This window comes from Sorex araneus, chromosome 4 (assembly GCF_027595985.1).
Source record: "Sorex araneus isolate mSorAra2 chromosome 4, mSorAra2.pri, whole genome shotgun sequence".
In the NCBI taxonomy this organism is placed as follows: domain Eukaryota; kingdom Metazoa; phylum Chordata; class Mammalia; order Eulipotyphla; family Soricidae; genus Sorex; species Sorex araneus.
Window position 1 is genome coordinate 153,380,088 of NC_073305.1, and position 144,179 is coordinate 153,524,266.

The 144,179-nt window shown below is 39.0% G+C and overlaps 2 protein-coding genes and 1 pseudogene across 4 annotated transcripts; 1 reads left to right on the forward strand and 2 right to left on the reverse strand.

Moving 5' to 3' along the window:
- Positions 1 to 7,240: 7,240 nt before the first annotated feature.
- On the reverse strand, positions 7,241 to 52,939 carry KIAA0408 (KIAA0408 ortholog). The gene is made up of 6 exons (XM_004613973.2): positions 52,803 to 52,939; positions 29,220 to 29,470; positions 23,912 to 24,265; positions 23,194 to 23,273; positions 19,581 to 20,904; positions 7,241 to 17,125 (listed from the first exon to the last, which is right to left on the reverse strand). Exons 2-6 carry the CDS (start codon positions 29,352 to 29,354, stop codon positions 16,952 to 16,954), a joined length of 2,067 nt encoding a protein of 688 aa, XP_004614030.2. The 5' UTR covers positions 29,355 to 29,470; positions 52,803 to 52,939; the 3' UTR covers positions 7,241 to 16,951.
- A 27-nt stretch (positions 52,940 to 52,966) lies between these two features.
- On the reverse strand, positions 52,967 to 98,261 carry SOGA3 (SOGA family member 3). Of its 3 annotated transcripts, none has more exons than XM_055135752.1 (7): positions 97,530 to 98,261; positions 94,156 to 95,383; positions 93,363 to 93,587; positions 91,858 to 92,016; positions 58,878 to 58,949; positions 54,601 to 55,770; positions 52,967 to 53,105 (listed from the first exon to the last, which is right to left on the reverse strand). In XM_055135752.1, exons 2-7 carry the CDS (start codon positions 95,284 to 95,286, stop codon positions 52,995 to 52,997), a joined length of 2,868 nt encoding a protein of 955 aa, XP_054991727.1. In that variant the 5' UTR covers positions 95,287 to 95,383; positions 97,530 to 98,261; the 3' UTR covers positions 52,967 to 52,994. The 3 variants fall into 3 exon arrangements, with proteins under 3 accessions (XP_054991727.1, XP_054991726.1, XP_054991725.1); XM_055135751.1 differs by having other exon boundaries at positions 52,968 to 53,105; positions 54,592 to 55,767; XM_055135750.1 differs by having other exon boundaries at positions 52,968 to 53,105; positions 54,592 to 55,770; positions 97,530 to 98,259.
- Positions 98,190 to 101,032, forward strand: LOC129404369 (nucleolar protein 16-like; annotated as a pseudogene).
- The last annotated feature ends 43,147 nt before the right edge of the window (positions 101,033 to 144,179 follow it).

Genomic DNA, 144,179 nt, shown 5'->3' on the forward strand with positions numbered 1-144,179 from the left:
GACGACTCTGCTGGGTCAGCACTGGTGCTAAATATAGTCAGTTCTTTCCTCTGAATGTGTGTCTTTGTCTCTTCCCTTTGTCAAGTTATACCACAATATCTCAAGTCCCATTAGGGAGAAAATTGAAACAAATATCCTATTCCATTCCTGTATAATAAGGGCTGGAGCAATAGCACAGAGGGTAGGGCATTCGCCTTGCACACTGCTGACCTGGGTTCGATTCCTCCGCCCCTCTCAGAGAGCCCTGGCAAGCTACCCGTAGTGTATTTGGCATATCCAATATGCCAAAAACAGTAACAAATCTCACAATGGAATGGTGCCTGCTCGAGCAAATCTATGAGCAAAGGGATGACAGTGACAGTGATTCTTGTATAATATGAAATTCCTATAAAGTATCTGTCACGATGGAAGTAAGGACAATTTAGGTAATTGAATGGCTCCTTTGCCTACCTAAAAGGTATCACTGTATCACTATATCATTGTCATCCCATTGATCATTGATTTGCTCGAGCGGGCACCAGTAATGTCTCCATTCGTCCTAGCCTGAGATTTTAGCAGCCTCTCTTTACTCATTCTTCCCAGCGGTGCCCCATTGAAGGCTCTTTAAGGGTAAGGGGAATGAGGCCAATCATTGTTACTGTATTTGGCATATCAAATATGCCACCAAGAACTTGCCAGGCTCTGCCATGAGGGCAGGATGCTCTCAGTACCTTGCCAGGTTCTCTGAGAGGGAGAACTAGGCTATAAGAGATAACGAGGGAGCTTTGTTTTATAGTCTGTGGATCTTGGCCATTGATAGGATTACAGAGCACTGGGGGCAGTTTGTGGGTGTGGCTGCCAAGCTACTGGAAAATGGGGGATCTGGGTGGAGGTGGGGTGGGCTGAGTTTCCCTCCCCACCCCAAACAGAGCCCCAGCAGCCGAAGACCTCCGGAACCCAGCAACAGCCATGCTCAAAGCCACTCTCTACACATTCGGACGAGCTTCTTGCATGAAGGAATTGGCAGAGGAACCCAGGTGTACAAGGACCCAGGGCTGAGATCTCCAAGGCTACCTAAAAGGTAGCCAGTCAAAATACATATAACAGAATATATATTTTGGAGTGTGATAAATAGTAAGATATAAAAGCGAGCCCAGAGCCAGATTATCTCCTTTTTCACACATTACCTGTGCCCAGACCAGCTACTGGGCAGGACATCAGCAGTTCTTGCCAACTCGGCCCTGGCTGAGAACTTAGAAGCAGAGGGCTACAAAACGTTTGAATATGAAGAAAGTCACTTGCCACATGCCATTTACTATCATTTTGCTGTTTTTGTGTGTAAGATATTTTAAATTAAAAAGTTTAATCTTAGAAGCAATTTGGGGTGTCCTACTTGCTGTGTGTGGTCTGCTGATGGTCATGTCTGGAAAAGTACAAGTGTATTTTGGAGGCCCCTTTTTGTTCAATCAGGAGCAGAGAATAATAAAAGGAGGAAGCTTCATGTTTCATGGCTCCTATAACCAGTGATTTCTGGTAGTGATCCTAAGGGTAGTAAAAGTGAGGTGATTAAATTCTCTACAATCCCATTTAAAGCAGCACTTTCCTAAAGGGAAGAATCCTTATTTAGCATTCTACAATCAACTCTAATAAACTGCCCAACTGGGTAGCATCATGTGTGCTCAGGGCAGAAACATCAGGAGCAAGTAACCTCCAGGTCATGTCTTGTCTTCCATTATCATCCTGTTCTTTGAAAATTTACCTGGAACTCTGCCACTGACTTTTCATTAGAGGTTTGAATTCTTCCTCTTGTTTCTACTATCTTACTTGGACTCTGACTTTAATATACTGATAAGAAACTCTTATAAATCTTACACTCTCAAGAGAACACATGTGTGAAAAACAAGTCATCTTAAAAATTATGATCTTGGGTCAGACAGAGAGTTCAGAGTTCAGGCACTTACCTTGGAGAAGTCCTCAGGGAGTGGCCTCAAAGCTATGGGATCCAGAAGGAAGCTGCTGGCATCTCCCCCCCACCAAGAGAAGAGGTTCTCCACTGAGTGGTTGGAGCTAGTGGTGGAGTTGAGACATGTTGAGTCAAACCCCTCCAAGAGCCAGTTGCACTACAGGTTGCCAGCACTGACATAGCTTTGCCTTATTATTATCAGTCCATGTGGTTTAGGTCAAAGGCTTTAGACTCTGTCTCAGCTCTCTGGCCAACTGCTCTGGCCTTGGGGACATCCCTCAGCATGAAATGGTTTTATTTATGGGTCCTTGAATATTGTAAGAAAGAAATAAGCTATAGTTCATTGTATACTTTAAGTAGGGGGTTTGAGGTCCCTCCCCAATGTCCAGGTCTCTCTCTCTCTCTCTTTACCCCTAAATGAGGTCACTCATGCTGTTCAGGTCCCAAGGATGATTTTTTTTCTAATGTCTTTGGGGGGTGATGAATTTTTTTTTTTTGCTTTTTTGGGTCACACCCAGCGATGCACAGGGGTTACTCCTGGCTCTGCACTCAGGAATTACCACCTGGCAGTGCTCAGAGGACCATATGGGATGCTGGGAATCGAACCCGGGTCGGCCGTGTGCAAGGCAAACGCCCTACCCACTGTGCTATTTCTCCAGCCCCTGGGGGGTGATGAATTTTTTAAATTTTATTTTCATAACATTGTTGACATTAATTGATTTCATTCAATATTTCAAAATCAATCCCACTACCACTACACCTTCCCACTACCATTATTTCAAACTTTCCCACCACCATTCAAGCCTGCCTGCCAGGGGCTGATGCTAGATAATTTATTTTCTATTGATTATTGTGAATATCATGAGAGGTCACTTCTGGAACTCTAAAATTCTAGATGGTTGTTGCCTGGAATCTTAGTCCCTGAACCTGTGTACTTGGGATTTTCTTCTGGAAGCTCGTGGCCACTGGGGTTTCATCTGGGCTGGGCAGAGAGGGTGCACCCTCTCCATCTGAGATGCCCCGGTGAAATTGGCTTGGCATGAGGTCTGGAGAGATTTTGGGGAGCTGCTGTCTTCCGGGATTCACTGCTGTGTCTCTGGATCAAGGCCATTGATATGCTGAGATGGCGCCCAGAGCCAAGGATGATTTCCTGACCGTTGTATGCCTTTCCTTTGGGTCTGAGTACTGTGTCCCCTTGCTGCTCTGTAGTCTGTTGCTTGACCTCCCAAGGGCCATATTCCAGTGGCTCTGTCTCCTCAGTATTTCTTGTTCTCTGGTTATGTGCATCAAGGAGGGAAAATGCTGCCTTCCTGCGATCAACTCTGACATGGTAAGAGGTCAGAGAGAAGCTGCCAAGCCTATGCCATGGGGTCAGAGAGAAAGTAGCCGGATGTAGCCAGTCCATACATATTTCAGCTGATCACCTTTGGGGAGGGTGAGATTTCAAAGGACTGATTAAATGAACTAGACGACCTGATGTCCCTTCCCTGCACCTCCACCAACTGTGAAGTGGTTAAGTCTACACCTTGCACTCATGGCTTAGCTCTGACCCTATGAAAGATGTCCCATGTACAAAAAGATAAAACTTGTTATCAATTCTGGGTCCCGTCAGTTTCACAGTTCTGAGAAGAATTGAAATTAACCTCATACAAGTTCCCCTATTCTATTAGCTGACAGCAGAGAAATCCTAGCCAAACAAACCCCCAAAGACAGCTTCCTCACTTAGTTACCATTACTGACCAAACCCCTAACATGAAACCTCAAACTCATGACATTCCTAAAATAATACTTCCTCAAAAAAAAAAAAGGAAAACAAACAGACCCTCTAAAATGATACAAGCCAGACAGTCTGTCTTTGGAAGTTCTCTGTTATGTCCATTTCTAAACAGTTATATTCTTTAAAAACCTTTACAGCTCTCACTAAAATGTTTTGCTAACGGTTAATTCTTTAGCCAATCTTGCCCCAAATGTCCCTTGGGGAGTAGGCCTGTGGAACTCAGGTAGGAAGCCCTGAACTTCCTCCACTCGATGTTTCTTGCTATCCTTGTTTAGGGTCACAGTGGCCTCCTCTTTGATTCAGCTCCACTAGATCAGTGTAGCCTGAAGTCCCACTAGGGACTTAACATAGATAGTGTGAACCAAAACCGAACACAGACCCCCTTGAGGAGTACATCACTGACATCATGTTCTGCAGGCAGCTTGAGGGTCAACCCAGTGGTGCTCAATGTGACGTCTCAGTTTCCCATTGAGAACTTGCTGTCCTGCCTGGGATGCCCACAAGCCACCCTGGCCCGGCAGGATCAAAGCAGCAGGAGCTGGGCGATGTTCCATGATGGTTAGCACTGTGTGCAGTTCTGCTTCCAGACAGCTGTCCACAGTTACTAGCAAAAATCTCCATTTTGAGATTAAGGGATGTCACAGTTACAAAACTTCACTAGTGAATAGAGTCAGGTACAAACCAGGATGCAGGGAAACAGTATGGGAACTACTAAGAGATGCAAGCCGTACCTCGCTCAGGGATTCACAATGGGACTGTGAGCCATTGGGCTTGCCCCTTCTCCCAGATGCTAACTCTGAAAACTGGGAGTAAGATGCATGTAACCTGTGAATGATAAGTAGACAGTCTCCAATGGGTGGGGGACTTAGATCCAAAATTAGCACTCTAACACTGTCCTGCTGTTGTTCATCGATTTCTCTGAGTGGACACCAGTAACGTCTCTATTGTGAGACTTGTTGTTACTGTTTTTGACATATCAAGTATGCCACGGTAGCTCGCCAGGCTCTACCGTGCAGGTGGGATACTCTCAGTAGCTTGCTGGGCTCTTCGAGAGACAGAGGAATTGAACCTAGGTCAGCCACATGCAAGGCAAATGCCCTACCCACTGTGCTATCACTCCAGCCCAGATCGGGGATATAGCTCAATGGTAGAGCATTTGACTGCAAATCCAAAATAAGGTATGTAATTGGCCAAAGATCTTTCACTATATGGAGTAAAGATTCACTTGCCTCTTGTTTGAAAGTTTCCCATTTCACTAAAACTACTTAGGCTTCAATTGCCAAGACTGCTAGATTGGGACTGGGTCTCCTCCACCCAGACCCCCCATTTTCCAGTAGCTTAGCAGTCACACCCACAAGCTGCCCTCTGTGCCATGTAATCCCACCAATGGCCAATGTCCAGAGACTATAAAATAACACTTTCGGAAGAGAGTGACGCAGTCTCTTGCCCCTGTGCCTGGCTGTCTTCACCAGGGCCCCTCGGAAAGGAGCAGGTTGAGTTTCCCTCCCCACTCCAAGCAGAGCCCAGGCAGACGAAGATCTCCAGAACCCAGCCACAGCCCTGCTCAAAGCCCCTCTCCACACCGGCAGAGGAACCCAGGTGTGCGGGATCCAGGACTGAGATCTCCAAGCCTGCTCGCATAGTAACTCGGTCTCCTCTACCCAGAGCCTCCCATTTTCCAGTAGCTTGGCAGTCACACCTACAAACTGCCCCCTGTGCCATGTCATCCCATCAACGACCAAGATCCAGAGACTATAAAACAATGCTCCTGGAAGCCTGCATCAACATTAGTGGCCGAGCAACCTCTTATAGCCTAATTCTCCCTCTAAGAGAAACTGGCAAGGTACCGAGAGCATCCTGCCTGCACGCAGAGCCTGGCAAGCTCTCTGTGGCATATTATAGACTCAAAAAAGTTTTCTGTAATATAAATCTTACTTGAAAGTTTGTATTTTAAAAAATTGTTTGATTTCTGTTTTTTCTTCATAAGTTTTGGAGCAGATGATTCTACTAGTGAATTCTACTGAGTACAAGTATATCAAAATAATTGATTCTTAAGAAATTGATGTTTGTATGGGAAAACATTTCAGATTTCATTGTATGAGTCCAGTATCATCATTGTGTCCTCAAAACTATTGGAAGACTTCACACAAAAGAAAACTATAGGGGCTGGAGTGATAGCACAGCGGGTAGGGCGTTTGCCTTGCACGCGGCCAACCCGGGTTCGAATCCCAGCATCCCATATGGTCCCCTGAGCACCCCCAGGGGTAATTCCTGAGTGCAGAGCCAGGAGTAACCCCTGTGCATCGCCAGGTGTGACCCAAAAAGCAAAAAAAAAAAAGAAAACTATAGACCTATCCTTATATAACTATAGATATAAAGCTTCTCAAAAATAAACTATCAGCAGGCTGAAGACAGGAACATATAAAGTGGTTTGTATACAGAGGGAAAAGATATTGTTAAAAGGTGATTTGCTTTTAAAACATTTTTACAACATATAAATTAAATAGTAAATAGCATTAAGAATCTAAAAAAATGAAAAATGGTTTTTACACCATGATCAATTAGGATTTATCACAAGAATCTAAGGTTGTTTAACACATAAAATTTGCATAATTATATAAAATATATTATAAAATTTACATCACATAGATAGAATAAGAAACTAAAATTACATGATCATTTCAATAGAATTAAAGAAAGTATTTATGAAAAGTCAACCACCTTTCATATTAAACACACTCAAGTGGAAAAAGGAAATAATTTTAAGTGATAGAAGAGTTCTATAAAACACACAATAAGTAGTTCTATAAAATAATTACTTATTCTTTTTATGAATAAAATAAAACCGTCTGCTTTTTCTTGCAACTTCTATTCAATTTTATAGATGTTCCAACCAAGCCAAATAAAAGAGTAGAAGAAATAAAGGACATCAAAATTGAAGTAGAAGAATATAACTATTGGCAGATGACATGATCTTACTTGTAGAAAATCCTAAAAAAGACACTATTAATGTACTAATAAATCATTAGCACTAATAAATAAATGAATTTAGTAAGACTTCATGTTAAAAGATCAATATACAAAAATAAATTTTACTTCTATGGTTATGAACAATGTTAAAATAATATCATTCCATATACAATGGCATCAAAATAATTACATATTTTGAACTGATTTTAACAAAAGAACTTCTGGTGTATAGTGCAAGCTAGAAAACATTACCAAAAGATAGAAGGATTAGTATATAGAAATATATCTCTTGCTTATGGGTGAAAAAGTATAATAATAAAAAGATGACAGTAATTTCCAAATTGTTCAATTGACAATTCCCATAGATACTCCAACTGCTTTATCCTTTTGCAGAAATTGGAGTATCTGTGGGAATTGATAATTTGACTCTAAACTTTGTATGGAAATACAAACAAGCATTTGTATGGAAATAAGCATCCCAGAAACTTATCATAACACTATTATAAACAAGAGTATGCGGTAGTGACATGAATTGAGTACTAAAATAGCCATTATATATTTGGCCAATACATTTTTATTAGTAATTGTGGTGAAATTTGTGTCCACAAACAAAATATCGCCCCCTTTCTTATGCCATATATAGAAGTTAATTAAAACACATAATGAAACAAATTGTAAGAGCTAAAACAAATGAATCCTTATTAAAAATATAGGAATAATTTTTAAATGATCTTAGGCAATGCATTTCTAGTTGGGACACCAAAATTACAAGTGAAAAAATATATAAATTTGACCTCATGAAAATTAAAAACTGTTGTGCTTCAGAGAATAGCATTAAGAAAATTAAAAGACAGCATTCACAATTAGAGAAAACAATGACATATTATATACATGACTAGGGAGTGAGTCTAGAATATGTAAAAAACCCCAAACATTACAAATCAACAATGAAAGACAACAAAACACAACAAAACTTTGGGAGAAAAATTGAATTGGCAGTTCTCCAGTGAAGATATCCAAATGACCAAGAAATAGATAAAAGGATGCTTCATGTCATTAGGAAAATAAAATATGGCACCAATATGCCATTTCTTATCCAATAAGATCATACATATATCATAATGACATTATCTATATGGTTATTATATATGACAATATACAACAGCCATTTAATATCCAATAAGATAACTAAAATAAAATATCCTTATAGTAATAACTTTGGGGGGAAGCTAGAGCTCTAGTACAGGGGTCAACCTGGGTTTGATCCCTGGCACCCCATGTAATCCCCAGCATCGCCAAGAGTCATAGCTGAGCAGAGTCAAGAGTAATCCCTGAGCACTGTTGGGTGTGGTTCAAGCCTCAAACCCTAGTAATAACAATTTGATAAGAGATGAAGGTCTACTCCTAAGTATTAAGTAAAATGAAAGCATAGTCTCAGAAAAACTAATATCTCAATGTTCTTAGCAGCATTCTATATACTAGATTCCAAACTAAAACCACCCAGTATTCTAGCTAATAAAAGAATGAACAGAATGTGGTATAACTCTATATAAAAACACAATTTGGCTATGAACATGAATGCAGATGTCTTTTCTGAAGAGTATTTTGGCCCTTGGGGTAGGTGCTAAGGAGTGGAAATGCGAGGTCATATGGAAGCCAATTCCTAGTTTTTTGAGAAATGTCAAACCATCTTCCAAAAAGACAGGACAAGTTGACATTCTTTTTTGGTTGTTTGTTTTTGTTCTACACCAACGAGTGCTCAGAGCTTATTCCTGACTCTGTGCTTGAGAATCACTCCTGGAGGCTTAGGGAACCAAATGGGGTGCCAGGAATTGAGCCCAACTGATATTTTGCAACAAACGAGGGTCTCTCTTTCTCCCCAGTCCACCCCAATACTGGTTGTTTTTGTTCTTTGTAATGTGTGTCAATCTTAGTGATGTGAGATTGGAATCCCATTGTTTGATTTGCATTTTCCTGATGATAGGTGCTGTATACATTTTGGTATTTGTATATCTTCTTTGAGAAAGTTTCTTTTCATCTTCTCCCCCAAATTTTGTTGGGGTTTGTTGTAGTTTTTTTCTTTTATTAAGTTCTGTAATGGTTTATATGCCTTGACTATCAACCATTTATTTAATGAGTGGTGGCAAATATTTTTTCGCTTTCTGTTGGGTGCCTTTTTTTAACGAACATCATTTCTTTTGAGGTGCAGAAACCCCTAAGTTTGATATAGTTTCACTTGCTTATCTTTGCTTCTGTTTGCTGCCTATGAATCATTGAATCATTGAAGATATCTGTAAAATCAATGTCATGAAGTGTTTTACCTGTTTTTCCTCAATGTAATCAATTAATTCAGGTCTGATATCAAGGTATTCAATCCATTTTGCTTTGAATTTTGTTCATGGTGTAGAACGTGGGCTTTAATATATTTTATTGCATTTGGACTGGAACAATAGCACAGTGAGTAGGGCATTTGCCTTGCATACAGCTGGCCTGGGTTCGATTCCTCCGCCACTCTCGGAGAGCCCAGCAAGCTACTGAGAGTATTTCGCCCACACAGCAGATCCTAGCAAGCTACCCATGGAGTATCGACATGCCAAAAACAGTAACAACAAGTCTCATAATAGAGACGTTACTAGTGCCCGCTCGAGCAAATCAACGAGCAACAGGATGTCAGTGATACAGTGATAACTCACCAGTTTTCTCAACTTCATTTGGTGAAGAGAATTTCCTTGCTCCACTTCATACTTTTTGTTCCTTTATGAAGACTGTCCATAATACCTTAATATCTATCTTTAAATTCTCTATTATATTCCACTGGTCTGAAAGTCTAATCTTATTCCAGCACCACACTGTTTTGATTAGCACAGCTTTATGTTGTGGTTTGGGATTAGGGAAAAATAAGGCTCTCATCTTTTTCACCTTTAGAATTTAATATAGTATTGAAGGTCCTTACCATGAGCAATTAGGTAATAAGGTCATCCAGATCAGGAGAGACAAAAGTTAGACTCACTATTTGCAGACATAATACTTTCACCTAGAAAATCCTAAGAACCTCTCAAATAAAAATCCTAGAAGCAATAGACTAATACAATAAATTGGTAGGCTACAAAATCAATGTGGAGATATTTGTATAAATAATAAAAAAGAAGAGAAGGAAATTTTTTAAAATCCCATTCAAAATTGTTCCTCAGAAAATCAAGTACCTGGGAAAAACTGAACAAAAGAGGAGAAAGACTTATACAATAAAAGGTAAAAAGCACTATTAAAAGAGGACAAGAAGAAATGAAAACATATCCCTGTTCATGTATTTGGAAGAATATTATCAAAATGATAATCTTACCCAAAGTACTCTAAATATTATTCAATGTAGTCTCTATAAAAATACCCAGAATACTTTTGAAGATATCGATCTATGTTATGCATTTATTTTGGGGTTTCGAACCATGCCCAGCAGTGCTCAGAGCTTACTCCTGGGCTCAGGGATCACTCCTGGCATATGGGGACGATATGTGGTGCTGGGGATCAAAACCAAAATGATCCTAAGTATACTTGTTGGTGTTGAGAAAACAAGAGCAAGTTGTGATACAGTGTAGTATATCCGTAGGCAGAAATTTCACGTTCAGAGACCTGGGCCTTTCCACAGGGGAGCAACGGGTCAACACCGAATAGTCTTCTTGTGGCTACTTCCCTGGACTCCATTCAGCCCATCTGCATTCTGTTCAGACAGAGTTCAGAGCTGATAACATTTCACTTCCTCTAGTTACAATTACATTACCTTTATTTTTCTTTGAGATTATATTTTGAGATGCATTTGGGGCTCTATGATATATGCTCACCCACATTATTTACATGAATTGTACATCATTTCTAAGTTCTTCAGGGTGAGCTAGAATATATAGCTGACTCTCATTATTTGCCTATTTTTAATTTTCACGGGAGAAAAATGTCATATTCAGATATCTAACTCTGCCCCAGCGGTCTGAGACTTGAAAGCACAGATGTTTTATTTTACATATCAGAACATCTACATGCAATTATTCTACTCCAGTCACAAGAAGATGATAATAAAAGAAAGGTAGATGGGACAAGAATGCACACTTCATCAACTTTGCCTGATTTTTATTTTCTATTTTAATTATTTTGGTTTTGGGGCCACTCTTGGTTACATCAAGTACTCTTGGCAATACTCAGGGCTTACTCCTGGCTCTGTACTAAGGAACCACTCCAAGAGGTGCTCAGGGGACCATTTGCAGTGTTCTTAGAAAAACAGAAGCAAAGTGAGAGAGCTCCTTGGCCTGTTGGCAACAACAAAACAGCAATTAAGGAGATAATTTTGTGCAGAGTTCAGGCTGAGAATGTAAACCAGAAACCAGAGGTCATGTCTAATAGACTAATACTCTGCCAGGCAATATGGCAGAATAGCATCTGAAAACACAAAATGTGAGTTCAAGTCCTTTATCCCTTTTTAGCTTCATGGTAGTTATACTCCTTGTTGCTTAAAAATAAGTCTCTCACTTCACTACCCAGTCATCATGATTCGCAACTCAGTGAAGATATTATGTGTTGGTGAACATCTCTTCATTCCTAACACCAGGGAAAATTTCCCATTTGGTCTTCAGTTATGATTCTTAACTTTCCTTTATGCTACTTTCCATGACTGGGTTTCTTCATCTAGTATCTTGCTTTCACCACTTTCCTTCCTTGAACTCTTTATTTTTCCCCAACCTGCTTTTCTGGGTCCTTGATTTGCCTGGGGAAACGGAACATTTCCTTTTGCCAAGTTGGATACCTTCTCAACTCATTCGGCTTTGAATTGCTGGGCTGAACCACAAGGAAATGGTATGCTAAGTCTCAGCAACTTTCTTCTTGGGATTTCCTAGAAGAATATTTCCAAAGACTCAAGTCATGATTTTGCATAGGGAGGGGAGGGAACTCTTCCAAGTGGTCTTACGGCATTCCCTATAATTTTTGAAGCCAAGAATGTTCGCTTCAGTACTTGCAGCTTGGTCCAGGTTGGCTACATGCAAGGCAAATGCCCAACTCCTATACTCTCTATAGTTTATACTTCCTGAATTTTAGTGTATAGAGACTATGGGACCTTTAATTTCTATATGCAATTTTAAAAATAATTTAAATGCTTCTTTGGTTTTTATTGAAAATCAACTATCGCACTTCAGATATCACTAGTTAAGAGAATACAAACAAAATTTCTTGCAAAAAGATATTAAAACTATCAGGTGACATATTTTGTTATTACTTTGATGTAATTTGATAACATTATGTAGGAAAAAATATACAGATTCCAAATAGCTGAATTAAATTGTTTTAATGATTTATAAAATTGCATGAATAAATAATCAGAGTAAAGCCTTTTAAAAAACATTGATATAAAGTGATTGCTTTTTTGGTAGCTGCATGTTCTAATTCTTTAATTTATTCTGTAATAAATTTGTTATATGGCACCAAAATGTTCAGTTATTCTTCCAAAGATTAATATTGTTAAGATTTGGGAGACACTATAGAATGATTGATTTGGATACTTACTGGGACATTTTGGTTTCATCTCAGACATCTTTATTTATAATCACTCTTTATATGAAATCTGAGCATAGACATCAAAAGTTAAAATGTTTTGATAGAATCTTCTTCATGACATCTCAAGACTATCTCTTGAAATAATAAAAATTGTCATTTGTTTATTATCATTGAAATATAAAATTAAGAAAAATTATCAATGAAGGCAAAATAAACCATTTCATTCACTCTTTATCTTCCTCTTGCTCTTTGAGAAAGGAACTAGTTTTAAAAAGCTTAAGAGTTACCTAGAAAACTATTTTCTAGGGAAATCTGTACTCTCTTATTTTGGCTACTTAATTTCTCTCTGTAGTTAGAAATCATAATGGCTGCCTTAACTTTTAAGAAATAAACAAGTCAAAGAATATCAACAAATTTTGTAAACCTTCAAGTCGAAGAAGTACATAGAAATGTAGGGATGCAAGACTGCTCTAGGTACCTAGGCTTGGTCCCCATTCCTGTGACCATTGCAGTCACATAGATTTCTTTGTTTCAGCTTCTTTCTGCAAATGCGATGGTTCTGATCGATTTATAAGGAATCTCCTTTCTAGACTTTTCCCTCATTTCTGGACTCCATCATCACTTTCCATGTACAGAATTACCCCTCTCCCAATTCCTTGGCATTTATCAATATTACCTTCTGGATTTTTAAAGATCAGCAATATCTATCTGATTTCAAACACTATGAACTTTTCATCACCAAAACAATAATTATTCCCTATAATAAGAAACATTTAAACAGCAAATATTATGGAGTAAAAGTCATCTTCAGCATTTCCTAAGGTTCTTCACGCTAATATTTAAAAGTATTTGTTTTACTTTATGAAGCCTAGTTCTTGAAGGGACATAGTAAACAAAAATAATCATACTTATAAATTGTTAAAGGTACTTTCTAATTAAGAAGAAATATGCAGAGACTGAAGATATAGCTGGATTTAATTCAGGCTTTGCATGCAGGGGGCCTGGGCTAGATCCATAACACTGCCTGGTCCCCTGAAAGCTGCTTGGAGAGACTCACATGCACACAGGTGGGAGGGGCCCTTGAGCACCTCCACATATGGTCCCCAAACAAACAAACAAACAAACAAACAAAAAACGCAAAACAAAAAGCAGAAATGTAAACGACATTATTTCATAATGGAAATTTAAATCTGCCTAAAAATGTTAGGTAATTTCATCATGTAAATAAAAAAATATGCAAAGAATTATTGTCTATTTGAACAAAACATCGACTAAACTAGCAGTTATGTGAGAAGAGAATTCATGTCAGTTTATGAGAAACAAGGTAAGAGTGTGTATGGCCAGGTGCAGAAATTCAGGCAAACTTGGCTTTCAGATTCTACTCTCAAGATATTTGGGCAAAACTAGGTTGAACTGTGTACATATTTTAGTTTAGACCTTATAAAATTCTCAGCTTGACTGGAGGTAACTACCAAAAAAAATAAAGAAATATTAAAATGTTTTTAATGTATACAAATGCCACAGGCAGTATTTCCACACCTATTTTATTTGATAGTTTCCAATGGGTGAAGGAGATGTCAATATCAAGTAGTGGTTTATCAGCAATTATATTTAAAAGTATTTGAAAATTATTTCTAAGAAGTAGATTCTCTTTTTCAGATCCAGATATTTGCTCTTGTTGACACATAGCCTGACTAAATCCTCTCTGTAAAAAGTAAATCATCTTTTTATGATAATATCTGGTCATAATCATTGTTTACATAAAAAGATTTAAATAAGTTTTAGCAAAGTCAATTAAGAAAAACATTTGTATATTTAGTTTTGGACATAAGCAAAACAGTAGGTTCTCAAATATTCTTTTTTAGTTGAGTATCAGTTCATTCACCTTGTTTCGTTATAAAGTTGATGAGATTTAAAAAATCCTAGCCAATGCCGAAGAAAATTATATTATCCAAGGCTCTCATTTCTCATTGTCATTTTGCTTAAAATTACAGTTCCTAAGAACATATCTTAAGTACTTACTGTAGAGAGAATTTGTGTAAGAACTGTGTGTGTTAATATGTGCAGATGCATCACACACAAATGCATACAAAAGACACAAAACCAAAACATTCTTCTTTGCCTCATTCTGATTTCTTTCTCAAGTGAATAGTGTCAATAATTCTCAGATGATTAACAGAAGATTCCCCCACCAAAGTCTGCTTGGGAAAGTGTCTATTAACACAATTGTTTCTCATCCAATAATTTCTAAAGTATTTACAAATTCCTTATATTCAGCAATGATGGCATAATGAAGGCAGGTTCAGGGGAAGAGAATGCCTATGTGAAGTACAAAAACTACTGGTTAAAAATCACATTACATCAAAAATATTTTTCAAGGATATTTTCCATTTACCTGATAGTTTTTCCATTAAAAATTATAAAACATTTAAAAAGATAAAACAGAACATTCAAGTAATCTCTTTTTTAGCTTCATCCGTTTAGCAAAAATCAAGGAGTTGGACTAGATTATTTTCTCTTAACTCTAACATTCTGGTTTTAGTCAATGTAAGATGTTAAAATGTGTCCTACTGTCTCATTCAAATGGTTATTGAACAAGCAATTTATCATTGTGAAGCCTTACAATATAACCCTTTTAATTTTTAGATAACAAAGACAAGGCCTAAGGAACTAACATAACTACCCAACAGGACCAGTCCACTGGGGTATCCATAAGTGTCACTACTTCCAAACTTCCCTAATCATCAAATATTTTGTTTCACTAAGGTCTCCAGACTGCCAATCCCTATTACTAAAAATTATAGTCTAGTACCTATTGGGTCAATTCAGGAATTTCACATGTTAAAAGAGATCCTTAAGACTTTGACTTGTAGATACAGCTTCATATCAGACTATGTAAGATACACTGATTAACTGAACAGATATGATGCCCAGTTCTCAGTTTTTCCCATAATTCCAGATATACATGGCAATATCTTCCTCAAAGGGTCCAATTTCTGCCACAAGCTACCACCTGCAAAATAATGAGTGTGATGACCCAAGTCTAGATTCCTTTCTCTCATAGTCTTCCTATGTGAAAAGAAGAGTTGTAGAAAACTCAAGAATTAAAACAGTGGATTTTGAGCCCTTCATATCATCTGCATCAAATCTAGATTCTAGTCATTTAATTCAGCACAACTCCTGACACCTTTCCTAGTTGTAAAGTATGAAGCTGTCCATTACTGAGCAACAGTACTGAGCCTTTTAAGGCAGTCCGGAATTTAAACATTGTTTGTCTTATCTCAAGTCATGGTCTATAAGGAAGTGAAATTACCTAAATAATTAGAATATATGATAAGAATTTCTCCTTTAATATTTTTTTGCCATAAGAATGTTTAGTCTTTCTGATGGTAATATAGAACCTTAGATAGAAATACCATCCAACAATATAGTTGTTTCTATATAAAGACAATGGAAAGCAAAATTTCCTTTTCCTTGTTAAATTCCAAGTACCCCAACATTCACATTTTTGTCAATTTTCAATAGTTTTTATGTTTTCACTGCATGCAAACTGCAACCAAAATATGTTTTCAGACCTTACTCATGGATGCCAAAGTTTAGTTTAAGGCTTTTTAATGCAGCACACTATGAGAAATATGTTAGAATTCAGCTCTCAAGGAATTATCGTTCCTGATCCTCTGTGTTAAATAAAAAAGTGAATCAGTCTTTTTTCTCCTAATTGTAAGGAAAGGGTTAGAAGTTGGAAAAAATTAAATGACTTTCCATTAAATATGTCTGACGCAAAATAAAGTAGTTTAAGTACAAACTTACTACAATTTTAACAACAAAACATTCAATATAATTGGATTTCTTTTTGCATTCCTTGATATTTAAGGAATGTTTGTTACTAACGTCAATAAAGTAAAAACATTATTTAGTCACATCTGTAAGGCAGTCACACAATTCTGGTTGAGGATAAGTATATAATTAAAGCCATAATGGACTACCAAATGACATATAAAATGTTCCAGGAACATTTGATCTTTGCTTTAGAAAGCTTATCTGTTAAAATTATTCAATATTAATTGGTTAAAGGAGTGAATAAAGACATCAATGGTTTTAGTTTAACCTTAATGGGTTAAGAAACTATGAGTTGTATATGGAAATACATAATATTAGCTATGTGTATAATTCCTATTTTTCAATGTAGTTGGGATCAAGGAAGTGGTGAGTTAATATGTGTACCTCAATGCTTTAAACGGATACCTGTTAAAAGGTATACAAAATATAAACAGTACTGTATATTTTCAAAATTTTTAAATACACACAAAGAATATAAGGTATACATGTTATAATTTCAATGTCAATACTAGCACATAGGTTTTTCTTATCGAACTAAATACATACTAAGATGCTTTCTATCTCAATACATGCACTTAAGATACATAGCCATGCACATAACCTTGCTTTCTGCCTTTAGCAAGAAAGTTATAATATACAATATAGTACACTGTTTCAATTAAATCATATTGTCAAATTAATGAAGATGGCATCAAAAATTCTGATCTAAGAAATTAAAAAAAAGAGAAAAATAGTAATTCCAGAGATTAAAAACACTGAAGACTGATGGGAAGTTAAGATTTCAATTGTCCCAGTGATCTTGAAAGATAAAGTACTTGTTGTAAACACTCAGAAGGCTCTTTTTGGCAATTAGGACTTTTGTAATCTTTGCAATCCAGACTAGAGACTCAGACCATCGAAGCTTCAGGTTGCAGAGAAATTGTGTAACTGTGGGCTGTTCTCCGCAAGGCAGGGGGTGCTGATGGAGATCTAGATGCCCATCTGGAAGGGAGACGACGATTAGCTGGTCTAGCAGGTCGGGAAAACCCTTTTCCATGTAAGGATTTCACAATCATGGAGTCCTATGAACAAAGGAAGACATTCAGTTCACTATGCAAGCACCAAAATTGGACTTAGTAAATGATGGAACCTAACATTAATGTATAATCATATTTTTAAGCAAGAAAAGCATCTAAGACTAAAAGTTTATGTATTTGTCTAATATCTGTGATTTTAGTTGCAATCAATGAAATTTGTTTACATGAACTATGATATTTGATAATCTTATAAAGACTTTTACACAAAATTTTAATATAACTGGCAATTTTAATGCATTATCTTTTTTTTGAGAGCATATGATTGTTTCTGGACTCAAGTGTTCATGTTAGATAATCCTGATTTGATATTACAAAGCTACAGACATACCTTAGAATGATTTTAGGATATTTTTGGTGTTATGTTGAAAATACAAAAGATATTGACCTCATTTACATTATACTTTTAGAGGTCACAAACAAAAAGTAAAACAAAACTATCAAATGATTAATCTGATGTTTTCTTAAGAACTTTAGAAATTTAATATAGTGACACTATATTAAGATAGATTTGAGATAATGACACTAAGAACTACTATCACTATTAAATTCTTCAAAGTTATTATTAACATAATACTTTATTCCAATTGCTGCAGGATTGCTATCTACATTAAGCATTTTTGGAGGGTTAACATTCTTATCTGTCTCTTTCCTCTTAGTTCTCTTGTTTTTCTTTTTATATTAAATGATAAAAATGGAATTAAAATTTAAAAGCCATCATAATACATTGCATACTTATTTTTACTCTTATTTTTATTGACTTTTTAAGTAAAGTTGTGCTCTTTCATCTGAGACAGGCAATGTGGTTGGACTCCAATTCTATGACAGTAACCTATGATTTCTGTCTCTTTGCACTCTCATATTTTATATTTTCTCCTTGGGAGTAAATTAGGTAACTATTCCTAATAATCAATAGTAGAAGACTCCTTTCAAATCTCAATTAATGTTAGAGGCTGAGAATGAGGTTCACCTGTTGAGCTCAGTCGTGCATGTGTGAGGCCCTGAGGTCAATCCCATCACTATCAAAAAACAAAGAAGCAAACAAACCCCAGTCAATACAAAAAATAGTAAACAGAAAACAGTGTTTATTGTTAGACATTGAAAATTAAGCTGGTCATCTTATACATGTTTCTACTTCCATCTCAAGCAACACTTACAAGTATTTGTGAGCACACCTTAAAACAGATAACTGCCAAAGTATCATCATTAACTATACTTTGTCGAGAGGCAAGTAAATTTTCTAGTGATATGAATGAAGACACATTTTATAAGGTTTAATAAACCACACAGAAACATTTCTATACTAGTAGACAGCCTGAATAATTAAAAATTGCAGCACACAAGCATTGCAGTATACAAAACTAAGAATTTTTTAAACACTAGCAAATTATTATGCTAAGTAACCTTACAAGTTCTGTCTGTAAATTATGGTTAAAAAGGGATTTATAAATAGTTCTTTATTGTACTTTTCTTTTCCTTTCTGTTTTCTTTTAGCAGTAATGGTGGTTGAACCAGGGTGTCACACATGCACGGCAAAAGTCTGCTGATAGCTCATTATAAGTATCAATCTAGTCAGCTTGTTTTTTTTTCTCCCATCACTTATAAAGGTTAAGGTGTTTTACAAATAGACTGAAAAAAGAGGGAAACCACTTAAGTAAACAACCATCTTAGAGATAATTTCAATGCTAAGAATTGTACAAATACAAATAAATTTTTGTTATAACTTCATTTTTATTCCAATTCCTACCTTTTATCTCCATGAGTGAAATAATATTTTAGGAACTTTTAAAGAATTAATTTATTTAAATTTTTATTCCCTTCCCCCAATTCATTATTATTTTAAAGACTAGATAAAGATAGAATTTAATTTCACTAAAAATTGAAGCAAGATTATAGATATTTCTTTCCATTTTTGAAAGCACTAAGAATTAGGCAGCAATTTTAATAATGACTTTATTCAGAGTTATATGACTAATCCACTGATAATGAATCAAATACATAGAATGACTGAACCCATTACAACTAGTAAATTAATATTGAAGACAATTTAAAATATTATTTCCCATATATTTCTTAAAATATAAGTACTTAAAATAATAAAATCATAAATCAACGAATACATAGGTACTCATTTAAATAACTTTTCAAGAAAATTACATTTAATCTACTGAAACTCTTAACCCCATTTATTACATTTATTGTGTTGCATTTTAGAATTTAAAAATTTAAGGCTTTTTTTTAATTTAAGGCTCTTAATACCTGTACTTCAAAAAGTTTATTTTGAGTTGCAATTCTAAAGTTAATATTTATTCACAAAGAGTCAATAAGCTAAGTAGAAGCCAAAACAGGTGTCAACATTCTATTTACTGGGCAATTACTGAACTCTTGAGCCACAGTTAATTATGGAGGCACTTTAACCAAAATATGTTAATTACTTTCTTACCTCTGTATTTTTTTTCCAATCTACTCCTTGCATCACTTGTTGTGGCCCACACATGACAGGTGTTTTTTGCTGAAGGTCTTGCTCTAGTTGGGGCATTTCTAAATGCTGACTTGATGTGGCCCCACCAAAGACATCATAATTACATTTGGTCCAATTATCCTGTGAGCATTTAGAATTATGCATTGCAGATCCTGTTGATGTCTTATAGGTTTTCAGAAGCTTTTCCACAACACCGTAATTTGACCTGGGGTCAGCAGATCTTGGTCGACCAGACAAATTACTTGGTCGCCAGTCATGCTCATGGAGCATATTCCGATAACTGCTAGAATTTAAGTGTTCCTGCACTTGTCTGACTAGTCCTGTTGTAGACTTTCTGGTGAGATTATGAGGCACATTATCCCTGGACACAGGCATGTGGGCACAGGTCTTCAAAATATCAGACACAATGTTATTTTCTGATTTGTGACCTGTGTGGGTAATCAAGGTATTACAAGGCTTAAGATCATCAGATGACTTGGAGTAGCTTTGATTTTGCTCCACTGCACGGCGATTTCTATCTGTTCTAAACACAGTTCTGTTAAATTCATCAGTCTTTGCTGCCAGCTTTTCATTCTTTGTAGTCCTTTCAAAGCCACAACTGAAATTTCTACGGGGGTCACTGTTCTGTATCACTGAAGAACTGTAGTCATTGTTTATGTGAAGATCAGGATGAAATTTAACAGGGTGGTCTGAGATCACTTTTTCATATTTTAGCTTACTGGGAGCAGAGCAAGTTTTCTGAAACCATGATGCAGGATTATTTTTTGAAACCATCTCAAAGTCACATGACCACATGCTAAGTCCAACATTTTCATTATATAGAGGTTTGTTATCTGTTTTGGTTTCTGGTGCTAAAGAGAACGTGGTGCAATTTTTCAAAGTCCTCCCTTCATTTAGGCATACAGGCATTTTATTGTGACCCAAAGGAATATGAGGACTGCAATTCCAGTCACTTTGACTCTCATGGGATAACCAGCTGTTGTAGTCTAAATTTTCTTTCAAACTTTCACGGATTTGGTCAGAATATGAACTGGGAAAATTTCGAGAAGTGCTTCTTGGAGGAGGAAGAGGTGGAACTTCATTTCTTTGCAGAGCAGTTATATCAGTTCCACATATTTTCATAGGATTGCTTTGGAGCGCATCAGTATAGCATAGATTCTTTCTATTTTGCTGTTTTTCCTTTTCTGAGTTGACTGAAAGAAAGCACTGGTTATTTTTACTCATGACATCTCCATCAGGCACATTAATTTTTGGATTTTCCTGAAGAAAAGAATCTGACTTCATCCTATACATGACAAAACACAACATATAAGCAATAATTTTCTTTTTTAAAAAAAAATTAGTTATTTTTTAATTAGTGAATCACTGTGAGGGTGCAGTTACAGATTTACATATATTTGTGCTTGTGTTTCCTTCATACAATGTTTGAGAACCCATCCCTCCACTAGTGCCCATTCTCCACCACCAATGAACCCAGTATCCCTCCCACCCCTCAATCCCATCCCACCACACCCCACCCCGCCTCTGTGGCAGGGTATTCCCTTTTGTTCTCTCTCTCCTTTTGGGTGTTGTGGTTTTCAATAGGGATATTGAATATTGAATGGCCATCCTGTTCAGTCTCTAGTCTACTCACAGCACGCATCTCCCTTCCCGTGCGGGTTCTACAACCACATTTACTTGGTGTTCCCTTCTCTATCCGGGCTGCCTTTCCCCCCAGCATGTGACGCTGGCTTCCAAGCCATGGAGCCAACCTCCTGGTACTTATTTCTACTATTCTTGGGTGTTAGTCTCCTACTCTGTTATTTTATATTCCACAGATGAGTGCAATCTTTCTATGTCTGTCTTTCTCTTTCTGACTCATTTCTCTTAGCATGATACTCTCCATGTTGATCCACTTATATGCAAAGTTCATGACTTCATCTTTTCTAACAGCTGCATAGTATTCCATTGTATAAATGTACCAAACTTTCTTTAACCAGTCATCTGTTCAATAATTTTCTTTATGATAGTTCTGTTTTTTGGTTTTCAGGTCACACATAGCAGTGCTTGGGACATGCACCTGGCTTTGTACTCAGGATCACTTCTGGTGGTGCTCAGGATACCACATGTGATGCTGGAGATCAAACCCTTGTTGTCTTACCCACTGTACTATATTTCTGGACTGACCCCAAAGTAGTCTTTAAAAAACAAAACCAAACCAGGCTTAAGCTATAGAATTCTGTTACCATAAGATAAAACCGTTTAAGAGTTTCTTTCAAGATAATACATACTTTAACTCAAACTATGTTTTCAACATCTCATCCTATTACTTGAAATTTCACCCATACTCAAGCTAGACTGTGTAACCCTTATGTGTCTTTAATATTGGTGGGCCTGTTTTCGTAAGTTTTCACTTATCCTTTTCTTATCTCCCCTCTTTTGACCAAAACCATAATTCATTTTGTCAAGTGAACTCAAGTTTTTTTCCATTTTTTCCATTGAATTTGAATAAAATTCTAAATAGTATGACAAAAATCTAAATAAAAATGAAAGTAGGCCAAAAACTCATCAGGGATGGTAATTTCAAACCAAAAAGGTATATATATAAGTATCATGTGGGACTGAAAGAGAAGTAAAAATTCTATAAAAATGAGTAGTGTACATGGTATATAGGCAAGGTGAGCATTAAGAAAAATAGTATAATTTCTTCAAGGCAGAATGAAATCTTTGATATGGATGTATTATACAGCAGGTTGAGGAAGATTAAGGAAAATAAGGGAAAAACTTTAGTTTAAATGATAATGTTTTGAAATACATATTAAAAATTTTGAATTTTGTTTGCTTTTTTTTGGGTCACACCAGGACTGTGCTCAGGGATTACTCCTGGAAGTGCTCAGGGGACCATATGTGATAGGAACTGAACCCTTACTTACTATATTATCTCTCTGGCCCCATATTTTAATTTTTTTCCTAACAGCTATGGTATGATAATGAGTATATCATGTCAAGTGTGACTTGCAAAATAAAATTGTCATGTAAGACTTACTGAGTTATCAGAACAAAATAACCAACACATCACTTTTACCTAGTTTAATATTTCTGGGAAAGTTTAAATTCAGTCACATAAATCCACTGTGACAGCCACTTAACTTAAAAGAATAACAATCTTAACATGATATCTTTCTATTTTGGTGCATCTTCTACTAAAAAATTTATAATTATATATCATGACTATGTAATTATGTAAAATACTGCACTATTAAATTTGATTTGATCAAAAGAGGTAGTTACTTAGATTAGCCTAGCTGTATATTTTTCTACTGGCAAATGATAAAAGTGACAAAGAATACATTAGAGGGCATAATCTAGTCTATTCTTTAGAAGTGGAGGCTAAAACTTAATAGGGAAAGAGTAAAGTATTCTTCACATTCAAATTACACTGAGAATAAAAGATTTACTTTAAGAATTAGTGAACAGAGGAACACACACATTTAAAAAGTGTTAGCAAGACAGTAAAGGTAGTGTGGATTTATAAACTAAAAGCAATATTTTTCTTGCCTTTCCAAAATAAAACATAATAGATAAACCAGCCTACCGTCTGTGGTTAGACCGTTTTCGAATTTCCTCTTGAAAGGTGCATAAATCTTCACTAACTTTGGCAAGTTCTTCAAGAGCCTTAATACATATAAACAATAGCATGTTAGCACTTTGTAATGTAAATATTTCTTTAGATGCCATCTTGCCACATTCAACAGAGAAGAAGCCAGGTGTTCTGGTGAGCAACGCGGCCAGAGAATGCTCTGGACCCGAAACCGGACCAGCAACACCAGGGATCCAAACGGAGGAGGTGCAGCCACCACACCTTCTCCAGATGGAGCCCTAGCGACACTGAGCAGCAACTAACACGGCTCCGGGATGCGGGACTGGGACACATCTGAACCGCGTGGCCACTGAAAACATACAATCTTTTAATGGAAAACTAATCATCAAATGCTTCCTTAGTAGGGCTGTCTTTCCTGGGGGGAAACTCCAACAACAATAGTGAGTTTTGTGTTGAAATATGGAACGTAATCAAGGTAAAGAGAAAATGAAGTGAAATTCATCAGTTATACAGTTGGGGGTGGGGGGAGGGGGCAGGGGTATACTGGGGATTTTGGTGGTGGAATATGGGCACTGGTGAAGGGATGGTGTTTGAATATTGTATAACTGAGACATAAACCTGAGAACTTTGTAACTTTCCACATGGTGATAAAATAAAAATTTTAAAAAAAAATTCTTTAGAAAGAGTTTGGGGATAATCATATCCTACTTACTGTGTTCAGGGCACCACAACAGCTCTTGCTTTCTTCCTTAGAAGTCTTTGGGTTAAGAAAATCCTCACATTCCTTTAGGTTATCTATAGCCAAAGGATCCAGAAATCCCACTTTTGATTTTTTGGTTGCTTTTTGTTCCTTACAAATTTGATTTGCTTCACTTGGTAAGCTCTGCTCTGTTTTAGTTTCTTTTTCCAAACCATCTCTGTGATTCATCCCTGTAAATTCACAATGACCCAAACTGAGGTAACTTGGAGGACATTCCACCATTTTATCTTGGTTGGCCTTTGGATTAAGGATCTTAGCACGTTCATTAATATTCATTTTCCTCCTAAGCTTTACTTCATGGCAAAGCTGTAAAGAAAACAAAGATGAACTATTTTACTCCCTGATTCACTTTGCAATGTGTTTGATACAAAGCACACTGTTTGCTGTTCTTGTTGCCACACTACAAAAAAGCTACCATGGAGTTTCCAAACAGACCTCCTAAAATCTGGATTAGCTGGAGCAGCTCTAGTGACACATAAAAGATCTCTTTTAGCAGATTAAAGCATGAATAGCAATTTTTCTCTGTAAAATTTAACCTATGAAAAAAATAATAAACCCATTTCACATATAAATATCATGATGATACAGCACTTTACAAAATTGGAAGATTTTTCTCCCCTCCCCACAATCAATGACTGATCATTATCTCTAATTGTTTTCAGAGAAAAGTGGAAGTTTAACCTTGGAGTCATATTTTCCCCTCTTCTTTCCTTTATTGTTGTGTTTTATATATATGTATATATTATATATACATATATAATATATATATATATATTTCAGCTAACTTGATCACAATAGTGTTAGGGTTTATGGTACACACAATTACCTCATTTCACTGCCATCAAGAGTCTACTGCCCACTTGGGAGAGCCTTGCAAGCTCTCTCATAGCGTATTCATATCCCAAATACAGTAAAAGATATGTACATACCTCTCGGAGAGCCTGGCAAGCTACCGAGAGTATCCTGCTCGCATGGTAGAGCCTGGTAAGCTACCCATGGCGTATTCAATATGCCAAAAACAGTAATGATAGGTCTCATTCCCCTGATCATGAAAGAGCCTCCAATTGTTGGGAAAGATGAGTAAGGAGAGGCTGCTAAAATCTCAGGGCTGAGTGTAAAAGATACGTTACTGGTGCTGGCTCGAGTAAATCGATGAACAATGGGATGACAGTGATAGAGTGATACACTGCCATCAAAGTTCTTTAGGTTTTCCATTAATGTCCCAATGTCGAGTTCCACTAATTATTACCCACACTCCACCCCACTCTCCCTAGCATCCTGTATGGGCCCCTGAGCACCACCAGGAGTAATTCCTGAGTCAAGAGCCAGGAGTAACCCCTGTGCATTGCTGGGTGTGACCCAAAAAGCAAAAAAAATAAAAATAAAAGTCAAGTGTTGCACATTCTAAAATATTTTCTGTCCCGATTAAAACATATATGAGCCTATTTGATGGGATATAATAGAATTCTAGGCTTTCATTGTCTTTTAGTTTATGTTAATGTGGACCCCAAACAATTTCTTTGTTGGAAACAAAGGAGATCGGGCCACACCCAGCTGTGCTCGGGGATCATTCCTGACTCTATGCTCAGGAATCACCTCTGTTGCTGCTCAGGAAACCATATGTGGTTCTGGGGATCTAACTGGGTCTAGCTGCACACAAAGCAGAGCTTTTATCGCTTTATTATCTCTCTAGGCAAACTCAAATGATTTCTTGATGAGATTTTAATTTTTCTTTCTTTATTTTCTCCAGTTTGGGGCCATACTCCAGAGTTGTCAGAAGCTACTTCTGGCTTGGTAGTCAGTGGTGTGGGGATTGAACACAGGCATCCTTCACGCAAAGCATGTGCTGACTTATCCTCAGTGTGATAAGGCTAGCTTGTCTCTGGCTAGAGTAAGGAAATAGATTTTTATTCAAGCTTGAGTTCTGGGAAAGTCTGTTAAATGTCAAAGGAAACTGTCAAATACCTATTAAAACAAATGGCTTTACATATTACAGTCACATCTTTATGTGTACTACATCTTTTATTCAAGGAACCCGATAACGGATTTATTGCTACTCAATATTTACACAAATCTTAGATGAGAGAAGCAAAAAATAGTTGATGCCTGAAGGGCAGATGATGCATATGCATTCATTTCCAGACTTATAAATCTATCAGCAGGTGAAGTCAGGGTAGCATCAAATTGCAGTCATAAATCAACTGTTTTGGCCCCATAAAATTACTTGCATGTAATTTTTGTGGGCATCAAAGTACTGGCTGACCTTGACATATATATTAAAGGTACCATGTTAAATTTAAGGATGCTTTTAGTGATATGTACTCTTTTTTGAGGGTCTATGGTTAAAACTGTAATTGTATCAGTTTCAAAATCATGTACAAAAGTGCTGTTTTTGAGAAAAAGTTTTGTTTATGCTTTCTCAATACTGACGAGTTTAATTCTGATCATTATTGTGTTAGTCCAGATTAATCTAACTGAGAGGTGTTTCATGGGAATAAAATAGTTATTTGCATCAAAGTAATGGAAGGTTATTTTCATTTTCTCTTTCTAAATAAGTGTTTCAACAAATATGGCATATCTGCACACACATAGAAATAGAAACCTCTACATATATTTCACATTTGATTTTTTTTTTGTCTTTGTCTTTCTCTTTTAGTCTGGGCATGTATTGCTTTATATAGAATTGTATATGTCACCTTAGATTCCCTTGAGCAGTTGAGAGATGTATGAATAAACAATATGATATTTGGTATTGATGAAAAACCATTTATTTTATAAAGAAATCTGTGATATTTGGTACCCTGTTTTTTGTTGATGTTTACTGATTCTTTGAACAAAAAATATAAGCGGGAAAGATTATAAGCCATAAGATTGTAATTATGATAGTTAAAACAATACCATGCATCTATGAACCCTAACATTTTTATTTTAATTATTCCAGGTTTTAGATGAACTAGGCATGTACATCTTGGTTTAGTAACACCAAAATGTTGGGAACAGAGAAGACTAAGAAAAATAGGAGGGGCTGAAGAGATAGTACAGTGGGTAGGGCTGAATAAAAGTATGTTCCTGCCAGTTACAAAGCAGCTGAGGGGTTAAAAAAAGGTACAGTGATAATATCAGGTATTGGCAGGTATCCTCTATGGGAATTCTGAGTCAGCATATTTTCAAAACATTCCTCCAGTTATGGAGCAGTATAGTACTAGCAATAAGACACATAACACTACATACACAGCTACTATCACAGAATGTGGAGGGGAAAATATATATATTTTTAAATTTTTTGCTTGTTTGCTCTGGGGACAATACTCTATGATACTCAGGGATTAATTCTGTCTCTACACTCAGGAGTCATCCCTGGCAGTGCATGGGTACCCTATGGGATGCAGGGATCAAACCCAGGTCTGCCAGATGCAAGGCAAGCATTCTACTCACTCTATTATCTCTCCAGCCAACAGGAACAATTATTAAAACCTTCCTGGTTCAAGAACTATTCTCAGAGTGACAGAACTCTGAGGTAGGGTATTTGCCTTGCATGCTGCTGACCCGGGGTTCAATACTTGGCATCACATCTGATCCTATGAGCACTACCAGGAGTGACGCCTGAGTGCAGATAGGAGTAATCAATCCCTGAGTGTTGCCGGATGTGGCCCAAAAACCAAAATCAAAAACAAAATCCCAGAAAAGCCTACTGTCTTTTTGATGCTGAAAAAGATAGCAATTAAAATGTTTAATGCTTTCTAATCAATAAGGCTAATATTTGCCTTAGATAAAATATACAGAACTATACACAGAATTATCAGAATCATTACAATGACAGACAAATGTAAACAGGTGGAATATCATTTCAGCTACTAGGATGCTAGGATGAACTAATTCTCACTTGTAATTGTTATGCCCGGATGCCTCCACTGTCCCTAACCATTACAAATTGGACTTCAAGGTCTTTTGGGAGGCAGTGACCCATGATTTCAAATCAGTTTCTTATTAAATAGGAGTTCTGAATTCTAATTTGACTTAGGCATTCCTTGTTGATCCAATATGAGTTCCCAGGTAGAGGAGTTAAGAAACTGATAAAAGTACATTTTCCAAAATATAGAGGGAAAAGTACATCCTCTTTTTAATCATTAATCGTATGTTACATGCTTGTCTTTTTATCTTTCTTTTAGAGAACAGTTTCATAGTCACTCTTTAAAATGTTTTCCTTTTAACCTAAAAATGATGTCACTGTCACTGTCATCCCATGCCAGTTCGAGCGGGCACCAGTAACGTATCTCATTGTGAGACTTATTGTTACTGTTTTTGGCATATGGAATATGCCACGGGTAGCTTGCCAGGCTCTGCCGTGTGGGCGAAATACTCTGGGTAGTTTGCCAAGCTCTGGGAGGGGCGGAGGAATCGAACACGGGTCGGCTGCGTGAAAGGCAAATGCCCTACCGCTGTGCTATCACTCCAGCCCCTAAAAATTATATTTTATTCAAAACCAATTATATTGCTACTATGAAATATATTTTCAATATAAACACATAAAGTACCAACTGTAAAGGCTCACTAATAAAAATCACCATACTGACAATGTGAAAAAACCCTAGTAAGTCAATAATATGAAGACTATCAGTAGAAAGCAAGATAAGTATAAATACTCTGTAATATAAATATGTAAAGAAAATATTCCAGGTAAATCAAACTGAGAAATACTTAACAGGTATAAAATGGCTACTTGTATGAAAGTTATGGAAGGTATGTTCATTGTCTATTTATTAATAACTGTTTCAATAAATCTGGCATATATAAACAGAAAAAATATTGAGTTCACTGTCATGTTCTGCTTGATATGTGACATATCCTTTGATTATGCCAAATTATTATTCGACAGAAATCATGTCAGAAAAAACTGCTTTTTAAATGGCCAATTGTAATCTTGCTAATATGTACTTAACCAAGTACATTTTTCATGTTTCCTTGTAGTGTCCTACATTTGAATATTTGTGCAAAATACACACCTCACTTTTGATACCAAGGCATTTGAGTCAGAAATACACTGATACATTTTTAAAGTGATATGTCAACTTAACTTTATGTGAACCAATAAAATAAGCACAGTGCCTATGTAAGATTCTATTTTTGCTCTAGTAAATGTCACTCCGACATGAATCTCATAGGTGGAATAAGAAAAAGCTTTCAATACAAAATAAACTTTAACATAGCTTTCATTTTAAGCTTTAAGTTTACAGTGTATTAAGTGTAAACCAACTTGTACCTCCTCTATCTTCTTTTGCATGATTTTCCATTGACTTTCCCATTCTTTCCTTTCATTGTCAAACTGGTCCAGTAATTCCATCTTTTCCTTGTGCCAGTTGATCTCTGTGTTCTCCCACTGCTTATGTAGGTCCATGGCAACGGGATGTCAGTGAAGGGGTGTTCCTGCTTGTCTCCGCTTTCTCTTTACTGTTTCGTGGAAGCTTGCAATTGTTTTATTTTAAGCAGTCTCACTTGCCTTTAAAATAAAGCCTAATAAGACATAAAGAGAAGAGAAATCCAAATTCTCGCATTTTCTGAAAACATTTTGATCGAGAACCAGTGACATAAAGTAGAGGAAAATTAGACTTATAAGAAAAAAGAATAATAATTTGATTAAGAAAAGACTAACATGGAGGGAGCGTGGTAGTGTCTATATCTAGTACTTTCCTTCATTTTTAAGACTAGATAACAAAGTTATAGTGGACAAGATGGTTGAGTACACCTGTGAAATATAAGCATTCCTTTAGCTAATCACTTAAAATAAAGATAGATTTTTTAAATAAATATCAAAGAGTGGAAGTATGAAGTTTAATGGATTGGTCTCCTCTATAAAACCTGGAGCTGGAGGCATAGTACAAAGGGTAGAATGTTTGCCTTGAATGTGCCAGACCAATCCAGGTTTGATGCCCCACACCTCATATAGTCCCTTGAGCCCATCAGGAGTGATCGCTGAATGCAGAGCCAGTAGTAAACCTTGAAAATCACTAGGTATAGCCCCCTCCTGTCCTCGCCAACCCTACAAAAAGTAGATTTACTCTTGTAACACAACCGGACAAGATCATATATGTATGAGACGTAAAGTCCTCAACCTATGTGGGAATTCAGTCTCAATTTATATTCAGGGTTCAAACCAGGGCCAAACATGGTTCTTGTATTAACCAGGACCCTAAAGTTGGTAGTTAATCTGGAAATAACGAAAGATAAAAGTTACAAAAATTTACTATCGTCATTTTACTTCTTTGAATAAAGTATAAAAGCAGAAAAACTCCTGGGAGCCACATGCTAAAATTTATTTATATTCTCTTTATATAGTATATACCAGAATTTACTTAGAATATTAAGGTCAGAGAACTGGAGAAATAATTTTTCTCAGTTTGTTATATATTCCCAGTAACATTAAGCAGTCACTGGGTTAATTAGATTTATGTTTTAAATTAAGTATGTTTAGGCTTTGAATATGAATTTTTTTTACTTTTAGAAATAAGCGACCTAAAATTTCTTGTGATATTTACCTTACATAAAAATACAAATATTCACAGGAGTTTATAAAAACTAAATGACATGCGTGTATGGAATGAAAAGTGGCTTAAGAACTTTTTAACTACTAATTTTATTTTCTTTTATTACTTTTTATTCTTATAATTTTTATTTATTTATATATATATTTCTTGAGTCACTGTGAAATACAGAGTTTCAAAGTAGATTATGGGCAGGTCTCAGTCATATGTTCCAACACCCATTCCTCTACCAGTGTACATTTCCCACCACCAATGTCCTCAGTTTCCCTCCCGCCACCCACTCCCCAGCCTGTCTTTATGGCAGGCACTTCCCTTTTTTTCTCTCTCTGTCTCTGCCTTTCTCTCTGTCTGTCTCCCCTTTGGGGCATTATGGTTTGCAATAGAGATACTGATAGGTTATCATATTTGTTCCTTTACCTACTTTCAGCACTCAATTCTTATCCAGAGTGAGCATTCCAACTATCATTGTCATGATGGTCCCTTTTCTATCACAACCACCTTCTTCCCCAGCATTTGAAGTAGGCTTCCAACCATGGACCAATCCCCCTGGTCCTTGTTTCTATTGTATTGGTATCATGTTGGTTTTTTTTTGTAATAAAGCTTGCTCCAGCTTTCATTGAAAATAATTTTTATTAGTAAAGTCATATAATTTTAATAAAAGATGTTTAAAATGTCTAAGGTAATCAAATCTTAAGATGTTCGACTGTTTAGTGTTCTAAGTTATGGCCAAAATGTCTTAACTTATATGCCTGAAATTTATACCAATATGGACAAAGATTCTGAGAGTCACTTAGCTGCCTGGGCTCTGCATTGAGAAAATGAAATGACAAGACCGGGCAGTAATTCCACTGTCCCAAATTTAAGATAACACTGAGGGATATTTTTTAAAAATATTATTCAACATATTATCCAAGTGGAAAATATATGTACATATATATTGACCTTCAGCATGTCAATTTATTAGACTAATATGAATCAAAATTGTTTTTACTATATGCAGGGCTTTATCTCCAAAAATACCCTATGCAGGGCTTTATCTCCAAAAATACCCTAGTAAACTGAAATCTATATTACTGGTTTCCTATCACTTTGCTACAGATTCTTTGGTCAATTTTACCTGTTCATTTGACACTAACAATAGTATGACTAATTCATACAAGAAGATATAACTGCATATTGGGTGCTAAGATATGCTCAGTTTTTTATTTATTTTATCCAATTAGTCATGCTTTTTCTGATCACAGTTTTTATCCTATTACCCTTCTTCCCACTTGCTACCTTCCCATAGGACAAACTTGAGAAAATCCAAGTTGTCCCCAAATAAGCATGTCATTGAAAAAATTAATTAAAATACGGAACACACAAATTTGGGACATAAGGGGTTGAAGAGTGATTGAGCAACACTCAGCTGTTCTCTGCACTCCTGGTTGTATTGATAGGACCAGAAGACAAGCAAGCTTCTTACCAAAGTATCTTTCCAGCACCCCAAATTTTGTTTTTTGTTTGGTCAATAAGTCACTGATCTTGAACTCCTAGCAATTTTTTAAGTTTGTATTATAGTTATTCACACTAAATGCAGATGGTACTTATTTACAAAGCCTAGCAGACATCTTTAAAACTGTATGTAATTAACTGTGAACTGAACCCATCTTGTTTTTACAAGCAGGTATTTAACACTGAACTTCACAGGAAGAGGGAAGAGTGATGTGGTTTAAGATAGCAAGAGATAGTTGAAAAGTTAACCATGGAAGTTACAGAAATGGAACAGACTCTTTTTAACCAATTTAGAAAATACTTCAGTCTCACTTCTTAAAACTTGGAACATATCCAGAAATCATCACAAAGTTTCCCCTTACAATTATGATGTAGCCAACAGTTCAATTCTTTTCCCATTCCTTTATCAAACAACTTACATACCAGTTAAAAGGTACCAGGCCCTTTTTTCCTTTGAACTGAAGAAAAGTGTCCTGTAAATATTTTAATCAGACTTGCTCTGGTATCTGCTCTGAACATAAATACAGGTAATGTTCCCAGATTAGAGATGAATCTCTACTTAAGTTCAAAAAGCCAAAAACATTACTTAATATGAAGATCGATGGATGTACAGAGCTTCTCTTTCCAGGACCAGCAAGGTTCTTATTGCCAAGATATTTAATGATTATGAGTCAAAAAGAAGACTTTGAGAGAAATTCCTGTACAATATCATCTTAGCCCATTTTAAGTTGATTTGTTTAAGCACCATCTCTCACCGCAAATATCAACTATAATATGGTTTAAATACATTGCTTCATTTTCGAAAAAATTAAGTGGGGGCCACAGAGTCTGAAGAGATATAATGCTTTTTAAAAGACTTAATATGAGACCAGATAAAATAGCCAGTAGCGTGCTTCTCTTGCATATGGCTGACCTGGGTTCAATATCTGGCATGCCATATGATCCCCTGAGCACACCAGGAGTGATTCTTGAGAGCAGATCCAGGAGTAACACTTGAGCATCACCAGGTGTGGCCCCCAAACTAAAAAATAATAAAACTGAATAAAATAACAAAAGATTTAACATCATAGGATAAAACCTGATAAAGGTTTGTTGGTTTCATCTTTATGTGTCATTCCTTTCTCTTTTTCTTTTTTTTGTGGGGGAGATGGAGGACACATCCAGCAGTACTCAGGGCTTATCAACTTACTCCAGATTCTGTGCTCAAAGGTCCTGGTGGTCATTTGGGGACCATATACAGTGCTGAGAGTCTGAACAGGGCCTGGTAGGTTCCTTAATTCCTGTACTCTCTCATTACCTTTCCTCTTTTTTAACCCTAACTTTCTCTTTCTCCCTTTGCCTACCCTTCTCTACATGTGTCCTTCTTTGAAATAAAACAATCTTTTATTTTTGTTTAATTAGTAAATAGAAGCCAAACTCTGTAAGCTCATACAATCATTTTCCTTGGTTCTCTATATTTTTCAAGTATCTTAAGGGTTTGTGGCAAGTTAAATACTTAGAATTTTATTGTGAGTAAAATTCTGAGTACACGACTCTTACATAAAACTTTTTGTTATAATTCTCCTTAACTTTTTTTATTCAGCCAATGGGAAAATTTTATAGGGACATAGTGTTCTGTGGTGAAAAGATATGGAGAAAAGTGGATCAGAGATTCAAAAACTCAATTTTAGTGCTCTCATTGAGACAAGTATAAGAGTTCTCTTTGTTCCGAGTTGTCACACTTTATTATTCGCCCACGAATACTGGCATCTCTGTAGGAAAGAAGGAAGGGCTTCTGCTTGCTACACTGCCCCGCATCTCTTTGACTTTTTACTTCATTTAACACTCTCCACAATTTCATTTGGGCACAAATTTATGAAATCAAATGTAAAAGGACAGAGTGAACTGCATTAGCAATCATATAAATGTTCTTTCACAAGCTAGCTTTAATAACCCATTTTATTTCCCTGTCCCAAGGGCTGACAGTCAGCGTGGCTGAGTTGTGAAACATAAGCAAGGAGAGGGAAGGGACAAGTTCTGCCAAACTTCCAGCCCTACTAGTGGGCAAAATTGAAGCATAACCCAAGGGGTTAAAGAGAAGTCTCAATGGGTTGGAGCGCACGCTTTCAAGTGGGAGGCCTGGGCGTGAAGCTGGGGGTAGCCTATGAGCTTGACTGGGTGTGGCTCCCAAACAAAAATAAACCAAAATTTACAAGAGTGACATAAGGCCCTCGCAGTTCAATTATTTTCATATTCCTAATTACCCTCAGCTTGTCTTAGGGATACATCTCCATCTAAGGGGGGCGCTGTTTCAGCTCTCCCTTGCTCACTCCCATTTCAATTTCCAGTGAAACCTAGAATTTAGTTAAGTACATTTAACACCATTAGTTGTACACTGACGCCTTTATTACTTGTCTCTGTGGAGGTTTTTTAGAGTATTTGCTTCATATTCTCCTACCTCGTTTTCCTATATGCTTTTCATATCATGGAAGAATTTTTTTCGTTTGTAAGAAGTTACATATTCTACGAGGAATGCCACACAGAGGCTGCTGCCAATCTTCTGATTCCTAGAAAAAACAATTACCCTGGAGATACGAGGTGCTAGGGTTCTGCTTAACTTAGAAGGATTAAGAATTCCCTGCAGAGTAATGCCTCATTTACCGCCAAGATTTTCTGGCTTTTTATCTGGGCAATTATGAATCACTAGCAAGATTTCAACTGATTAATAGAACTTATTCCTCCTCCATCCTTCACAAATACATCTTTCCAACAACAGCTATGGTATGATTTTATTGCAGAGCAAAAGGAAATTTTTAATTATTATTTCTTGCTATTTCAACATATTCCTCATCATATGACAAGGCCCCAAAGATATTATTACTTGAAACTCTGAAAAACTCCAATTTTTACGTATATTTAATCACTCTTTTCTCCTCATTATTTATTCAAACTACAAAGTATTAAACCTCTAGTCATGCTGACATTACCTCTCAACTTATAAAATAAAGATATTTGAAAAAATTTTGGCGTGAGCAGACAGTTAACTTTAATCAGCCTAAACTGTAGCGGATGTAGTGGTAACTGCAGATGCGCCCATTATGGATGGCACAGTCTTCAGTTCCAACCAGAGAAACACTTATTATGCAGTGAGCAAACCATCAGGTTGAATAAGACTATGTTCATTTTTTTCATTGTGGATTTTCAAATACCACCCATCTCAAGGGTTTGAAAACTTTACTTTGTAAATGTTCAAAGTCTCCTCCTAATGAAAACAGTATTCGAAGAAACATATTTAGCCAAATCCCAGTGAGCAAAGCACCACTCAAATAACTGAAAAGAAGAAACACCGTTTGAAAAACCATCTTGGAGCAGATGGCACAGTTAGTCCAGCGTCAGGAGATCCACTCACGGCAGCTGAACTGTCTCCTCTCCAGGAGTCAGTAAGATCCGTTAGGCACCCCGCCCCACAGTTTTTCAACCCCAGTCACAGACACGAGCAGATGTTGAAATCGCCCTCTGCTTAAACAGTGTCCACAGTTTAAAACACGCCAGCAACAGTCCCTCTATATTTTGCCACAACTAGTCATGAATTTTCAAATTGCCAGAAAGAAACATACCTTTTTTATTTTCCACTGGGGTGGGGAGAAATCCTATGGATGTTCAATCACTGGTCAAACTAGCGATCAGAGAATAACTCATTTTAACAAGAAAAGCCTCAGCTTGCTGAATCTTGCTTCTTTGTAAGAGAGAAAAATTAATCCAAATTAAACCCAACCATTCAAGAGAGCAGTACTGACAAGTCCTGTTGAAAGCTCCACCACTCTGACAAATCAAAAATCCGCTCAGCTCACACTGTCACAGCGGCAGCTGAGACTACTGTGACGTCAGCCTCTGGGAGGCCGCCTGCTAAGCATCTCTTCCAACCAGAGCTCTGTAACTTTAGAACCCTTCATGCTCTCGGTAAACAACTCCGGGTCCAGGACATTTTTAGCTCTTATAATGAAGCACAGCACTCTCAAACTTGCCACAAGAGCTGGTGTTAATATCGCACAGAGACAATGACCAAGTTTAAATTTCTGTTATTTGGGGAAGTCAATTCCTCTCTTCTAGGTGAGAATGATCTTCTTATATAGATCCCTCTTTCCTCTCTCTTACCCAGCCAGTGGACAAGATGAACTTTTCCCAGTGGCTGAGAAGTTGGTGTCTGGAAGTGGCAGAACAACATGTGCAGCAATTTTACATCAATCTAATCTCAAGAGATAGGGGAAAACTCACTCTGTCTTTGAATACAAAAGAAACGGAACAGATACAAAGACCACCTTCATAGTTCTTGTGATCTAGGACAACTGCTGCTTTTTCCAGCGATAACGATGCATTTCTGCTATAGAGAATCAGAACTCTCAGAAAGTGATGCTGTCAGGAGAGGGGAAAAATCCAATGAGACAGATGAGACAAAAGTCCAATGAGACAAAAATCTATGTTCTTGTTTTGCATCCTATATGGCTGCAGCCCAAACAGGAAGACAAAGCACACCAAGGGTTTGCAGAACCCAGAACTATGTTCAGCATGTTCATACTCACAAACTTTTTGCCTGCTTGCTCACAAATATTTCATAATAGCGAACTGCTTATAATGGGGCATTCATACATATAGAACCATTGAATGAAAACATGCTCTGTTTTCAAAGCCTGACATCAAAATCTCAAAGGCAATAAAAATTTTTAAGGAAAATTCTCAGAGCTAAGCATTTATTGCCTTTGTATCACCTAACTATATTATTTTGGGGGTGGCTCTAATATATAGCATGCAAATTTTAAATAACATAAAAATTTAAAAATCCAGTTGCAAGAGTTGGTCAATATTATTAGACTAGAGTTATAGTAGTTATATCATTATCATCATCATCATCATCATCATCATCATCATCATCCCGTTGATGGTCAAATTTCTCGAGTGGTCTCAGTCTCCATCTGTCCTAACCCTGAGATTTTAGAAGCCTCTCTTTACTTGTCCTTTCAAATGGTGTCGCATTTGAGGCTCTTTCAGGGTTAGGAGAATGAGACCCATCATTGTTACTGGTTTTGGTATATGAATATGCCATGGGGAGTTTGCAAGGCTCTCCCACGGGGGCAAGAAACTCTTGGTAGCTTGCCAGGTTCTCCCAGAGTAAGAACTAGGCTATGCCATGTGGCCGCTTTGTGTAGTAGTTATATAACAGTGATTATTTGTGAAAAGGTTTTGCAAAGCTGGCTGACAACTTCTTCCTCTTTCTCCAGAGATAGTGCTGTATTTCTGCTAGAATATTTGAAGTGTCAGGATTTTAAACCTTATCTTTATTTTAGTTCATCTGCACCAACTGCATCTGCAGGTATTATTAATCTAATATTACTGATTAAATTGTGGCTCAAAGAGATGAAGTATTTTGCTGAAGCTCATAGGTCTCCAACTGGAGACCCTGGAATTTTATCAGAGATCTGGGATTTCAATTCTACCACTTATCTCTGTTTCCTCTGTAGGGAGATAAGTACACTTCATGAAACTATTGTGAAAGAATGAGGGAATATATAGTGCCAAGCACACACACACACACACACACACACACACACACACACACACACAGCAGCAGCTTATTTCTGTTTGTTTTTAAGAGAATAAAGAGATGATCCTGGGCAGAGGGTTAGGCATTGGGGAAAAGGCCTCTGAAAGCACCATTGCAAAATTATCTGATAACATTGTTCTATTATATCTGACCCTCTCTTTCTGACTCATTTCACTTAGCATGAAACACAAAGGACTGAACTCATTTGTGGCATATAGAATAATATCACATGAGGCTGACACCCAAGGACGGTAGATACAAGGGCCAGAAGGATTTCCCCATAGCTTGAAGACTGCTTCATGAGTGGAGGGGAGAAGACAGATGGAATAAAGAAGAGATCACTAAAAAAATGATGGCTGGAGGAATCAGTCGGGATGGGAGATGTGTGCCAAGAGTAGATAATAGACCAAACATAATAGACATCTCTCAGTGTCTGTGTTGCAAGTCATAATGGCCAAAAGTAGAGAGAGATTATGGGGAATATTGTCTGCCACAGAGGCAGGGGGAGGGTGGGAAAGGGGGGGGGCGGTATACCGGGGATATCGGTGGCTGGGAATGTGCACTGGTGGAGGGGTGGGTGTTTGATCATTGTGAAATTGTAACCCAAACATGAAAGCTTGTAACTATCTCACGATGATTCAATAAAATAAAATTTTTAAAAAACACAAAAAACATTGTTCTACCTACCTCTCTTTCGTCCCATTGTCTCTTGTAGTCAAATGAAGACATTTCTAAATCCTACCCATTCGTCCGACAAAACGCAGCCAATTTATAAAAGAAATTAGGATGGATTAAATAGAAATATCACACAGAATTTCTATTTCAATGCTCTATGTCATGGATCTCTTAGTAGTTTTCATGGAACATATTTTATTTGCTTCTTGCCATGGTGAATTGACCTTACATGATATATAGAATCAAAAACTAGGGAATGACTGCGAAAAGAACTTTACTCCAAGTATATCATTTAATCTAATATTGACCAACTGTTGCTACTGGGTATTTACATTATTTTGTTATTTAAATTTTACATAATATATGCAATAGCCAGAGAAGTAATATAATTAGGTGATATAAAGGCAATGAATGCTTAGCTCTGAGAATTTCCCTTAATACTTTTGTTTTAAAAGAAATCTCTAAACAAGCCCTACAATTTTATATGTAAATGTATTTAAAAGACTGGTGTTTATAAGCAGCTCTATTATTAAATGCAAAGAATTAGAATGCCTGACATTTTCAAGATATCATAATGATGCTTCATATCATGCAGAAAATTAAGTTTGTTGTGCAATTCAGATTACTTTTCAATGAATTAAACAACTTAGCCTTAAAAGATAAAATGGACTCAAATTATTACCCTATATCTTAGAAGAAAAATCATGACATCCATACCTAACAACAAATACTGTTCTTTGACAAATATGTAAAACAGCGTAATTATTAATGAATAAAATAAATGTGGAAATGCTGCTGTAAAAAAAATGGAGAGATAACTCAAAGAGGGCAGGAGAGAAAGCTCACAACAGGCTGAATGCATGCTTTCCACACTGAGAACCCAGGTTCATTCCTGGACACTACATAATCTCTTGAGAATGGCCAGGAACAACTCCTAAGCACCACTGGGTAATGCCAAACCCACCACCAAAAAAGAAAAAAAAGTCCTAGAGAAGATCTGAAAATTCCTACATGAATACTGCCATTAAGTCACTGATGAAAATATGTTTAGGAAAGAGTAGGTTCTACTATCATAAATGTCACTAGCAGGTTATTTCCAGAGTTAGAGAATTTTAGATCCGGGTGAGGGAAAAAAATCCCTGAAATAATCTAGCTGCCCTTCTCATTTTACAGCAGAGAAAAGAGGTTCTCATGTTAAGTCATATGCTTAAGGTCACACAGCCACTCAAAGCATGCCTTCAAGTTTCAAATTTTGAGTAGGGCAAAGGGAAGGAAGAGAGCCCAGGGATTAGAGCTGGGGTCATATAGAGAATGAAAGATGAGTCAAAAGATTGTACCGCATGTTTTGCTTATGTGAGACCCCAGTTCAATTCCCAGCCCCACCAGCTCAGGTCCCCTGAACACCACAGGAGAGACCCCTAACTAGAGGGTCAGAAAGAGTCCTGGAACCTCCAGGTATGCATTGCACACACCACCCTCCCCCCCAGTCAAAACAAATGAAAAGAACTGGAGGCACAAAAGGTTGATTTCTGACTTTGTTGCTTATTTTTCTAAATCCAAAAACAAGGGAGCCAATACTCTTTTTTCCAAGAACAATGATGTAATTTCTGGTTCAAAATAGAAAAGCAAAATGATTTCCAATTACGTAGTGTAAATAATCTGGGGATAAGTACAACTATTTTGCTGGTAGCATGCTGGCATACATTTAAGTTCTATTTTTCTCTCTGAAGGATAATCTTGAAAATTTACATCAACCTCACATGCTGGGGGTAAAAGCAGCTCAGACAGAGAAGGGACACCAAGTAAAGTGTGGTTGGAGGACCCGCTCAGGATGGGAGATGCGTGCGTGCTGAAGGTAGACTATAGATTGAACATGATGGCCACTCAATATCTCGATTGCATACCACAATACCCAAAAGGAGAGAGAGAACAAAAGGGAATGCCCTGCACAGAGGTGGGGTGGGGTGGAAGGGATGGGGTGGGGATCGGGAGGGCTACTGGGATCATTGGTGGTGGAGAATGGGCACTGGTGGAGGGATGGGTACCCGAGCATTGTATGACTGAAACATGGGCATGAAAAAAGGTAAATCTGTAACTGGACCTCAAGGTGATTCACTAATAAAATTTTTTTTTAAAAAAAAGAAAATTTACAGCATCATTCTTTTAAAATCTCTTTATGCTTTAAGAATCCAGCCATGTGTAAGACTGAGTGGCTTCTATCTTCTTATTGTAATTTTTTTATAGTACTGTTTTTCTTATTTCTCTAAATCCACTTACCAGTAAAATGGTACACTGAAAATGAGATAAAAAAAATTGGAATTTTTTTCATTCATATAGGAATTGAACTTGGAAAACTGAATTCATTTTGTGCATATGAAAGCTTAGAGCTAGTTTAGGTGAACTATTTTAAGTTATCTGCCCTTTTATGAATAATGTCTAACTTTGAAGATTTTTTTCAAGTACTTTAAGACACATAATATTAATTATTTAGAAAAATGTTCTCCAACATTAAATTACCTTCTACTTCTAAGGAGAGATCTTGGGCATACAGCTAACAATCCATTCAACAAGTACTTGAGAGCAACACCCTGTGCGTGGCATAGTGTTAGACTCTATGGGTTTTAAGGAAAAAAATCCCAATCCTTGTCCCATACACACAAACGTGATCAACCTTAAATATCCCTGAAATAGGACCTGCAACATGACTGCCCACTTCCTTAGTAGCCTACTAGACTTGAAATAAAATTGCAAACTAATGCAGAAAACCTCTCCTGGTAGCTCCCAAGGCATTATAGTTTAGTGTTAACCACGTTAAAGAATCAGTTCAGTACACACTGCTTTTCCTCACTTATTACGAATATTGCTTGAGCTGCAACTTTTCCTCAGACATTCTGAACCCAAGGGTGAGGCCTAAGTTTCTTAATTTTTATAAAGTTCGACAGCATTTTTTTTTGCCAAACTTGGTTTGTGTTGATTCCTATTGAAAATTGAGCCTCAATTTTATATTAATAAAATATAGTTTTGACCATTATAAGGCTGTTCAGATTTATAAGATTATTAGTCACACATGGAGTTTATTATTCATGGAAGCTACATATTTAGATTGTGTGTTTCAGTTACTGCGCTATTTTCCCCACTGCTGAATGTTTTTCATCTAGAATCATGGGATGGTGGCCCTCTTTTCTATTCTGAGGACTGCTGACAGGTCAACAGACATTTTAGCCATGTTGATCTGCCATGAGGCTTATGTGAAGGCATTTCCAGATGACAGAAATATTCAGAACTAGTTTCAAATTATCTGTTCTTTTTAAGTAGTGGTCTATACCTGAAAAACAGCACAACTCTAAATGTGAGTTACTCACTTGGGGCAACCTTGGAGGAGCTGAATGAGTTCCTCTCCCCGCCCCAACTGAGCCCCAGTATCCAAAAATCTCCAGAACTCTACTGCCATCATGCTCCCAGCCTATCTCCACAGGCTCAGACAAGCCTCATCCATGAGTGAAACTGCTGAAAAGCCTAGGTATATGGGACTTGTGACTGAAATCTCCAAGCGCTCAAGGAGTCAGGAATGGGTGACCTTCCCCCAGTTCCCTGTGTTTGCAGTAGCTTGGCAGTCACACACAGGAACTGCCTCTGGTGCCATATAAGCTCACTAATGGCCATGATCCAGAGATACTTAAATAAATCTCTCAGAAGAAAGCAATACATATGACATAGAGATGCCTCCAGACTTCAAAGTCAACATCCAGTTAAAAAATTAATTTAATTTAAAAATTAAATTAATCTCTATTCTTGGAGCCAAATTTGTGGCTGCATGACATCTAATACTCTACACCACTGATATACAAGAGTAACACACCACATCTTATGGGGTGTAAAGTAGAAGGCAACCCATCTCAGGGAGAGAAAAATATATACATTTATGTGTATATATGGAAACACACAAGGCTCACCCTTTAACAACATGTTAGTAATCTCTTATACAAAGGCTTACTGGCTCCAGGATGAAATACAACTTCTTTACACGCTTTCCTCTAAAGAAATGTTTAGGGATAATTTTTAGAGGATTATTCATAACAAGCAATACAAAATAAATTATTTAGGTCCTGCTTTGGGAGCAGAGTTTGGAGGTTGTGGTGGAAACATTCAAAATATGGTGGTGAGTTGGTGTTATGGTGGTAGGATTGGTGTTGGAGTATTAAATGTAACAAACTATTGTGAACAACTTTATAAAAATAAAATAAAATTTTTAAAAATTTGAGTTATTTAAAACTACAAATCTTGCTTTTTGTTTTCAAATTTGTTTTTAGCATCTCATATTATTTCCAGATTCTTGAAAGCAAAACCTCAAGTTACCTCTTATTCCAAAACAGGGCCTTGGGCATCCTAGTCCACCACAAGAGGGCGACCCTGAGTCACTTTTACTAGAAAGATTGTAACTGTTAGATATGGACAATTAAGAAAGAGGCCTTTTAGGCAGTATCATTTGAAGGGCACAGTAATTAACTCATTTGCCCCTCTTGCCCCCTGCACAAATCACTAGTCTACATACACCTACCAGAAATGTTAGATTAATCACTGTTAGGTGCCAGTGATTTGACCAACACTGATTTGAACAGCCAGTTCATTTGTCCAACAATATCACTGACCAAATAAGCAACTATAAACTAGCCACACCCTGGCAAAACAAAAACAAAACAAAACATAACAACAAAGGATAAGCTTGGAAAAAATAAACAAAATAGCATAGGAAAGCTCTGAATAGGGCTCAGAGAATCATTCATGATGCATAGAGCACACATTTGGAGATGCGATAAAGAGCAGAGTGAGAATTTGTAAAAGTGGGTACTAAATTTCAAATTCATGTGAGAAAACCTGATGCCCAAGCAAAACGCTATGAGACGTGATGATGTCAAAAGACTACAGAGAATATGGATCTGGAGCTGAGGGCACAAAAAAGAAAGGTCCACGGATGTGTTTTGTAAGTCCTCCCAGAGGATTTCTAAGTCAGACACACTCATACCCCACATCAACGTCCCTCAATAGTTCAAGGGAACAGCTAAGTGCCTGGTAGGGTTGCCTGTGAATGTCTCCTAAAAAAAAAGATGATGGTGACAGTCACCAAATGGTAATATCATAGAGGATGATAAGATATTAGGGTAAAATGGAACATCAGTCTGGAGAGATTGTATGGGGGTTAGGGCACTTGCCTTGCATGCTGCTGATGCGGCTTCAGTCCTGGTACCACACATGGTCATCAAGCACTGCCAAGACTAATCCCTGAGCTACAGTCAGGAGTAAGTCCTGAGGACAACTGCATTGTGGCTCCAAAACCAAACCAACCAAGCAAAAAGGAACAGCAGGCACACAGTGAAGCCCATAATGGAGCACTGTGCATGGCTGTTACACTATAGTCTATGGCTGTGGTCATCAATGTATCTCATACACTACAATTCTTACTTCACACTTTCTTATACAACTGTTTTGAGCCCATCCTATTCTGAAGCCATGTTTTTCAAAATGCAAAAAAATTTTGAAAACTCAGTTACTGATGAATGATAAATACATCCCCCCTGAAGTGAGTATTATGACCAGTGATGTGGGATTTTCCTTCTGGCTAAGTTTCTGTCTGCAAAGATTTGTGAGGACCAGTGCTAGGGAATACCCCCTTTCCTTAAATTACCTCCTTTGTTTCTTCTGCTTTTCAGACTCGAAGCCATTAGAGTATTGGGGTGGAAGAGAGAGTACAAGGAGAAAGATGATTGTGTGCATGCAGCCCACCCAACTCTGATCCTTAGCACAACATATGGTTCCCAGAGAACTGCCATGAGTGATCTCCGCACACAGAGCCAGGAGAACTGCCAGGTATGGCTCCTCCAAAAAAACAACTGCAATAAATTAGTATTAAGGCCCTCCATGCAGCGATTAAACTAAAGACACATTGCAAAGCAAACCAGATTCTTAGCATCTAAAACGCAGATGAAGAACTGTGATGTTCTCTCGTGTTAATCTGCCCCTGTGGGATTCTCGGTGACAGATTCATATCACTGTAACGTATGTCTGTATGTCTATCTTAAAAGTCTCGCCCTCTTTCTATCAGCCCAAGAATGAGTGATAGAGGGAGCAGTGCAAAGAAAACTTATGCTCTAGATATAGCAAGCTGAATTATCTGAATTTTAAAAATAAAAGACTATGAGGCGGTTTTTATTTGTTTGCTGTAAGCTCTTAGGGGAGCCGGGTATGGTGCAGTACCTAGAATCGTCTGCCTTGGAAGAGTCAGGCCAAGAGTTTGACCCCTGGTGCTGCCCACACACCTGAGTTTGTTTTTAGTGCTGCTGAGAACTCCCGTTAGCACAGTGGAGTACTGTCTCTGGTATGCAGGGCAGGTGTTAGTCAAGCATCACAACTAAAGGAGATGGGGTAGGGTTTTATGCGCTGGAAAGTGTGTATGTGAGCACCAGAGTGACCCCTGGTGATGGACATGCCACAGCTAAATGAATGCAACTCTGGTGGCCCTGTGTAAAAACTAAAAGCAGACAAGTGAACACCAGCAAGGACCACAACCCCCTATTCCTCCCAACAACAGCAACAAAGGGAATTGTGAAGTTCTTATATTCTCTTTCCTTCCTAAATTATCTGAGGCAAGATGACAAGCTAAAGAGCTTTTCTCTAGCCCTCACGTCCTACTAGCCATCAAATGTATAGAGGCAGATCATTTTCATAATTGATTTTTATTATAATTCAGGCAACATGGGTATAATAGTGTTGTAGTTGATAACATTGATGCACAAAGTCACTTTGGCTCACCGATCAAAATGGCCAAGACCCTCCACCACCTCCCCAATGCCACCCGAAATATAATCCTTCTCCTCACCTCTCCCCAGACTATGCCTGGCAATCTCCCTTTATAATGAAAGACAAAGGTGACCTCATTCAATACTGTCCATTTTCTGTTTTCACTATATAGAACACATACTCATCCTGTGATCCAGTATTTATCCTTCTCTCTCTGATTTATTTTACTTAATATACTACACTCCAGGTCCACTAAAACAGATTATTTTCTAATTAAAGAGCTAACATCTGATGGTGAAGGGATGGATGTTTGAGCATTGTATAACTGAGACTTAAACTTGAAAGCTTTGTAACTTTCCACATGGTGATTCTATAAAAGAATAAAAAATTAAAAAAAAAAGAGCTAACATGTGAATTTAAAATACACCATAATGGGTGACTTCAGAAAGGAACAACGGTTTTATTTCCAGCCTTAAGTACCTATGCAGCATGTGTAGTAAGCATATTATTTACACAGATTACATGAGCATCTTAACTCAAAACAGCCAGGAAACATATAGAAAATACAGAAAACAGAAGGGATACAGAAAACACATGAATGATACCTTTCTTCTGAATTAGATATTACCAGTGCATGTCTCTGCGGTATAAAGGATACAATAGCTCTGTAAATACCTCAGCAGCACCATTCCTGGATATTTCAGGGTGGTCTGCCATTTTTTTGAAACGAGTCAAACATACTAAACTTTTCTGAAAGGTTTTAGTTTTTACGTTAGTGCAATGTTCAAAGGATTCTTTCCTTAATATTTATTTTGCAATGAGATCATAGTAAATAAAATATGCGTTCTCGATCTACCAGTGCAGTGATCATTAAAAATATACAAAACAGAGTTAGAGCAATAGTACAGCAGGTAAGACATTTTCCTTGCATGCAGGAGAGTGTGACGGTTTGAAGCCCGGCACCACTGTGCTTCCCCTAGTCCCACCAAGGACTGTTCCCTGAACACAGCAGCAAGAGTAAGCCCAGAACACCACTGGCTGTGCACCACCCTTGAAAAAATGTACCAAAAAAAAAAAAAAGCTACAATGAATTCAGGTCAAAATATCCCTAAAGAGAAATTTTATATCTTGTAGGCTGTGGGGTCATAAGTGGAGTCAGGAGGCCTCGGGGTCATATCCGGGATTCTTAGCAAATAGGATCTGTGGTTCAAGGCACGGGACTAAAAATATGCTGCTGCTTGGGTCCTGCAATGTCTGGGATACCTGAGTTAACAGTGACGGTGCTGGGTGTCTCCAGGGCTGCACCTGTGATGCTTTGTGGCGAATCAGACCCAGGTCAAATACGTGCTAAGCATATACCCTAACAGGGTAGTATCTCCTGGCTCCCCACAGACATGTCCCAAGAAACGTTCTGATGTAAATAAATAAAATTATAGGAATATTTTTAAAAGAATAAATTGTTACCCAACCTTTGATTACTGTCACTGTCATCCTGTTGCTCATCGATTTGCTTGAGCGGGCACCAGTAACGTCTCTCATTGTGAGACTTATTGTTACTGTCTTTGGCATATTCAATATGCCACGGGTAGTTTGCCAGGCTCTGCCAGGTGGGTGCAATATTCTCAGTAGCTTGCCAAGCTCTCCGAGAGGGGCGAAGTAATCGAACACGAGTCGGCCGAGTCAAAGGTGAACGCCCTACCGCTGTGCTATCACTTCAGCCACTGATTACATAGATCCTTATATTACATTTTCTAAATTTGCAAAATCTTGGGCCAAAGAGATATCTTGAAGAGCTGGAATGCATGATTTGCATGCAGAAGACCTAGGTTCAATTCCTGATACCTCATAGTCTTCAGAGCATGGCTCGGAGTGACTTGTGCAGTTCCTCACACACCCAAATGTAGACCAACATCCCCCCTCAATTTTTTTTTAAAAGGTAATTTTACTTTTAGCTATTGCTTTTTTTGGCAATACTCTATTTTCAAAAATTGGTGAAGGAAAATTGCAATTATAAACTTTAAAAACATTTTTCGATAAAAGCAATAAAAAACTGAATAATCAGAGAATATAAAAACATTTCCACAAATATCTAAGATACAAAATGAGCTTCTTTGAAGACAAAACAAGTGACTCAACATCTTATAGTGAAAGGCGGAGACTTCTGAGGTTTCTTTTTATTTCTAAAAGTGTTCATTTGCAATGCTATTCCCTGATCAAAGGAGGTTATAAAAGCCCTCGACTTGATAGCAGTGCCTGAAAGTGTCTGAGAAAGAATCAATACCTTCACCAGAACTGCCAGAGAATTATTTTAGAACTGTGAAAGGAAGAAATTCACATAAACAGACTTAAAAGACCTAAAATGTATGCATTAAATTATATGAAGGAGACATTACGAGTTTGTGTCTTTTATATACTCTTTCAGAATAGCCAGCATTTAAAACAACTATTGCAATTATCCTCTCACCCAACTAAATAAATTTTTAAAAAATAAATAAAATTTAATTGTGTTTTCACAAATATTTCTTTTTTTTTTTTCTAACAGGGCCACCCCCAGTGACAGGAGATCAGGAGTTGATTCTGTGAGACTCAGCCCAGGGGTTCAGGCCTCTTGGTTCAGTGTTCAGTTTTTGGGGGGGAAAGAACAGAGTCAGAACTGGAGCAGGACTGGGGTCATTCCTGGTGATGTTGGGGGAAGGCATATGGTAAAAGAATTTAACTCAGGGGGTTGGAGCAATAGCACAGCGGATAGGGCATTTGCCTTGCACGTGGCCCACCCGGGTTCAATTCCCAGCATCCCATATGGTTCCCCGAGCACCACAAGGGGTGATTCCTGAGTGCAGAGCCAGGAGTAACCCCTGAATATTGCCGGGTGTGACCCAAAAAGCTAAAAAAAAAAAAGATTTTAACTCAATGTCTTGCACATGCTGGACATATGCTCCTCTTTTTTTGTGCCATTTCCATGACCTATAAATATTGTTTTATTTTTCAAAGGTACCAAATCCATGCAAAACTTGATAAAATAAACAGGCAACTTTTCTCAGTTTCTGGTAGCATTCTCTACTATAGGGTATCTGACCCAAACATAACTCTCCCAGAAGAAACACAGCTTGTGGTTCTGAGCTACAAAAACTGTGTGCATTCTTCAAGTTAGGACTTTGGCTACCAAACTGGCATTCCAAGCTTCACTGGCAACAGATTAAATAACTGTACCCTCCTCAAGCATGCAAACAGAAGTGAAGGTTGCGAAATGCAAGCCAATACACATTCCAGGCTTAGCCCTGAATTTTTCTTTGTTTTATAAGTTTGAGTCAGTTATGTTTAAAAATAGCCAGCTGAATTCTTTCTTTTCTTCAATCTAGGCCAAATTACCAAAGACACTCCTTCCTACACCCAAGAATGTGCCTACAAGGGGGATTTTCTATAATGAGGTTATTTGTTCAGATTCATTTTCACTGTGTTCTTTAAAGAGCACAGCTTCAAAGGTGCTCAGAAGAGGTTCCTTCTTCCAGTAATTGGGGGACATTATTGTGCAATAAACGCAGAAGTCTGCATATTCATTCTCTTTCAGAAGTAGCTTTACACAACAAAAAATAATGCAAATTAAAGGATTCTGGGAGAGGGGTCGGGAATTGGAGGTCTTGGGCACCAATTATCTTTGCTAAATTCTTCCCCAAACTCTGTGTCCTTTGGTGTAAGACACAAATGCTTTGGAGGTCCTCAATGGCCCCAGAACGGCTTGAAATTCTTGGGAAAAGCCAGCAAAGGTCACTATGTGCCTGTGCCAAGCTTGCTGAGATCACTGTTCATTCCGTGGGCTCCAGCAGGCTTGCCAGGCCTGGATTCACGGCTACTGGGCACAGATCTCACTCTATGCCACAGTGTGGTAGAAGTGTGTGTGTGCATGTAGGCACAACTGGGAACTGTCTCTGTAGTGAGTGGGTGAAGAGTTGGCAAGAGCCGTCCTGGACAGCAAGTAGACAGTAAAGCTGCATTACTCACCAGAGCAGCTGTGAGAGCAGCTCGAAAACCGCTTGGAACAGAAGCCAAGGCGGTTTTGTTTCAATTTGCCCTCTTCAGGATTTGGGTGAGTTCCCAATATGGAGGGGCGGGATGGGCTCCAAGATTCTTTAAGCTGTTTCAAAAAATTCAGTGCCTCCAGATTAAGAATAAAGTATTAAGAGAGACTGATATCTCTCTTTCTAGGATGGTTTGTCTTGAAAAAGAATCAGGAAATGAGTCAAAAAAAAAGAAGTGGATGTTAGAGTTATCTTTTCATATTGTCCTGCTGAATTGACAGAACTTCACTTAGTATAGCTTTATTTTACACAACAGACAAAATAGACAAAAGATCCATGCTCTTCTTTGTGCTTCATTTGCCTATCTTTTGTGTTACTATACGTATATTATTTTAGCTTGAGGGTAGGGTCATTGGTATCCATCATTCCTGGTGGATTTGTAGGACATCATGTCTTCACTTTGGATCAGAGGAAACTATCATAATAAGATGGGGGACTGTCAGAGAGTGTCTGGGGTCATCCTAAAGCCTTCACTTACTGTGCAAATGAATCTATTTCTCTAGCTGTAGGTATGTGTCTGGATCTCTGGGAGTCTATGAGGCTCTGATCAGACACAAAATTCACTAATTTTCCCCTTTTTTATATATGATTTCTATTTTTCTTTTTTGAATTTGTAGGCTGGAGCGATAGCACAGGGGGTAGGGTATTTGCCTTGCATGCGGCCGACCCAGGTTCAATTCCTCCGCCCCTCTGGGGGAGAGCCCGTAAAGCTACGGAGAGTATCTCGCCCGCATGGCAGAGCCTGACAAGCTACCCGTGGCGTATTTGATATAGCAAAAACGGTAACAAGTCTCACAATAGAGACATTACTGGTGCCTGCTCAAGCAAATCGATGAGCAACAGGATGACAGTGACAGTGATACGGGTCTTGAGAACCTGTGTTAATTAAAGAAAAGATTTCTATCACTGGTGCAGAAATAGAACTGCTTGTCACTAGCTATTGTCTAGCATAGTTTGTATGACACAGTTGAATATTCTCTAGAGAGAATCTGGAGTTCTAATCACTGGTTGGATCTCCAAAGTCTGTATAAGCCCAGGCAACTTCTGATTCTACAAAGCTAATAGTTAATTCTGACCCTAGAATGTGCTGTAATACATCTTAGATAACATAAATATATTTTAAACAGTGACCTAAGGAGTCTTTATAAATAAAAATGAGGGGCTTGAGAAAGAGTACAGTGGGAAGCCACTTCCCTTGCACTTAGCTGGCCCAGATTCAATCCTAGCACCCCATAGGGTTCTCCAACTCTGCCAGAAACGATCCTTGAATGCAGAGCCAGGCCTGAGCACTGCCAGGTATGGCCCAAAAAACCATAATAAATTAATAAAAACTAATAGTAAAAACACTTGTGCCTATACACTAGGTTTCAATTTCTTCAGATCAATGTATCATTTCTAGAATCAATTCTGATGAGCATGTAGGGTTTAGAGACATTAATAGGTGCTTCATTATTCCTTTTGTGAAATATAAATTTAAATACCAAATGCAGTTTATGGATATTGGCTACAGGGTAGCCAATATCCATAATATTTTGGAAGTGAACAAGTGTATTTTATGCCACATGTATGGGGACACAACTAGCAATAGGCAGGGTAACTATTAGAAATTCTGAGGACTTCCTTCACAACCCAATTGTGGTTTCCCAATCTTTGAGGCATCCCCCTATCTCCTTGTATATCAAATGCTCTGTAAACTGTAAAAAAAAAAAAAAAAAACCATTGTAACTGCCCCAAGGCAATACATATTTCAGATAAAATTTCAGCTCTGAAACATTTATTTTCACTTTCGTTGCCAAAATATCTTTCCTGATAGTTTATCAGGAAAAGAGGCTTATCAAGAATCTAACAAAAGATAAGAGGCTTATTAAGAATCCAACAGATCTCAGTATTTCAATTGCTTCATAGGCTGAGATGCAATATTTAATAAGGTAAGCAGTTAAAAATAAATTAAACATAGTATGTGTTATTTCATTCCTTTTTGTCATAAAGCTTTAGCTTTTTGAATCACTAAAATGAAAAGTTAAAAGCATATAGTGTTAGGTTCCAACTATTGATAACATACTTTCACTCCAGGTCTCTCTCCATTCCTTCCAAACAGAATGAAATAAAAGTCCATAGAAAAAGAACATGAAGATTAAGAGCAGATATTTTTCCAACCCAGTTTTCAACTATTATAGTGCCTTAAGTTTTAAAAAATCATTATTATAGTGGAAAATTGATGCATTGAGGAATGAGAATTAAAAAGGCTGTTACAAGTAAGGACTTTAGAGTAGCAAAAGATTTTTCACAACTTTTTTTTTTTTTATGCTACAGTACAAAATGCTTTCCCCTAGATTTTCAGATCTACTAACCAACATGAGAGAGCTTCCAAGTCCATAACTTCAATGTATAGTGATGGTTGAATCTTGGGTGGTACCGATGAATTCTACTTTTTTCCAGAATAAATCACTACCAGAAATGAACAGAATAAGACCTCTCGGATACCTAGTACCTAGGCCACTTGAGGTAGGAGGAGAAAGAGGGATGGCCACTTCAGCAAAGTAAGTTTATGTCTAGGAAGCAATTCCCACTGGAACTACATCACTGACCCTGAAATGTGACTTCATTGAAATTCTAGAAAATGAAAAAAAAATTTCTCTACTTATATTTCACATAACTATATTCCTATTTCATTTTCTGGTGGTAGTTCTGCAAGCACTGGATTCTAGAGAACAGATCTGTAGGCAATAAACTTGTTCAGCTACATATGACTTTAAACAGCATCTGTAAATATAGAAATGGCTTATTTGACTTAGAGGCTGGGCAAATACTCTAGGATGGAGATAATTTTCAGTAAAAACCTAATCACCTTTTCATGTTTCTAAATTCACCTTTTGGTTTATATTTGGGGAGGGGGTACATGTGGGCTAATCCCAACTCTGTGCTCAGGAGCTGATCCTGGAGGTGTCTGGAGAAACCATGTGATACTGGAATTCATACCTGGGCCTCGCACAGGCAAAGCCTACTCTCTAGAATACTGAACCCTATCTCTGGCTGGCAAATGCAATTTTTAGTACCAACTATACAACATTTCAATAAACTGTCTAGGTCTATGATAGCCAGATTTTATTTATTCACCACGATTCCCATAGATGCACATTGCCAAAATCATTCATTGGGACCAGGAAGATAGTTTCAATGGGCTAGAGTGGATGCTGTGCCCTCAGAGGCCCCAGATCCATCACTAGGACTACAAAGTCTCCCAAACACCACTGGGTGGCCCTGTGGTCCCTGCACCCACCTGGCCTGAGCGGTGGGCTCCTCACTTTAGGCTCCAGCAATACTGCAGTGCAGGGTCTGTCTGAGCACTGAACTCTCAGGCTCACCCAAGCAGGGTCAAGTATTGTCAAGAATGGTCCTAGATGCCTCTAGCACTATTTGAGAGCCCCACTGTCCCCAAATAGAAGAAAGTCATCTTGTCAGTGTGATGTACCTAGCAAATGTCCTTTATAAATTCATGCATTTTATTGATATATGATTAACGTGCATATTCAGCTTTTGAATTATTATACTAGCCAACTACCTAGAAATAGTCAAGACTTTTTAATCAGTTTTAAAGTTATTCTGCCAATTTTCAGGCATATAAACAAAGGTGAAAGAGGCAAAAAATTAAAATGATTTATTAAAGAGAAGTCACACTTCCTTACCTGAAATATTTTAGTGCTTGGCTTCTCATTTGGTAGTGGCAAGATGTATCTTTTTAAAAAGAAATAATCAGTCTTCAGTGTTTTTATAGCATTGGTTACTACAGAAATTATACTTCGTTTACTTCGTGTCTTGAAGGGTGAACAAAATAAATAAACTGAAAATGCTACAATGAATGGTAAATGATGAAAGATTTACAGTACAAAAAACAGTGTAAAAAGGAAGACAAGTTTAAATATTGTTGTGTAAGAAAGTGATGAAAATAATACAAGAATGAGAATAAGTAAAATGATAGGCTGGAACATCTGGGAAGGTAAATGCAAAGACAAAGAAAAAAGTTAATTAATAATAATTTAAAAATCCAAAGTTTAATAACAACCTACCTAAGCATTCATTCAACTTAAAATAAAGAACCCCTGCCCAACCCCCAGCAAAAAAAAAGCTTAAACCTATGCTTATGAATTCTGCAGTTTATTATTATTATTAAAATAATAATAGAACCTATTATTATGAAGAGTGCTTCCTCTCACTCTGATTTCTATTTTTCTTCCCTGAAAGTAAAATTGTAAAAACACATGCTCAGAGTATTAAAAAAATCTGCAACAAGGAAATGAAAAACCGATTATTTAGCTTAATATAAGTAGACAAAAAAGCTTTATCATTTCACAATTTAACACGTTTTTAGTATAGAAGTATTTTGTTGTTGTTTTTTTAATTCACAGCAAAGCAGAGCAACATGCAAGATCAATAAGCAGAAAGGTTGCGAGTTTTTTACTTGCAACAGGCAAGGAAATGGGTGTCATGCTTCTGGTTTTCCTGATTTACAGATTTAACGCGTGTCTGTAAAGCCATGCATGTTGTACTTCCAGTGGGTTCTCCAAGGGATACAGGCTTGCCAGAGGCCGCAACATTGCCTGTTTTGCCTTATCAATTTTCTCTTAGGTGGTTAACTCTGACAAAATGCATTGGTCTTTAAGGAGCCACCATACCTGGCTACAGCAGCTCAGTCCAATTCATCAGGTGTGCCTCTACAATTAGGATGAAGGAAAAATGCTGGTTTTCCCTGTTCGGGAATGGTTATTACTAGTTCTCTGATTTGGTATTGCCTTAATGTGAGAGTATAATGCTCCTTCCCCAGTCCTGAGCTGTGTCTCCACTTATACAGCTCAGTGATTAGAAAGAATGATAGGATTAGGACTTGCGCTAAAGGAGTGGCTTCCGTGCGTGCCTTCAGTTAGGCCTCCACACACAGCATCAACTCTTTTTTTCCCCCCCTACTGGCTTCTACTTTATGCATCAGTCCTAGCTATTTGGCAGTTGAAAAAGAGATCAACTCAATGTGAATCTTGGCTTGGAATCAGCCCACCAAAACCATCGAAGATTCGTGTAGATCTCCTTGAAGCTGGAGCTAATGGGATCAGGAGAGCAATATCAAGCATGCTGACCTTACATCATTATTTAGATCAACATCCTTTCATCTTTAGGGGGAAAAAAAAAGAAATGGGGGGGGAAGGAGAAGGTGGGAGTTTGAATTTCCCTTGCATACAAAACAGATGGGGACGGAAGTTAAGGGACTAGAGTGGGAGAGTGACGGAAACGTCAGACCTGCAGGAGGACAGGATGAGAAACCAGGCGCGCTGCGGGGCCTTCCGAGCCCCAGCGGGACTCGGAGCTGGGGCTCCCCTAAAGCGGGGCGTGGTGGAGGTCGGTGCGCGGAGACGCCCCGGCGGGGACAGCAGCTCCGCGGGCCAGCCTCGCCATCGCCGTGGCTCGCAATAGGCAGAACTGTACCTGACTCACGGATATGGGCTCCTCGGCACCGCGGTCGTCCGCGGACTTGGGCACCTCGAGCCGGTCGATGAAGGTCTGCAGCTCCTTGCGGAAGGCCTTCATCTGCGCGTTGATGCGGTAGAGGAGCTCGTGCTCGCGGATGCGGCTGCCGTCGTCCTCCTCGTCCATCAGTCCGAACAGGTCCCCGTTGGCCACGTAGATGCGCGCCTCGGTGATGATGGTGCTGGTGTCGGCGATGAGCCGGTCGATGGTCTTGCCCAGGCGCTCGGCCTCGGAGCGGATGTCCTTCATCTGCTGCCGGTCGGAGAAGCTCTTGGGCCAGGGCCCGGGCGGGGCGGGGTAGAAGGAGCGGGTGGGCGTGAGGCAGCGGATGTTGCGCACCTCCTCCGAGTCGCTCTCGCCGCCGATGGGCCCCTCGCGCTTTCGGTGCGGGGGCCGCGAGTCGTCGTCACTCTCTTTCTTGCCTGCATCGCTCTCGGCATCGCTGTCGCGGGGGCTGCCGCGGATGCCCAGGTGCGAGGCCAGGTCGTAGCGCTGCATGTTGGACATGAGCACGCGGTTCTCGTACTGCAGCTGCATCACCTTGCCGCTCAGCTCGTTGATCTGCAGGCGCGCGGCCTTCAGCTCCTCCTGCAGGGCCTCGGTCTTGGCGCTGTCGTGGTGCCGCGCGCTGTCGTGGCTACCCGACTTGTACTTGTACTTGTTGAGCTCGGCGGTGATGCGCTTGTTCTGCTCCTCCAGGTCGGCCACGTTCCGCCGCAGCAGCTCCGTCTCGTCTTCCACCAGCTGCAGGTGCTGCCGCAGCTCCGACAGGGACTCGCTCTGCTCCCGGATGAGCGGGTTGGCCGAGCCGTTGAAGTCATCGCCCCGCAGATCGTCGAGTTCTGCCTTCAGGCCTCGGTTCTCCACCTCCAGTTCCACGATTTTCCTGCCCAGAATGTTGGCTTCCTCCTCCACCAGCCTCAGCCTTAGCTTCAGCTCGGCCTCCCGGGTGCTGGGGGGACCTCCCGCCTCTCCTTTGGGCAAAGGGCTGTCCAGATCCCCGTAGAAGGATCTGTACTTCTGGAGCTCGTGTTCGAATCTGTCCTTTTCTTTGTCGATCTTGGCCATTTTCTTTCTCATCAAAGCCGCTTCTTCTTTCACAAACTGCAGCTGGCATTTCAAATCTTCATTGTCCTCCTCATTTGGGAAACAGGGAAAGAGAATAGATCGTTTTTAAATGTAAATGTAAATTGAGAAATTTAATGTAAATTGAGAAAACAACCCAGACATTTGAAAAAAAAAAAAGAAAAGAAAAAACCAAACAAACCCCAAAACCAAAAAACAATTCCTTTTTCTTGTAACTTAAATCTGAAAAGAGGAGGGGAACGGAGGGAGAGGTATTTTCTCCAAATCCTTTAAACAGTTTGGCAAACTAAAGATTAGGATATTACATTCTGGAAAGGAAAAAGAAAAAAAGAATAATGAACTGTAGTCATTACTACTCTCAGATTACAATCCTCCGCAAATGCAGAAGACAGTCAGTGTGATGTCAATGTTATATCAACACTGTGTAGATTTTATTTTGTTTAATGGACATGGTTCAAATCCCCATGACTGTGATAAATGTGAACCCTGCTTCCTATTAGACTTTTTGAACTTTTTTTTTTATATGATCACCTAAATGTAATGTTCAGAGTAATCACTGGAGTTTAAATGAAAATGCCTGGTTTCAAGAATTTCATGGTTTTAGCACAGCATGGTCTTGCACGCAGCAGACCCATGTTTGATTCCCAGCATCCCATATGGTCCCGTGAGCACCGCCAAGGGTTAATTCCTGAGTGTAGAGCCAGGCATAACCCCAAGAATTTCATGGTTAGAAGGGAAAAGTCAGATCTAAATTCAATGCTGGTACTAAAATCCAGGTTCATGATCTTCCTGCCAGAGAGAAAATAATCTGCTCTGTTTACTTGATGGAGACATGTCTTAAGGGTCTTGAAAATAAAGAAAGTTAAACATTAAACTGTCCTTTGCAAGGAGGAACCAGCAGGGATTCCATTTTAATCCCTTTTAAAATAGGATATGCTCGAATCAGTCTGAAATAAAGAGCGTTGCTTTTGCCTGGTTTAAGGATGATGGTGTAGACCCTAAAGTTCCTCTGGGCCGTAGGGTATTGCAGTAGGTAAAGCACTTGCCTTGCTTGCAATCACCCTCGGTTATATTCCTGGCAACCCATATGGTCCTCAGAGCCCTCCAGGAGTAAGGCCTGAGCACCGCTGGGTGAGGTCCATAGCAAATCAAACCAAAAAACATAAAAAAGAAGTTCTTCTCACCCATCCTTAGGACATTCTTTAAGCCCTAATCATTAACTGCCCTGAAGTACAAATAAAACCAGACCTGAAAATGAACTCTTTTTTAGATCTAATGTTACCAGCATAATTTCCCAAAATTATCTTTTAAATATTTACTTTGGGATATCTCATAACTCTTGACAGTTTTGATTTTCTAATTTAAAAAAAATGGGAATTTTAAAAAATTGGAGCTGGAGAGCTAGTACGATGGGAAGGTACTTGCACACGACTTAGATTTGATCCATGGCACTCCATAGGCCCCGCCCACTTCTCCCACACTCAGAGTGACCCCTGAGCACAGAGCCAAAAGTAAGCCTGAGTAGTTGCAGGTGTGACCCCCAAAAAACCATATAAACGGGAATACAAATGTTTGCCTTTCCCTATCCTGAGTCATCAGTGTTCAAGATGAATTTTTTGGTAAAGACATAGCAGCCCTTAGTAGTGGAAGAGGACAAATGAGCGCTGCCGGAGATGGAATAGGAATAACACCAATTATGGAAACAATAGACTCCTGATTTTAATGCTGAGAACAAGGAATATATTGAATTTCTACCTAAATGAGGTGAGTAAGAGAAGTGATGACAATATGCGTAATCATCCCCAGTAAAATATTTAGAGTGAGTTGATTCAAGTTATGGCAAATACAGCAGGAAAGCCATAGAAACAGCATACTGAAGTATATTAAGGGAATGGAAAGAACAGGACTAATAATCTTGGCAGGAGACTCTCTGGAATTCTCAGTAGAACAGCTGTTGAGGCCCTACAATTATTCTTGTGCAAATAATCAGAGAAAATTTAACCCAGAACACAGGAAGAGAGAAAGGAAGAGGAATATAAAAATTGAATATGTTATAGTTTTAAAAATGGGTGTGGTAAACTGGTTCAAATTTAGAATATTTAAATATTGTTTTAAAATTATTTAATGAGAAAATACCTTATAACAGATTTTCTTAAAGCTTGCTATATTACTATTGCTTCAACTTATAAAAGTTATTATTTAGTCATATATTTTTGGCAACCATAAGGCCGCTTCTACTCCCACATATTTTCTCTTCTATTTTAAAATTTTCTTCATTAATCCATCAACACCTTCTGCTTACCCTGAAAGCAGAGCTAATCTTTACTTTGGCTGAGTTTCTAGTAATAATCTTAACTTAGAATAATAGTCTGAAACCCACATGGAGTGTGACATTCCCGTTTATCTCTTCTCCCTCCCTCCCTCCCTCCCTCCCTCCCTCCATTACTTCCTTTCCCTCTTTCCCTCTTTCTTTTTTTTCTTTTTTCTTTTGGTTTTGGGACATGCCCCACTATGGTTCGGGATTACTCCTGGCTCTGTGCTCAGGGATCACTCCAGGTGGAGGTGTATGGGCAATCTGAGTAGGCCATTTTCAAGGTAAGTGTACTATCCTTGCAACTATGTTGCAATTAGAAAAGTGTATTATCTTGTACCAGCTGTACCTATCTATAGGATCCGTGGAGTGTAACTTTTAAGCTTTATTTATTCCTTGGCCTTCTTTCTTTTACTTCTTCAATCATTGGTATAGACAGTTACCTAAATGTGGGACTGCCTACAGGTAACATGAACCTTTTCTCTTCACTATCCAGTCCTGAAGCATTCAGGTTTTAACTCTCCACTCTGAGAACAGACATTCTATTGGCTTCCTTAATTATAAGTGAACAAGATTAGCACCATTGGTACAGTTTCAAATATAGTACAAAGTACTAATGACATTATACTTTGTACTTGTATGTAAAAACAATGATAGTAAAGGTGTTAGCACTGATTTTATAAGCAAATACACTCATTATATTGCCATTATATATATATGGAGTATCTTCAACTCCATAATTGATATGCATAATTAACCTTGTTTTACATGAGTACATCTGGCTATTATGTCTACTTATAGATGTTATTATGGCACTTAGAAGTGCTAGATTCTTTTTTTCACATACCTCTGTGGAAGTCTGTTGAGCCTTTTTTTCTGATTTTGGTAAATCTTTGCTTCCTCTTCTTTTTAGGGATAGCTGAAAGAAAACATAATTATACTTAGATGAGAGTATCCTAACTTTCATTCCATTTTATGTTTGCTAGTAGCTTAATCTCATATAACAAAACTAAATCAAATGAAAATCATTATCATAATAATTGCAAAATAGAAAAAGTGACTAGGGACATTCATCCCAGTAGAAGATTATCTGAAAACTATCAAATGAATTTGAGAAAATGGGAACTCTCTAGTTAAAAATTCAGAAAAACAACAGCCAAAATTTAGATTGCTGACTAAAAGTGTTATCCATTTCAAATAAAAGTAAGTGCTTGTTATCATTCTACAGGAAAAATAATTTTTAGTGTTTTAAATGTTGGCATTAGCTTTCTTTAAACTTACATCAATAAACTTTCAATAGATATATGTAAAACATAAAAAATCTCCTACTTTCTAGCCAAGCAAATATACTACACACACACACACACACACACACACTGTAATGCAGCAGAGAATAGTGGTATTATAATAAAAATGTAAAATAAATCATGCTCCAATTATAAAAGGGTAGACTGAGCTGATTGGTATAATACATAGATAAAGATTTCATAAGAGAAGCTCAAAATTGCCCACACTTTGTTAGCTGACCCTAATTGAAACTGTGACAAGCAACATTATATAGGTCAAGGAATACATAGCTAGCACTTAAATGTGTGAACTAGTAGTAGGGGATTCCTGGAACTCAGTCCTATTTCTCAATATCAATGCATTAAGGAGGGCCTTTTTGAATAAAAGTAATCCATACGTATGACTACATACCTTATATAAGATATTAAATTGGAGATCAAAAGACCAATGAAATATCTACCATCAGGGTGGATTTAGAATGGGCAATTGAGTGATAATGTCCCCTGTAACTCAGCCTAGGAGACAAGGAAGCAAATGATGACAGTGCAAGTTGCTAAATGCCAAGCTTGAGGCTCTGTGGAGGAGGGTCTTTGTCTTTGTGTAGTATCACTGCCGTGGGACTGATACTGGTCGCATGACAGATGGGGAAAGATACTTGATGAGCTAAGGAGTGAATATAAAATGGGAAGTCCTGAGGTCAAAAAGTAAAGAGCATAGACTGATAATAAAAGCAGGAAGGGCTTTTAAAAAAAGACTTAGTGAATTGTAAAAGTACTACAATTTAAAATTTTCATGTTACTTCCTAACCCATATCCAGTGTTAAATAAAGGCATATGTTCAGACACAGAAGGCAGGGGACTTGCTGCTGTAATTGCTTTCCTTTGGTATGAAACTGAATACTCCATGTGGTTATTTAATTCCAGTGTCTTTACAGAAAGATGTTCTCTATGTTGCTAGTAAATTTTCTTAGAAACAAAAGCTGTGGGGACTGACTCAACATAACCAAAAGTGATTTAGGAACCAATCCGCAAAGACAATTCTAAGAGAACAAAGACCATATCGAGCAGACCGAGGGAATCCTACTACAGTGGGGAGGGGCTCCCTGCTGAGAAGCACCTAAATTCAAGTTATTAAATATTTATGGAATGCTTCTACTTTGAAGTGATTCCATTATATGTTTAAAGCTTGTCAACACACTTCATAAGGCACCAGTAATACAATAATAAAATTAGAATAATCTCTGCTCTCCTTGAGGTTCCAAGTTTATTTGTCAAATGACCTGTTCGGTTGCAATTTTTAATGCAGTGTGATAAAAAATAAATTACTCTAAAAAGCACATTACCTTGCATTGTTTATTAATCCATCTGAAATACTTTACATACATTATCTTACCAAATTGTTACAGCACTGCCCACCCCTTACCCTCATTGCACAGAGGGTAAAACAAAGGCTTATAGAGATTAAACAAATAACCTAAAACAGGAGGTTTGTAATATGGTTTCCTAGAATAATCATCACTGCCATTAGGTAGCTTATTAGAAATACAATTATTTAGGTCTTATCCTAGAACTATTGAATCAGAAACTGAGATAAATTTAGTGAGATATGATTTTATAAGCTCCCCAGGTCTTCTTTAAGAGTGCGATAAAATTTGTGAGGCACCGAGCTAAATCTGCTTCTTGGTCAATAGCAGAAAGACTTGACCAAGTCTTCCTTTGTGTATCATCTCATAGATAACATTTTCTGAACCATTTTTTTCTGACCATGCCCCCCTTTCTGCGGCACCCTCCATTTTACAGGTTGGCTTCTAGTCTCATGTCATGGCTCTCGCTTATGAGATATTCAGCTGTGGCCCCTTTGGAATAACCCAGGGGTCTACAGGGAGTCATAAATCCCTCCGTTAAAAAAAAAAAAGAACACAGATGTAGATCACAAAGAAGAAAGTTTTAATCTAGGATGGAACTAGACATGGTATAGGGAGCCAGGATTGATTTCTAGAAACAAGTAACCTGTTTTTCTTTTATTTTGCTTCATTTTGTCTTGGGCTGGAGCAATAGCATTGAGGTTGGGCTTTTGCCTTTCATGCCGCTGACCCATGTTCGATTCCTCCGCCCCTCTCGGAGAACCCGGCAAGCTACCGAGAGTATGGAGCCCACACGGCAGAGCCTGGCAAGCTACCCGTGCTTATTGGATATGCCAAAAACAGTAACAATAAGTCTCTCAATGAGAGACGTTACTGGTGCCCATTCGAACATTTTGTCTTGTTTTGGGGCCACGCCTAGTGCCCAGGACTCTGCACTCAGAGATTACTCCTGGCAATGTGAGGGAGACCAAAGGTGGTGCTGGGAATGCAAGGTAAGTGCCCTGCCCACTCCAATCTTGAAACAAGTAACCTTTTATCTTGTATCTTGTGAGTGAGTCAAAGACAGAAAGAAAGTAAAGTGGAAAACAAATGAAGGAAGGTCATTTCTGAGACAAAAAGATATTTGGTATGGCTGTAACAAAGTGTTAGGAAAGGAGTAATAGGATTGATAGTGATGTCTGTCAGATCTTGAAAGGCATGTAACTAATTTTGCAATTATCCCACCCATATCAAATTCTAAGGTCAATGGTGATTATTAAGGAATTTGTCAATGGTGATTACTAAGGAATTTTAAACAAGGTATGTTCAAAATCAAAGTATCATAGAAGAAACACAAAGGTAACAGTCCAAATAAGCCACGAGATAAATGATAAATCCAAGGAAGATGAGAAAAAGTTCAAGATCTGAGAGAACACCAAATCCTAACCACCAGACCATCAGGGGGGTTTTCTTTTTCTTTTGTTTTTGAAGTAAAAAAGATTTTATTTGGAAGGTTTTAGGAAGGGGAAGGAGGAAAGAAAAGTGAGTGAGTATGTGTGTGTGTGTAAGAGAGAGAGAAAGACAGAGAGAGAGAGAGAGAGAAAGAAAGAGACTTTCAAGATTGACTGCGGGTTTCTTCAAAGATGGAGAGAGCCCCTACAAACATCCCAGAATTAAGATATGAAAGTGTGAAAATACATATCTCAAGAGGGGAGATGCAGGTGCCACATATGCTTCATCAGCATATGTGCCAAAAGTTCAAATCCCGAAATATTGATTTGGTCTTTAATTTTTCTTCATGCTCTTGCTATTTGTTAGGCACTGGGATATATCCTCAGTATACACAAAATGGGCAAGAATTATTTTATTCTTCCCTGTCTATGACAGTTAAGAGGATTCAGGTTGTAAGCTTAAAGATTGAAGACAAGGGGCTGGCGCAATAGCACAGCAGGTAGGGCATTTGCCTTGCATGCGGCCAATCCGGGTTCGATTCGCAGCATCCCATATGGTCCCCTGAGCACCGCCAGGGGTAATTCCTGAGTGCAGAGCCAGGAGTAACCTCTGAGCATCACCGGGTGTGACCCAAAAAGCAAAAAAAAAAAAAAGATTGAAGACAAAATTGCCTAAGAGCAATTAAATTGGGAATAGTAGAGGGAAGAAACAATTATGATTCAAAATCTGAATACAGAAAATTTATCCAAGAGGGCTGACCTTTGAAAGGTACATAAAAACAGCAAAAGTGAAGACTGAGAAATTGATTTATAGATTCACTGATATCTAAAACAAAAGGCAAGAGCCCAGTGCTCTTGGGTTTGTATCCATAGAGCAATTACAAAAATGAAACTTAAAAAGGTGCTTAAAGCATTGAGGTCAGCTTGTGAAGCTGAAAAATACAGACACTGTCCTGTAGGCAATGTTAAAATAAGCTGTCTAAATTAATATAGAGGAATTGCTTAAACTAGGTCGTTCTTTCCTAGGAGGCATTTTCTATTTTACTTTTATTTAAGTATTGTTCAAGTGAAGTGTGTGTCAAACTCAGTGAAAGTTTGGAGGAAATAAATGGTTTCTCTTTGCAAGAAGTTATATTGCATTTCAGATGCCTCTAGAACTCTATGTTCCATATCATGTTGCATTTAAATTTTCTGTTGTTGTTTTGGGGCCACAGCCAGCAGTGTCCAGGGCTTACACCTGACTCTAAGGATCACTCCTGGTGGGTCTGGGGGACAATTTGGGATGCCAAGATCAAATCACAAAGAGTTAAGCACCCTACCCACTCCGGCCCCCTATATTTAAATTTTCAACAAGTATCTAATTATCTCAGAATGCCAATAAATTTTTAGAAACTTTCTGACTCTTATGAAACAAACATGTAGATTGATAAAGTTGGAGGCATAATTTAAGTACAAACAATTTCTTTCTTGTGAAGATAAAAATTATGACCTTCATTCCTCATGGTCCTGTTCCACTTTCATCCACAAAACCTGCGAAGTCATATAAGGACTGTACTAAGGGGGATTAGAACTCAATCACAGATTTTCATCTCTGCCAAGCAGGCACCTCAAAGAGGTCTCCAGACAAATATGCTGAAAACACGTCTTCTTGTCTACCTTTGTATTCCCAACCTCAATGTGTCCAAAAGTCATTGCTGTTCTTTTCATCCATGTGAAAATTCAGAATGAGTTGTTTACACAGCAATTATGTGGCTTAATTTTTATCTAGGAATGCTTTGAGACACATTATTTTTGTTTGGGGTCACAGACGGCCATGCCTGCTGGAGTGCATGCTTTGCGTAAGAAAGCCCAGACTTAACCTGTTTCTTTTTTTTTTTTTTAATTTTTTTAATTATTTATTTATTTATTTATTTATTTTTGCTTTTTGGATCACACCTGGTGATGCACAGGGGTCACTCCTGGCTCATGCACTCAGGAATCACCCCTGGCGGTGCTCAGGGGACCATATGGGATGCTGGGATTTGAACCCGGGTCGGCCGCGTGCAAGGCAAACGCCCTACCCGCTATGCTATCACTCCAGCCCCTTAACCTGTTTCTTAACATGTTGCTTCATTATGTTTTTAGCAATTAAGTCATAGATAAGAACCAACCTACATGGCTACCGAAAGACATGTGTGTGAATAAATGTTTCTGATCTAGAAATCATTAGAGAGCGATAACATTGAAGAGAAAGCCACTGTATCGTGATTAAGTCAAGAATGAACCAATATTATATTTAGGCTTCACTGAAGACTAAATGTGAGAAATACACTTTTCTAAGCACTTTATGTGTACCCACTCACTTACAGTAGTCCTAAGAGCTTGGCACCTAAGAGTTTATTTGAGGTAAATGAGGGTAAATCACTCAAAGTGATCATATTAGAAAATTATCCAGCTTCAAAGCTCTTTTTTGTTTCTTTTTGTGCCACATTCAGTGGCACTCTGGGGTTATTCCTGGCTCTGTATTCAGGAGTGTGTGTGTGTGTGTGTGTGTGTGAGTGTGCCCAGGGGACCATACAGGGTACTGAGGACCAAACTCTGGTCCACTGTGTGCAGAGCAAGCACCCTATCCACTGTACTCTCCCTCCAGTCTCAGAAGAGCTCTTACTCTTAATAACCTCACAATAATTGGACAGAGTTATATAATTTTCGAGTTAATCTTTCTTCACTATTATTACATCATTGTTACACTAGTTTGGGGCACTAGTTTGCATATATTTATTGAAATTGAGTGCTTAATATGTGTTTCCAACAGGGTACAGAATAGAAGTGACAAATAACTCACTGGCTCCTATAGTTATTCCGAAAATACGTGATGAACTTAGGAAAATATTGGAAAAAGGAAATCAAGATTTCTAATAGAAGATCAAGGGAAATATAAAGGGATGAATTCCAGCTCTACAATAGTCTGAATTTCTGTGTCTTTCCTAAATGCATCTGCTGAAGTCCTAATGCCAAAAGTAATGTTATTAGGAGGTGGAGCTTTGGAAGGAACTCTCACAAAAGGATTAGTGATTCTTCTGGCTCTAGATCACAGAATTCTGATTTGATGATTTGATGAGGGTCAATTACCAATAATGTTCACCAACCTCCATGTTCTCAGAACTCTCCTTTGTAGGTTGTCATGAAGGCTTCATTAGAGAGGCGTGAATAATTATACCTTAGGCTACTTGAGATAGATTCAATCTCAAGGACTTCTGAGAGACCGAAAGTGCTAATTCTTCAATGACATTGTACAGGACGCATATTTACATGAGATGAAATACATCTCATTTACATAACAAAATACTCCTTTCTCTCTCAATACAATAAACTCAAAAGATTTAGAGTACAATAAATCAGGACTTATGGTTGTAGATGAAATGCAGGTATTTTTGCAAAAAAGTGTTCTGAAAATTAGCACCAGAGTTGTGGTATGAGTTAAAAGTGAAGAAAGTTATGAATATCCAAGCTTATTATTACAAAGTCTAGCTAAGCATATTTCTGAATTATTTCTTTTACTTGAACTTAGTGAATACATATTTATAGTGCTCCCTGGATCTCTTTCTAATTTACATCACATAATGTTAGCCTGGCAAGCTCCCTGTTGATATTCCATATGCCAAAAACAATAACAAGAAGTCTCACAATGGAGACGTTACTGGTGCCTGCTCAAGCAAATCGATGAACAATGGGACAATGCTACAGACAGTGCTGATGTTAGTCTTAGTAATGAAAGCTTTGTTTGTCCTGCTATTGTTTTCCCATGCAGGAGAAAGAAAGTAACTTCAGTTTCACAAAACTATCTACCTAACTCAATTTACAGAATGGAAACAGACAACTTCAAGGCAGTTATAACCAGATCATTCTCATTCATCACTCAAACAGCTGAGTTCCCAAAATCCTACTGATTTTTGTACAAAGAGGCCATAATTTTGATAAGAACAGAATAAGGACAAAACTTAAATTTTCACTGCAACCTTTGTTCTAAGAAACAACTTTGGAAGATATTTTAAAATGAATTACCAGCAAAATAAGTCTGGAAAATTTCCTGTCGAAGAGAGTAATAAATAAATAAGTTGTGGACTTTTTACTCCCATAGAAAGCTGGTGGTTGCTTTAGTAGGAAACTGATTAGTCCTTTCCAGATACAGTTTTGTACGTGTACGTGGGGGGGGGGGGAGACGTGTATCTAGCATAAGGAGCAGAGATCGTGGGATGCAGTTCCACATCAGCAGTAATTAAACCAGCTCTCCTTAGCCAGAATGATCCCCTTTGTGAAAACTCCTTTTGAAAGCCATACCTATCTTCTATTGTACAATTAATACTTTATGATCAAAACATTTCTGGATCCTTACAGAGAATGAGTTTCTATATTTCCTAAGCTTCTAGGATCTCCAGAGGCTTGAAAGCTGATAATGAATGTTTCTGATACAAAATACGAAATGAATAGCCAGAATGATCTCCTTCTTTTATTCTATTCCTTTCTTCTGAATTATAATACTACTAATTTTTTAATCCTCAGTAAATGCATAAATGAAAGTTCATTTACAATTGAAAATTTTATGTGTTTTAAAATTATTTTTATAAGAGATCATTTGCAGTACTATGGGATTCATTGTTTCATAGTTGTAGAGCTACTATATCACTTTTAAAAGCTATAAAAGCTAAGTTTCAGTTCTAAAAACATTTAATCAAATCCAAGTAAGTAGGATTCTATTCTGTTGTTTTTAAATAAAAACATCAAATATATGCCCATTTAAACAACAGCGCCTCTATTTTTCTCTTCTGTGCTGGTGTAGATAAGCTTTTTATAGCAGAGATCAGACTGGCTATAGAACTATATAAATTCTTAATTGCTAAGAAATATGGATGAGTGACTATTATAGAACATATATCAAATCAGGCCACCAATGAAAGAAAAAGATATCTGAGTTTTCATCTCTGTGCAAATCCAGGCTAACTCCTTGGGGTCTTATGGCTTTGAATAGCTCCAAAGTTGTATAGTTTCTTTCTTCTTTAAAAGCCATTTTTGGGGGGCCAATTGCTATTTCAGGACACGTCAGATTTTTTTTAGCACACTGCTTGCTAGCTGCTTAAGCTGTTTGCAGACTGAAACTCACTGTTAATGACTAGTATATAACATTTCAATTAGCCAGCCAGACACTTAAAAAGAAAAATGTGAAATTAGCTCCAAAAAATCTAAAGGTTTCATGGGTTTCAGAGAAGAAAAGGAATGAAAACTTTTCTCACTTATAGGATGTGTTGCTCTACAATCAGAAGATATGGAATTTACAAGAAACCACAGATGATTCAGTAATGAACAGAGCTTATAAAATCTTTGTGAAAACAACTCCTTTTGAAAGCCATACCTGTCTTCTATTGTACAATTAGTACTTTATGATCAAAACATCTCTGGATCCTTACAGATAATGAGTTTCTATATTTCCTAAGCTTCTAGGATTTCCAGAGGCCTGAAAGCTGATAATGAATGTTTCTGATACAAAATACAAAACGGAACATGTTCTTCATGTAGAAACCCTCTTTTGGAACAGGTTTTAGGCTGTCAGAGGTTTCAAATTACCATTAATAAACTGTTTCTAAAGTCAGACAGCTTTGTTTTCGAAAAGCAAAGGCAACATGATAATAAGTAGTTCTCTGTAGTCACTTCTATTACACTTGAATAGGCACCTTGTAAAGGCCTCAGAAAGTCCCACATTATCAGATGAATTTAGAACTGGAAGCTTTCTCTGCTGAGTTTTTTTTTTTTTATCAGAGATTCTGGTTAATGACTTTTAAAACAATAATCATTAAAAAATCATTTTATGTCTAGATACTTGATCTACAATAATTGTATGCTTACTAAACTATGAATGCCATTAGCGAAGGCAAGGACTTACAGTCCCTCCTAATTTGCATAGCTAATTAATTGGGTTCTAAGCACCATTTCATTTAGCAATTAAAATGCACTTAGAAAATTATGCCTGGCTTGTGAAAGTAGTTCCTTAAGGTTTTTGTCTTTAAAAAGGCAAAGAAAAATAAGCTGAGGCCAGTAGTTACAAGTTGAAAGGATGATTTGTCCAGTTTTTTCTACAGTGAACTAGCTTCTACCTGATTAATGCAGATATCTTAGCATCGTTGTATTAAATGTACCACACTTAAAGTGATATCATCATTAAAAGATGGCAGATTGCTGAGAAGTAGGTATTACATAGGTTCTCAAGTATTATTATATGGTTACACATTTAATATTTTTTGTGATAAAATTTTAAATGTCAGATTATCTCATAATTTCCAAAATACATTAAAACAGGCAAAAGTATGTTTCTGGGACAACTTATAGGCTAAGTTACAAAATAATAAAGAACAAGTATGCCTTAAAAAATTTGGATTAGCTACCAACCTTTAATGCAGATGCTTTATATTTTATTAGTGGATCTATGTTTCTCATGAAAAACCTGGAAAAATCTGTTTAGACTAGGTCCTCATCTTTAGGGGGTGGGAGGTAAGAGAAGGAGCCTGTGAAAACTGGTAGAGGGAAGGAAGCTGATGGGGGGCTCAGTGATGGACACTGTACATCTAAAACCAACTTGTAAATCATGATGATTCCATAAAAAAAATTTGAAGAAAAGGTGGGAACAGAATATTCACTGTATCACTATCACTGTATCACTGTCATCCCATTGCTTATCGATTTGCTCAAGCGGGCACCAGTAACATCTCCAATTTGAGACTTGTTACTGTTTATGGCATATCGAATACACCACAAGTAGCTTGCCAGGCTCTGCCATGCAGGCGAGATACTCTTGGTAGTTTGCCGGGCTCTCAGAGAGAAGCAGAGGAATCGAACCCGGCTGGGCCATATGTAAGGCGAACACCCTACCGCTGTGCTATCGCTCCAGCCCAAAGAACAGAATATTAATATATACAATATCTAGTGTGTGCCTATCACAATTAAGAAAGCTTCTCTCATTATGTAGCAGTATTGACTCCTGCTAACAAGTGAAAATTTTGAACTCTGATGCCCTATACTATGAAGGTCAAATACGCAGAGAAGACCGGGAAACATATTCTATTCAGTACCTTACTACATAGACCCTGTCTATGCTTTTCCCGAAGCTTTTCTAAAAGCTTGATTCAAAATGAAGCAACCAACACAATTCCTTTACAGATGACTCAGTGGACTTAATTTTGATCTCCAATATTTATATGTAAAGTAAGAAAAATCCTGAGTAAATTCGAAGTATGAATTTTTTCTCTGCAAATCTTAAACAGATTTAAAAAATTCTTATCTCAATGGTTTTATTCAACCATTTATTGCTGGAAATTGACCCTTCTCCATTTTCTTTGTTTGGTTTTTGTTTGTTTGAGGGCCACACCTGTCTGTACCCAAGGCTTACTCCTGGCTCCATGCTCAAGATCATAGGTGAAGCTGGAGATGGAACTTGAGTAAGCTGGATGCAGGCAAGCATCTTACCCACTGGACCATCTCTCTGGCTTTCCCATCCCCGTTTAAAAAAAGAAATTGGCTTAATAGAAAATAATTTTTAATTAAAAATTCTGAAAAAATATAAGGACATCAGAATCCTTGTTATCTAGTTTCTTTCAGAGGGAAGAGAATCCGACTCAAACTTTCAACACAAGATGGTATATTCATGAGTTTTTTATGTGTGTACAACTAAAGAGAAAATAAATAAGTATATATGCATGCTTGTGATGTAAATGTATTTATGTGAATATAGTTATGTGCTAGAACATATGTTTGTATATGCATGTGGATATCTGCAGGTATTCTAGATACTAGAGGGAATTTCAGCACATCTTAAAATTTTCTCAGTGAATTCTGAAGATACAAGGACAATCAGAATCTTTGTAAGTTCTATTGACTTTTGAAACAGATAATTTAAGATCTTATATAGAAAAAAATATTGTATATATCACAACAATGTTCGTTGAACTAATAACTGATTTTACTTTATATTAAGGAGTACCTTGATAACATTTAGGAACATATATTTGACCAAGTCAATCCACTCCTTTCAAACATATTTACAATAATAAATAGATAATTGCTATATTTATGAAACATTAACAAAGCCAGTACCATATTTTACACTAAATAAACTGGGGCAATAGCACAGTGGGTAGGGCATTTGCCTTGCACGCAGCCGGGATCAATTTCCAGCATCCCTTATGGTCCACTGAGCACTGTCAGGGATGATTCCTGAGTGCAGAGCCAAAAGTAACCCCTGTGCATTGCCAGGTGTGACCCAAAAAGCAAAATAAATAAATAAATAAATAAACTTATTTATTCTCTTAACATAATGAAAACTACTTGCACATGGGTCAGGGAGACAGTAAGATTCATGCCTTATATGCAGCCAGGCCTAGCTGATCCCTGGTATTGCCTGGCTCCCTGAGTATCAAGAATTGCCAGCTGCAGCCCTGGGGGTCACCAGACACCACTGGTAGTCTGGGTAACTCCCGGCACCCCACACGGCCTGAGTAGAACTACATCCTCTGGCCTTTTCACTAAATTGGTGGAGAATCACAGGGAGATATCCCTGCGCCTCCTGAACAACATTTGAAAGACACAATCCCCCAAAACCCACATATGTGCCTTGGAAAGAAAAGCAATTTAAAATAAGTGCGTGAGAGGGACTGGAGTGATACCACAGCAGGTAGGGCGTTTGCCTTGCACGCGGCCGACCCGGGTTCGATTCCCAGCGTCCTACATGGTCCCCCGAGCACCGCCAGGAGTAATTCCTGAGTGCAGAGCCAGGAGTACCCTTGGGCATGCCAAATGTGACCCAAAAAGCAAAAAAAAAAAAAAAAAAAAGTGCCTGAGGGACTGCATAAATATGAGATCAGGAGATATCAACCATTTTCCTAGGAATAAAATAATTCAATAAACTAAGAGGCATTTCAAAAGCAATCAGCTATTACCCAGATTTGTTTCCTAAAGTATTATTTTCTGGAAAAAAATATTTACCTTTTATAGTTATTCAAATTTAAGGTATTTGGGATTAATATGGCATGACATTATAACCTTTTTTTATTAAAATATTACTGAAGATAAGATTAATATAGATAATATATAATATAGATTCAGTTATACAAAAATAAGATTAATAGCCACCAATTTATCTACATTTTAGATAATTTTCATATAACAATAGCACCAGAAGAATTCAATCAAGAAACGTAATTTATCTCATACATAGGCTATACAGCTGAAAAAGGAGAGTTGGAGACACAGATCAAACAAAAGCTGATAACCTGGTAGTTGAAAAGGTAAACATAAAATCTTCCATGTGAGTCTGCAGTTTTACTCTTAGGTATGTCATCAGGAGAAGTTAAAGTATATTCACATACGTATTTACATAAGTATACAGTTAGCAATGTTCATAATAGCCTCCAATTGGGAACAACCCTAATGCATATCATCTACTGGAGAATAAATAAACTTTAGCACCCCTACAGTGGAACTGGATTGAGCAAAGATAGAAAAAACAAACAACTGAATGTGAGTTGACAGAGATAAGTCCAAGTACTTTATGTTAAGTGAAAAACAGTCAGTCATTAGTGACCACGGATTGTATACTTTCATGTATATTAAATATCAAGAAAAGGTGAATTAATAGGACAAGAAACAGATTAATGATTCCCTGGTAGTAATATTAAGGAGAGAAAAAATTAGGACTAATCCATAAGGAATCTACTTAAGAAAATAAAAATGTTCTAAAACTCACTCATTACCATAAATGTGCAACTTTAAAATGTTACCATATAGCTGAATTATACATTGCAATGAGCTCATTGTTGCATGTCTCAAAGTTATTAAAAATAAACATCTGACACATTCTAATGCTATTTTTCCAATAATTACATAAACATTACATACTCACTATCTTATCATGTCTCTAGAAAGTGGCTCAGCCCATTTGCAGTCAACAGCTCTCTGGTTATTAAAACTTCGATCCAGTAGGATCCAAGCAAGTAAGAAGCCAAATCATTAATTATGCAAAGAATTGCAAGATACATTGTCTCCTTATTCAGGGTTTCATGGGTAGAAACAAAGACAGAAAAGTCTCAGGAGAATATATGTGGGGCTTCTTGTTTTGTACATATAGGCAAGGAACAACTATAAGGTGATTTAATATTCTTTAATCTTTTTTTATTTATTTTTTTGTGTACTTAGCCTACCAGAGTGCTGCCATAACAGATTTTCCTGTATGCTTATGGAACAGGCTAGAATTTTAACTAGGTTTGCCAGTCATAGAAATTGAATTGGATTCATAAGCAGCAAACTGCACTGAATTTTTAGATCAGAGAACTAGGAGACTAGGAGAAAGTTACAAATGGGTATCTTGAGCCAAAATTAAAATTAAAAATATATGTGCCACTCATCTATGGTATATAGAATATCAGAGTGGGAGACTAATACCCAAGAACCGTAGAAATAAGTACCAGGAGGTTGACCCCATGGCTTCGCGGCTGGCCTCACGTTCCGGGGAAAGGGCAACTCAGAGAAGCGATCACCAACTACATTGTAGTTGAAGGCCATGTGGGGGAAGGGAGTTGCGGGCTGAATGAGGGCTAGAGACTGAGCACAGCGGCCACTCAACACCTTTATTGCAAACCACAACAGCTAATTAGAGAGAGAGAACAGAAGGGAATGCCCTGCCTCAGTGGCAGGGTGGGGTGGGGGGGAAGTGGGAGTGGGGAGGGTGGGAGGGACGCCGGGTTTACGGGTGGTGGAGAATGGGCACTGGTGAAGGGATGGGTTCCCGAACTTTGTATGAGGGAAGTATAAGCACAAAAGTGTATAAATCTGTAACTGTACCCTCACGGTGATTCTCTAATTAAAAATAAATAAATTATATAAAAAATATATATATATATGTGCCAATCCAGGGACATAGCTCAAAAGTCTGGAGTATATTGTTTGCAAGTAGGAGGCCCAGGTTCAATGCCATGGCTCAACCGCGTGGCTCCTCAAGCATTGCCAGGAGCAACCACTGAGCACCAAGCTGGAAGTAGTCCCTGAGCAATGCCAGGTGTAGCACTCAAACCAGAAGATAATGATAATGAACACATTTAAGTATAGTATGTTTTGAAAAGGAAGATAATGCAGAAAAGGAGATAAAAGTGTGTTAGACTAAAGCATTTCAATGAAAAAAATTAACGATTTTAACAACAGGGGGCAACTAGAGACCCATACACAAAAAGATGAGTCTAGACATTTAACTCAACTCAATCATAGAAATTAGCTAAAAATGGATCAAAGAGTTGAATGTGAAAGCTAAAACTAGAAAACTGGCAAAAGTGTGAATTTCCCTGTAGGCGAGGCAAAGATATTTTAGATGTGACACTAAAATCATATGTGATAAGAAGAAAATATATAAACTGCACTTCATTAAATTTAAAAAGCTTTACACTTTAAGACATGTTAAGCATATTAAAAAACTGAAGACAAGCCTTAGAAGAAAACATTTGTAGTTACATATCTGACTTAAGATTTTATACAGCTGAAACTAAAACTCATATGTAGGAAGTAATTTAATTCAAAATGAACCCCCTCAATTAACTTGATATTACACAAAGTATATATATGAATGTCTTGAAAAAAGTTTAATAGTTTTCATAAAACATAAATTTCAACCGCAATAATATATAAATCCATTCTCAATAGAACTGCTATAATTTTAAAAAATAATGTATTATCAAGGACAAATCGGACACTGAATTACTAATAAGAATGTAAAATGGTGTACACAATTTAGAAAACAGTTTAGCAGTTTTTTTAAAAAAACTTAAACCCACAGGGCTGGAAAAATAGTAGGATGTTGCTTTGTGTACAGAAGACCTGAGTTTGATCTCCAGTTTCCCTTTGAGCACTGCCAGGAATGATCCCTGAGTGCAGAGTCAGGCATGAGTCCTGATCATTGTTGGGTGTGGCCCCAAAACAAACAAGTAAAAAACAAACCTTAAGCCTATAAGTTCACTATATGATCCATAATTTTTATTCCAGGATATCCATTCAAAAGAAATTAACATATACTCACAAAAACTTGATGATTTATAAAAGCATTCTTCATTTTAAAAATGAAAAATATTCAGTGCTAATTGATAAATGGAGAAAAATGTGAACTACACATACAAAAATTGTTTGGATGATAAAGTATGGACATATGCTATACTAGTAATGGATATCAAATCTACTGACGAAGTAAAAGAAAATAGATGCAAAAGGAAACATATTGTATGATTATAACTATACAGAACATTCAGAAAATATAAAGCTATAGACAGAAAAAAGATTCATGCTTCACTGGGGATAAGAACAGAAGGTGATGGCAAGTGGACACTAGGGATGTTTCTGTTACGATAGAAGTATTCCAAAAGTATATTATGAGAATGGTTATAACTGTATATTAAGTAAAACTAAATTGTAGACTTAAATAAATGTATGGTATACAAATTCTACCTCAATAAGTTTATTAAAATAAAATGTCAGTAAGTATTTGTAATAAGCAACTATTTAGTTAAAAACAGGGTTTAAAAAATTTCTGGAAAGTATTTACTCTGAAAAGCATAAAGCAATTACAGATTCATTTGAGATAATAAATATGTCTTCCATGATTTGAAAATAGGTCACAGAAATTAATCTCTAAAAAGAAGCTGTCAGGAATAAGAAAATTGACAGGGTCCAGAGCGATAGTCTATGATCCTATATTAAAGTCAGCCAAGGGATAGACTAACTAAAAGAATTCCTAATTTCTTATTCTACCCTTGGTTTCAGTAATTGGAAACACTAAGACTCTTATATTATTAACATAGCACTACAGTTAACAAGAGTCAAATTAAAAGTAGAATAGTCATTTTATTTTAAATTTACCCATAATCTACAAAAATGAGCCTGAGTTTCTATAAAACATTCTTCTAAATAAAAGTGATGTGTAAAATTTAATTTTTTTTCTTTTGGGTCACACCCAGCAATGCACAGGGGTTATTCCTGGCTCTGCACTCAGGAATTACCCCCTGGCAGTGCTCATAAGACCATATGGGATGCTGAGAATCGAACCGGGGCCGGCCGCGTGCAAGGCAAACACCCTACCTGCTGTGCTATCACTCCAGCCCCGTGATGTGTAAAATTTAATAAAGTTTTATGAAAATATTTTCTTTGACCTGTGGGAAGGCAGTGACTACAGACACAAACCAACATAGCAGTTTCTAATTATACATTTAAATATGATAATGAATTGTGCTGTTATTTTACTATTGTTCAAGGCTCTTGGCTTATGTAATACCAAGAACAGTTAGTTTGGGAAGGAATAAAAAAACAGTAAATTTTATTAACCACTTACAACTGTGATTAATTGAGACAAATTGGAACTAACTGGACTAGTCAGTAGAGAAACATAGAATAGCTACATTTTAAATTTAAGTATTTTGAGCTCACTCATGCTGAATATAAATGGCCCTCTTAAGTAAAATGTATAAGTATAAACTGGAAAATGTCAGGATAAAGTTAAATATCTTCAAATCTCATCCTCAAATATCAGTTATAAGCTGAATATAGAACAGTTTAGCTGACCCTACAGTATAAAATGGGAATTAGAACAGATATCGTTTAAGGTGTTACACTTTTGTTAAAAACCAATCTTTAATATAGAAATGATCTTAAATCTTCAATATAGAAATGATCTTTAAAATCTTCAATATAGAAATGATCTTTTATCTAGAAAACAAGTACTAAGATATGGTAAAATTGCATGTTATAGTTACTCAAATTCAACAAGTACTGGAAGATAAAGTAAATTATAAAACTTTAGTTAAAGATAAGCCTTTTGATAACAATCTTTTTAAAACTTCCTACTCTAGTCCAAATAGATAGTTTTTTTATGTTGAACAGTTTCTCTGTGAAAAATATATATACATGCATATATATTTTCATTAAAGATATATATGTATCCATATGTACATATAGATATAGTTCTTAAATTCAGATAGTACTGAGTTTAATTATGGACTCAAAAAATTCTGAAGGCATTTTTTTTTTTTGCCTTTTTTGGGTCAAACCCAGTGATGCTCAGGGGTTACTCCTGGCTCTGCACTCAGGAACTACTCCTGGCGGTTCTTCAGGGACCATATGGGATGCTGGGGATTAGAATTCAGGTTGACGGCATGCAAGGCCCTACCCACTGTACTATTACTCTGGCTCTGAAGTATGTTTTTTATTTCAATTTTGTCACTGTGAAATTATAAAGTTATTCATGATTGGGCTTCAGGCACACAATATTTTGACACTGATCCCTTCACCAGTGTCCACATCCCTCCACCAATGCTGCCCCTGCCCCATGTGCTTCCCACCCTGCTTTTATGAATGCGCTTTTTAATATGCATTTTTTGCAGTGTGATTTACACTACAGGGATGATAGAGTTTCATACACAACACTTCAACATCATTCAGCTCCACCTCCTGCTCTCAACCCAACGCTTCCCTCAACCATGGACATTGCCCCTGCCCCGTCTTTTCTCCCAGCCCCCTCAAGTGGCATGTTCCCTACTAAATAACCAGTTCTCATGTTCTTTGTTTCTATTGCCTTTGGGCATTCATATTCCACCATTATGTTTCTTTATGTTCCTCATATGAGATAGACGATTCTGCGTGGGTCTCTCACCCTCTGATGAACCCCAGTCAGCATGAAAATCTATCCAGATCCTTCCAGATAACAGCAAATGTCATGATTTTATCTTTCTTATGGACAAATAATATCCCATCATTGTGTCTATGTACCATAGTGTCCTTATTCAGTCATCTATTCTTGGACAGTTGAGTTGTTTCCCAAATCTAAACTATCTTGCACTTGAAACACAATACCCATCCTCTCTCTATTAAGGTGTTTCTCTTTAAGAGAATATTAATAATGCAGTAAAGTAGGAGAAAGAGATTTATGAAGACATTCAGCTCTGTTAATGAACACAAGGTAGATATTGAAGCAGTATTTTCTGTACTTCCCCAAAGCCTTTGAAACTATGGGTTAAGGAATATTGAAGCACTTATGGCCAAGGACTCGTGTAAAAGACAGTTTTATGAAGTAAAATGGATATATGGGTGGGGGGTGGGCATCAGAATAACAGATATTCATGGAGAAAAAGAAAAGGCAATCATTTTTTAAAGGTCTGTATGAAAGAATTAGTGTCTTACTCAATTTTTTTGAGAAATCGACATATTGATTTCTATAGAGGATGGATGATATGATATTCCCACCAACACTGAAAGGGACGATCCCAACTCTAAACATCTACAAAAATATTACAATTCAAAATACAAAAATATTAATTTGAAAAGATATGTGCATACCTATGTTCACCGGAGCTCTTAGTACAATAACCAGGACAACAAATGAATGGGCAAAGAAGTTGTATTAAGTACATATACACATTGGAATACTATAGAGTTACGAGATGAAATAAATATTCAAGGAAATTTGGATAGAATTGGAGGGTATCATGCTAAGCAAAGAAACCAGAAGCAGAATAGATGCAGGGTGATCTCCCTCATCTGTGGTATATACTGAAAAAAAATCAAGGGTATGAACAATATCAAATGATAATAAACCTTGGAAATTAGATGACAGACCTAAAAGTACCAGGTTAGGGGGAGGGGTGATGATCATGAATAAACTGACTGAAACAGGTTGATGACATGGCTTGTGCTTAGGGAGGTAACAGTATGCACCCAACCCATAACTGTCAATCAACAAAGAATGGGAGGGTGAGTGGTGGTGAGGAAGTCTGAACAGACAGGAGGTGACACAGAGATGGACATGGGCACTATGTCAATACCACAACTTGAACACTATTGTAACCCTACTACCTACACTATAATACTCATAAAATATTTTTAAGGACCCCAGCAGAAAATTTCAAGTCCAGGACTTAAAAGTTATTTTTAGGAGTTAAGTCAGTGATTCTAGCACTTTATGATAACAAAAGCATAGATGTGAACAAAAATGATTAGTTTATAAAGCACTGTCCATCTCAAGATGTCCTCGAGTAGCAATAAGAGAAGAAAAATACTTTCTATGTAGAGGTGATCAAATTGAAATTGAAATAACACACCTGCTTATTCTAAAAGAGGAGACAGGATCCATAAATCTACTTAAAAATATTTTTCTAGACCTGTGTTTATAGGATATGTTTGTAAGAGGAAACAGATATGTACTATTTGGACGGATAGGAAAAGGTAGGAAATCTTTGGACATTTCCCCTCAGTGTTTGCTCAGAGCATTGCCAATGTACCTGCTAGAAGAACAGCACTTAGGGATTTTCAAAATATTGTGATGCCTGGAGACAGCATTTATTTGTGGATCATGGAAAAGAAGAATTGGGAGTTACGGCCACATTCCTGTGGCAGAGCACTGTGACACTGCTGGGTAGAAATCCTGGCCTTGGTATCAAGTGACTGGTATGGAATCAGCTTGCTTTCAACAGAGCTGCTGTTGAGCTATTGGAATATTCATATATAAAATGAAACTCCTAACAACACAGAACACATTATATACATTATATACTTGCTAACATCACAAAGTGTCTAACACAGTTGGCTAAACTCTGGCATTAGCCACTGAGTCCCTGCAACTCCAGGGTCATCTCCCTCCAGTCCTCCAAATTTCTGAAACAACTAACCCCATACTTAAAGATCTAAAGCAAATTCATCTGGATGGTCTTTCGGTGTGTCAAGACATTGTAGTCTTTGCTCACTTTTTTAAACCTGCAATTTGCATTTTTCTCATCAAAAGTTCACAGAAGCTAAACCACAGTGGTGGTGCATCCTGGGTGGGTCAGAGTCATGTTATCACTCCTGAATTTATGTCCACAGGCCTCTTCCCTGGAAGGCTATGGGATCAAGTGTTGCTTCTCTGTAGTAATAAGAATGTGAGAGAAGTGAGCCCTAAGGACCAAGCATTTCTAAGAGATCCAAAGTCTCATAAGAACAAAAACTGTGGAAGCAAGGTGAGGTGGGGGTCTATGTACCAGCTTTAATTGGTTTGTATTGCATGGAGCTCTGTAAAGAGCCTGGTGCTGAGGCATGTTCCATGCTCTGACTGAAAAAGTGGAACTGAATGGGAGATGTGTGCTGACAGTAGATGAAGGACCAAACAGGATAGCCGCTCAGTATCTATACTGTAAACCACAATGCCCAAAAGTAGAGAGAGAGAATGCCATAGAGGCAGGGGAAGGATTGAGATGGGGGGAGTACTGGGGACATTGGAGGTGGAAAATGTGCACTGGTGGACGGATGGGTGTTCCATCATTGTATGACTGAAACTCAAACATGAAAGCTTTGTAACTATCTTGGTGATTCAATTGAATTTATGTCCACAGGCCTCTTCCCTGGAAGGCTATGGGATCAAGAAAGAAAGAAAGAAAGAAAGAAAGAAAGAAAGAAAGAAAGAAAGAAAGAAAGAAAGAAAGAAAGAAAGAAAGAAAGAAAGAAAGAAAGAAAGAAAGAAAGAAAGAAAGAAAGAAAGAAAGAAAGAAAGAAAGAAAGAAAGAAAGAAAGAAAGAAAGAAAGAAAGAAAGAAAGAAAAAACCAAAAAACAAACAAACAAAAATACTATAGAAAAACAACTTCCCTCCCTCTTGCAAAGTCTTTTATTTATGTGAGAAAATAACCAGGGACCAGGGGAATAATCTAATGGTGTGACACTGTTCTCTCTCTCTCTCTCTCTCTATATATATATATATATATATATGTATATATGTGTATGTGTGTATATATACATACACATATATGTACGTACATATGCTCAACAAATGTTTTTCTAAAAGTTTACTAAATTAAAGTCAGATCATAGCATCGTGGAAAAGACTGAAACAGAGAAAATATTATTATCTCTAACTGCAAAGCCTCCTTCAAACAATTAAGAGTAGCCAAGTGGAAGAGAGAAATAGTGCAACACGTAACTGTCAAGTACATGGCCAACTCAGGTTCAATCCCTGGTACCTCCTATGGTCCCTGAGCCTACCAGGAAAGATTCCTGGGTGCAGAGCCAGGAATAAGCCCTGAGCACAGCTAGGTGTATTCCAAAAATAAAAACACAAATAAAAAGACGAATAACCAAGGCAGAGAAGAGTGAGACAAAGGCATAGTTAATTGTTGCCCCAAAATGTAAGGGGACCTTTGGCAGAGTTAGGTCAGAATTCCTTACTCACATCTACAGAAAGGCCCCAAGACAACAAAAGCAACTTTGCTAAAGGAAGTGGTTCTCTCCCTCTGGAGAGGCATGTGCTCTCTCGTGATTATGTTAACCTCTCTCTTCACATACCTGAATAAAACTATTTACACACACACACACACACACACACACACACACACACACACACACCCCTTAGTGGAAATTGGTTCTATATGAAGGATTTGGGGAGAAGAATCATCTCAAGCAGTGCTCAGGAGACCCCAGGGCTAGCTGGGGTTAGAAGGCTGAACTCTAGGGCATGAGGAGTGCTCCTTAGCCCTGCAGTTCTGAGGACCACCAGGAGCACCCCTTCTCACCCCACCATCCCCCAATCAGCCCTAAGAGTCACACTTGGAGGTGCTTGGGGGTCTACCGGACTACAGATGTTACTGGAGGCACAGAGAGGAAACATGTGCTGCTGGGATGGAACTGCAATGCTATTTTCTTGGCATATGATGGTTACTTCCACCACACATACAAAAGCCAAAGTGACCACAAAAAAAATTTTATTATGCACTTGGGAGCATGAATATTTTTAACTTGAAGGACCAGATCGATTTTACAGCAGGTCGGATGCTAGCCTTGCATGAGGCTAACCTGGGATAGACCCCTGGCATTCTATATGGTCCCCTGAGCACTGGCAGAAATAATCACTGCCAGGAGTAATTCCTGAATGCAGAATCAGGAGTAACCCCTGAGCACCATCAAGTGTGGCCCAAAAATGAAAAAGAAGGAAAAAGAATATTTCCCCTCCCGCCCCAAAAAATTTAAACTTGAAAAAAATCATGACATAATTTTAGGAAAATGAAAATAAGTTAATTTGTTGTTGTTGTTTTGGGGTCATACACGATGGTGTTCAGGGTTTAATTCTGGCTCTAAACTCAGAGATCACTCCTAAAAGGGCTTATGGGACCATACAGGTGGGGTGGGGGGAGCTCAGATCAAACCCAGGTTGGCCACATGCAAAGCAAACATCCTGTCCACTATACTATCTCTCTGGCACCGAAAATAAGCTAAATTTTAGTAATAGCAAAAATACCAATATTTAAAAGATTAAAGGATGGCTGGGATGCATGACTTCATTGCCACACCCAGTGTGGGGCTGGCAGCCTTCCAAGGTATATTTAACCTCCAGAGACCAGAGCAGTTAAAGAACTCACCTCAGAGATGTTCTGGGCAAAACAGAATGTTATGGTACCATCATTCGGTATCCTAGTTTACTTATTATTAGAGAAGAACATGAATTCTCTGACTACTGTGAGATCCCTGGGATCTCCCAGGATGGGGACCTAAGAGGACGTTTGAAGTGTGCCCCTAGTGATTCAGAGGGCACTGACTCCCAGCCAGCCAACAAGCTTCAGTTCTGATTCCTACACCAAGTCGGACCCGGAATGCTATGTCCTAGAAACAACCAAAATGTCTATCTTTAGGTTTACTTATTGTAGTTAAAACCCTTCAGACAGAGATATAACCATGCCACCGGACTCCGCACCTCAGGAGGGGGCACGTGAGAGCCCTCCCTGCCCCAAGGGACCCAGCTCTGGCAGCCAAAAAACTCCACAACCCAAATGCTGCCACGCTCAAGGCCACTTCCCACATGCTCAGGTGGAGCCTCACACATGAGTAAACATATTCCTGGACTTTGCAGCCGCTTTCACAGCCACACGACACATCATAAGACACTCCCTACCCATTCTCAATAATTACCACACCACATTTGATGGGGTTCAGATAGTAGGCAACAAATCGTAGAAGGAAATATATATATGTATATATACATATTTTCAGATATATAAACCAAAGCTCACATCACCCAAACTTTAACAACATGTTAGTGATACCCTATAGGATGTCTTGATGGCTCTTGCCAAAATAGAACAATCTTGGGGCTGGACCAATAGCACAGAGGGTAGGGCATTTGCCTTGCACATGGCCGACCCGGGTTCAATTCCCAGCATCCCATATGGTCCCCTGAGCACTGTCGGGAGTAATTCCTGAGTGCAGAGCCAGGAGTAACCCCTGTGCATCGCCGGGTGTGACCCAAAAAGCAAAAAAAAAGAACAATCTTCACACTGTTTCCTATATGAACAATGTTTTGTAAGCATGTTCAACAGTTCATAACAGACAATATAAAATACATTATTCCAGTTGTGTTTTGGGACAGGGATTAGGGCTTGGGATAGAAAAATCCCGGATTTGGTGGTGGGAAGGTGTAATGGTGGTGGGATGGGTGTTTGAATATTAAATGTAATCAAATATTGTGAACTAACTTATAAAATAAAAAAAAAATTAAAAAAAACCTTCAGAGAGTACTTGGTGAGTGCAGACTCCATTTCTCTGTTATTTACATCTTAATATTCTCTATGATGCCCATTTGGCCTCAAGGCAATAGGTAACACATTACTGTTTAATAGAAACCTTTTGATTGAATGAAAAATAACAATGAAGTGGAACAGCATTCCAGTCTACGAATAATAAGGAAAAATAAATGACAAAGTAGAAAATGACATCTTTATAGGAACCTCTGAATACATTCATCAGAACTTCTGCATTTGCAATTAAGCATCTGGGGCTTCTACACATCAAGATATATGCTCAAGGTCACAGGGAATGAAGGTGAGTCTTCAAAGCAAGCATGCACTTTCTAATAAACCACACTCCAATCAATTGCAAATGAAAGAAGCAATATTTTCTGAAAATTTTATATTCCTAGCATATAGATGAGAGGTTTAGAATGCTCAGTCACCTGTCCCTCCCCTCTTGTCAACATTTTGCAATATAGTTAGTTCTTCCTTCACTTATTCTTTGTAAGTTATTCAAAATGGCAACTCTACAGGAGACAATACGGAAACCAATTTCACAACAGGCTCACTGGTAGAAATAAGAGGTAAGTACCTAGAGCATATTTCTGATCACAAAAATATTACTACATTTCTAAATAAGACCCCAAGCACTGTTTGTAATCTTAAATAGTAGTTTGGGTTCGTCCATCTATTTTTTTTTTTTTTGCCTTTTGGGTCACACCCGGTGATGCACAGGGGTTACTCCTGGCTCTGCACTCAGGAATTACCCCTGGCCGTGCTCAGGGGACCATATGGGATGCTGGGAATTGAACCCGGGTCGGCCGCGTGCAAGGCAAATGCCCTACCCGCTGTGCTATCGCTCCAGCCCCTCGTCCATCTATTTTTGCACTCATTTTCCTTCCTACTTGTTCCAGTAAAGCCTCAAGAGGGGCCATCCCAAACATCTTGGAGTACAAGGTAGAAGCCACTACTGGAATGGGTACAATCACACACACACACACACACACACGCACACGCACACGCACACGCACGCACGCACACCTACTCACTCAGAGACAATTCAGAAAGGCACAATGTTTTGGATATGGAAGGAAACCCAGGTGTCTGGAGAAAACCCACACAGACATGAGTAGACTGTGCCTTACGTAGAGAGGCTCCATCTGGAAACTACTTCCCTTCTCATCAGCATTATAACCCAATGACTATGAACAAAACCATTGAGGAACTGCTGTACTAAGACTGACTTTCTCCATCATTGTTTCAGAACACTCGTATCGAACTCAAGTTGCCTCCATAATCCCATCATTGCTAGATGGGTGTCTAGCAATGGTTTCCCACCATTGCTAGGGGTTCTTTCAGCATTTTGTATTCCTGTCTTAATGGCTACTAAACTTAGAGGCATTCCCTAACAGTTATATATCCCTTGGGACTTTTCTCTTCCCACAATTGTCATTTAACCAAATTTTTAAATCTTTTTTTTTCATAGCTAATGATTTACTGTGATTCATTCCAAATACCTTTTTGGGTTGCATTTGGTCTGGGGGATGATGATACCTAATGGAGCAAGGGGCTATTCCTGGCTCAGGGGTTGCTCCCACTGCTGTCCTGGTGACCATGCAGTACCCCATTCCCCCACCCCACCAGACCCCAATGCAAAGCAGGTGCTCAGACCAATGAGTTCCCACTTCAGATCTTACATGCCTTTTTAATTAAGGGGTTGAAAAGATAATTCAGAGAAGTATACAGTTCTTTAATAACTAAGTAGGCACCACATTTCCATGAAGATGTTTAAACACAGGTAAGCTACCCATCTCTTAGAGCAGATAAGCAAGCAAAGTTCAGTCTAGTCTCAGAAACTCTGTATGGGGCTGGAGCAATAGCACAGCGGGTAGGGTGTTTGCCTTGCACGCGGCCGACCCAGGTTCTATTCCCAACATTCCATATGGTCCCCTGAGCACCGCCAGGAGTAACTCCTGAGTGCAGAGCCAGAAATAACCCCTGTGCATCACCAGGTGTGACCCAAAAAGCAAAAAATAAATGAAAAAGAAACTGTTCAACTGGCAATCCAGGGCTGGAGACTTAGCTCCCTGAAACAGTTTAATCAACAAATGCAATAAACATTTTAACATACATTGGTTAAACAATTTCTAGAAAGCCCGTAAGACTATGAACACCAAAATCAATAGATGCTTTCCATGGAAACTGCATATGTAATCAATAGGGAAAGCTTAATTGGTATAATCCATATGCACATGGGTGCCTTATTGTCTCAAAAAAACAACGTTTCACATGGTTCAGAAAAAAACTGTGATTAAATCATCTATATGAAATGTTCAATGCTTACATGTATTCTTATGTAAGGCACAGAAATACAAACTTTAAAATAAAAGTTCAGTATTTTTTACAAAATAATCTGCCACCAGGAGTTTTGTGATTTGTGCACTATGTTTCTTTTGCTATGGACAAGACATCAGAGTAAAAAAAAAGTGTTACTTATCCAAGACTGGGTCTTGGAAATTACTTCAGAATATACTGCTTATGCAATCTACTGGAGAAAAAACCCTATGAAAGTCTCTAATTCCTAAATGAATACATCTTTTTAATTGCATTCACACCACATGGCAACCTCCTAGAAGATAAGCTTACCTAGTTAGTACCTGGCAGCCAGTTTTGTTTCTAGTTTAGTCTCTGTTACTCCAGACTAAGCTACCCAACAAATGACCACCTCTGAAGATGTATAACTGAAATAATAGCTTAATTACTATTTTAGCATTCCAAAATAATTTTGGTAAAATTCCATTAAAAATATCAGTAGAATTTCTGGGAATATATCCTGGAGAAACAAAAAAGTATAGTCGAAATGACATCTGCACTTATATGTTCATCGCAGCACTGTTTACAATAGCCAGAATCTGGAAAAAACCCAAGTGCCCGAGAACAGACGACTGGTTAAAGAAACTTTGGTACATCTATACAATGGAATACTATGCAGCTGTTAGAAAGGATGAAGTCATGAACTTTGCATATAAGTGGATCAACATGGAAAGTATCATGCTAAGTGAAATGAACCAGAAAGAGAGGGACAGACACAGAAAGATTGCACTCATCTGTTGAATATAGAACAACAGAGTACGAGACTAATAGCCAAGAATGGTAGTATATAATACCAGGAGGTTGGCTCCATAACTTGGAAGCTGGCCTCACACTCTGGGGGAAAGTCATCCCAGACAGAGAGGGGAACACCAAGTAATATGTGATTGGAGATCCTGCTCGGGAAGGGAGATGTGTGCTGAAAGTAGACTAGAGACTGAACAGGATGACAACTCAACACCCCTATTTCAAACCACAACACCCAAAAGGAAAGAGAGATATCAATTGGAATGCCCTGCCACAGAGGCAGGGTGGGTGGGGGGATGGGACTGGGGGGGTGGGAAGGATACTAGGTTCATTGGTGGTGGAGAATGAACACTGGTGGAGGGATGGGCTCTTAAACATTCCATGAGGGAAAAATAAGAACAAAAATGTGTGAATCTGTAACTATACCCTCACTGTGACTCACTAATTAAAAAATAAATTTAAAATAAAAAAATATTTTAGTGGGAGTCTAGGGGATGATTGGCTCCGACGGCTAAAGAGATTGTCTGGCACGCACAGGGTCCTGGGTTTGAGCTCTGACACAGCAGGGTACAATGCAGCTGGTCCCCAATATTGCCAAGAAACCCCCTCAGAGAAATCAAAGCCGTAAAATATCAATGAGTGTTATTTGATTTTCATTTTTCAAATTTTTTTTTATTTTTCAAATTTTAAATAAATAACCAGAATTGGGGAACTTTTAAATATGGCAACTCCTTCATAACCAGAACTTTCAGAGTCCCTTGAAATCCTTCCTATCCTTATTCTTTCTTAATATATTACAGATGTGATTATTTGAGACACTGCTTCTCATGTCTGGCATTCCAGTTCTCTCCCCATTGAGTCCCTGATGGACTCAATGACATGCTACAGTTATATAGGCCAGAATTATTTTGTTCCTTTGTTAAAAGTGATTGCTTGCACTCAATTGTTTTCAAATGTAAGATTATGATTAAATCGTTGAAGGATAAAAAAGAATGGCAAAAATATTCCCATTAAAAGCTGTGCTCATTCATCACTTTATAAATTAGCTTTTCTTCTTTTACGTTATAATTTGCATAAACATGTCCTATCAAACCAATTATAATTATAATCAGCTCTTTATTTACATAAGAAAACAAATAGTTAAGTGTGCAAAATGTCTCTGTCTGTAAAGCGTATACAGATAAGCTCTCAAAGAAAGAAACAAGATGCTACTGTTGAAAGTTATAGTATTATTTCTATGTTCCAGCATGAGTGTTCACTGTAATAAATAGGATATATTAAATGCATAGAAAATGAAACTCCCAAGATAGACTGTACTGTTGCATTTGCCCAGGTAAGAGCGCTCTGGAGCAAAAGACAATAAAGCTAGGAACATTATCTTCCCTTGGGTGAACATGAGCATGAAACAACAAAAAGTCTGCAAAGTCAAAATTGAAAAATATCTGATGAAGTGTTATTATCATTGCATCATCTACTTTTTCTTCCTATTTAATCTTATTAAGTCTCAATTTTTGGTCCTTTTTGTTTGTTTGCTTGTTTGTTTTCTCAAAGGACTGTCGTCAATGCTTCTCTAAGAACCAGTCTTCTAAGTACCATGAAAAAAACCTTGTGCAGAGTATGGAGGTGGTAGCTCTACCTACAGGACTACATGAGGGGCAGTGACCCCCATTTAATTAAACCAGAGACTCACCCTTTGCTGACAATGTTTTTTATGGACAACATATTGTAGAGCAATACCTCCAAACCTTTATAGTATGGCATTAGTGCATTAATGCATCCTGACATTCAGGGATTCAACTCACAGAAAATTTATCTATCTCATTGTAATGTTGAAGAATAGTCTATTATAGAAGGGACCATTATGACAATGATAGTTGGAAATGATGACTCTGGATAAAAACTGAATGCTGAAAGTAGGTAAAGGGACAAAGATTATAACTTTTCAGTACCTGTATGGCAAACTATAATGCCCCAAAGGGGGGAGGGAGATATCAGGAGGGAAACTGGGGACAGTGATGGTAGGACTTGTACACTGGTAAAGAGACTGGTATTGGAACGATGTATGACTGAAGTCCAATCATGAACAATTTTGTAACTGTGTATCTCATGGTGATTCAATAAAAAATTGATTAAAAAATGTAGTGCATTATATCCCCTAAACTATATAAACGTGAAGATATTTTTTTATTATAAGAAAGCATACTGCGAGTGAGCAGCAATCAATGTTGTATAACAGAATGAGTATGCCATTAAGATTATAAGACAGTTGGCAGAATATTTCAGTATAAGGAATGAGTTGAAGTAATCTCAAATAATTACATCAACCCTCCCTGTACTCAACTGTTTGTATTCCCAGGTGACACCTGCACACTTTCTTAGGGGAGAGAATTAATTAGATGGAATGTAACATATTTTGGTGCACAAAACCACTAGACCTGAAAGCAATTGGTAAACACACTTGAACTAAATTAAACTCTTAGTAAGTAGCTTCCAAACTCCAATAGATAGTCTATGGGTTCAATGTGTGCTGTTCAATATCTGTACGATTCCATAGAGAAACTAAAATCTGGGAATTGGAGGAGGATTTCTTTTATCTAGTATATTCTATTTAACATTTTGTAAATTTAGTTTGAAACAGTGTCTTTTCTTCATAGAAAAGTTGGCTTGGCTCTACATTCTTCATGTGGCTAACACTCATTGAGGATATGAACATGTTTTCATTTACCATCAAAGAGACCACTAACTGAAAAAGTCAAGGTCAGATAGTGTCAAGTCAAACTCCGAGCTCTTGGCCCACAAAGTGATAGGACGATTACTATTGCTACTTAGTTTTAGTACTTATCTTCTTGGCTGATAAATTACAAACTATACAGTATCATTTTAGTGAAAGATTTCTTATTTCTTAATTTATTTCAAACTACTATTTTTGCCACTTTTCTGATACCTTTGAAGAGCAACATCCAATGAATGATTAAGAATCTTTCTTGCCAGGGGCTGGAGTGATAGCACAGCGGGTAGGGCGTTTGCCTTGCACGCGGCCGACCCGGGTTCGATTCCCAGCATCCCATATGGTCCCCTGAGCACCGCCAGGGGTAATTCCTGAGTGCAGAGCCAGGAGTGACCCTTGTGCATCGCCAGGTGTGACCCAAAAAGCAAAAAAAAAAAAAAAAAAAGAATCTTTCTTGCCAGATTATTCTTTGATTTTCCTTGATATATTCAATTTTCCTTGATATAATTACTCACACATTTTTGGATACACACATTTGTTTTGGGGGTGTCATACCTAACAGTGCTCAGTGGCTGTTCCTGGCACAGTGCTCAGGAGACTATGCTATCACAGGAATGGAATAAAGCCTCCCCCTGCAAAGCATGTGTCTTGACCCTTTGTGCTATCATCCCATTATTTTCTTTTTTGATCTTCTACTCTTTATTCCTTCTTTTATATTCCTCTTTTCCCTACTACCACACCTTTTCTCAAATTTTAAATATTTTTATGACCCTCTTTTAATAAAGGATTTATTTTTAAAGCTGTCAGCCTGTTTCTCTATCTTTCTAATACTTCTATTATTGTACTCTAAACTCAAGGTTTGGATTTTGCTTTAATGACTCAGGAAAACATAAATTGCCTCTTCAGCCTGTAGAATATACCCACAGTGCTTGATGATGCAAAAGAGTTTTCCCAGTGCAGAGTTAAGAAGACTGGGGGAGGAAACAGTCATTAGGAAGAGTGAAGAAAAGCATTAAGGATTACGGAAATGCATCCTAACAATGATTCTCCTGGGGATAACTCCAGGTCTTAGTTCTCCTTCTTACTAGTCCTATTTTGAGAAGAAGAAATCCTTTCTCATTTGCCAATGGGAAGCCAGTCTATTTTCTACTTTCCTGGGCACAGGATGAAAATCAGAAAGCTCTAGGCTATTCTTATATACAACTTTTCAGAAAACCACTTAAAAAATTTGCATTGTGAAGAAACTTCACAAGATGTTTCTTTCTGCTATAACCAAGTGAAGTTTATTTTCTGTTCAATAATTTAAATTATAAATTCAAGAATATGGGAGGAGGCAAATGAGGTAGGGTCACAAAATGGTTCCTAACGAGACTAAATAAAAAATTTTCTCTGCCTATAAGAAACCATTTTTGTTGCTGTTCTTTTTTATTTTCCAAATGGAGACATTACTGGTGCCCGCTGGAGTAAATGGATGAACAACAGGATAACAGTGGTACAGTGAACTTTGGCACCATGCACAGCAGTCCACAGGGCTTACTCCTGGCTCTGTGCTCAGCAATCACTCCTGTAACAGCTGGAGGGACCATGTGGTGTTGGGGACTGAACTCAGGTCAGCCCCATGTAAAGCAAGTGCTCTACCCTTTGTACTATTACTCCAGCTTCTATAACTATTCTAAAGCTAAAAGTTTAGGTTTAATTCTCTCCCTATCCACATCACCACCACACTACCCACCACTCACCTCCCATTCACACATTGCAATTAAACTTCAAAAGCCATAAAAATGCAAACTTATGTAGAGCTACAGTCTTTACAGTCACTATGAGGTCATCAGGGTGAGTCTTAATCTAATATGACTAGTGTCTTTATAAGAAGAATAAATTTGGATATAGCTAACTACTGGGAGAATGTTATGTAAACATGAAGGTGGCCACCTACAAGTCAAAGAGAAATCCACAATAAATTCTTCTTTCATGGCCTTCAGAATCTGATCCTGCCAATACCCTGATGTTGCTGTTTAATGATAATATATGTGATTTCATGATCAAAGTCTTGAAATTTACAGGAGGTCACCCTGAGAATCATCATCAAAAAATTATATAATTGATTAGCTGAGGCAAATAGAAATTAAAGATCTAAATTATCCAGCTGAGTATTGGTAAGGCTATTATTCTCCATGTTTTTCTCCAGTGGCACTGTCACACTTAAATAATAACCGAGAACTAAAAGATGGCTTTGCCCTAATTTTCATGCAAAACTGTTTAAAATCAGAACATCACAAAATTAAACAAAATCACAGAAGTATTTGCTCCATGGAAATAGCTGTCTATGAAGTTATGACATATTATTAATCAAACTGTTACATTTTTGCTTCTAATGGTAGAAATAATTTTGTCCTATTTTAAAATAAGCATAGCAATAGAAGATGGCTCAATATCTCAGTTAGTTCATGAAATGATTAGTTTATTTAAATTCTGCCTATTTACATAGAGCGAAATGTGTATATATATTTGCTAATTCACAATATTTTTCATAGTTGCATTGTACGTTCTCAGGAAGTTTCCAAAATATGATTTTGTTCAAATTGCTATTAACCACAAAGCTAATTATTTAATAGACATTTTCTGTTTCTCTTCTCCAATTATTATTTTTTCTAATACTGATATTGTTCTTTCAGAGAATCAGAAAAAAACATGGTTGAAGTCTCAAATAGTTGAAATAGAAAAGAACTCTTACCTTCTATGCTAAAGAGTGAAGTTAAATATGGTAAAGTTACAAATAAATAGACTACCACTTAAAATACATAAAACTGTTTCAGGGCTATAATGTGATAGACATGGCTACTAGAAAATATCTTAAAGACTAGAACTGATAACATTCTAAACATAAAGCATTTGGGTATTTTTTATAAGACATATTAGATTGAATGACTTTTATGATCTCTTTTATCCTCAATATCAGTGGTTCTAAGAACTCAATAGTACTCTCACAGCACTAGATAGTCCCTCAAATAACACAGGGCATTTGTTCATCTCTTGGCAATCTTTATGCTTGACAGAGTGTAATTTACTTTGTTAATGTACATTTAAATGACACAGGATGAAAAATTAGTCACAGCTCATATACGCTAAGTTAGAGAAAGAGCTGAGGTTAGGAGTTTTAATTTGCCATTTGTTATCAGTACCAAATTATCCTTCAAGTATACTGGATAAGAAAATTAACTGATTCTCTAATCATAAAATACTGAATTGTTGTAACAATGATACTAATCCTTGGGATTATTTTCTGTAGAGCTAAAGATAGGTAGCACACATGAGACAATCAAGTACTAACCTCCTTCATTTTTTCCAGCTCATTCTGTAAAGCTTGTTTTGCGATCTCAACCTCTATGAGCTGTTGCCTCAATTTCTCATTTTCATCTTCCGTTGTTGTTCTCTTTTCTTCCACATTTTCCAGTTCATGGTGAAGCCTCACTGATACATCCTTTGCAACCTACATTAAAGCATGTTTATAACAGTAAAACATAATTAAAGATAATGCAATAAGTGAGTTATATTGATACTTAAGTCAATATTTTTCAGGGAGCATTCCAGATACTTTAAGTACAACCCATTGGTCCTCATAGATACCTTGAATTAGGTACTATTCCTAATTCTAGAAACCCTCAGTCACTAGAAGTGAAGAACACAAAATTATCAACCGTTAGAAATAAAACATTAGCAGTTTGGTGCAGTGGCTCAGGGCATAGGCTCTAGTTTTTATTCTGAGGAAGTCAGCCTGGCCACCTGCACCCCAAATTCAGGGTCTGTTCTAGGTACTTGACCTTTGTCAAAGGTTCAGCTTCTGCCCCTTAGGAGGAGACTATTATTAATCCTACCTGATACTTCGTTTTTATTCTTGTGACTAAATATGGCATGACAGCATGTGTAACAATGAAACACTTGCAACAGTGCTTCGTGTACAGTGAGCACTCAACAAACGTTAGGAAAAGGAAGAAATAACAATCGGACGGCTCTCATAAAATATCTCATTAGCTGTTTTTAAAACAAAAAGATCACAACTATATTCTGTTGACATTAATACAATTAAATTCTATTTATTCGGTAGTTCCAGACCATGACGACAATATCTGACTCATATTATCAATGATGGTGCTCCAAAGTCAAGGTGAAACTGAACTGACTTCCCCTGCCGGGAAAAACCTTTTTCAAGGTTGAAACGTCCCCTCTGAGGGATATGCTGAAGACGCAACTTCTCATGAGGATTCTCTCCTTACTTCCTTCTACTTTCACTTCTCCAAAAGGGGCATCAAAATTGGGCACATTTTCCTTTCAGGGAGTAAGTGGGTGGTGAATACAGAAAGAAAGGCCTCTGGGGAGCAGGAGAGGGGGGTATTTAAGGTGTGTGGGGGGGTGGGGATTTGCACTCCAATCTGATCTCAGCACTGTTCGCATTCTTCGCGTTCTCAACTGCACAGGAGGGGTCAGCGGACTTCACCTGGCCTTCTCCATCCAGCTCCAGGTTCTGGAGGGCAGATCAAGGCCAGAGCCTCGCTCGGCCACGCCCTTGTTTCCACCCTGTAAGGAGGGGCTTTCCTCCCACCATCCCCGCAAAGAGCCTTCCCTAACTCCCAGGAGAGGACCAGAATTCGCTCTTCCAACGCACACCAGACTCCGGAGACCCACTGGTCTCTTTTTATTTCCTGTCCCCCTTCCGGGACCCTGATCCGTTTTGGAGAGCTCTGCACCAGAGACTCTTTTCCAATATCGATGATTTTTTTTTAAGACCATTCCCCAACACCCTTCCCTGCCCCGCCCCAGCCGGTCGGGTCCGCAAACCTTGAGGTCCTGCTCCAGGCTGCGTAACAGCTCCCCGTCGATTTCCCCGGTCTGTGCGTAACGGAGCCGTTTGCGTTCGGCTTTGCGGAGGCGGTACTGCAGAATCCGGCAGTTTTTGTTGGCCCTCTCCAACTCGTGGCGCATTTCCTGCAGCTGACAGGCATCCTCCTCGAAGAAAGTGTCCCTCATTTCATCCATCTCGGTCCTGAGCTCATCGATCTCGTTCTGAGGCGGGGACAGGTAGTGGATCAAAATCAGTCTCCCCTCCAGCTCCACCGACATACACCGTCTACACCCCATCTCAAGTCCAAATGATCCCTTTTATTGGCCCCTTAGGCATAAAGCCGGAGGGGTCGGGCTTCAAGGAAGAAACTAGAAAAAAAAAATGGGGGAGGGGGCCTTCCTGAGGCCTACACTTGCCCTCTTACACTAAATCTCTTCCCGAAAATGTGGGCCAAATCATCATAATCATAATTCGGGAAATAAAAGGCAGAAGGAATTTGAACTAAAAAAAAAAAAAACACCTAACGCTGCTAATCTTTGGCTCTGTGTTAAATCCACAGAAGGCCTAGGCACCTAGGAATCCCCCCTCCCCCCGTCCCCGCCCCATCCCACCCCATCCCCTTTCGTTTTTCCCTTTCCTCCTCCCTTAGGATTCCTAAATGGTTAGCAGCCACTCCGTCCCGCGGGGACACGCCCTAATCCTTGGTGGCCACCGCCGCCCCTCCCCCACACCGCCCCTCGCTCCCCCTTACCACCCCCCCACCACCACCACCCCTTTCCCCAGCCTCACCTTGAGAGTCTCGTTCTCCTCCCGCAGCTTCTCCATCTCCTCCTGCATCTCTTCTTGCTCCTGGAGCGGCTGCGGGTTGGGCCGCGCGGCGGGGGGCGCCGCCGCCTGCAGGGCCCCGCCGCTCGCGCTGCCCTCGGCGCTCTGCTGGGGGCCCTCCGCGGCCGCCGCCATCGGAGAGGCCGCGGGGGTGGCCAGGGGCTCGCACACGGCCGGGGCGCCCGCGATCGGGGAGCTGCGGGTGCTGCCCCCTCCCCCGTTCTTCGTATGCATCTGAGCCGCCGCCGCCGCCGCCGCCGCCCGCTCTTTCTTGAGATGAAACTGGATGAGCTCAGACTGCAGACATCCTTCTTTCCAGTAGCCGCCGCCGCCGCCGCCGCCGCTGCCTCCGGGATTTCTGCTAGCGGAGCTGGGGGGTTTGGCCGCCGAGGAGGAAGGCGACGGGGAAGCCCCTTCCCCGGCGCTGCCGCCCCTCTGCTGCGCGCGGCCGCCTTTCCCTCGCCAGCCCCTGGGCGGCGGCGGCGGCTGCGGAGCGCCCCCCTCCTTCTCCCCCGAGCCGCTGCCGGCTCCTCCTCCTTCCCCCAGCCCTCCTCCTCCTCCTTCCCCGAGCGGAGGGGGTTCCCCGCGTTTCGCAGGCACGGGCTCTAGCTCTCGGGGCGCTTCCTCCGGGGCGCCGGGCTTTCTGCCGCCCCCGGGGGCCAGGGTGGCCGCGGGGCCCGTTTCAGCACCACCCGCGGCCGGGACAGCGCCCGCTGCGGCCCCTTTAGGCGCCGCGGGCACCGCCTTCTCGGCCCCGCCTCCGCGGGCGCTGGCCGCGGGCGTCGCGCGGCTCCCAGACTTGTTGCCCTGCAGCTGCTGCTGCTGCTGCTGCTGCGGGTGCTGCTGAAGCTGCTGCTGCTGCTGCTGCTGGAGCTGCTGCTGCCGGACAGAATTGAGTTTGGAGCCGGAGCCTATTGGCGACCGCGTGGCCGCGGCGGTCTGGCGAAGCGAACCGTCCCTCAGTCGAGCGGGCGACTGAGCACGTTGCTGCTTTCGGCTGCTGCCCTCCGGGTGTAGTCGCGCCTCGGTGGCCGCGGAGGAGGCGGAAGCTGGGGTTGCAGGAGGGGCAGCGCCCCCCGTCGGTGGCTGACTCATCGCGGGTCCTGGGAGGGCTCGACTCGGATTTTTAGAATGGATCAAGCTCAGATCATTTTTCTTCCCTCTTCAACGCCACCAAGTCTTCCTTTGTAATCTGGGATGGAAACAAAAGAAGGGGATCACGCAGCACGTCTGCACCATTCCAGACAAAGGGTGCTTGTCCTGTGCAAGAGAGGCCCTGGAAAATGAGATCTGGAAGGCGCATAATAGAAGCCTTGATTCAAAGTCATAGGAAGCCGCATTCTGATTTTGTCCAGAGAGGCGCTGTCTCTCTCTCTCTCTCTCTCTCTCTCTCTCTCTCTCTCTCTCTCTCTCTCTCTCTCTCTCTCTCTCTCTCTCTCTCTCTCTCTCCTCTCTCACCTCTGTAAACCGGTGATCTGAAAGCAGCTAAACCTAACATTCTCACGGCAGCAAGTTTTTTGCCAAGGGTGAGACTTTTTCAGAAAAGAGCTGATGAAAGGGAAAAAATTAAAAAAAAAAAAAAGATGGGACAAGAAGAATTTTCTAAAGATGCTTTCAGGATAGAGTTGTGAATACCCTCCCTCTCAAATTTGCATTCTAAGGCTTAGTTTGTAAAGTAAGTTTTACTTAATGAGCACTCCCACATGTTAATTAGAGGGAAAGGGTTGGGTTATGGGGTTATAGAGAAAATTTGCAAACACATAAGTAGCACTTTTCTTAACTAGCTCAGACTTTAATGTTCCTGGCTTGAGAAGTGCACATAATTCCCCTCAGCAAAAAAAAAAGAAAATTAAATATAAACTGGGGGATTTTGCATCACCTTTATTTATTTATTTTTTTAATGGATAGTTGTGTCACACCCAGCAGTACTTAGCAGCTTATCCTGGCCTTGCCTGGAGAAACATAGGGATTGAACTCACCTTTAGATTTTTTAAGTTACCTGTAATTTTGAGAAAGTACATGCTAAGGAATCATTCTTAGAGACTTTTCTTTTTCCTCTTTTGCAATGGAACTCTAAAAAAATACTTCTGGAAAAGTTTACTGGCTGATATGCATGATTTTTTTTTTTTGAGACCACACCCAGCAGTGCTCAAGGTTTACTCCTGGCTCTGTGTTCAGGGTTCATTCCTGCTGGGGTTGTGGTACCACGTTAGGTACTGGGGATCAAACCATGCTAAGCCACATGCAAAGCAAGCACCCTACTTTCTGTACTATAGCTCCAACCCTCATCTGCATAATTTTTAAAATAACAAATAGTAACTTTTTCTTCACTTACCCAAGTGTCATAGGTCTTATAAGCTATTTTGCTTTTAAATGTACATGCTATAAAGGAAATGTATTCTTTGTTAAACATGTTTTGACAAGTACATCAGAAACAATATTGTGCTTTCAAAATGCCTAGTTTTTCCACTGGAGTCAAATTCTGTGGCAGAATGCTCAGGAAGGCTGGTGGATTTCTGATACTAAGATCAAATTCTATTGTGTGTTTCTTTTCTAAGATACACTTGTCATTGGCTTTTAAAATCTGGAAAGTTCTGTGTTCTTCTATTCAAGTAACTAGTCAGGTCCTTTGTCATTAGAACAGCAATTTCTCTCTAAGCACTAAAAAGGACATGACTAGACAGAAAGTTCTACTTGAAAACTATTCTCCTAATCGGAAAGGTCATGCGTGCCAATTACTGTACTAGTATTATTTCGACTGTTTAATGATAGACAACATTCAATAATTCCTCATTTTATGAAGAACTGTTCTGGAAGTTTTTGTCTCCACCTTTCTTTTTCGGGGGTTGCCTTACAACTCACTTTGGAAAAGAAAAGTAAAAAAAAAAGAAAGAAAGCTGTAAGGAACAAATGTCAAGTTAATTTCTAGACATTTCCCAGAGTCTCAAGCTCCCTCCCAGTCTCCCGCAGTCCATCAACATGAGTGACACTAACATGGACCACAGAAGCAGTTCCATTGTCAATGAAATGCTATTTTTGTTTTGCAGTAGGTGAAATCACTCCCGAGCTTTGTTGCCACCAGAGGACGCTTAAATTAGGCCCCAGACAGCTCCAACCCTGGGAAAAGCTCGGTCCCACAATCAAAGGTACCTAAATGCTGTCAAGTGACTCTCGCTAAGGGTCCGGATGCCGTGTCTATTTCAAGGCTTGCCGGGTTGGAATCGCCAAGGAGCCCCGCACACTGAACCCAATACTTTTTCGTCTTAAATTTTATCAGCCCACTGCATCCTTCCCACCTCTCGTCCCCAACCCCTTAGAAATCCAGAAGAACCGCTCACTTCTCAGCAGAGGCGATGTTTCCAGGTGATGGAAACCAATCCTCACGGTCTTCCTGGGCTCTCCGGGTTTATTATTGTGTCTTTCGGAACCGAGGAAAGTTTTAACCTCGGTAGTATGCTGAGTTTTCGTGGCCGGACTAGTCTTTGGGCCCTTTTGTCCCGAGTTGCTCACCCACTCGATTTCCACAAACAATGGCGTTAAGGGGCGGACTGGATGTCTGTCTCCCGTGTCCCGGAGCAGGTGACTTCGACGCGGTCGGTGGCTAGGCTGGCGCTGCGCCTCCTCGGAGCTGACGACCAAGCGAGGTACCAAGCGGTGCCAGACGCTTCTCGGGAAGTGCACTGATATTCATGAGCTGACCTCGGGGGGCCTGGGCAGGGGAGAGGGTGGGAATGCAAGGGAGGACCGGGTAGAAGTAACCAAGGAGAGGCTACTTTGAGAAGGAATGAGAAGAAAGAGGGAGTGGGGGTGCCCCAGGACACACACACACAAAAAAAAGGTCAGAGCCACGCCCGAGATGGGAGATCTGTAGCAGCGCTCAAAGTCCTTTCGGGCAGTCGCATCTCCAGTCCTAGGCAGATGATTCCAAAGGCGCTTGAAATCCGATGCACCGTTTTTCTCTGCAAAGCTTTGTCCCGGACGCGATCGTTCTCCGCTAAATGAGCTTCTTTCTTTTACCAGGCGGGAGGGACTCCAAAGGCTGCCCTCCCGGCGTGACTGGCATCTCCCGATGCAGCAGCGAGGCGCTGCCCGGCGGCTGCCGGGAGTTCTCTTTGTTCGCTCACTTTAATTCTCAGTCGAGCTCTCCACGCGGTGCGCTCTCCCCACCCCCAGCCCAGGCGGAGTCATCAGACGTCGTTTCCCGGAGTAGATAATGGTTGCCAGATTCACCGTCCCGCAAACAAAGGGTTCTTGTGTTGCCACGACTAATTTAGTGCAAACCGAATAAATATCGGTTTACAGAGATCTATTGCGGAAGTATTTGCCCTCGGCACATTTTCTACTCCCCTTTGTTAAGTTTCAGCTTCCTCTGTGATTGCAAGGAACAATTGTTGGGGTCTACAGTCTATAGCAGTGCGTGTAGCTGAAAGCATCAAGAGAGTATTGATATAAGATACAGACTTAAAAGGAATTCGGGGGGGGGGGGAAGGAAGTAGAGTATGAGTCTTTAAAATGTACGTTACTTCCTGCTGTTCCACAACGATATTATTTTTTAAATCAGGCAGGAAAAATTATCTTTCCCTCCCAGTTTTAGAAGAAAATTTTATTTTATGGGGTGGGGGATAGAGGACAGTCTTTCTTCTGCTTAGAATTTCCTGTGAACAGACTAAAAGCAAACACTGGTTGTCAACGGGCATTTTTTAAAAAAAATTCTCTTTTATTAATATTGTAGTTCTGTAGGAAGAGAAGGAAGTCAATATAATGGAATGATTTTTGTGCTAACATTCATTTCAGTGTGAAAGATTTTGTTTTCCAAGTGTGACATCTTGCATTAGAACTGAAAATAAAAATTGTAGTTTGTACACAAGCACAATCATTGCAGCAAAACAAAGAAATATTAAAGCTCTGGTGATTTGTATCTTAAGTAACACATAAGTGAACTACAGTCTTACAACAAAACCATTTATGTAATTACCCAACTCCAAAACAAACATGAGGTGTACTTATTGGAAAGGCACTGCCCAAGGCTACTGTCCAAGGTGCTAGAGATGCGAAGATAAATAAAGATGTTCTCCTCTTCATTCCAGGGAAATTTATGAATAGTGGTGAAAATTGAAATAACTTTCATATAATTACTGAGTACCCTTAAAAGTTAGTCAGATTCTATAATGGATGCCTCAAGCCTTGACTATAATATGAGAAAACAAAGAAAACAGCTAAGCAAAACTATCCTCACAATTTGGATGTAGTATTAGGAAATTCGTCAGTATGTACCCAACTGGAGTTGTAATTTGTTTTTTAGAAATGTCAAGATCCACAGATCTTAAGTAACCAAAATATATTAAATGAATAATCTTTATTCATATTGGTCTTTTAAACAAACCAATGGTGTTATAAATACAGTCTAAGGATATAGAACACAGTTTATCCCACTTCTCTAAGAATTTAAATATCGTTCAGACACCTTTTGTTTTAATTTTTTTAAGTATGATTATTTCAATGTAATTAGTAACTAAAAATCAAAGAAAATCAATAATTAACTTTTATGCATGCTTTAATCAAATAGTTAATGTGCTTAAATATGTTATCTTAAACTTAGTATTATCCTATTTCAAGGTCAAATATTAATAAGAAGAACAGATAAGTAAATATAAAATAATTATAAACTCATGAAAATATGTAATAGAAACTTTTGAATATGAAATCCATTTATTTCTCTATTTGCTATTTAAAATATTTCTCCAATCAAGCTTCCCAAACTATTGTTATTCAGTAATTTTGTCAGAACTTAGAAAGGTCTCAGTATTTTCTTACTGTGTTTTGAGCCAGACAGGACAACTAACTTTTCAACATCTGTAGTAATAAATCAACACATCCTACAGCAGTGCAAAATGTGGTGCTTAGAGCAAGAGACGAAAGCTAAAAGAAAGTAAAATGGTAGAGCTAAAATCTGGCACACAGGAGACCCTAAATTTGAACCTACAAAGTCCCCACCCTTTCACTACTAACACAAGTATCACTAACATATGGCAACATGCCGCTGATCACAACATTTCAGGAAATGGCCCCAGGTCACAGAAATACAGAGCTTATAATTTCTATGTTGCTAGTCTCACTTATTATATGATGGTGCCTCAATTTACAAAACTATATAATTTACAAGTCCCTTTCACTTGGTTCAAAATAATGTAGTGAATAGTATTTTTCCTCTCAAAGCATGGAGCAATTGATTTTCAATTAAAAGTGTTAAAACAGAAGTTGTGCGGAGACAGGTGTGGGGTCTTGCATTACTTGGGTGTTGGTCCACGAGGTATCAAGGCCAAAGGAAAAACTCGGAGGCGGGGGTTCGCTTACCTTGTTCACCGGAAGTGCCTACACTGGAATGCTAGACTGAAGGCAGTACCCCGAATCGAGTGCTCCCACATCCAGCATGCCTAGGCCCATGGAAAATATATATGTGCTGCATAACCTGGCCGACAGGGGTTTGGTCACGGACCCCCAACAAAGCGATGCCCCTTCTGAAGCGAAAGGTGATGGCCATTGATGTGGACATAGGGGCGAGGCCGGCGGTATTGGTGCGGATGCCCCATGTTCCCAATACCTGGAGACTCTCCAAGGAAAGAGGACCCTTACTGTCACGGAACCTCCTCAAGTACGTACTTTCCATGGTGGAGAACCACAGCGAGAACTTCAAGGCCATGGCCCCGGGTGAGAACTAAGTAGAAGAACTAAGAAGAACCAGGATACTCCCAAACAGATTACTAGTAAGATCAATGTCAGCAAGTATTTCTACTCCCAGGAGTTGGGGGCTTTTCAGGAGTCTTGCAGAACACAAAGATAGAGTGAGATGGAGTCGGGAGGGCTTGGGGGTTGTTCCTAACCCCTGTTCTTCATTCCCTGCCTCAGACCATTCCTTCTACCCAGTTAGTAGTAGCAGCAGCAAGCCAGGATTTACAGCACGGAGGAAGTGTGGCTGTAGATGAGGCAAGCCAGACTCAGACAGACTCCAGCTGACACCTACCTATTCTCCCTCTGGGAGCACAGACTGTCTCTCAGAGGCTGTTGGAGACCCTTAGGAAAGCAGAAGCTGCTGTTTCCAGCGCAGTGGACACTTTGAAGACTGTGTGTACATAATAAACTCAGGCTCTGTTAAAATAAGGAAAAAGTTAAAACAAAAGCCATCCACCACCATCTCCAGGCCATTTACAATCTACTTCCACCCCACACTGGTCCTCATAACCCCAGTCCCATTGTTCAGAAATGCTGATTGATTTACTTATATATATATTTTTTCATCTCATTTTTGTATATTGTAAACATAGGTGATGTCATTCAGTATCTTTCTCCTTCTGATTTCAGTTTGTGTAGTTCACCAAATCCTTCCATATTGCTGCAAAATGCAGAATTTAATATTTTAATAGTTGAATGTTTTTATAATGTGTGAATATCATATTCTTTTCCCAGTCTCTATAACCTGCACTTTTATTGTTTCTGTATGGTTTTATAAATAATATCTACATCTCAGCTTTTATAAATAATGCTATAGTAACGTCAAGTGGTTCATATAACATTTCTATTTAATAATTCCATATTTGTGTATAGATGACCAGAAATGAAATTGTTAAGTTGCATGGCAGTTCTATTTTCCACTTTTTTTGAGAATGTTCCATATTATTTTCTAAAATAGTTTCACCAATTTGTATTTTCACCTACCAATGTACTTATGTTCTTTTCTTTCTACATTTTCATCAACACTTTTTGTTATTTATTTTAATATTAAACCATTCTCAAGGGTATTAAAAGATATTTCATTGTTGTTTTGATTTTTATTTCACCAAGAATAAGTAATGGCTAGCACTTTTTTTTTTGGCTTTTTGTGTGATGCACAGGGGTCACTCCTGGCTCTGCACTCAGGGGACCATATGGGATGCTGGGAATTGAACCCGGGTTGGCCTCGTGCAAGGCAAACACCCTATCTGCTGTACTATCACTTCAGCCTCATGGTTAGCATTTTAAATGCGTTTTTTGTCACTATATGTCTTTGGAAAACTGTTTTCTTATGTTTTCTAACAAGTTTTAAATTGAGTTATTTCCTTTTTTGTCGTTATTATATGTTTCCTTACACAATGTGTCAAAAAGCCACTTCTCAGGTTTATTACTTATAAGGACTTTTGTAACATTCAGTAGAGTTTGTTGTGTAGCTGAGTTTTATAGACACTAAATAAGTTATTTATAGTCATTCAATTTTATAATCAGAAGTTCATAGAGTCCTTTCCTCCAGAAATTCTGCTTAATATATGATTCTCTCCTTTTATGAGTTAAAACATGTACTTTCATATTTCTCATTTAATATGAGTTAAAACATGTACTTTCACTATTTGTATCCTAGAAAGATCTTTTTATGTATTCATGGAATATCGACATCTTCAGTAAAACTATTACTTAAAATTCCTTATAAAATTTTCTCTCTTCTTCAACTAGATATTTATATTGTAGTTGCATAGAATAAATATCTAACCAAGATCATAGATATATTGTATTTATAGTCTCTTTTTTTTTCCTCTATGGGTCACAGCTGGCAATGCACAGGGGTTACTTCTGGCTCTGCACTCAGGAATCACCCCTGGCGGTGTTCAGAGGACCATATGGGATACTGGGAATTGAACCCGGGTCAGCTGTGTACAAGAGAAACGCTCTACCTGCTGTACTATTGCTCCAGCCCCTATAGCCTCTTTATATTGTAAATTGTCTATATCTCTGTCTATCTGTCTATCTATCTATCTATCTATCTATCTATCTATCTATCTATCTATCTATCTATCTATGTATCTATCTATCTATGTGGTTTGGGGCCACACCCAGTGATGCTCAGGGCTTATTCCTGACTCTCCACTCAGGAATCATTCCTGGCAGACTGGAAAACTGACAAGCCAGGGATTTAACCCAGGTCTGCTATGTCTAAGACAAATATCCTACCTGCTGTACTCTCTCCAGACCCAATATTATATACAATATTTTAAAACAAGTCATTGTATTTAATATTTACTAGGAGTAATTTTAAAGATATTATGAAGACCCCACGAGGTTTTTTTAAAATAAAACCTATCAAAAGGTATATTAATCAACGAGCAATAAAATATTGGCCAATCATATACAGAGCAGATATGGACAGTACAAGAATGTATATTATTGCGCACAGCTGAGAGCACAGCTGGGTGGCCAAAACACAAAGCACAACATTGAGTAAGACAATCTGCTGAGAATTAAATCCATCTCAGTATGAACTTCATGCAACTAAGCACAAGACTACGGAACTATCAAACCCAAATCACATAAAGACAAGTTTGAGTGATAAAATACAGGAGTCAGTTATGGGAGAAAAAAAATATTCCTTAGAGTAAAAGATCTAAATGTTTCTGAGCATCTGAGCATTTCCCTAGCTGGTGTTTGAGTGGTCAGAGAGAGAGAGAGAGAGAGAGAGAGAGAGAGAGAGAGAGAGAGAGAGTGAGAGAGAGAGAGAGTATAAGGGTTAAGGTAATTGCCTTGCACTTGGTCAACAGTAGTTTACAGTTTGATTTGCAGCACTGCCAAGGATGATCCCTAGGCAAAGCCAAGGGCCAATTCTGAGCACTTCAGGTGTAGCTCAACTCCTCCCCTAAATCTTTTTTGGCTAGGAACAAAAAAAAAAAAGGAAGTGCTGCATTTGGCAATCAATAGACTGCCTATGTATCACAAAGTAAATGTAAAGTAGCAAGCAAATAATTTAAAGGCGTTTATTGTGATCTCAAAAGAACATTCAAAACAGAGCCATTTTAAATGGCCACAATAGCTGTGTCATACGTTTAGGTTTTAAGGATAGGAAAATGAGCCAGAATAAGTCACTAAACCAAGTTAAGGAGAATTCATTGGTAAATAGCAAGATTATATTTAGTAAATAATAACTGGCAACAAAGTAAGTTTTGATGCTACAATGTACTGCCAAACCAACCCTAAAAACTGTTTAATAACCAGGTTGCAAATCTGTTTCATTATAACAAGCTTAGATCAATTCTATCAAATATGTTCCTATTTAGATATTTAGAATATACTGATTTTCTTTTCTGAAACCAACATTTGGCATGCTTTCCCAATAAATGTTGCTTTCTTTATAGGTATTTTCCCTTAACTGTTTTTCTTTGAACTATTTTAATTTTCTTCCTTTGAGCTATTTTTAGCCTGACTTTTCCTCCTTTGTAATCACTATTAAAATCCAGAAAACTTTGATGTTACATTGGTCACATTATATATGAAAACGTACTTCCTAATATTTCACCACTCATATTCACTGTCCTTGTTAAACTTGTCTCTGTTTGCTTGTATATCTTTCCTCTTACTATTTCTGTACTTGGAATGCCCTCCTTCCTTTCCTATATCATCCTTATTTTAAGACTCAACCTAAGTTTCAAATATTTCTGTCATTCAACTTGGGCAAGTTATTCAAACTTCCTAAGCCAGACATTTTTTACTTACCCACTAATTAATTCATTTATCCATACACTTATTATATACTGCCAAGTTTATGATAAGTGCTTGCTAACTTTTGTGATATTGCTATATAATAGCAAAAATATGTCTTATCACACAGTGCATGGAACATGTGCTAACCATAACATAAGTGATGTTTGCCATATGCCTCCTATTATAAGCTGTCAATGTTATTATTTATATTTTAGAATTATTATTGCATTCATTTACACCAATTTTCACAATTCCTGGATTTCTATACAACCATAACTGATATTACACTCCATTAGGGTTGGAGATAGACCTCAACAGGGTAAGCACATGCCTTGCATTGGGAGACTTGGATTTGATCCCCTGCATTGCATGGACTTCCTAGCATTGTGAGGGGAGGAACTCTGGAGCTCCAAGCCATGAAGAGTCCCTAATTAACACCAGGCATTGCGGCCCCCAAACACAACAACACAAGGCAAAATAAAACAAAAGAAGCTTGCCTATCTTTGTATTGCTATATAATTGCTCAGCTTCGTGGCATGTATCTTAAAATAATATTCTCACTTCCCTTATTGTCTCCTTCAAGAGTTGGGCACATAAAGCTGGTCATTAAGGAAGCTGAATTGATTGGTAGACCTCTAGTAATGGAGAAAAGCTGATATTTTCAGATTCATCCTCTGATTTAAGAGAGTAATTTAGTCTGGCTCTGTGCCATTATTTTGACCTTTCCTGGTATATATGTGCAGTCACCAGCCACTTTTGTTCTCTGGAATACATTTTAGGTAATAATTTATGAATCATAGACTCCTTAGGTTGTAAACAACATGATTCATCTTTTTTTAAATTTTAATTTTTGGAAGGATGCTCTCAAACAGTATTCAGGGTAGGGTGAGCCTGGGGGTTACTTCCAGCTGTGCTCAGCAAACCAGCCAGACAGTTCAAAGTTAGAGTCTGGGGGGAATATTATAGAGGTTAAAGAATTTTCCTGGCACTCAGGTTACCTGATTGGATCCCCAGTACCTCCTATAGACCCCTCAGCATTGTCAGAAGTGATCTCTGAGCACAATGATAAGTAAGCCCTAAGTACTGTCAGGTATGGCCTCAATGCCAAAACAACACATCCTCTGCCTTGCCCGCAGTGAATTAAAAAAGCAGGGTCTGGAGATGTGGTACTTGTTGCAGTGAGAAGGATTGGGGGAAAACGAGGATACCATGGTAGTCTCAGAGACTGATAGGGCCTGGTGGTGATTGGGGTTCATGCAATATCAAAGTTCAAATTCAGGCTCAAACCCTTGAACTATCTCCCTGGGACAGATTATTGATCTTTTGATCTCCAAGAGGCTGCCCAAATCAAATTGTTCTTTGGGTTTATCCCAATTTCAGCATTTCAAGGATGTCAATTCTTCAATAGCTCATAGTAAATGTATATATAATTTATAATTTATCATTATGACTATTATTTATGACTTATAGAGATTCATATAGGGATTAAGACGATTATGTATAGGGGTTCATATAGGGATTAAGATGACTATGTGAATGATAAAAATCCTTATGTGACCGTGAATGCTTTATGCATCCATTCTTTGCTGTTATCTACATTTGCAGTTGAAAACTGCATAGTCTATCTTCTGCTATGTTTTTCTGTAAGTGCTCATCAGTATTCAGCCTTAGTAACTCATTATAGATAAAATTCTGTCAGACTTCTGATTCTAATTATGTCCTAATTTCAATTTTATTTTGATCTTAGAGGAGACTTTGTCAGGGGAGAAGCCTTCCAAGCAATAATCAGGGACCCTAGGGGAAATATATGTATATAAAAAGCTATATGTATACATATATGATATATATGCATATATCATATGTGTGTGTGTATATATATATATATATATATATGCTCAAGGCCACTCTCCACATGCTTGGATGAGCTTCACACATAAAGGAACCGGCAGAGGAACCCAGGTATATGGGACCTAAGACTGAGATCTCCAAGCCTGCTTGAATCAGGTCTGGGCCTCCTCCACCCAGATCCCCGATTTTCCAGTAGCTAGGCAGTCACACCCACAAATTTCCCCTGATACTGTGTAATCCCATCAACGACCAAGATCCAGAGACTGTAAAACAAAGGTCCCAGAAGCTACTGAGAAATCCTACCACCACAGCAGATCCTGGTAAGCTCCCCGTGACATATTTGATATGCCAAAAACAGTAACAATGATGAGTCTCATTCCCCTGACCCTGAAAGAGCCTCAAATGCAGCACCATTGGGAAGGACAAGTAAAGAGAGGCTGCTAAAATCTCAGGGCTAGGATGCATAAAGATATTACTGGTGCCTGCTCAAGTAAATCAATGAACAACGGAATGACAGTGATACAGTGATATATATATGTATATATGTACACACACATATATATATGTATATATATATATTGCTTGTATTACTTGTCATCCCATTGATCTTCGGTTTGCTCGAGCGGGCACCAGTAACATCTTCATCTGTCCCTATCGCATGCTAGTATATCCCAATGGTATCTGCTTGCTACAGGAAGATGAAGAGCTTCAAACCATTTGTTTAGGGTTTTTATGAAGAAGTCTGACAATCTTGTAGGTGGGCAGCCATGTGGTCTTTTGACATCTCCTGGAATCCAGTCCACAGTTCTAGTCCAGCGGTCATCTCTGAATCACATTACATGTCCGGCCCATCTGATTTAGACACCTTGGCAAACATACAGCGTCCCAGATTCTTTCTTTCCTTTTTTTTTTTTTTGCTTTTGGGGTCACACTGGATGATGCACAGGGGTGACTCCTGGCTCTGCACTCAGGAATTACCCCTGGCAGTGCTCAGGGGACCATATGGGATGCTGGGAATCGAACCCGGTTCGGCCACGTACATGGCAAATGCCCTCCCCGCTGTGCTATCGCTCCAGCCCCAAGCGTCCCAGATTCTTGATCAACAATGGAGGTCGGAGCTCTGGAATCCTTCTCTCACTTGAGTAAACGTAATATTCCAAGCATAGCTTTTTCAATACCACTTTGGGATACCGGAATATTGTTCTCATCCTGTTTTCGTAGGGCCCAGGTCTCTGAGGTGTGTTAGTGCAGGAAGAACGGTGGAGTTGAAAATATGTACCCAGAGCCGGAGGTTCTTCGTCCTCTTAACCACTTCTTCCATGCTCTTGAAGACATTCCACACTGCTCCTTATTCCTGTGCAGTTCTGGCGCCAAGTTGTTCCTTATGTTGAGTTCTCGACCCAGGTACAAATAGCTGTTGCATTTGAAGATGTTCCTTCTGTTGAGAGCAAATGGAATATCAGGGACCATTCATTTTTCATGAACATTGTTTTGGTGAGATTCAGCTGCAATTTGACCTTTCCATATTCACGATCAAAGTCAGCCAGCATTTGTGCCACGTGGCTAATGTTTGCTGTTATTAGAACAATGTTATCAGCGAAGCAGAGGTGGTGTAGTTGCCGACCGTCTACCTTCATTCCCATTTCTTCCCATTCCAGTTGTCGTATGACGTTCTCAAGAGTGGCACTGAAGAGTTTCAGTGAAATGGCATCACCGTGCCGAACCCCTCTCTTTCCGTCAATGATCACTTCCTTGTAGAATGGTGAGATCCTGGTGGTGAATCTGTAATACAGCTCATGGAGGATCTTGATGTACTGAGTTTGAATGCCCTGTTTAGCTAGGGCTTCAATGACCACTTCAGTCTCAACAGAATCAAAACCCTTCTTTAAAACAATGAACGTTAGACAGAGCGGCATCTTGAACTCTCGCAAAACTTCAATGAGCTTGGTCACTGTGTGGATATGGTCGATTGTGGTGAATCCTTTTTGGAACCCAGCTTGCTCGCATGATTATCCTTTGTCTAGTGTTCTGCCTATTCTATTCAGGATGACTTGAGTGAATAACTTATAGACGACGGACAACAGGCAGATTGGGCGATAGTTGCCGATGTCGTGGATGTCTCTCTTACTTGTATAACAGAACGGTTCTGCTGGTTTTCCATTGGGACAGAACCTTGCATTCAGACAGGTAGCATGTGAAGAGCTGAGCCAGTGTGTTGACGAGTACTGGTGGCAGATTCTTCAGGTGTTCTTGTCTGACCTTGTCTGGACTGGGTGCTGTACATGTCTTTACTGATGAAAAGGCATGTCAGATTTCGAAAGGGAGGATGTTGGGAATGACATATTCATCCTGCAGAATTTGGTATGTGGGCAGGTGCACATGACTGTCAAAGAGATCTGAGTAGAGATCATGAATAATCCTCTCCATTGCCCTTCTGGAAGATGTTATAGATCCATCAGGAAATCAGAGGGCAGTCATCTTGGTCTTGTAGTTGGCGAAGGACAGGCGAGCGTAATGAATACTTTTCCAGGCTTCTGCCACATCAGCCAATACTACTGCTCTTCTCTCTTTTAGGTCTTCCTTTATCGCTTCTCTGCACAGCTTTTCAAGCTTGGATGTTAGTTTGTGAGTTCCTGAGGCTCATACCAAGCCGTGTTGGTGAATGAGCTTGTGAGTTTCCGAAGACAGGCATGTGTTTGTGGCTTTTCCACTCTTGGCATTCCTCGTGCAGTCATGGAGGTGCTGAACCAGTCGATCATATTCCTCATCGATGTTGTCAACAACGGCATCTTCCCACATTGCCGCAATAGTGCCAAAGAGCTCCCAGTTGGTGGTCATTCTGGGAGTTCTCCTCTTAACTTAAACTTTGCAGTCTTTTCTCCCCACTCTGTGAAGTAGAATTTTGCATGAAGGAGAAGGTGGTCTGAGCCCATTTGGAACAGCGACATCAGTCAGTCAAAACCTTTGATTCAATATGATGTCAATTTTGTTGTTGAACTGTCCACCGGGAGACTCCCATGTCCAACGTTTAGATTCGGCCTTCTGGAACTGTGAGTTCCATGGATGGTCTTGGTCAACATGATGAACTCAGACAGTCTCTCACCCTGTTCGTTCCATTCTAGGCCATGGGTCCCAAAGTGGAGTACTTCAGGCAACCTTCTTGGTCCTATCTTGGCATTATAATCACCAACAGTGATCTTGTAGAAGGTGTGGTCTTCTTTATAGAACTTTTCCAGCTCCATGTAGAATTTCTCAATTTCTTCTTCGTTGTAGTTGGATGTTGGTGCATAGACAACAAAGATAGAAACTGCCGGCAGTGAGACACATCTATTCAAGCTAAATAGTCCGATTCAGTTTGTTAGGCATTCGAATCAATCAATGCACATGGCCAAGTTTATGTTGACAAGGACACCAAAGCCACCGACGCTTCTATTTTCTCATGTTTCGAGAAGCAGTTCTTCTCCAGTGTCGAAAATGGCATGATGTGACCGAGCCTTCTCGTCTCGGTCAGACCAGTGATGTCACATTTGATCTTCCTCACTTGCACCATCAGGTCCTCGATGGATGCTTCCGATGCCAGTGTACGTGCATTGAAAGTACAGACAGTCATTTTAGTCCTTCTTTGTTTTGGCAGTCTAGTTCATCCCTGAGATTTTATCAGCCTCTCCTTGCTCATCCTTCTTAACTCTGCCGTATTGGGGCATTGGGGGCTCTTTCTGTGTCAGGGGAATGAGGCCCATTGTTGTTACTGTTTTTTTCATATCGAATACACCACGGGTAGTTTGCCTGGCTCTGCCATGCAGGCGGGATACTCTCAGTAGCTTGTCGGGTTCTCCGGAAGGGATGGAGGCTTTTAGGGCGGCCTCCAATTGCCCTTTGAGGTGTTCCCATGGTTCACACCATATTTGAACCCCATCATATGTGTATATATATATATATTATATATATATTTATATAGCATTTGTTTTGTGGGTCATACCTAGAGGGGCTCAGGATTTACTTCTGATTTACTTCTGATTTTTCATTCTCGGATACTCCTGGCAGGGCCTTGGGGAAAGTATGGGATCAAATCTGGATTGGCCACATTCAAGGCAAGTGCCCTACTCACTGAACTTTGACTCCAGCCCCAATGTTTGATATTTTTATGCTATTTTCAGAAAGAAAAAATGTCTTTTTCTTTTCTACACTGAAAAATTTCTTCTTGACTTCTGTATAATGATTATATATTTATATTCAAGTGTATTGCTATATTATTTAGCCAAATTTCTTTAGCTTATTTCTTACCTTTATATTTTATATGGTCCTGGGAGGATTTCTGATACAACATTAGGTAGAAATAGTGAAAATAGTCTATTCCAAATTAGAAGCAAATAAGAAATTCATTAGTTTGGCATCATATATCCACAAAAATTATCCACAATAACCAGAATACTTAATAATAATGTTTTAAAATCATTGCATTTAAAGCTAGGGCCAGGAAATGATCATAATTTTTATTTAACATAATGCTGAAGATAATTTTATGGAAAAATAATGAAAAAGTAAGTTAAGTGATTATAATAAAATTAAAATTCTCATCATGGGACTGGAGCAATAGGACAGTAGGTAGGGCATTTTTCTTGCACGCAGCCGACCCGGGTTTGATTCCCAGCATCCCATATGGTCCCCCAAGCACCGCCAGTAGTAATTTCTGAATGCATAAGCCAGAAGTAACCCCTGTGCATCGCTGGGTGTGACCTAAAAAGAAAAAAAATTGCTCATTATTTTAGATGTGATTTATTGATTTAAAATTTTTACCAGACACACATTAAAAAAAAAACACAGAAACAACCCATGTAAATGTAGATGTAGGGAAAAGGGAACGCTTATCCACTCTTAGTAGGATTGTCTATTAGACCAGTCTCTTTGGAATACATGAACATTTACGAAAAAGCTAAGAATTAAGGTTCCATATACTCTAGCAATTCTTCTCTAAAGCCCCACAGCATTGTTTTAAAGACATCTGTATTCCTTCCTATGTTCATTGCAGCACTAATCACGATAGTCCAAATATGGAATAATTCAAACATCCAAAATAATAGATGACAGGATAAAGAAACTGTGGAATATATGAACAATGGAATACTACTTGGATATAAAGAAAAGATGAAGTCATGCAGTTTGCCGTTATGTGGATGGAACTAAATGGTATCGTGCTAAGTGAAATCAGTCAGAAGGAACGGGACTGATACAGAATGATCTCTCTTTCTTATATGTTGGCAAGTAAAGAAACATAGTAGGCAATAACAAATATCCAAAGGCAACAGAATCTGAGAATGGTATATAGAACTGAGATTTGAATTCTTCTCAGGGCAAAAGGGGGATGGGAAGGGACACTGAAACAATGGTGGAGGAAGAACACTCTGGTGGAAAGTGTGGTGTGAGAGCATCGTACACATGAAATCCATCATTAACAAGATTGTAAATACGGTGATGCAAATAAAAAGTAATAAATAAAATAAGGCAGTTGAAAATCATACTTCTATCACCATGCACAGGGAGACAAGTTGCATTTACCTGGGAAAACCAGAATTTTATTCTCCTGTCAATCGGTCTTTGATATTGGGCCTGATTCAGAGAATCATCTACTCAGTACACCACAGTAGCGCATGTTAATCAATCTTAAGCATCACAGCTTAGGCGAACCAACTCAACAATCTCATATAACATAAGTCAACAATCTCATATAACATAGCATGTGGACAGCTGAACTACACACAAGGATCATACCTTGGGCACCTATGTCAGATGTCCAGAAGGAACTGTGCTCCTGGAGATTTATTCCTTTATTTTGTTTTGTGGTATACTTGGTGATGCTCAGTGCTTACACCCGGGTTTATACGCAGGGGTCATTACCAGCATTGCTCAGTAAATCACATAATGACAGGGGTCAAATCAGGGTCAGTCATGTGCAAGGACAGGACTTTAGCACTTTTTCTATTTCTTCACCCCCTGTTCCTGAGTCATATAGAACATCTCCTGAACAAGACCAATTACTCAAGATCAGGAGAGGTAATATAATTACATATTATACAAAGACATAAAGAATCAGACAGAAAGAGGAGATAGAGGACCATATCCCAAATGAAAGAAATAAGAAAAATTCCTTTTAAAAAAACCATAAAGGATAGAGATAAATAAACTACCTGGTGAATAGTTCAACGTAATCATTAAAAGAAGTGTATCATCTGAAGACTAGATAAAGTAGAAAATTTAAAAGATCCAAAAAGAAGCAATAGAGCTAAACAATACAGTAACACAACTGAAAAATACAATAGAAGGATCCAATATACGACTGAATTAAGAAGAACAAAAGTAGTAAGCTGAAAGGTCATGCAATAAAACTCACTCATACAGAAAAGCAAAAAGGGTTTTTTGGTTGTTGTTGTTGTTGCTGTTTAATTTTAAAGAAATTCACACAAAAAAGAGAGAGAAATACTCAAGGACAGTAAAAAAGGAAGGCCAGGAGGTCTGGTCCATGATTGAAAGCTTGACACAAATTGCAGTGGTAGGGGAACGGGGAGAGAATGGACCATTATGACAATGATAGAAATGATCACTCTGGACAACAATTGAGTGCGGAATGGAGGTAAAGGGATATACATGATAATCTTTCAGTATCTGTATTACAAACCATACTATTTAAAAGACGGGAGAGAGAGAGACAGACAGACAGACTGACAGACAGATAGAAGTAGTGTCTGTTGTAGAGGTAGGCATGAGTGGGAATGTCAGGAGGGGAAGTAGTGTCTGTTGTAGAGGTAGGCATGAGTGGGGATGTCAGGAGGGAAACTGGGGACATTGGTGGTGGAAATGTACACTGGTGAAGGGATGGGTGTTCTAACATTGTATGGCTGAAATCCAATCATGAACAACTTTGTGATTGTGTATCTCATAGTGATTCAATTAAAAAAAATACAGGAAACTGGCAGAAATAAGGCTGACAAGGAATCTCCTAGCTAAAGTTAACTAAATAATGCAGAGTAAGTCTCGTCATCTTGATTTGTCTGAGAGACATATGCACTCATATTCTGAAGGTGGGTGACAATTGCACAGAGTTGAAGGGGGCTATCACAGGATGACATTAGTTGCCATGCACAGCCACCTTCAGTATGACCCTGATAGAACAGGGGAATCAAACTACAGAAAATGAAGCCTGGGCAAAAAAAGGTGCTGCTGCTGGCAGAAACTGAACTCTAAGGTCAAACCCGAACAGAACATAACTGATTCCTGGTCTTTTACAAAGAGGCATCTAAACCAGCTCAGCACCCCCCTCCTATCCTATCCTCTCCCCAAAGGAGTAGCAAGGGTCAAGGCCCAGAGGTAGAGAGCTGTAACACAGGATTGAGAGTGATGAGAGGCAGCCGGGCAACGTGGAACAGTCTCTGTCTCTGTCTCTGTCTCTTTCGCTCTCTATCAATCAAAGACCCTGGTGATAAATGACCATCCACAAGTCTTCACTCTTTTCATTGCCATCCCCCTCCCTCTCCCCTGTGTGACCTTAGAAACAGGCGAGTTCTAACACTAAAGCCACCTTGTAATCTTCAGAAAAACAATGTGAGCTAACCAAGATGTATAGTCAGAAAACTTTTAAATGAAATAATGTAAAAATCCATATAGAATCCCTGAAAGAAAATAGCAGCTATTCAGAGGGCAAGCTAAAAAAAAAACACAGAATTGAGGATGGTAAAAGACAAAGAATTGGGCAGAACCATGATAACAGAACTTGAAGCTAGAAAGAATCCCCACTAACACTGATAAGCATGTCCAAGCTTAAAAATTCTATAAATGCTGAAGGCCAGGAGATAATACAGAGATCAGGGCGTATGAATGCACCAAATCGGGGTTCAATTCCTGGCCCCACAGCTGAGCTTCACTAGGAGTGGCACTGGTGACCCCTGAACAGCCCAGGTGTGGGCCCACGGGAAACCCCTAGCACTGCAGCATGGCCCAAATATCCCTGACAATCTAGTACACAAGTAGCATCACATCCTTGCACTGAGCTATAGACCCTCCTGGCAGAGAGTCCCCAGTGCAGTGCTCCTCTGCTCTGCAAATAGCCCCAAATTTGTGAAGAACATGGCTTGGAAGTGGCACAGTAGTATTGTTTGCCTAAAGTATAAACAAATAATTATATGTTAATAGTCACTGTCATCCCGTTGCTCATCAATTTGTGCAGGCGGGCACCAGTAACATCTCTCATTGAGAGACTTATTGTTACTGTTTTGGCATATCCAATACTCATGGGTAGCTTGCCAGGCTCTGCCGTGGGGGCTCCATACTCTCGGTAGCTTGCCAGGCTCTCCGAGAGGGGCAGAGGAATCGAACACAGGTTGGCTGTGTGATAGGCTAATGCCCAAACGCTGTGCTATTGCTCCAGCCCATATGTTAATAAAATATTATAAAAGAATAGAAACTCAAATTCCAAGTAGAGATGCTGGTCTAAAGAGCACATTGAATAAAATTCAGTTTAACATGAGGAATATGACAAGTAGATTACTCTCAGAGATAAAGTGAGTATCAGAAATTCAAGACAAAATGACAGTAATTACTCAATAAAAGAATAAAAAGAAACCATAGTTATGAAAAATGAAGATGCTCTGTAATAAAGGGCAGACTCTATTTGTGGTGTAAATATCAGAACAATGAATTCTAAAAATGAGGAGAAAGAGATGGCTGCAGAGAACATATTCAAAGAAGTCATAGCTGACTAACATTTCAACAAGTGTAGGATTTCAGAATGCTGATTTTACACAACCATTTTTTTAAATTCAAAATCATTCAGTCAAGACACCTTGCTGCTAACTCATCAAAATCAATGATAAAGAAATAAAATCATTGAAGGCTCCTTGGCAAAAGAAAAGGTTAGCATGAAAGCCTTATGTTTTCACCATAGAGTTTTATTAATCATGAGTGTGTCATAAGTGTTCTCTGTTGGATAACAATGTCATGGACAGGAAAATTAATATAAGCAAAATAAATGAAACCTGTAGATGACTGGAGTGATACCAAAGCAGGTAAGGCATTTGCCTTGCATGAGGCCGACCCTGGTTTGATTCTTTTCTCCCTCTCAGAGAGCCTGGCAAGCTACCAAGAGTATCCTGCCCACACAGCAGAGCCTGGTAAGCTACCTGTGGCATATTCGATATGCCAAAATCAGTAACAACAAGTCTCACAGTGGAGACGTTACTGGTGCCCGCTTGAGCAAATAGATGAACAACAAGGGTGACAGTGCTATAGTGCTACAGAGTGTCAAGAAAATTAGAAATTGAGCTCCCATTTGACCCAGCAATACCACTTCTGGGAATATACCCTGAAGAAGCAAAAAAGTATAGTCGAGATGACATCTGCACTTATATGTTCATTGCAGCACTGTTTACAATAGCCAGAATCTGGAAAAAACCCAAGTTCCCAAGAACAGATGACTGGTTAAAGAAACTCTGGTACATCTATACAATGGAATACTATGCAGCTGTTAGAAAAAAAATGAAGTAATGAATTTTGCATATAAGTGGATCAACATGGAAAGTATCATGCTAAGTGAAATGAGTCAGAAAGAGAGAGACAGAAATAGAAAGATTGCACTCATCTGTGGAATATAAAAATAACAGAATAGGAGACAAAAGACCAAGAATAGTAGAAATAAGTACCAGTAGGTTGGCTCCATGGCTTGGAAGCTGGTCTCACATGCTGGGGAAAAAAGGCTGCTCAGATAGAGAAGGGAACACCAAGTAAAATGTGGTTGGAGATCCCGCCCGGGAAGGGAAATGTGCACTGAAAGTAGACTAGAGACTGAACACAATGGCCACTCAATACCCTTATTGCAAACCACAACACCCAATTGGAGATAGAGAGATCAAAAGGGAGTACCCTGCCACAGAGACAGGGTGGGGTGGGGGGGAGGTGGGATGGGGGGGAGGGGTACTGGGTTTATTGCTGATGGAGAACAAACACTGGTGGAGGGATGTGTTTGTGAACATTGTATGAGGGAAAAACAAGTTCTAACATGTGTGAATCTGTATCTGTACCCTCATGGTGATTCACTAATTAAAGAATAAAATTTAAAAAAAGAAAAGAAAAGAGGTTGGGGCTGGGTAAGGAATTTGCCTTGCATGCGGTCGACCTGGGTTCTATTCCCAGCATCCCATATGTTCTCCTGAGCACCGCCAGGGATAATTCCTGAGTGCAGAGCCAGGAATGACCTCTGTGCACTGCTGGGTGTGACTCAAAAACTAAAAAAAAAGAAGAAAAAAAAAGAAAAGAAGTCAATGTGAAAGATATAAAATCATTTGTTAAGAAGTTGGATCTCTCCAGCAATCTTTCTGTCAGAGGGTGGAAACTCTTTTCAATTATTTCATTTCAGATCTTTGACTCATTTTTTGCTCTGTATACCTACTGCATACAAAAAAATATTATAATCATTTCTAAAGGTAAAATGTATTTTAGATAGACTCACTTCTTGCACCTGTTACCACAGTTCAAAGGAAAAGAATCACTTACCTAGATTGGATGTCCCATATCCACATTTGTTCTTATATATTAATAATATCCATCTGATGGCCAAAGTTATCCTTTTCATTATAAGCCACATAACGCTGCCAAATCCTTATAATGACATGGCTTCTCTTCTAGCCCTTATCTCAAGGCATACATGTGGCATACAAAACCCAACACAATCTGGTCACCTAGTGCTTTCCAAAGTGCTCCTCTCCAGTTTTTCTTTCATACTGGCCTTCTTGCTAATCCTCCAATATTACATGCACTCTCATGATTCATGACTTTTGAGTCACTGGTTCCTTCTACTAAGAATGCTTTTCCCCAAATAGTAACCTACTTCATCTCAATACCACCTACTGGTCTTTCTCCAAATGTGACATTATTGAACTAGATCAATATTCTGGTTTGTTTATACAAAGTTTTGCTCACCTAATTATCTCTTGTCTTTATATTCTCACCATTGTCTCCATATGACATATTTCGCATGACTGATGTGTTCTACTTTGTTGCTCTAGAACAGAAACGTCTAGACCAGAACTCTGTCATTACACTGGTCACTAGGACTCATGACAAAGACTTAAGAAAGTACTAAACATGTTTTTACTTATTTGGACAATAAATACATAAGTTAAAAATAAAGGCATGAGTAAACAAGGAAGAATGTATGGATGTTTCAAATATTGTATGGATAACAACAGAAACTCACTCTGGATTCCTGAGGAAGGGAATAGAGGTGCCTTACAAACAGAATAGGGATAAATCTAAGAAAGACAAAGGAGGGATTGGATTTTTGTAAACCATTCCAAGGTCATTGGAATCCAATTTAGGAATACTGTTAGTAAATGGGAAAAAAGGAATGAGTTGAAATAAAGAAAAATAAATTAGTTTAATTAATTAACTGTAGTGGGTGGGGAAAAAGTGCTAAATATTGAACTCTCAACAAATGAAAAGGCATGGAGTTTTAGCTTGTTTGAAAGAGACTGTGACCAGGATGGTTCAGTTTCACTGCTACTGGATAAGGCCAATCAATCAAGAGACAAGCTGATGGGTCTAAAAATAGGTTGGAAGATGCTGGCATTGTGTTCAAGAGAACTTTCTTATCTGCATGGTGATAAGCAGTTTCTACAGAAAAAACGAACTATCTGTTTAAGAACAGCAGGTTGCTGATTGTTGGCACAAGCTTGGCAAAAAATTCCACCGTATAGTGCTTGTATGCAGATATTCCATTTATCTGTAAAAATATTTCAAATTAAGGATTTGGCCTATATGTTTTCTTTCATGTTTCATGACTTTTAAGGGAAAGACAGATAAGACAACTTTTTTTTAAATTTTCAATAGTTCAAGTCCAGAATAGTTTGCCAGTTTTATTAATTTACTTGTGTGTGTGTGTGTGTGTGTGTGTGTGTGTGTGTGTGTGTGTAAAAGTCTCTCAAGTAATGCTTATGGAGCCCAAGCCACTCCCAACAATTTTAGCAAACTGGGTAAGATGATTCAATGCTAGGATCTTAGATGCTGCCCTGATTTAACCCAGCAGTGCTTGGGGACACCTAGTAACACTCAGGGTTTTCCAGGGGTATCTAGTTGTGGTCAAGAGAGACTGTTCAGTCTCAAGATCACACTTGGTCCTTGAGGATGCAAGACACGTGCCTCTGCACCATGAGCTCTCAGCCTCCAGTCAGTCGGTTTTAATTCTGAGTTCATCTCTTAAGTCCTTTAAGCCTCATTTCAAGCTGATATTTAAAGTCATGTTACTAGTTATTGCAATGGAGAGAAGGAGGACTGAAAACAATCTTTGTAGTCATAAAAGACTTCTTTCAAATCATGTTTTACTTTCTATATTTTATATTACTTTTCCATCTATCAAACGGTTTTAATTGGATCCACACACTAATCAGCAAAAGACTGGTTCTGTACTTTACAGTTCCAAATTACCTAAAGTATGCACCTGCTAGGTCCAAAGATTTCATAAAACTGAGAAATAAGCCCCCTGATACTCTCTAGTTCCACTCCCCTAGCAGTGTAACCATTCTAGGTCACTGATTTTATAGGCTGCACATTGTGTAATGGATTCTATTTTTTTTTCAATGAGATAGAGAGAAGGCAAGATGAGAGAGAGAGAGAGAGAGAGAGAGAGAGAGAGAGAGAGAGTTCTACTGTTTATTTCCCTTGGTCTTGAACTTCTGAAAATTAAAACAACCAGGAATAGGAAATACATGTTTATCCCTAAATTATCAGAGTGGAAGTAAAATCTTGTAGATTAGGGGAATAAAATCACTATAGATAATAAATAAATCTGTTTTCCAAAATGATTGAAATCTCTAGTCACAGAACATCCGAGAAGCCTGAATCATCCGGATTTGTAGACACAAAGAGATAAGTATAAGAGGTCACATTCATTTTCAAAGTGCTTGACATTTCTGTGTAGATTAATCCCCTCAAGGTCCTACTTAACCCAAATGAGTCAGAGCTTTGAACCATTGTCTTGTCCTCTTCAGGTATAATTAAATGCAAAGAGAGTTAGACTTGGCCAGACTAGTACTTAAAAATGTAAATAAATAGAATAAATGACCACAAGATTAGTAAAATTCCTTGGGTAAAGTGGCAAAAATACAAATCAACCTAGCTGTTCATAGAAATCACTAAATTTCAGTTATAATTGGCATTTTAATTATTTACAAAAGCCATTTGAGAATACAAGAATGAGCACATTTATATGGGTGTGATTTTATAATAAAAAATTCCATGAGCATATTGTGGAGAAGAGAAAGTCTCTTTAATAAATTATACTAGGAAAACTAAACTTCAATATACAAAAGAATGCAATGAGACTCATGATTTTGTACCATATGCAAACATTAATTTAAAAATGAATTAACTATTTGGATGTAAGACTAAGTACTATATAATCAACAGAATAAAACATTGGTGGCAAACTACTTGACATCAGTTTTAGTGATGTCTATGGATTGAGTTTCAATGACAAAGATATCAAAAACAAAATAAACAATGGGACTACATCAAACTACAAAGCTTGTGCTCAGAGGGAAAAATAAGTTGAAAATAAGTCATGCTAAATTGGAGAAGATATTCGGACATTATTTGTCAAATGTGGTGTTAATATTCAAAGTATACAAAGAACTGATAAAATTCAACAACCAAAAAGTAAACAAGCTATTTAAAATATAGACAGGGAATCCAAACAGATATTTCTTCAAAGAAACCATGCTCATGGTCAAATGGCATATGAAATAATATTCATCAATAATTCTGAAGTAAATACAAAATGTAGCACTGTAGCACTGTATACCATTGTTCATCGATTTGCTCAAGCAATAATGGCACCAGTAACATCTCCATTGTGAGACTTGCTGTTACTGTTTTTGGCAAATCCAATATGCCATGGGTATCTTACCAGCCTCTGCCTTATGGGCGGGACAATCTCGGTAGCTTGCCAGGCTCTCTGAGAGGGGAGGAGGAATTGAACCCAGGTCGGCCACGTGCAAGGCAAATGACCTACCTGTCATGCTTATTAACCCTGTCTGGGTGTGACATGTTCAGACCAAAATGTAACCATACAAAATATAACCATAATAAAATATTCTTACTCCAGTGATGATGACTATTACCAAGAAAGACAAGAGACAACAAAATTAGCCATGACGTGGAGAAAACAAAACCCTTGTACGCTGTTGGTGGGAATGTAAATAGGCATGGCCATTATGGAAAATAATATGGAGAGTTCTTTGAAAATTAAGAATAATAAATTATCTAGAAATTTTGCTGCTGAACAGTTCTATCAAGAATTAGAACAAGACCTTATTTGAAAAGTTGTGTGTCGCGGTGCTGGGGATTGAACCTGGATTCCCATAGCTCAGCATGCTCTTCAGACCTTTGATCTATATTCCTGGCCCCTGTTTTGCCCTAATTATGAAATGATAGTTTGAGTCAAAATCTTGATAAAGGCACTATTTTCTTTCTTCTCAGTAATTGGAAGCTGGTGAGTGCTCTGTGGTGCTATAAATCCACTGTTGCTGTTGTAAAAACTCTATTTTTTATGTAATTGTTACATTTTAGCTAAATATTCTTTGCTCTTTTCGGTATCTTTTATTTTCTTGAAGATGTGGATTTCTTTTTATATTTTTTCTTCTTGGGCATCTTGGCTTTCATAATTTGTATGTTTTCCTCTCTGGGATTATAAAGCAGACAATTGTTAAAACTTAAAAAAAAAAAAGAAAAGTTGTGTGTACCTCTATCTTCATTGTAGCATTTTTTACAATAGCCAAGATATAAGGCACACTAATAATCAATGAACATCAACCTGTTGATCAATGGGTGAATGAATAACAATATGTATACATTTGTAGATAAATATAAATATAATATATTTAATCACTTGTCACTTGTCATCCTATTGATCTTTGATTTGTTTGAGCGGGTGCCAGTAACATCTCCATTTGGTATCTGCCGAGTGGGAGTGTAGCCCAATGGTATCTGCTCACTCCAGGAACAGGAATTACTGCAAACCATTCATTCAAGATTTTGACAAAAGTCTAATTATCTCGTAGGTTGGCGGCCACGCGGATGTCCCGTGGAATCCAATCGGTAACAGCTCTAGTCCAGTGGTCATCTCTAAATTGCATTACGTGTCCGGCCCATCTGATTTTTGACGCCTTGGCAAACGAGACAGCATCCCTGATTCTTGATTGTCGACAGAGGTTTTGAACTCCGGATTCCTTCTCTCACTTGTGTGAAACGTGATACTCCAAACATAGCTTTCGATTTCTCTTTGGGATACCTGAATAGCATTCTCGTCCTGTTTTCATAGGGCCCAGGTCTCTGAGGCATATGTTAGTGCAGGAAGAATGGTGGAATTGAAAAGATGTGCCTGGAGTCTGAGGTTCTTCACTCTCTTAACCACCTCTTTGACGCTCTTGAATGCATTCCACGCTGCTCTCTTCCTCCTGTGCAGTTCTGGCGACAAGTCGTTCCTCATGTTGAGTTCTCGACCCAGGTACACATAGCTGCTGCATTCGAAGGTGTTTGTTCCATTGAGAGCAATGGAACGTCAGGGACTAGTTCATTTTTCATGAACATTGTTTTGGTGAGATTCAGCTGCAGTCCAACCTTTCCACACTTGTGGTCAAAGTCGACCAGCATTTGTGCCATTTGGCTAATGTTTGGTGTTATGAGAACTATGTCATCAGTGAAGCAGAGATGGTGTAGTTGCCGACTGTCTATCTTCAGTCCCATTTCTTCCCATTCCAGGTGTCACATGACATTCTCAGGGGTGGCACTGAAGAGTTTCAATGAAATGGTATCACCTGCTGAACACCTCTCTTTCCGTCAATGATCACTTCCTTGTAGAATGGTGAGATTCTGGTGGTGAATCCATAATATAGCTTGTGGAGCATCTTGATGTACTGAGTTTGAACACCCTGTTTGGCTAGGGCTTCAATGACCGCTTCAGTCTCAACAGAATCAAAGGCCTTTAAATTGATGAATATTAGACAGAGCAGCATCTTGAACTCTCGAGAAACTTCAATGAGCTTGGTCACTGTGTGGATATGGCCGATTGTGGTGAATCCTTTTAGGAACACAGCTTGCTCGCATGGTTGTCCTTCGTCTAGTGTTCTGCCTATTCTATTCAGGATGATTCGAGTGAAGAACTTGTAGACGACGGACAACAGGCAGATTGGGTGAGAGTTTTTGATGTCATGGTTGTCTCCCTTCTTGTATAACAGAAGAGTCCTGCTGTTTTTTCATTGGGACGGAATCTTGCATTCAGACAGGTAGCGTGTGAAGAGCCAAACCAGTGCATTGACGAGTGCTGTTGGCAGATTCTTCAAGTGTTCAGGTCTGACCTTGTCTGGACTGGGTGCTGTACACATCTTTACCGATGAAATGGTGTGTTGGATTTCAGAAGGGAGGACTTTGGGAATGACATACCCATCCTGAGGAATTTCATATGTGGGCAGGTGGACATGGTCGTCAAAGAGATTCGAGTAGAAGTCGTGAATAATCCTCTCCATTGCCCAATGGTGATAGATCCATCAGGACGTCAGAGGGCAATCATCTTGGTCTTGCAGTTGGTGAAGGACAGGTGAGTGTTGCAAAAACTTTTGCCAGCTCCTGTTCCATCGGCCAACACTGCTGCTCTTCTCTCTTTGAGGTCTACCTTTATCGCTTCTCTGCACAGCTTTGTGAGCTCAGATGTTAGCTTGTGATTGCCTAGATTGTGATTGCTTGAGGCTCATGCAAAACCACGTTGGGAATGAGCTTGAGAGTTTTCAAAGACATTTGTCTGTTTGTGACTTTCCCATTCTCGGCATTCTTTGTGCAGTCATGGAGGTGCTGAACCAGTTGATCGTACTCCTCAACAATGTCAATGACAGCATCTTCCCACATTGCTGCAATAGTGCCAAAGAACTCCCAGTTGATGGTCATTCTGGGAGTTCTCTTAAATTTAAACTTTGCAATCCTTTCTCCTGGCTCTGTGAAGTAGAATTTTGCATGAAGGAGACAGTGGTCCAATTCTGTTTGGAATTTTGGGACAACAGTGACATAGGTCAGGCCACACCTTTGATTGAATATGATGTGGTCAATTTCATTGTGGAACTGTCTACTGGGCGATTCTCATGTCTAACGTTTAGATTTGGTTTTCTGGAACTGTGAGTTACCATGGATGGTCTTGGTCAACATGATGAACTTAGACAGTCTCTCACCCTGTTGGTTCCATTCTAGGCCATGGGTCCTGATGTGGGGTTCTTCGGGCAACCTTCTGGGTCCAATCTTGGCATTAAAATCACTGACAATGATCTTGTAGAAGGTGTGGTCTTCTTTATAGAATTTCTGCAGCTCCATGTAGAACTTCTCAATTTCTTCTTCATCGTAGTTGGATGTTGGTGCATAGACCACATCTATTCAAGTGTAATTGTCTGAATTGGATTGTTAGGCATTCGAATGAATCAATGCTTATCGCCAAGTTGTGTTGACAAGGACACCGACACCACCAATGCCTCTGTTGTCGCATGTTCCGAGGAATAGTTTTCTCCATTGTCAAAAATGGCGTGATGTGATCGATGCCTTCTCATTTCAGTCAGACCATGATGCACTTGATCTTCCATGCTTGCATCATCAGGTCCTCCATGGATGCTTCCAACACCAGCTTACGTGCGTTAACAGTACAGAGAGTCATTTTTGTCTTCTTCGTTTCGGTAGTCTAGTTCACCCCTGAGATTTTGTCAGCCTCTCCTTGCTTTTCCTTCTTAATGCTGCCATATTGGGGGCTCTTTCGGTGTCAGGTGAATGAGGCCCATTGTTGTTACTGTTTTTAGCATATCGAGTACTCCATGGATAGCTTGCCAGGCTCTGCCATGTGTACTCTTAGTAGCTTGCCAGGCTCTCCGAGAGGTATGGGGGCTTTTAGGGAGGCGTCCAATCACCCTAACAGGTGTTTTCATGGTTCACCCCATATTTAAACTCCATCAAATACAGTGCAGAAAATATGGATAATGGGTATTAAGTGTCTTATGGTTGGTCCAGGAAGTGGTCTGGAGTGTGGCGGTGGCTGTGTAGTGGAGATAGTGGAGGTCGGCCTATAAGGTATTTATCTGGCGCAGGTAGAGTATGAATTCTGAGTTTGATCCCTGGGGTGCCGGAGATTGGAGGAGTCAGACAGGATCTTGTTTCCAGGTCTCATTTTGCCTGGAGTCCAAGGTCACAAAGTTCTGATTTACCTGCTTCTGTGGGGCTTCACTCATGCATAATATATTTAAATTTATATTTAATATTTATAATCACTTGTATCACTTCTCATCCTGTTGACCTTTGATTTGCTTAAGCGGGTGTCAGTAATGTCTCCATCTGTCCCTGTCGCGTGCTAGTGTAGCCCAATGATATTTGCTCGCTACAGGAACAGGAAGAGCCTCAAACAGTTCATTCAGGATTTTGATGAAGAAGTCTGACCATCTCGTAGGTGGGTGGTTGCGAGGTCTTTTGATGTCCTGTGGAATCCAGTTGGTAACAGCTCTAGTCCAGCGGCTGTCTCTGAATAGCATTATGTATCCAGCCTATAATATTTATAATTAAATTAAATTATTTTCAATAATTAAATTGTTTATTTATTTATAAATACACCTATAGTCAAACATTGCTTAATTCTGGGTCAATGATGTACTGCTTAGACAATTGATTATACAATGCTTATACTAGGCTGCATCATATAGCTTACACAGATAGTGGAATATATTGTCTAATTTTTATCAGTTTTTGAGTTACAGTGATAAAATTGCCTTAGATTCTCAGAAGATATTCCATTTGTTAACAAATGTATGATTGTTGATAGTATAGAGGATAGGGTGCTTTGTCTTGCAAGTGTCCAAACATATGGTCCCTAGGACATTGCCAGGAGTCATTCTTGAGCACAGAGTCACGAGTAATCCTTGGGCACTTCTAGGGGTGGTACCAAAACCAAATAAATAAATAGCAAAAGGAAATGCATGATTTATATAAAATGGAAGCTGCTCAGCTATAAAAAGGACATGACCCATTCTCTTTTCTTTAAAAATGATAATTACTAAGGGTATTATGCAAGTGAAATAAGTTTGGTAGAGAAAACAAATCCTGTACAATTTCATTAAAAGGTGGCATGTAAAAACAAAGCAAAATATAAGCAAATTCTTATAAAGATTGGTGGTTAACTAGGGTGTTAGGGGTAAGGTGAAATAGTTAATTTCCATGGTATGGATGGAAATTAGATTTTAAAGTCGCCCAGGTTGTATTGTAAATAGATGTAGAATAAATGGATTCTAGTCTATAATTTATGGAAATTTATTCCATATTATAAATCTAGATTATTGTTCAACACAATTTTATTAAGAGACCAGAGAATTATTGAAGGAGCTAAGTTGCTTTCCTTTCATGTGGTTGACCCTGGTTTGATCCCTGGACCGTTTAGTTCTCCAAGTGTTACTTGATGCATTCTAAGGCCTCCCAGAGAGCATCAGAGTGGCCCCACGAATCCCCAGCATTTCAGGACCGAGTTAGCCCAGCATCCTCACGCCTTCCAAGGAAACACCAACTTCGCTGACTAAAATTCATTGGGAGAGGATATGGGCCTCCTGAACTCCACTTACAAGGCCCCACAAAAAAAATAAGATAAAGTAAAAAAATGTGCAAGCTAGTTGGAAAGAGCCTGAAATAGCAAAGAAAGCTCGGGGAATGTGCCATACTGAACAGGTTTTACAGTACCATCTAGTGGTAATCTAAAGAATTCTTAGTTCTCTCTAACAAGGGAGGAAGGTTATATTTAATATCATTGTTTACTAGATATAATTAATTGGAAATATTTTTATCATTACATATTTAAATATCTTGAAGTCCAAAAGAATACCATATACCTTAAAGGATTGCTCCAATCACTACTCAAGAAACTAGCTCTCTAGTGTAATTAGCAGTAACTTTGAAATACAGACAAACTTGTTTAAATTATGGTGGAAAATAGTCGTTTGCTCACAGATTCAGTATGAGATGGTTCAGGTTCCAAGGTTTTCAGCAGCAGTATTGTTTGTGCATCTTCTTTCCAGAAACAAATAGCTATTACTATAAATAATGTAGAAAGTGGGCAAGGGAAAGCAAGCCCCGTGGACATTTTTTGAGCAAGTACTGCACCCTCATGCCAGAGGCTGGCCTGGAGCTGCCCATGGTTTTTCCTAGTATAGAGAGAGGAAACCGTAGGATGCACCCACACAGCAGAGCCTGGCAAGCTACCTGTGGTGTATTCGATATGCTAAAAACAGTAACAACAAGTCTCACAATGGAGACGTTACTGGTGCTGCTCAAGCAAATCGATGAGCAATGGGATGCCAGTGCTACAGTAATAAATAATTACTGCCGTTGTTATATAGGAGGCCCGTCTTGGCGTCAATTTGCTTCCTACTAATCCACCCACAACTGTAGGTCCTTGGAAATGGATGGCATGGAGCCCCTGACAGTTCATTCTGTTGGTGGTGCTGGGTTGCGTTCTGCTGTATGAACGTGTAACCTGGATCTTGTTGGCTTGTCCTTGTACTGCTCACACACTTGTTCTCTCAGCCCACCTGCCTGAGGTGCTGGCACATCTTTCTTGTTGTATCGCTCACCAGGTGTCTCACACTATACTCACAGGCTGAACTCAGACCTGGTTGTGCTGCAGAAATTACATACTTGGTTCCAGCACCAGCAGCCCTAGACAGCAGAACTACGGAGATCTTGCCCCAGGCATATGGACAGTAGTAGGGATCAAGCTCATGGTCTCTTGTTTGCAAGTCAGGCTCTTTTAGCCACTGAGTCATCCTTAGATCCCTTGATTTAAAAATTCTTTTGGACTCTGGAATAAAAATTGATCGTTTAATATAAGCATCCTCACCTCTTACCCAGTACTATGCTATATGCACACTCTGTAACAATGTATCAAACCAGGTACTATCTGTTACCTTTTGGTTTCTTTCAATGAACACCGTGTACAATTAATTGTAGAATTCAAGTTTTTTTTTCTTTCAGGTTTTCTTCTACCTTAATGCAGATCACTGCTAACTTTTATTGTGTCTCATAAGGAAAGCTCTTGGATCTGCTGATTTTCAAAAAGCCAGACCTCTAGGGGACATGTGTATATATATATATATATATATATATATACACATATACATATGTATATATATATTTTTTGTGATTTAAGTTATTTTTTTTATTGAATCACCATGTGGAAATTTACAAAGCTTTCAGGCTTAAGTCTCAGTTATGCAATGCTCAAACACCCATCCCTTCACCAGTGCACATATTCCACCACCAGGAACCACAGTAAACCTCCTCCCCACCCCACCCCTCACCCCTCACCTGTGTAGCTTATAAATTTCACTTTACTTTTCTCTTTACTTTGATTACATTCAATATTTCAACAAAAAACTCACTGTTATTGTTTGGAGTTCCCCGCCCCCCCAAAATCAGACCTGTTGAAAAGGAAGCATTTGATTATTTGTTTTCCATTGCTGACAATGAAGAGATATGAGGTCGAGCGGCCTCAATAGTGGCCCCGCGGTTTTGGATTTCTGTATTCTCATACCTCCCTTTTGTGGTCGTCATAAAATGGCGGCCGGGGCTCAGTTCACAGTCTAGAGACATTTCTGCAAGAAGCTGCTGGTGCCCAAAGTAGTTTAGCTGGCCTCCAGGGCCATGGTCGTGCAGCAGCGGAGAAGCTGCACACGTGCAGCCGCCGGGCTAATATCTCAGTGGAGCGGGACATGTATATTTATTCAAGCTTTAAATGGATAGAAATATATTTCTGTAGAAATTTCTGAATAGCACACATTCTAAAAGTGATAACTTTATACTGTTGTCTCTCTTGACCAGCTGATGTACTTGATTCTGTGTCACCTCTGAAGTGTCCTGAGTCATGTTTATCTTACTTGTACTTTCTACTAGTCTACCTCAAGTGGATCCTGGTCCAAATGTGTTTTGGCAGTTTATAATAGGGTTATATTGGTTCCAAGACTGGGAGTTCTTTTTTTTTTCTTTTTGGGTCACACCCGGCGATGCACAGGGGTCACTCCTGGCTCTGCTCTCTGGAATTACCCCTGGTGGTACTCAGGGGACCATATGGGATGCTGGGAATTGAACCCGGGTCGGCTGTGTACAAGGCAAATGCCCTTCCCGCTTGCTATCACTCTAGCCCAAGACTGGGAGTTCTGTAATGGAACTTCCTAGAACTGCTCTATTGCTCAATGGCAGAGCACCAAACTCGTCATTCATCTGGAATGGGAAAAACCCTACACTAAGTATATCCAAATATATCATTTTCCCATGCTCTTTTAAAACAAAATAGATAAACTTTCATTATAAATTCTGTTATTGGTTTCTATTTTTAGTGGCACAAGTTGGTATGCTTCTCTCTCTTTGTGTTGTTCACCACTACTTTATTCTAGTATTTATATAATTATTTGCTTTTGATAATTCTTAAAATAGTTTTTACTATTAGATTATTTGTAGTCATGTGGAACAAAAATTAGTTAAATAATCTATTTATTTAGAAACCATTTTAAGTTGGTTTACAAAACACATTTTTATTAAATACTAAATCATTTAAAATATTCTATTTCATTTATCTGTTTACCATTTATTTACTATGAAACAAATGCATTTCTATTTTTACCCTTGTCATAAATGTAGGAAACACTTGAATTTTCTCTTTTCGTTCCAGGAATACCTTGCTTATCAAAATGCCCACATCTATGCTTACATTTATTTCTTCAATTACTTTTTTATTTCAGATAAATGATATTATTACCTGTAAGTAATAATAAATTTGACCCCTTTCCATATTCATGCCACGTTCTCTCTCTCCTCCTACTTTTTGTTCTTCATTTATTTATTCTTCTCTTCCTCCTTTACTTCCTTCTCCTTTATCTTTAAGTCTTTCCCTTCCTTAAGACTTAAGGTTTCTCCATCGCACCCTCTTTCTCTGCCTCTCTTCCTCCTACTTACAAGTTTCTAAACAACACTGAGCAACATTTGGCAAAGGTGCTGGTGCTTTCTAATTCTTTTTATTTATTTATTTTTCTATCAAATCAATGTGAGATACACAATTATAAAGCCTTCATGATCAGGTTTCAGTCATACAATGTTGCAACACCCATCCCTCCACCAGTGTACATTTCCCACCACCAATGTCCCTAGTATCCTTCCCACCACACTCCCACCCCCAGCCTGCCTCTATGTCTAGGGCAGGCACTTTTATTCTCTCTCTCACTCTCTCTCTCTTTCTCTCTCTTTCTTGCTCACTTGCTCACTCTTTCTCTCTCTCCTTTTGGGCATTATGGTTTGCAATACAGCTGCTGAGAAGCCGTCATTTTGGTCCTTTATCTACTTTCAGCACACATCTCCCATCCAGGGCAATCACTTCCAACCATCATTGTCATTGTGGTCCCTTCTCTATCCCAACTGCCCTTTCCCCCAGTCTAATTCTTTTTATGTTGTATTCTTCATGGTTTCCCACTCTTGTCCCTTTTTTTGTTGTTATCATGACTCGTGGGTGAACCTTGATGTCAATGCTCACACACACACACACACACACACACACACATTTGAATGCTATGTGCTGGAGATAGAGATGTCATACTTATTGTGGAAACATTGACACCATCTGGATCATGCTGTATTTGTGGAGCAGTGATAGAACTATGGCCTCACGACTACAAGGCAGGTACTTTACACCGAGACACATCCTTGGGCCCCATTCATCATGACTTTAATGTAAATGCTGAGGGTTTTGTTTTGTTTTTGTTGTAGGTTTATTTCTTTGATTCTTATAATAAGATATATTTTTTCACTATTAAGTTCCCTCACTATTAAGGGCCTGGTCTAGGCTGATAGCCTGTATCATCATCAGATGTTTCCATAAGATGTGTGTACCGAGGTTCAGGTGAGATAGTACAGTGGCTAGGGTGCTTGCATTGCCTTGCCTTGCACATGGGTTCAATTCACAACACCTTTTATGGTTCCCTTTGTTCCCTGGGCATCACCAAAATTGATCCCTGAGAAGAGAGTCAGAAGTAAGCCCTGACCATGGCCAGATATGGACCCCCTCAAAAAAATGTCAATGTAGGGTAGGGCGGAGAACTCCTTTCTCCATATGTCTTTTGCCCTATTTTAGTTGAGCTTTGTTTATCTATGTTCCTTATCACCTGGATAAGGGATTCAGAAAGATTTGGATCTTTCTGAAAACAATTCATTCTCTAGTTGGACTAGTGAAATGTTGCTGGTTTCTTCTGAAATCTCACATGCTCATGTGACCGTCTTTGAAGCAGGTATTTGGCAGGCTGATGTTCACATTTCAGGGGGATACAGAGATTAAAATAAGAGAGAGCTGCCATTCCCCAGCTTAATCAGTATTATCCCTTCCAAAAATTTCGGTTTATTTATTTATTTATTTATTTTATTAGTGAATCACTGTGAGGGTACAGTTACAGATTTATACATTTTTGTGCTCATGTTTCCCCCATACAAAGTTTGAGAACCCATCCCTTGACCAAGTGCCCAGTCTCCACCACCAGTAAACCCAGCATCCCTTCCACCCTCCCCAGTCCTGTCTCCCCCCACCCCACACTGCCACTATGGCAGGGTATTCCCTTTTGTTCTCTCTCTCTGATTAGGTGTTGTGGTTTGCAATAAAGGTGTTGAGTGGCCATTGTGTTCAGTCTCTAGTCTGTATTCGGCCTGCATCACCCTTCCCCCGCATGACCTCCGACCACATTTTACTTGGTGTTCCCTTCTCTGAGTTGCCCAGAATGAGAGACCAGCCTCCAAGCCATGGAGACAGCCTCCTGGTACTTATTTCTACTATTCTTGCGTGTTAGACTCCTATTTTATTATTCTATATTCCACAGATGAGCGTAATCTTTCTATATCTGTCTCTCTCTTTCTGACTCATTTCACTTAGCATGGTACTTTCCATGCTGATCCACTTATATGCAAAGTTCATGACCTCATTTTTTCTAACAGCTGCATAGTATTCCATTGTATAGATGTACCAAAGTTTCTCCAGCCAGTCATCTGTTCTAGAGCACTCGGGTTTTTTCCAGATTCTGGCTATTGTAAACAGTGCTGCGATGAACATATAAGTGCAGATGTCATTTCGACTATACTTTTTTGCTCCTCTGGGATATATTCCCAGCAGTGGTATTGCTGGGTCAAATGGAAGCTCAACCTCTAGTTTTTTAAGAATCGTCCATATTGTTTTCCAAAAGAGCTGAACTAGTCGGCATTCCCACCAGCAGTGTAGAAGGGTCCCTTTCTCCCCACACCCTCTCCAACAGTGATTGCTTTTGTTCTTTTCCCTTCCAAAAATTTCTAAAGTCCCCTTTTCCTTTCTCCTAATTTCACAAAATATTTTTATAAGATCAGCAATTTGAATTAAGTGATCAATGTTGTCAACCAATTTGAAGTGGCTTTTTTTAAAAAAAAAAACACCACACAAAATCATTTTGAATTTTCAAGTGCCAAAACATAAGAGAACTTCCCTTCAAGTTATAAGGACACATGGAATGATATATTAAAACTGCCTCCTCCCACCACCAATGAAGATAGTTAGTTTAAAAATTTCAACCCACTAAATTTAACTATCATTGAATTTGGAGGAGCAGTTCCAAAGTGAGAATAGAAATATTTATACACTCTCTCTTTCCAAAATAAGTAAAAAAAGTGTTTAATAACTTTTATTCAAATTATTTTATGAATTATTTTTATTTTCCATCTTGACAATAAAAAAATCTAAAACCAATGTTTGCTTTTTTTGTTTGCTTTCTCTTATGTTCACTTCATTTGGGAGCCACACTTAGCAATGTTTCGAGGCTATCCCTGGCTTTTTGCTTGAAGGTCCCTCCTGGTGGAGCTTAGGGGACTAAATCTGGGCTTTCTGCATGCAAAATCTTCATCCAGCCCTTTGAGCTATTTCTCTGGTGAAATTTTGGGCTTAATATCAATGCTACCTAGTAAGGGCAAAAATTTATTTTTATTATTCTCTTTAAATAGCAAGTACTTTTCCAGTGAGGTCAACTATAAGTTAGTGCATATCAGTGCCTGACTTAAAAAAATTATTTCTCCATATTCTGTAACATTTGATCTATTCACTGTGAAATAAAAACACCTGGAAATCCCTTAACAAAACACTTGTAATTTGTGGTTCTGCAGAGGTGACTGGGAAACAGTGCTACTCCCAGCAACACTAGACCTTGTGTTTCGAGCCTGATGACTCTAGTTCTCAGGCCCACCACTGCTGGGGCCACCAATGTCACACCTGGCAATGTCGGGAGGACCATGAGGTAGCTGTGGTTGAACACAAGGTCTCCTGTGTGGCTGGCTTGCGCATCAGCCTTTTGAGCCATCTTCATGGCCCCTTAGTGACAGTTTGGTTTCTCATTATTTTGTTTGTTTTTGGGTCAAGCCGGGTGGTGTTTAGTTCTTACTCTTCACACTGACTTTGCACTCAGACCCTTTAATTAATTTTTACTTTTAATTTTTTTTAAAAAAATGTTGTATCTGATGTATCCTAAACATCTGTTGCCATGAGTACGTGGGTCCTTCTTGTTCCCAAAGTTTTGTTAAGCCCCTGATACCAGTTGTCATATAATCAGCTTACTAGAGTCTCACTTTGATTCTGTAGGATTATGTTGCAATGAACTGCATCTTCTTAAAACTCATGGGTTTCCAAAACTGTGAGTTAGGCCACCAATTTTTGGTTTTCCCATTGAGTCCATGGCTAGATTCCCATTGAATCTATGTGAAATTGATTCTGTCTCAGAGACTTAACCATTCTCTGAAATGCTCAGAATTTGAGGGGATGTTAGTTGAATACTAGATCCAATTTTTTATGGGATGTATTGGAAGCCTTTTTTCAACAGATTGCAGTTACTAGCTTAGTTTGTTTTTTGTGTGCAGCCTCCTTTTCCTTAAAAAAAATAAGTATTATAAAATTCTAGTCCACTAATACTGTACTGAAAAGACAGGTAAAGACAATTTGTTTCTCTTCCCCCTTTTTTTAAAAACCCAGAAATTTGCTGTTTGGACAAAAGTGAAAAGATTGGGCAAAAGTCAACTGCTTCTTCAGACTGTGAATGCAGGGTGGCCACATACCCAAGTGTGGCTTATTTAAAGTTGAATTGATTGCAGTAGGAAAATATTCTTTTATTTATTTACTTATTTATTTAATTGAATCACCATGTGGAAAGTTACAGAGCTTTCAGGCTTAAGTCTCAGTTATACACTCATTCCTTCACCAGTGCACATATTCCACCACCAAGAACCAGAGTAAACCTCCTCCCCACCTCCCCATCCTCCCATCCCCCCACCCCACCTGTGTAGCTGATAAATTTCACTTTACTTTCTCTTTACTTTTATTACATTAAATATTTCAACAAAAAACTCACTATTATTGTTTGGAGTTTCTCCCCCTCCCCCCAAAGTCGGACTTGCTGGAAAAGAAACATTTGATAATTTGTTTTCCATTGCTGAAAATGAAGAGATATGAGGTCGTGTGGCCACACTAGAGGCTGCGAGATTTTGGATTTCTGTATTTTAGTGTTTTAGTAACTAAATCTAGAGAAATTTCTGCCAGAAGTTGCATCATTGCAAGCTCGTACCTCTCTGCTACTTTATATTCCACATATGAGTACAATCTTTCTATGTATCTTTCTTTTTGACTCATTTCACTCAACATGATACTTTCCATGTTGATCCACTTATATGAAAATTTCATGACTTCATCTTTTCTAACAGCTGCACAGTATTCCATTGTGTAGATGTACCAAAGTTTCTTTATTCAGTCATCTGTTTTTGGGCACAATCAGTGTTTTCCAGATTGTGCCTATTGTAAACAGTGCTGCAATGAACATAGAAATGCAGATGTCATTTCTACTATACTTTTTGCCTCTCCGGGATATATTCCCAGGAGTGGTATTGCTGGGTCAAATGGGAGCTCAATTTCTAATTTTTTGAGAACTGTCCATATTGTTTTCCAAAAGGGCTGAACCAGTCGGCATTCCCAACAGCAATGAAGGAGAGTCCCTTTCTCCCCACATCCGGGCCAACACCGGCTGCTTTTGTTTTTTGGCATGTGGGCCAGTCTCTGTGGTGCGAGATGATATCTCATTGTTGTTTTGATCTGCATCTCCCTGATGATTAGTGATGTAGAGCATTTTCTCATGTGCCTCTCAGCCATTAGGATTTCTTCTTTGGGGAAGTTTCTGTTCATTCCATCACCCCATTTTTTGATCAAGTCGGCAGTTTTCTTCTTGTGGAGTTCAACCAGTGCCTTGCATATCCTTGATATCAACCCCTTATTGGATGGGTATTGGGTAAATATCCTTTCCCATTCTGTAGGCTGTCTTTGTACTTTGGTCACTGTATCTTTTGAGGTGCAGAATCTTCTTAGTTTAAGGTAGTCCCATTTATTTATTTCTGTTTTCACTTGTTTGGCCAGTGGCGTGTCATCTTTGAAGGTACCGTTAGCTAAAATGTTGTGGAGGGTTTTGCCGACCTTGTCTTCAATGTACCTTAGGGATTCTGGTCTGATGTTAAGGTCTTTAATCCATTTTGATCTGACTTTTGTACATGGTGATAGGTGGAGATCTGAGTCCATTTTTTTGCATATAGTTATCTAGTTTTGCCAGCACAATTTGTTAAACATACTTGCAATAGGAAAATATTCTTATTGCTCTTGGCATGTGTGTCAACCTGAAGGCATAAACTCAGCTGTCACTTCTATTTTATTCGGTAATAATTTTTTTCATTGACCCTTCTCCAGGGTGCAGGGATTCCTGGCATCATACATCTTCCTTTGTGGACATGGAGGCAAAGGATTTGTTTAACTTTCAGCAGTGTTTACTGCTTCTGACGGTAAATGGTCCTTGCCTTTTCTTCTCAAACAATAGTCTCTCTTGCCAATGTTTTTCTTTGTATGTATTGGAAATGGTTCTTATTTTGTCAAACCCCCTGGGTAATTTTTCTCCATCTTTGTTTATCTTGTCATTTGGCTTTCTCTTTCTTACCTCATTCCTAGATTCTATCTGCCCATGGTTTTTCAGGTTTGGTTCTTGCCAATCTTCATTTTGAGGCTTTTTAAAAAAATTACTTTCATTTCAAAAACAGTCGTAGAGGTTTTCATTTTTCCCTGACACATTCATGTTTCTCTGAATATCACCAGACAGGCAAGGGGCCTCAGATCTTCATCACTTAGATCACAATGCTAAGGGTCTGTTTTTCTCTTTGGTGCGTGTAGCACCCACTACAGCTAATGAAAGGTCTTCATGTGCATTAAAGGAAAACTAGACCTCTAATGAGATACAGAGAGAACTTGCAGCTGACAATTTCCAGTTCTAGCCCACTGTACTATAACAGAACTGCACTCGGAAAGCAATGGGCCAATGATACAGAATGCATGCATGTGATGCCTGCATAGAATACCTGAATGCTCTTAAAGAATGGGAGGTACTATTTGGGCCTATAGACTGGTAATATTTCTTACCTGACTGAAACCCCTGCTCTCTGTCCACTTCCACACCAACCCCCAACATTATAAAGGCAAAGGATGCAGATATTTGAGGGAAAAAAATGAACAGACTGATTGTATTCTTTGGGAAAAACTTTTAAGAACCACAAAGTCCTTGTTAATACAGTTTTTTTCATTTGGATTGGAAAAGGAATATAAATACATTATAAAGCTCAGGACTGGAGCGATAGCACAGAGGGTAGGTTAACCTGAGTTCAATTCCTTTGTCCCTCTCAGAGAGCCCGGCAAGCTACCGAGAGCATCCCACCTGCATGGCAGAGCCTGGCAAGCTGCCTGTGACATATTCGACATCCCCAAAACAGTAACAATAAGTCTCACAATGGAGATGTTACTGGTGCCTGCTCCAGCAAAATGATGAACAACAGGATGACAGTGCTACAGCAGGGCTATCGTGCAATTGTAAAAAAATTTTATAAGGTAGTTCATAATATTTGATTACATTTAATATTCAAACACCCATCTCATCACCATTACACCTTCCCACCACCAAATTTGGGATATTTCCACCTCAAACCCCGATCCTTGTTCCAAAGCACAACCAAAATAATATATTTTGTATTGTCTTTTATAAAGAACTGCTGAAATGCTTACAAAAAATTATTCATATAGGAAGTAGTGTGAAAGTTGTTCTATTTTGGCAGGGGCCATTAAGACATTCTTTAGAATATAACTAATATGTTGTTAAAAGTTGAATGATGTGAGCTCTGGAGCGATAGCACCGCGGGTAGGGCGTTTGCCTTGCATGCAGCCAACCTGGGTTTGATTTCTCCATCCCTCTCGGAGAGCCTGGCAAGCTACCGCGCATATCTCGCCCGCATGGCAGAGCCTGGCAAACTACCCATGGTCTATTCGATGTGCTGAAAACAGTAACAATAAGTCTCACAATGGAGACTTTACTGGTGCCCACTAGAGCAAATAGATGAGCAACAGAATAACAGTGATGCAGTGATATATATATATGAAAATATGTATATATGCATATATATTTTTTTTCCTCTATGATTTTGTTGCCTACTATCTGAAACCTATCAAATGTGGTGTGGTACTTATGGAGAATGGGTAGGGAGTGTCTTATGATGTATTTGTATTGTGTGGCTGCATTTGCGGCTGCAGGGTCCAAAAATATGTTCACTCATGCGTGAGGCTTAGCCGGAGCGTGTGGGGAGCAGCTTTAAGTGTGGCGATGATGGGCTTCTGGATGCTTTCAGCTGCTGGGACTGGGTCCCTTGGGGCAGGGAGGGCTCTCACCTGTCTTCCTCTGGGGCACCCCGAGTGAAATAACCTGGCACTGAGTCCAGTGGCATAGCCATGGCAAAGTTCATGTTTTGGGAGAAAGAGCTCCCTTTTGGGAGAAAGAGCCATGTGATCTTGGTGGTGGCTGATGAAGAGATTATCTGGCACCGGCAGAGGTAGCTTATGGGTGTGACCCCTGGGTCACTAGAGACTGAGGGAAATGGGCAGAGGATTTCCGCTCCCGGTCCCCTCGAGCCCAGAGTCCAAGGTCACAAAGCTCCACATTACCTGGATTTTGTGGGACTTCCTTTAGTAAAATTTTTATGCTTGGATTTCTTCTGGCATGTGATATTCAGATTTAGGTAACCTAACTTGAATTGGTAATTTGGCACGATCCTGTTCTGTTATATTCCATGGGGATGCTGAGATTATGACAGAAGAGATATGACTCTTTCTACCTCAGAATTGTATATTTGAGTTTTTGCTTTCACATATAAGAATCTTGCCCTGGTTCATGAGGCAAATAAATATAAAGCTATCTTGTAATGTTTGACCAAAGTTGCTTAGTTTATCATCATCATCATCATCATCATCATCATCATCATCATCATCATCATCATCACCATCACCATCATCATCATCATCATCCCATTGATTGTCAAATTACTCAAGCAGTCTCAGTAACGTCTCATTCGTCCTAGTCCTGAGATTCTAGATGCCTCTCTCTACTCGTCCTTCCCAACATGCTGCATTGGAGGCTCTTTCAGGGTTAGGGGAATGACACCCAGCTTGTTACTGGTTTTGGCATATGAATACACCATGGGGAGTTTGTGAGGTTCTCCCGTGTGGGCAGGAAACTCTCGGTAGCTTTCCAGTTTCTCCCAGAGGGAGAACTAGGATATAAGATATCGCACGGCCGCTTCACTTCTGAGAGCTTCGTTTTAAGTCTCTGATTGTTGGCCGTTGACAGGATTACATGGTGCCTGGGCCAGTCCCTGGGTATGACCAAGTAGCTACTGGAAAATGGGAAATCTGGGTGGAAGAGGTCCAGTCCTGATCTGAGCAGGTTTGGAAGTCTCAGCCCCGGGTCCCACACACCTGGATTTCTCTGACGGTAACTTCATGCGTGAGGCTCGTCTGGACTTGTGGAGAGGGCCTTGAGCATGGCTATTGCTAGGCTACAGAGGTCTTCAGCCACCAGGAGTTCTGCTCGGGGCAGGGAGGGAAGCTGGAGCTCATCCCCTCCGAGGGGCCCCGGGGAAGACAGCCAGGGGCGTGGGCAAGAGACTCTCTGCCTTAGTTTATCATATGATAAAATACCACGAAACACTATTTTGATCAGTTGCTTAAATGATTTATTTAAATTTTAAAAAATGGAAGTAGCACTGGTCCATATCATTTATACATATTCCAGGAGTGCTATTTTATACCTCTTCAGAATGAAATTGTCACACTAAGATCACCACCATCCACTGAAACCTACTTCACCCTTTCTATTGTTCCCTCTGGTAATCTCTTCATTCCGTAGTTTGAATCCAAAGAAAAATTTTAGGTTGATTTAGTCTGTTCATGTTTCAAAATCTTTTTTTGGTAATATTTTGTTTTAAGCACATGTTAGAATTCTCATGACATGAAGATTTTGATTTATTAAAAATTTTTATGTTTTATTTCACCTATAGTATTTCATACCATAGTTTACAGTGAATAGTTATAAACTAAAAGCCATGTATACTGTTTAAATTTTTGTAACTTTAAAGTTTGAGAGATGTTACTGTGTGAAACTTCTAAAAGGATAATTTACTTTCCATGAAAAGAAAACTCTTATTAAATAAACTTACATATGCCAGCAAGTCTCTTACAATTTATTGTAAATTTAGCTAATAAAATTAATTTCATTTTACTTTACTATGACTAATAATTTTTGAAGATAACCATTACCAAGTTCTTTTCATTAGGTTAATTGCTTATTTAAACTCTATTTTTTATTGCTTTTCAGTTGGGTTATTTCTTTTTCTTGACAAGTTCAAATTCCATTTTTATTAAGGAGTGTATGCCATTTTTCTTGCAATATGGGACAAATATTTTAAACTTTATGTTGAATTAAACAAATGCAGAGATTATTAAATTTTGATACACGATGTCTTCTTCAAATATAATATGAGTTGAGAACAATGGTTTCTTCTAGAGTTAAGATGATCAGAAAATAACAGAAGCAAAACAAAGTGTTTTTCCAATTATGACCCTGTGTCACCTCTGGTCACATAATCCTCCCATAATCTGTTTTTTAAGTATTTTTAAAGGAAATTACAAGAATAAATAATTTTATAAAGATACTAGTTTTCACAATTCAATTACCATGGATCATTTATTTAAAATTTCGTAAAGCCTCAATACTTACCAAACTAATGTCAGCCTAGTTGTCCAGGTGTCAGAAAAGATAACCTGTGCTTTGCTTATAGTATATGTCAACATTATTTTAAAACTATGATAAAATCAAGAAAATAGTGCCAGGCTGGAGAGATAATACATGGCTGAAGGCTCTTGCCCTGCAGGCAGTCAATACCAGTTTGATTGCTAGCATCACATGTGGTCCTATTATTCCGCGGGCACCACCAGGAGTGAACTTTGAGCAATCTTAACAAAAACTAAAATTATAATGAGTTTATCTGCCAGGAAAGATAGCAAAAGATGGCAAAGGTAGTATGTTAAATAACAGACTGACATTGCCTAGCCAGTGTCTGGCCTCTGCTTTTGTATGGCAAAGGGGATAGGAAGAAGATACAAAGGGAAAATAGAGTAGATAGACTGAGAAAATGACCCTAGAATGACAAATTCCAAATCCTAAATTCCAATTCCAAAATGCTATCACAAATTGTGACAAAATGTATGTGATGTACTTGTATAAACTTAACGAACAGATAGGATGCAAACCAAGAATAAGAGCTCCAACAACAAATTCCTAGATCATGGCATAATAACATTGTGTTTTGATCAGAGAAGATTGATGTAACACAAATCAGACCAGTGAAAGAAAGAAAAATACCCTGTTGTTTCAATAGCAATGAGACATAAACTATTCCAGCAGTTCAATTCTTAGGAATCTATCTTAAGAACACAGAAATAGTAATCCAAAGATATCCTCACCTATGTTCACTGCAACACTCTTTACATAAGCCAATCTAGAAACAACCCAAGTGTCTAATCACAGATGAGTATATAGATATATACATATATGTATATTTATACACACACATATATAAACACACCAATGGCATGTCACTCAGCTATAAGAAAGGATGAAGTTTTGATTTTTTGTTACACTATGGATGAAACTGGAGGGTGGGCTGCCAGCAAAATAAATCAGAAGACATGCAAATACCGGATGATCTCATTCATAAGATATACAGAAAGAAATACAACAAAAAATTAAACAGTGTCCAAGCAAACCCTTAGACCCTGACAACAGAACTGAATTTGCCTGAGTAAGGAAGAGGAGGGGAGGGGAGTGATAGAGTAGGAGAGGAGGAAAGATATGGAATGTGGTGGAGGATTACTGGCTCTTTAGTGAGTGACCTTTATGCAGGGTCATCTTGTGTCCCTAAAATACATAAACATACAGATTCTTGCAAACTAATTTTATTTTAGTAAATTAAAAATTTTAAAAGTTTATTATAGTTCAAATTATTCAAAGATTGAAACTTGTATGCTGCAAAGAGTATAATGAGTATATAAAGTACTGAACCAGTCAAAACACCTTTAATTCTTCATTGGTCATGAAGGAATCTGAGTTCAGTGAGGATCCAGGACAGATGTTCCCAAACTTTTGCTGCCAATTGCCACCTTTTCAGAAAAATAAATTACTTAATTTTCCCTAAAACCTTACCTTAAGTGGATAAATAGAAATCACTCCCCAATTGTACCCAAGGACAACTCCAGGGATATTAATTTCCCCCCAAATTCACATATTAGGACAATAATCAAACCAGGCTTAGATTATTGTACATGATACAATTCTTTCACTGGGCACCTTTGACATCCCTATATTTAGTGACAATGTCAGTGTACCTATTAGGATAGCAAGCTGGAGAAACAGTGCTAGAGAACAAGTTTTCCCTTTCATCAGCCCAGCATTTGTTCTGGCAGTTGACTTTTTGGAAACAAATTTCAAGGACCCTGAGAAGTCAGTGAGATAGTGAATTAGACAATTTATAGTCTATGTCATTGAAGACAATTCAAAGACTTTTGTAGATTTTCAGATGTAGCTTCTGTTTGAAGGCATAGAAGAGGGAGATGACATTTGTAGGCTTTGTAAAAAATGAGCACTGATTCAACAGAGAAGAAACCAGGCATTCTGGTAAGCGGCGCAGCAGGACGGAGACTGTTCTGGACCCGAAACCAGACCAGCAACACTGGGGAGCCAGACGGAGGAGGCACAGCCAGTACGCCTTCTCCAGATGGAGCCCCAGCCACAATGATCAATGACTAACACTGCTCCGGGATGCGGGACTGGGACAACTCCGAACCACGCGGCTGCTAACACGGCCACGCTACCTTTTCTAAAAAATGAAAACATACAATCTATTGATGCCATCCAACATGTCTGACTGGTGGAGGAAAACCTCCAAATAATGATAGTGAGATTCAGGTTGAAAATTGAACGTAATCAAACTAAGGAAACAGTAAAGTGAAAAATGTCTGCCCCACAGGCAGAAGGGGAGTGGGAGGGGGGTATGTGGGGTTTGGTGGTGGATCAAATATGAAAACTTTGTAACTGTATCTCACAGTGATTCAATAAAAAATAAAATTATAAAAAAGAAAAATGAGCACTATCTATAAGTTTTTTTTTAAATTTTTTTTTATTTTTTTTACTTTTTTTTATTATTAGTTTATTTTTAATTAGAGAGTCATCGTGAGGGTACAGTTACTTATCCATACATCTTTGTGCTCATGTTTCCCTCATACAAAGTTCGATAACCCATCCCTTCACCAGTGCCCATTCTCCACCACCAGTAAACCCAACATCCCTCCCCCCCTCCCCAGTCCCGTCTCCCCCCACCCCACCCTGCCACTATGGCAGGGAATTCCCCTTTGTTCTCTCTCTCTGATTAGGTGTTGTGGCTTGCAATAAAGGTGTTGAGTGGCCATTGTGTTCAGTCTCTAGTCTGTATTCCGCCCGCCTCACCCTTCCCCCACATGACCTCCAACCACATCAAAATAAGTTTTTAAGGTTGGGCCGATGCTGGCTCTCTGAAGTTACACAGGGCTGGCTCTCTGAGGTTACACCGGTGCTGGCTCTCTGAGGTTACACAGTGTTGGCTCTCTGAGGTTACTCTGGTGCTGGCTCTCTGAGGTTACACAGGTACTGGCTCTCTGAGGTTACTCAGGTGCTGGCTCTCTGAGGTTACTCAGGTGCTGGCTCTCTGAGGTTACACAGGGCTGGCTCTCTGAGGTTACACAGGTCTGGCTCTCGGAGGTTGCACAGGTGCTGGCTCTTGGAGGTTACTCTGGTGCTGGCTCTCGGAGGTTGCACAGGTGCTGGCTCTCTGAGGTTACTCAGGTGCTGGATCTCTGAGGTTACACAGGGCTGGCTCTCTGAGAGAAAAGGCCGCGCGGCTCGGATCTGTCCCAGTCCTGAATCCTGGAGCCGTGTTAGTTGCTGCTCAGTGTCGCCGGGGTTCCATCCAGAGAAGGTGTGCAGGCGGCACCTCCTCCCTCCGGCCCCCCAGTATTGCTGGCCCCGATTCGGGTCCGGAGCATTGTCCGGGCCGCGTTGCTCACCAGAATGCCTGCCGCTTCTCTGATATAAGTTTTAATATTATTAAAAGTGGGGGATTCAAATGAGTCAGAAGGATCAGGACAGATGTAGAATGACTGCATTTATTTGTGGAATATTAAAAAAATAGCATGCGACTAATAGGCTAATATCCAATGATAGGGTCAACAGGGGTTCAGGAGGATTGGTCAATGGTTGGAAGCTTGCTATAAGTATGTGTGTGTGTGGGGAAATGGGTGGTGGTGGGGGGGCAGTTAAGATAGAGAGGGGACTGGTATGACAATAATAGTTGGAAATGATGACTCCAGACAAGAATGATGTGTTGTACTTCTGGGACTATATCCTAGAGAAGCAAAAAAGTATAGTCGAAATGACATCTGCACTTATATGTTCATCGCAGCACTGTTTACAATAGCCAGAATCTGGAAAAAACCCGAGTGCCCTAGAACAGATGACTGGTTGAAGAAACTTTGGTATATCTGTACAATGGAATACTATGCAGCTGTTAGAAAAAAGGAGGTCATGAATTTTGCATATAAGTGGATTGGCATGGAAAGTATCATGCTAAGTGAAGTGAGTCAGAAAGAGAGAGACAGACATAGAAAGATTGCACTCATCTGTGGAATATAGAATAACAGAGTAGGACACTAACACCCAAGAATAGTAGAAGTAAGTACCAGGAGGCTGTCTCCATGGCTTGGAGGCTGGCCTCACATTCTGCGGAGAGGGCAACTCAGAGAAGGGATCACCAAGTATAATGTGGTTGGAGGCCATGCGGGGGAAGGGTGATGCGGGCTAAATGTGGGCTAGAGACTGAACACAGTGGCCACTCAACACCTTTATTTCGAACCACAACACCTAATTAGAGAGAGAGAACAGAAGGGAATGCCCTGCCACAGTGGCAGGACGGGGTGTGGGGAGATGGGATTGGGGAGGGTGGGAGGGATGCTGGGTTTACTGGTGGTGGAGAATGGGCACTGGTGAAGGGATGGGTTCTCGAACTTT

Coding starts and splice junctions, on each gene's coding strand:
- SOGA3 (XM_055135750.1), bottom strand. CDS start 95,286: ATGAGTCAGCCACCGACGGGGGGCGCTGCCCCTCCTGCAACCCCAGCT. Junction 55,771..58,877: donor CTCAACAGACTTCCACAGAG/GTATGTGAAAAA, acceptor TTCCCAAATGAG/GAGGACAATGAAGATTTGAA. Junction 53,106..54,591: donor AGCCCATATCCGTGAGTCAG/GTACAGTTCTGC, acceptor TTACCTTCCCAG/ATGTTCCAGCCTATCATTTT.
- KIAA0408 (XM_004613973.2), bottom strand. CDS start 29,354: ATGGACCTACATAAGCAGTGGGAGAACACAGAGATCAACTGGCACAAG. Junction 23,274..23,911: donor GTTGTGGTGCCCTGAACACA/GTAAGTAGGATA, acceptor ATATGTATTAAG/GCTCTTGAAGAACTTGCCAA. Junction 20,905..23,193: donor AAACGGTCTAACCACAGACG/GTAGGCTGGTTT, acceptor TGTCATGTATAG/GATGAAGTCAGATTCTTTTC.